General features: G+C 44.7%; 3 protein-coding genes and 1 long non-coding RNA gene across 36 annotated transcripts in view; 1 reads left to right on the top strand and 3 right to left on the bottom strand.

The window, feature by feature from the left end:
* PDZK1IP1 (PDZK1 interacting protein 1) overlaps positions 1 to 864 on the bottom strand; it is a 6,676-nt gene extending 5,812 nt beyond the window's left edge. Inside the window, exon 1 of the mRNA XM_016962609.3 lies at positions 692 to 864. Within this exon, the coding sequence (XP_016818098.1) occupies positions 692 to 758 (67 nt within the window). The 5' untranslated portion in view covers positions 759 to 864. The remainder of the gene's footprint in view (positions 1 to 691) is intronic.
* A 10,644-nt stretch (positions 865 to 11,508) lies between these two features.
* TAL1 (TAL bHLH transcription factor 1, erythroid differentiation factor) lies at positions 11,509 to 43,060 on the bottom strand. 10 transcript variants are annotated; one of them, XR_010146656.1, is made up of 6 exons: positions 42,195 to 42,958; positions 40,005 to 41,519; positions 36,284 to 36,730; positions 34,847 to 34,941; positions 30,348 to 31,016; positions 11,509 to 20,829 (listed from the first exon to the last, which is right to left on the bottom strand). XR_010146656.1 is itself a non-coding variant. In XM_016962622.4 (6 exons), exons 4-6 carry the CDS (start codon positions 36,727 to 36,729, stop codon positions 30,562 to 30,564), a joined length of 996 nt encoding a protein of 331 aa, XP_016818111.1. In that variant the 5' UTR covers position 36,730; positions 40,005 to 40,160; positions 41,048 to 41,519; positions 42,195 to 42,957; the 3' UTR covers positions 27,115 to 30,561. The 10 variants fall into 10 exon arrangements, 8 of the variants coding, with proteins under 8 accessions (XP_016818111.1, XP_009455359.1, XP_016818114.1 ...); XR_001721229.4 differs by lacking the exon at positions 11,509 to 20,829 and adding an exon at positions 27,115 to 30,049; XM_016962622.4 differs by lacking the exon at positions 11,509 to 20,829 and having other exon boundaries at positions 27,115 to 31,016; positions 40,005 to 40,160; positions 41,048 to 41,519; positions 42,195 to 42,957.
* On the top strand, positions 36,622 to 41,559 carry LOC112204370 (uncharacterized). The gene is made up of 2 exons (XR_002937945.3): positions 36,622 to 36,863; positions 37,998 to 41,559. It is a non-coding gene; the product is annotated as an uncharacterized LOC112204370 (long non-coding RNA).
* Positions 43,061 to 60,979: 17,919 nt separating the features above from the next.
* On the bottom strand, positions 60,980 to 125,816 carry STIL (STIL centriolar assembly protein). 24 transcript variants are annotated; one of them, XM_063780793.1, is made up of 19 exons: positions 124,884 to 125,816; positions 124,695 to 124,794; positions 121,145 to 121,231; positions 115,791 to 115,898; positions 113,134 to 113,246; positions 112,466 to 112,653; positions 111,025 to 111,067; positions 110,820 to 110,883; positions 106,650 to 106,733; positions 104,368 to 104,454; positions 100,337 to 100,487; positions 98,449 to 98,558; positions 93,253 to 93,367; positions 91,157 to 92,125; positions 82,950 to 83,115; positions 80,499 to 80,730; positions 73,794 to 74,004; positions 71,173 to 71,423; positions 60,980 to 62,771 (listed from the first exon to the last, which is right to left on the bottom strand). In XM_063780793.1, the coding sequence occupies exons 3-19, from the start codon at positions 121,186 to 121,188 to the stop codon at positions 61,985 to 61,987; spliced, it is 3,723 nt and encodes a 1,240-aa protein (XP_063636863.1). In that variant the 5' UTR covers positions 121,189 to 121,231; positions 124,695 to 124,794; positions 124,884 to 125,816; the 3' UTR covers positions 60,980 to 61,984. The 24 variants fall into 24 exon arrangements, with proteins under 24 accessions (XP_063636863.1, XP_063636856.1, XP_063636868.1 ...); XM_063780786.1 differs by having other exon boundaries at positions 73,794 to 74,007; positions 124,884 to 125,023; XM_063780798.1 differs by having other exon boundaries at positions 73,794 to 73,953; positions 124,884 to 125,023.
* Positions 125,817 to 144,179: the final 18,363 nt, after the last annotated feature.

The following is a 144,179-nucleotide window of genomic DNA, read 5'->3' as shown; positions in this document are numbered from 1 at the left end:
ATCTTTGCCAGTCCCCTCTGGACCAAGTCCCACCTGCAGAGTCCCCAGACTTTGGCTGCAGATGCAGCCTGACAGTGTAGAATGAAAGCCAGACCTTGGGTTAGTTGCTTCACCAGGTGCAAAGCCCTTCTACACCTCTGACCTGGCAGCAGCCCCGGGAGGTGGGCAGGGTGGGGTTTATTGTTCTCATTTTATAGGTGAGAAAACTGAGTCTCAGGAAGGGGCAGTGATTTGCTCAAGGTCACACATCCATTCAGGCAGAGCAGGACGAAGAGGTCAGATATTTGGGGGAGTCACACTGGGCACTGTTCTCTATCCAAGCCCAAGAGGCCGAGACAAAGCCCAAGTCTTTGAGGGGTGGCTTGGGCCCCACTCTCACCCTACTTGTACCCCCGGGCCCCCTGTACTCAGGACCCAGCCATCCCTTGGGCAATGCCTACTTTTGGGGCTTGGGCCTCAAATCCTGTTCCTCCCTGAGATCCTAGAACCAACTGCTGCCAGTTTTCACTCGTTAAAAACAAGTGACAGGCAGAGACTTGGTTCAGAGGTCTCTGCCTTGGGACGTTCTTTCAGCCAGCGCAGTCCCTGCTCCCCCTCCAAACTGTAAGTATCAAGGCCCTGGGGAGGGGAGCCAGAACACCACCTGTCCACCCCTGGGTCTCCCGTGCCCAGCCCTCTCCTCCTGAGCTACCTTGCTGACAGCTGGCAGGTGGCACTGCCGTGAGCAGGCCCAGAATGAGGAGGCTGAGGGCCGACATGGCTGCAGCAGCTCCTAGCCTTGCTTCTGGCCGCCGGTGTCTGGGCTCCTGGAGCTGCTGTGGGGTATATTGGTGTCCGCCTGAAATCAACCTGGGCTCAGTCTGGCCCTGGAGGAGAGGAGCTAGGAAGGAGGAAGGCGAGGGAGGGAGGAGACACTAAGACGGGCGTCTGAGAGAACGTGCCCTCCCTCCCATGGTAATGAGCTGCCAGGCCTGGCCTCCCCTGGCTGGTGCCCAGCTCACTTGCGCTGGCATTCGAGGTCATCTTCCAGGGGCCAGCTAAGGAGGTGGGTATGAGGAACAAGCAGATGTGGGAGAGTCCCAGGCTCACCTCCATGCCCTGAGCTCCCTTTTCCTGGCAGTGGGGCTGGATTCTAGGGAAAGGGGTGACACACAGTCGCTCCTGCCTTGACTGAGCCCAGTGGGCAGGGCTTCTTGGAAGGCTGACAGTGGGATTAAGAAATGTGCTGGCTGGCTCAGGAGCCTGGGGAAAACCCCAGAAGCCCAGAGAAGGCTCAAAGCTGCCAGACTCCGCCGAGAGCCTGGCCTATTTCCTGTTCTCCCCACCACCTGCCCCTGCCCCGCCAAGCTAAACTCTGGGACTCTAATGCTGGGACACACTACGGCTTCAGTGCCTTCCATGCCCTGGCCCAGCCCAGTAGCTTCCTAAATCCACCCCCTTCTGCAAAGATCTCAATAGAGGGCCTGAAGGTCCCAGTCCCCAGCTTTCACAGCCCATGCCCAGGCCCTGACCCAGCACAGCTAACCTAGTCCCAGTTCGGTTCTTCCTCTTGGCCCCAGATGTGGTCCCTGGAAACCGGGCAGGGCCTCAAAACAAGATACAGCCTTGGTCAGAGGCTTCAACACCCAACTTCAGATCCATCTCCACCCATGGCAGAGGAGAAAATGGGCAAACACAGCCTGCTGTGGGGGACAAAGGACGGACACCCCAGATGGCAAGGTGCGATCTGGGGCCCTGAAGCCCTGGGCCCGTCACCCTCATAGCCAAAAGCAGCATTGAGGAAGGCACACCTAGCCCCTGGAACAGGGAGGCCCTGGAGCCAGAGCCCTCGGAAGAGGCAAAAGCCTCCCCAGGATCACGTGGTGTCCACCTGGCCCTCCAGCTCAGGGAATGAGAATGGCCAGAGTTCCTGTGCAAGCCCCTGACCAAGGGTCATGCTGGTCTCCTTGCCCCACCCCCACCCCAGAAGTATGGGAAGCTGAGATGCTGACTCCTTAGAAAGGAGCGGGCCAACTGGAACAAAGTCTCATCAGAGATGGAAGGTCCCCAGGAGCCAGCACCTGAGCTGAAGGCATCTCCACAGCCTTTCTTCCCTGAAGCCACCAAACTCCTATTCATCAGGCCTCCTGGGCAACCCTTCCTATGGCAGGATGATTCTGCCTTCCTGCTCCAGCGGGAGCACTCAGACATCATGCCTCGGGCCTGCTTCCTCTGTGTGTGTGTGTGTGTGTGTGTGTGTGGTGTGTGTGGGTGGGTGTGTGTTCACATGCGTGTGCAGTCGGGCCCATTGCCATCCAAAGATGGAGTGTCTCAAGGTGATCTGGGAGAACTTTGCTTGGAGTTGAGTGATGCCTCCCAAACACGTATATCCTGGCCTCCCTCCCACACCCAACTTGGTGTCCTCAGAATCTTCTAACACAGACTGGAGTAAGCACTGTGCATGTTAATGAACAGCCAGAGAATCACTGATTGGAATGTAAGGAATGGGGCTGAATTTAACAAACATCTACTGGTGCCTTCTCCAAGAATTTTAGGGAGGGGAGTCACATGGTTAGTTTTGCGTTTGGGAAAACACCTCTCCATGCAGTGTGGAGAGTGAAAGGGGCATGCAAAGGCTGGAGAAGAGAAATCCAGGGATCTGCTACAGTGGCCACAACACCAGTGCCTGGACCTGGGCAGGAAGTGCCCATGGGAACAGATCTGAGCCCTGTTGAGGAGGTAGAGAAGCCGGGGTGTGGCTGCTGGAACACAGTGCCAAGCTGGGAGAATGGGTACAGGCAGGAGGCAGGGCTTCAGGTGACTCCCAGGTTTCTGGCGTAGGCAGCTGGGTAGATGCTAGTGCCTCAGTAGGGGCCAGAGCAAGTTTGGGGGGTTGGAGGATTAATGAGCTATAGATTTTGAGGTATTATGCTTGCAGTGCCTGTGGACTTTCCAGAGGGAGACATCTGGAAGGCTGCAAAATCCCTGCGTCTGGAGTGGAACATCTGGGAGCCGTCTGCAGCACAGGGATGGTAACTGAGGCCTGGGAGCTCATGGTCTCCCCAGTGTGTGTAGCGGGGGTAGGGGTGTTGAGAGGAGAGCACAGAAAGGAGACACGCCCCCAACACATAAAGGTCTTTCAAAGGAAGAAGGGGCAGGAGGAAACAGGAGGAAGCAACCCCAGGAAAGTGGGGTGTCCCAGGAGCCAAGCAAGGACAGACTTAAGGAGGGTGGGGGGTCACAGCTGTGCCACCCCCTCCAACCAGTGCCCTCAGCACTCAAGTCCCAGGTTCTGCCTTCCCCACCCCAGTATCCTCCACTTCCCTGAAAAACCCAGGGAAAGGAAAGGATCCCCTGGGCTATGCTTTGGGAGTGGTGGGGGAAGGGGATGAACAGGAAAGACATCAGGTGATCAACAGGAGGAAAACATACCTCCTGGGTCAAAGTCCCAAGCTTTAGAGCAAAACAAGTTGTTCCAGAAAAGAGGGGGCATGGGTGGACACTTGGCTTTGAGGCTGGTCCCTCCTCCCTGGAGGTCTTCACACGGGTGGAGGGTCATCTCCCCAGCTGTATGGACACAGCCCTGATCCCCATGGTAACAAGGTGGGCCCCCCTACTGGTCTGGCTGGGGCCCAGGGTCTGGACTAAGGTCTCAGCAGCCCCACAGGGCTGCACCGTGTGTCCTGAGCAGCTGTTCCATCGACGTTCAGTTCCTCCTTCCTGTTCCAGCCCAGCTGTCACGCAAAACCATCAGGCCCCTTAGACAAGCCCTCCATCCTGCCAGACCTTATGCGATTGCCCTTCAGAAAAGCCAAAGTGGGCCTGGACTGTTTCCAGGAGTCTCCTTCCTCCCAACCCCATCTTGTCAGCCATTCCACTCACTGCCAGCAGGTGGCAGTGTCTAGCTCCAATACCAGACAGGGCGTGCAGGGAGCTAGTTTGCTGCCGAAGATTCTGCAACTTCCCCTCCCTCCAGCCCCCACTTTTGCCCTCCTCCAGGGGTGGTCTGAAGAAAGGGACGGTGGACATTGACATGTAAATAGTCTGGGAGCAGCATACAGGGAGTGCTCAGGGCTCTGACATAGGGCAGCGTGGTGGACTACATTGCTAAGGAAGGCATCCTGGAGGAGGTAATGCAGGCAAAGTTAGCCAGAGTGTTGTATTCGGCAGACAGTCTGGGGAGAGGAATCCAGGCAAAGAGCTTAGCCTGAGAAAAAGTACAGAGAACATTCAAGAAGGGTGTTTAGAACACAAATATAAAAGCTTTCTTTTTTTTCCTCTCAGTGTCTCTCTCTGTCACCCAGGCTGGAGTGCAGTGGTTCAATCTTGGCTCACTGCAACCTCCACCTCCTCCTGGGTTCACGCAATTCTCTTGCCTCAGCCTCCTGAGTAGCTGGGATCACAGGCGCCCGCCACCACGCCAAGCTAATTTTTGTATTTTCAGTAGAGACGAGGTTTCACTATGTTGGCCAGGGTGGCCTCAAACTCCTGACCTGAAGTGATCCGCCCGCCTCGGCCTCCCAAAGTGCTGGGATAACAGGCGTGAGCCACCGCGCCCAGCTCTTTACTCATTCTTATAATACTTCATCTTGTTAATATCATTGCTGTAAGCCAGAGAGCTCCTGGAGACCTTGTTTTATTCTTTCAAACGTATCTTGCTTAAACCCTTTTATGGCATTCATCAGCCCTTAAAATAATATGCAAACTTCTTTGCATGGGTTTGAGGGCACAGGCAATCTTCCCTTACCCACCACTCCAGCTTGGTCTGGCCCCGGAGCCTCCTGTCACTTCCTAACAAAAGCCAAGCTCTTTCCCACATCAGAGACTTCTCTCCACTTGCTCTTTTCTCTGCCTGGAACACTCTTCCACTCCTATTTGCCCAGCAAACTGATCTTCCTTTACATCCCTTTCTTCAAGAATACTTCTTTACTTCCCTTCTCTCCCATCTGAAGTCACTCCCTTCTATGAGTCTCCTTTGCTCATCTCCTCACAGCCATGATCACAAGTTGCAATTACACACTGATTTGTATGTTTACTCATTTAATAACTGTCTCCATGGAGGGAAGGTATCATGTCTATCTCTCCCTCACCAGCCAGTACTGAGCACAATGCCTGAGTACACACTCGACACACATTTTATGAAATTAAATGTCAGTATATGCAGTGCCTACCACTGGCCTGACAAAGAGCAGAAGCTCAGAGAAAGGTTGTTCAATGAATAAAACATTTTAGCTGTAGTTGAGTCCTTGTCTCTCTCCACTCTCTATCTGTGGGGCAAGGACTATGTCTGATTCATCTCTGTACGTGAAGGAGAAGACAAGGCAACCATTCCTCTGACAGTTAGAGCTGTTCAGCCTGATATGAGGGTGTCCTGGAGGGTGAGCTCTCCTTCCCTAGACATGTAAGAGCAGAGGCCATGGACCAGGTCACCCAATGAGGTGTCTGCAAAAGGGGTTTGTCTTAGTCGCTTTGTACCACTTTAATAAAATACCCTAGACTGGGTAATTTATAAAGAACAGAAATTTACTTTCTGACAGTTCTGGAGGCTGGGAAGTCCCAGATCAAGGCACTAGCAGGCTTGGCATCTGGTGAGAGCTGCCCTCTGCTTCCAAGATGACACATCTTGCTGTGCCCTTACACGGTGGGAGGGATGGAAGGGTGAAAGGGGCAAGGACACTCCCTTCAACCCCGTTTTTGAGAACACTAATCCATTCACGGGGGTGAAGCCCTCCTGACTTAACCCCTTTCCAAGAGGTCCCAGCTCTCAGTATCACCACCTTGGGGTTTAAGGATTTTTTTTGTTTTTTGTTTGTTTGTTTTCTTCGAGACGGAGTTTTTGCTCTCGTTGTCCAGGCTGAAGTGCAGTGGCACAATCTCAGCTCACTGCAACCTCCGCCTCCTGGGTTCAAGTGGTTCTCCTACCTCAGCCTCCTGAGTAGCTGGGATTACAGGCCACCGCCACCATGCCCAGCTAATTGGGGTTTAAGTTTTAACGTATGAATTTTAGAGGGACATACACTGAAACTGTAGCAGGGTTGTAGCCCTTCCAGGTCTGGAGCCTATGATCCTGTGATTCCGTTAACAGACTATGATAGCTTTTCATATTTTGATAAGGTCCCAAGGAAGCAGGCTGGTTAGGACTGTGGTGAGCCCCTCTCCTCTCAGACTTAAGAATTCATTCACCTGGCTCCCCTTCATGTAACACTCCCTTCCCAGAGGGCCGTGGACAGAACTCTAGCTCATGAACATGGACAGGGAAACATATATCTGTATTTCACTAACCTCTAACTTAAATTTACCACTTTCGGCCAGATGTGGTGGCTCACACCTGTAATCCCAGCACTTTGAAAGGCTGAGGCGGGTGGATCACCTGAGGTCAGGAGTTCGAGACCAGCCTGGCCAACGTGGTGAAACCACCTGTCTACTAAAAATACAAAAATTAGCCAGGCATGGTGGTGGGCGCCTGTAGTCCCAGCTACTGGGGAGGCTGAGACAGGAGAATCACCTGAACCCAGGAGGCAGAGGTTGCAGTGAGCCAAGATCACACTATTGCACTCCAGCCTGGGCACAAGAGCGAAACTCCATCTCAAAAAAAAATAAATAAAAATAAATAAAATTTACCATTTTCTTCCATAGGATGAAGGCAACAAACCACAGACTGTCTGTGATATTTTCATATCACCATATAATTATTGCAGATATCTAGATATATCTTATGCTCACCACTGTAGAAGTACGATAGTCATTGGACCTTCCACAAGATCTTGTTGTTGAATACATTATAAATGGACACATAAATCACTATATTACAAACTTATATTTTTAGTATTTTGATAAGTACATTTCAATATAACTGACTTCCTTTGCAATGCTATGCATTTTATTTTATGCACTTAAAAACATTATTGTGAGAGGCCGGGCACGGTGGCTCACACCTGTAATCACAGTACTTTGGGAGGCGGAGGTGGGCAGATCATCTGAGGTCAGGAGTCTGAGACCAGCCTGGGCAACGTGGCGAAACCCCATCTCTACTAAAAATAACAAAAATTAGCCGGGAGTGGTGGCATGTGCCTATAGTCCCAGCTACTCAGGAGGCTGAGGCAGAAGAATTGCTTGAACCTGGAAGGCGGAGGTTACAGTGAGCTGAGATCGTGCCATTGCACTCCGGCCTGGGTGACAGAGTGAGACTCAGTCTCAAAAATATATTAATTAATTAATTTAATTTATCAATAAATAAAAATATTACTGTGAGAAGGGGTCCTTAGGCTTCATCAGACTGCCCAAGGGTTCCATGGCACAAAGAGAGTTAAGTCCTGGCTCACCGGGAGCCTAGGGCATATCTGCTCAAAACAATGCCATGTGATCTTAAGGTCAGACCTGGAGAAAGATTGGCAGCTCTCTGGACAGAGGCTTTCTGGAGCACAGAGCTAGGCTCTATGATCAGATTGAATGGGTGCTAACGCCCACAGGGTCTCCAGTGTCTGGGAGCTGGAAGGGGCAGAAAGCACCAGCCCAGAGCCAGTCAAGCCAAGGAATGCACTGGCTGTGACTCCTGGGTCCTAGGCGACCCCATTGGGCTGGGGAGATTTATGGCCAGGACCCCACAGTGGGGGAAGATCAATCAACCCATCCTGCTGCCCACTCATCCAGCCAAGAAATTCAAGGGCTGGCCCCATGCCAGAAGCCCAGCCTGCCAGCAGAGGTCCCAAAGCCAAATCTTACCCTACTGGTTCCAAGCACATCCTTTCCCTACCCAGGACTCCAGGCCAGCAGTGGAAGCAAGCTGGGAGTACTGGGTTCTAGAATCACAATCTCTTCAAGCCTGAAAGCTCATTCTAAATGATGTAATCTTGCTCCTTATTTTTCAGCTGGGGAAATTGTGACCCAGAAATGGACAGTCATCAACTAAAAGTCACAGAGCAAGTCAATGGGAGAGATGGGGCTAAACTCCAGGAGTCCCTATGTCCAGCCCAGGGTTCAGTCCCTCTGTCAAGCACCTGCTATTGGTCAGTTTCTCAAATAACATCCTAGCTTTCTTTCATTCATTCACTCAACACATGTTTAGTGGCTACTATGGGACTGGAAATACAGTAGCCCTTATCTGAAATGCTTGGGACCAGAAGTGTCTCAGATTTTTTATTTTTTCTGATTTTGGAATATTTGTACACACATAGTGAAATATCTTGGGGATGGGACCCAAGTCTGAGCATGAAATTCATTTGTTTCCTATACACCTTATACACATAGCCTAAAGGTAATTTTTAGAATATTTTAACTAATTTTGTATGTGAAACAAAGTTTTGACTGTGTGGTTTCTTTTGTTTGTTTTTGTTTGTTTGTTTGGTTTTTTGAGTCAGAGTTTCACTCTTTTTGCCCAGGCTGGAGTGCAATGGCGCAATCTTGGCTCAACGCAACCTCTGCTTCCCGGGTTCAAGCAATTCTCCTGCCTTAGCCTCTTGAGTAGCTGGGATCAGGCGCACAGGCGTGCACCACCACGCCTGGCTAATTTTGTATTTTTAGTACAGACGGGGTTTCTCCATGTTGGTCAGGCTGGTCCAACCTCCGGTGATCCATCTGCCTTGGCCTCCCAAAGTGCTGGGATTACAGGTGTGAGCCACCGCACCCGGTCTTGACTGTGTTTTGTCTATGACCCATCACATGAGATCACATGTGAAATTTTCCACTGGTGGCATCATGCTGATGCTCAAAAAGTTTCGGATTGAGAAGCATTTCAGATTTCAGATTTTTGGATTAGGGATGCCCAACCTGTAGAGAATAAGATCAAGATTACATTATACAGTTTTGTAATTACAGTTGCAGTAAATGTTTCAAAGGGAAGGTACAGTTGCTAAAAGTAAATAAAAGAGTTTGCCATCTAGTCTAGGAACTCAGGAAAAGGTAGTATGAAATCTAAGATTCATTCATTGAACAAGTAATTATTGAGAGCCTCCTGTGCACCAGGCACTGTTCAAGATGCTAGGGATACAGGAATGAACAAAACAAAGCCCCTGCCTTTATAGAAATGACATTCTAGAGGGGTCAGCCAGGAAACAGACAGATAAAACAGTTCCAATGACAATATGGAAAAGTTCAGGATCAGGAAAATGGTGGGGGGCTACAAGAAGAGGGTGTGCTATTTTATACAGATTCTCAGGGAAGGCGCCTCTAAGAAGTGACATTTGAGCCAAGAGTTGAAAGTGAGGAAGTAAGATGTTCAGCCGTGGATGGGGGAAGACCCCAGGCAAGGAGACAGGCAAGTGCAAAGGCCCTGAGGAAGGAGGCTGGAGGGAGTCAGTGTGGCTGAAGGGAGTGCAGGGAGAGCGGAGGAGATGAGGTTGGAAAGCAAGGGTGTGGCCCCCTCATCTGGCGTGTTGTGAGTGGTTGTAAGGACTCTGGCTTTTACTCCAATGAGACCAAAGAGCTACTGGAGGGATCTGAGCACAGGAGACATGATTTGACTGCCATGTGGAGAAGAGACAGTGGGAGCAAGAAGAAAGAACAGAGAGGCCAGCAAGGAGCCTTCCACAGTGCTCCAGGTGAGAGGCGAGGACAACTCAAGGCAACTGGGATCTGGAGCAGCTGTGGAGCTGAGGATCCGTGCTCTGAGTCTAGATGTATTTTGAGGGTAAACCCAACCTGGTCTGGAATGTGAGAGGAAGAGAGCAGCCAAGAATGGTTCTGAGGTTTTTAGTCTGCTCAGCTGGAGCAGACTGAGATGGAGAAGATTGCAGGAGGAGGAGGCTTTTTTTCTGAAGGAGGGGCAGGATTCACGAGTTTGGTTTGGAGAAAGGAATGTGAGTCTGGAGGTCAGAACTGAGGTCCAGGCTGGAGACGTACATTTGGGACATGTGGGTGCAGCCATGGAGGCACTCCTCTAGGACCTAGAGAGAGAAAATCTGCAACAACTGGGGTTGGGGAGTGGTGTAGAAGAGAGCACCTCCAGGTTGGGAGGAGCAGGGAGGGAAAGTCACACCACACAATGAGCTGATGGGAGATGGGCCTGGCTGGAGAGCAGAGGGTGGTCAGGAAAGAGGTCTCGAGAGCCTTGCAGGACCTAAGAGATGCGGTCATCATCACCTTAGAGATAATACAGATAATACAGGTTTTAGGCAAAGATGCGATGTGGGAAAGTCTTGCATTTTGGCAAGCTCTCTCTAACTGCAGCTGGAAGAATGGGCCGAACAGGGAAGTGGGCAGTGAGCAGGCTGTGGAAGGGATCCAGGAGAAGGATGGTGATGCCTTGGGTTAAAACAGTGCACAGAGAGAATTGGAGGATGGAAGAGCGATTTAAGGGGTACAAGTGGCAGGATAAGCTAGCTGCATAGACGCAGAAGTGAGATATTCAAGAGTACAATCAAGGAGGTGCCTCGTCTTCTGATTCAGACAGTGCTTGAAACTTGGTGCTATTTTTTTTCTTTTCTTTTCTTTTCTTTTTTTTTTTTTTTTTTTTTTTGAGATGAAATATCTTGCTTGTCCCCCAGGCTGGAGTGCAGTGGTGCAATCTCGGCTCACTGCAACCTCCGCCTCCTGGGTTCAAGCAATTCTCCTGCCTCAGCCTCCTGAGTAGCTGGGATTGCAGGCACCTGCCACCACGCCTGGCTAATTTTTGTATTTTTAGTAGAGATGGGGTTTCACCATGTTGGCCAGGCTGATCTCGAACTCCTGACCTCAGGTGATCCGCCTGGCTTGGCCTCCCAAAGTGCTGGGATTACAGGAGTGAGCCACTGCACCTGGCCGGTGCTATTTTTTAAACTAGAGGAAACTAGAAGAGCAGCAAGCTGGGATTGAGGAGAGGGCATGTAGTTATTCATTTAACACACCTTTCGTAAGTGTCTTCCTGTGCCAAGCACTGTTCTAAAGTACCATAGCTCCACAGCCGTGCCAAAGGGAGCTCACAGGTTAGTGGGTGCAGTGAGCAAAGAGCAATGCGCCGATGACGATGAGTCCCAGTGTGGACAGGCTGTTTGCAGCACCCGGAGGACATCTCAGGACGCAGCTCCATGTTTTGGTCTGGCATTCCTGGGAGGGATCTGTGCTGGGAATAGAGGCTTGGAATTCAACAGCTTATGGATGGTGACTGAGGCCTCCGGCAGGGATGACACGGTCCAGGATAGAGGGATGAGAAGCTGGGCTAACACCCGCCCTAAGCAACACCTGCTTAAATCTATCTGAACTGAGGAGTAAATAAAGAAGCAATATACATTGTCTTCTAGACCACTTAGGGTAAGACTAAAAGCATTGGCCACACCTCACATTTCAGGGCATGTGGAGTCATGGAACTGATTTCATTCAACATTTTAATTAACTAAAACTGTTTTCTTCCCTTGTTACTAATTTTGCCTTTAGTCTGTTAAATACTTGGAGGAGCTGAAATTTCCAGCCTGAAGAGTAGCAGTCTCAGAGGCCTCTGTCTCCAGATATCTGCAGGGCTGCACCAGATCAGAGAGAGAAACTGTGCTCTGTGCCCTCTGAGCATGGAGCTGAGGATGATGAAAAGAGTCACTGGGAGGCTGGATTTGGTTCAGTGAGAGAAAGCTGTCTAGTGATGACAGAGATGACCCTGAAAGGTGGTGAGCTTCCCATTCCCAGAGGTATGTGAATAGAAACCTTGAGCTTCCAGAAGGAGGTGGGCAGTGAGAGGTGTTGCAGGCATGTTTTGCCAGCCACACATTGGACACCCCTTGCTCAGTCAAGAAGCCACATCCAAACCCTCGGACCCTTTCACACTTGGAGCTTTTGTTTGAAAGGTCAGACTTCAACCCTCAAAATGAAGATGACTTTAAAAAGCTGGAGATGGACCAAAAAGTAAACAAAATGCAATTATAATTTCATAGATGGAAAACAAATTTTTTTAAAAAGAAGAAGGAAATAAAATAATACATAAATGGGTGATCTGGGCTGATTCTGTGATTTTTTCTTCTCTTTCTGTTCTTTCCAGAGTTTCTATAATAAAGATTATTTAGTTGAGGGGAGGGACAAATTTGTAGTTTCCAACTAAACAAAATAAGTGTGCATTAAAAGACAAAATCAAGTCATTTTTCGGATTTTTACTAATGCCTTTAAATAGCCCAAAAGTTGAACCAGAGGCCCACTTTGCCAGAGAATCTGTCCACGGCCAGGCAGGGCTGCTAGGGCCCAGTCTGCCTGCTTTCTGTAATTGGAGGCTTCCCCTCCCACACTCTTCCGCAGAGGCTTCCACGTGCCAGCACACACACAGGAGACAGCTGTGGTCCTGCCTCCAGCACAGTGTGGCGAGAGAAGCATGTAACTTCTTGAAGGAATGCCCACTATGTGCCAGGCACTGTGCAAGGTACTTTGGATTCATAACCCATTTATTCCCCACAATATAAGGTGAGTGCTATATCCCCATTTTACTGATAAGAACACGGAGGTTCAAAGGAATTAAGCTCAGAAAGCAGACTTTTAACCCAAGTTTATTTGATTCCAAAGCAGAAACTGAAATTTTAACCCAAGTCTATTTGTTTCCAAAACTCTTAAGCATTATATTATACTATCTCCTCACATTTAAAATAATTGCTATTAAACAGTGAGCGCTGTGAAGGAGGCATATGATCTGAATGCCAGGAAAGGAGTCATTAAGTTCTTTTGGGAGAGGGGAAAACCAGGGAAAGCTTCCAGGAAGAGGTGACACTTGAACTGAGCTTTGAAAGATGATTAAGAATTTATCAGAACATAGCATATAACCTGACAGAGCAGATAGATGTTCAGTAATTTTTAATTAAAACAACTAATAAAGATAGTAACATTTACAGATGAAATAATATGAAGTTTGAGATTTGCTTCATAATAAGCCATTGTGGGGAGAGGGAGCATGGGGACAGATAGAAGTATAGGCAAAACAAGATTACTCACATGTTGACAATTGCTGAAACTGGATTCATGCCATTTATTATTCTCTACTTTAATATATGTTTGAAAATGTCCATAATAAAAAATTTAAGACAATTTTAAAAGATGCTTAGTGTTGGCCGGGCGTGGTGGCTCAGGCCTGTAATCCCAGTACTTGGGAGGCCAAGTCAGGTGGATCACCTGAGGTCAGGAGTTCGAGACCAGCCTGGCCAACACGATGAAACCCCATCTCTACTAAAAATACAAAAACTAACCGGGGAAGGTGGCGCGCATCTGTAATCCCAGCTACTTGGGAGGCTGAGGCAGGAGGATGGCTTGAACCTGGGAGGCAAAGGTTGTGAGCCGAGATCACACCACTGCACTCCAGCCTAGGCAACGGAGGGAGACTCCGTCTCAAAAAATAAAAATAAAAATAAATGCTGAGTGTTCACTCTAACTATACTTTGACCTCTTTCAAAAATACTTGAAAGCTAAAGGTAAGTATCTTGAAAACCAAAAAACAAAACAAAAAAAAAACAGGAAGGGAGGGGGAAGGCAGGAAGGGAGGAAGGGAAGGAAAGGAGGAGGGAGGTGGGATGGAGGAGCACAAAAGAAGAAATTGTATCAATAAGGCAATCCCATTTATAATAGCTACAAAAAATAAAATAAAATACCTAGAAATAAATTTAAGGAAGTAAAAGACCTCTACAAGGTAAGCTACAAAATACTCATCAAAGAAATTGAAGAGGACACAAACAAATGGAAAGACATCTTATGCTCATGGATTGGAAGAATTAATATTGTTAAAATGACAATAGTAATTGAAAGTAATTTATACATTCAATGCAATCCCTATCAAAATACCAAGATATTTTTCACAGAAATAAAAAAAAATCTAAAATTCATATGGGACCAAAAAAGAGCCCAAACAGCCAAAGCAATCCTAAGCAAAAAGAACAAAGCTGGAGACATTACACTACTTGGCTTTAAAATATATTACAAAGCTATAGCAACCAAAACTGTGTGGTATTGGTATAAAAATACATACATAGACCAATGGAACAGAACAGAGAACCCAGAAATAAATTCATATATTTATAGTCACCTGATTTTCAACAAGGATGCCAGGAACCTACATTGGGAAAAGGATACCCTCTTCAATAAATGGTGCTGGGGAAATTGGACATCTATATTCAGAAGAATGAGATTGTACTCCTATCTCTCACCATATACAAAAATCAACTCACGATGGATTAAAGACTGAAATGTAAGGCCTAGAACTGCAAAAGCACTAGAAGAAAACACAGGAGAAACACTTCAGGTTGATCGATCTAGGCAAAGACTTTATGGCTAAGATCCCAAAAGAACAGGCAATTAAAACAAAAATAGGTAAATGGGACTATATTAAACTTGAAAGCTTATCCACAGAAAAAAAAGTGAAGAGACAACCTACAGAATGGGAGAAAATATTTGCAAAGTAGTCATTTAACAAGGAACTATATCCAGAATATACAAGAAACTCAGGAGCAAAACAAGAAACAATATCATTAAAAAGTGGGCAAAGGATCTGAATAGACATTTCTCAAAAGAAGATATACTAACGGCCAACAGGCATATGAAAAAACGTTCAACATCACTAATCATCAAGGAAATGCAAATCAAAACCACAATGAGATATCATCTTACCCCAGTTAGAATGACTATTATCAAAAAGACAGAAAATAACAGATGCTGGCAAGGATGCAGAGAAAAGAGAACTCTTATACACTATTGGTGAGAACATAAATTAGAACAGTGTTTATGGAAAACAGTATGGAGATTTCTCAAAAAACTAAAAACAGAACTACCATATCATCCAGGGAGCCCACTATTGGGTGTTTATCCAAAGGGAAAAAAATCAGTATATCAAAGAAATACATGCATCCTCGTGTTTACTGCAGCACTATTCACAATAGCAAAGACATGGAATCAACTTGTGTCCATCAATGAAAGAATGGATAAAGAAAATATGGTGAATATACACAATGGAATACTATTCATCCATAAAAAAGGGTGAAATCCTGTCATTTGCAGGAACATAAATGGAACTGGAGGTCATTATGTTAAGTAAAATAAGCCAGATACAGGAAAACAGATATTTCATGTTCTTATTCATATTTGGAAACTTAAAAAAAATTGATCTTATGCAGGTAAAGTAGAATGATAGTTACCAGAGGCTGAGAAAGGTGTGTGGGATGAAGAGAGGTTGGTTAATGGGTACAAACATCCAGTGAGATAGAAGGAATAAGTTCTACTGTTCAATAGCAGAATAGGGTGACTACAGCTAACAACGGTGTATTGCATATTTCAAAATAGCGGCCGGGCATGGTTGTTCAAGCCTGTAATCCCAGCACTTCCTAGCACCTTGAACCCCTGTCTTCCCCATTATCCAGCACTCCACACCTCCCCACTCTTCTCCTCCTTCTCTGGTTGCTCCTTCTGTCTCCTCCAGCTGTTTCTCTCGCCTTGTCCAGCTTTGAGATGCTGCATTCCTCAGAAATCTTGTTCCACTTCTCATTCCACACCCTCTTGGTGGGTGAATCCCATGATGTAAATTACCACTTCTATGTTGATAACTTCCAAATCTATATTTACAGGCTTGGTATTTCTGCAGAGTTTCAAGTCTGCATATCCAACTATGTTGTCAACATCTCCACTTGATTTCACAGACATCTCAAGCTCAGCGTACCCAGGGTGAATTTACTCTTTCCCCTAAGCCTGCTCCTCTCCTTGTACCCCCTGTCGTTCTATGCTCCTCAGTAAATGGCACCACCATATAACTGGTTGCTCAAATTAGAAAAATTGACACCATCCTTGGGAGGCCGGGGCTGGTGGATCACCTGAGGTCAGGAGTTCGAGACCAACCTGGCCAACATGGTGAAACTCCATCTCTACTAAAAATACAAAAATTAGCTGAACGTGGTGGTGGGCACCTGTAATCCCAGCAACTTGGGAGGCTGAGGAGGAGAATCACTTGAATCTGGGGGGTGGAGGTTGCAGTGAGCCAAGATCGTGCCATTGCACCCCAGCCTGGGCAACAAGAGCCAAACTCTGATTCAAAAAAAAAAAAAATAGCTAGAAAAGAGGATTTGAAATGCTCCCAACACAAAGAAATGACAAATACTCAAGGTGATGGATGTCCTAAATACCCTGCCTTGGTCATTATACATCCTATGCATGTAACAAAAATCACATGTACCCCATAAATATGTACAAATATTATGTATCAATAAAAATAAAATAAAAAAGAAGAAATTACAATAGTACATATGGGTTACAGAGCTTGAGTTTTGAAATGGGACACATATAAGTTGGGATCCGGTTCTGCTTTTTCCTCGTGGTGTGACTTTAGTGAGTCCCTTGCCCCCTTGGGTTTTAGTTTATCCATCTAAATAATGGGGGTGATAATAGCACCCTCCTCTTGGGTTTGTTGGGGGAGTGAGGTGAGAAGGTGCTAGAAAGCACTTGGCATAGTGCTCACTGAGCACTATGACCCAGCCCTGTCTGCATTATACACCATCCAAATGCAGATCTCTCCCAAAGTTACATTTCCAACCCAGACCACTCCACTGACAGGGTCTCAAACATAAGATGTCCTGAACTGAGCTCCTGAGCTCACCCCACTGAAAACCAGCTCCTCCCACAGCCTTCCTGCTTAGTATGCGGTGTTCTGGCCCTCCAGCGATTCAGAGGAAGGATCTCATAGTTGATTTTGACGTTTCCCTCTGACGCTTTCCACACTGCATCCATCAGTAGATCCTCTTGGCTCTTTCTAAATATATCTAGACTTCTATAATAATACTTATTACCACCTCCATTGCTGCAACATCCAAGCCCCTTATCGCTCATTAGCCTTATCACAATAGTGTCCTAACTGATCTCCCCAATTTTGCTATGCTCCATTCTGTCTGCTCTCACCATGACAGCCAGAGAGATTCTTTCGAAAATTTAGTCCCTTGCCTATTCAATATCCTCTGATGGGGCCAGGCGCAGTGGCTCACACCTATAATCCCAGCACTCTGAGAGGCCGAGGCTGGAGGACTGCTTGAGCTCTGGAGTTCGAGACCAGCCTGGGCAACATAGTGAGACCTCATCTCTACTAAAAACCAAAGGCATGGTGGCGCCTGCCTGTGGTTCCAGCTACTCAGTGGGCTGAGGGAGGAGGATTGCTTGAGCCTGGGAGATCAAGGCTGCAGTGAGCTATAATTACACCAGTGCACTCCAACCTGAGCAACAGAGAGGGACCCTGTCTCAAAAATAAATAAATAAATATAAATAAAAGAATAATAAAACAAATCCTCCAATGTTATTGCATCCCACCCAAAGTAAAAGCCAAAGTCCCTATGTGGACTAGAGGCTCCATGTGGTACCTCTCCAACCCATCTCTCACTCCTCCCCTCCTCATTCCAGCCATTCCTGCTTCCTTGCTGCCCTGAACCAGTCCATGCCAGGCACACTGCAGCCTCAGGGCCCTTGCACTAGCTGTTCCCCTCCATTACACTCTTTCCCCAAATATCTGCATGGCTTATTGCCTCATCTCCTTCAGGTCTTGACTCCGGTGACCCCTATTCTGCGAGACCCTCTTGCTTACTTCCAAAAAAGGCCCTCCCTTCATTGAAAACCCCCTAAAACACACACACACACACACACACACACACTCGCTATTCCCTTTCCCAGCTTCATTCTTCTCTTTGGCATTTATCCCCATCCAATCCACTAATTATTTAACTTATTTTTCTTATTTATCATCTGTCTCTCCACTCAGAATATAAACTTCACCAAAGAAAATGTTTCTTTTTCATTGCTCTATTCTGGTCATTGCTTTAAGAACAGGACCTGGGAATACAAAAAATTAGCCAGGCGTGGTGGCGGGTGCCTGTAGTCCCAGCTACTCGGGAGGCTGAGGCAGCAGAATGGTGTGAACCCGGGAGGCGGGGCTTGCAGTGAGCCAAGATCACGCCACTGCACTCCAGCCTGGGTGACAGAGTGAGACTCCGTCTCAAAAAAAAAAAAAAAAAAAAAAAGAACAGGACCTGGCATGTGTGATGTGCTCAACAAATATTGATTTTAAAAGTGACATGCCAAGGGGCTACATTGGAGCATTGAAGCCCCCTTCAATCACACAAGCAGGTGCCTACCTCTCCTGCAACATTCCTGCAAAATCAGGATGCCAGTGCATGATGCAAACCCTTCCCGACTAGAGATGGAGCCGGGAAAGATGCAAGCTCTGGGCTGGAGGGTCAGCGAGGACACTCCTTTGTGCAGAGGCTTTGGCCTTGTGTACCATGGACCTCTGGGGCACTGTGGTGGAGTCTATGATCCCCTTAAAAATTAATGCCTTAAACACATAAAATAAAATACATAGAATAATGAAAATCAAAGGCATTGAAATACAATTGTCAAGATATTTTAAATTTTTATGATGTAATTATATGTGTGCCTCCTTACTCATGGATTAAATGAAAAGATCTAGCAACAGGTCTAATACCAACCATAATTTCAAAATAATGATTGGGAACAATATTTCAAGGTAATCTATCATCTGGGATGTAATTTCTGTTGGTAACGAAAGTCGCAGACACTCTTTGCTAGTGCTGTGATTTGCTGCCTACATTAACAATGGAAGGAAAAGCTATGTTTCAGTCACAGGGTGATGAAAATAAAGATGTAACATTTTTCCCATTTAGGTTTATGTCCCGTTGAGTTTTCTCCTTGGAGTTCTTGGGTGTCCCTGGACTCACCTTGGAGATGCCCTGCTCTAGAAGAGATCTGGAGCTGACACTGGGGGTGCTAAGTCACTCACCACCCTGCGTGGCCCTGTACAAGTCACATCCCTCCCCATCTGTACAATGAATCATTACAAACTTTAATGATTCATTTGTGCTCGCCCACCCTGGAGTCTGATGAGATCACCCAGTAAATATTCACTAAGCACCTCCTGTGGGTGAGCCCCACACACACTGGGCAGGATGGGACCATTAGCGACCAACCAGTGACACGTTGCCCCAGGACTGAGCAGCTCATGAACAAACAGGGCGATGAGGCCAAAACTCGAATGCAGGGGATGGTGAGTAGCACCTAGACACAGCTCAGGGACTCTGTGCATTCAGAAATAGGAGAGGCCCCAGTTCCCGGGGTGGAGGGAAGCAGCAGTTGCAGCATCTGAGACTGAGTCTGACCCAAAACCTGCTCCTGGCGTGGGAGTCTACAGAAAGGGCATCTCAGGTGTGGCAAAGGCTCAGAGCTGGAAAGTCAGAAAGGATGCACTGGATCCCTTGGGGAGCTCGAGGGCCCTTCAGGGAGAAGAGGATGGAGCAGTGTTGTCACTCTGGTCTTGACTCAGTGCGGTTTTTTTGGACGCTCCCTGGAAAGCACAGGGATGGGCACGGGACCAGGCTTGCTTCCCTTCCCTCCCCAGTCCCTGTCCACACCCCTCAGAGCACTGGGAGCCATCAAAGTGAGTGACTGAAGGCTAATCACAGCCACTTGGGTCTGAGGAGGGACCTGTCTCTCTCTCTGAGGACCCTCCAGCAAGGACAAGTGCAGGACAAAAGCCGCGCCTCCCTGCCTCATTAGCATCACACAGCCTGCCAGCCGGGCTCCCTTCCTCGCCTCTGCAGCCCGGCAACTGGACCAGCCAGCCAGGCTCTGGCTGAGCCCCAACCCAGCAGATGTGGACCCTAAAGGGGCCCATGGCCAACAGCCTCCCACCTCCCCTCAAAAAAACAAGCCAGGCAACCACCGCCTGTCCTGCCTGCCCCACCCCGTGTAGGTCTCTCCTTGTATTGTGGCCAGAAGCTGCTGCAGCGGCCAAAAACCCAAAGGACGCTGGAGACACATAGAATCCCTGAATGTCGGTGCTTAGGGTGATGGAAACTGAGATCTTAGAGATCCCAACTTTTACCTGCTACTAGGCTCGCTGAGCAGAATCTTGGCATCTGAGGCTCGCTGAGCAGAATCATACAATCTGAGGGTGTTGGCGCTGAGTTTACACTGCTGCTTTAGCATATGCTGTTGCCAAACAATAGAATGGCAGCCTCTTGGAGTGCCAGCCGCCCAGGACTTTGAGTCTTGAGCAGAGCTAGGCAGGTAGTGCATCAGAACTGTGAGGTCCCAGGCGATCCTGGGAAAGATTGGCTGGGGACTTGGGGCTGGGAGTGCTTGTGTGGGTCTGGATCCCACCTATTCAGGGGTAATGGAGGGGGGCGTGAGAGTGATGGGGAAGCCTGATAGCCCATTGAACACAGTGGCTCCCAGGGGATTGCTGGAGAGAGGGGCGGAGTGCAGAGAGTAGGAGCCTCAGCCAGCCCGTGTGGGAACTGCCAGAGGGCAGAAGGCGCAGCCCCCTCCGAGATCCCACAGAGCCTGGGACACAGGAACACCACAGGTCCCAAGCCGCAGAGGGTTAGCTGGGAAGGGCTGAGGACTCTGGGCTCCTGCGGCTCAGCTGGCTGAGCTGTCACCAGGCATAGGGTGGGAAAGGGTTTTCCAACTTGGTCCCGTAGCTCTACTCGGTCTTGGAAAGGCAGGGGTCTTGGGGACTCTTGTCATGGGATGGCAAGGGTGTGGGAGCCAGGCAGGGGCAGGTGATGTTATCATCAGACCACCATCTGCATAAGTGAGACTGGGTCAGGAGACATTGCATCTCCCCTAAATCAGGGAACTCATGAAATAATGCAGAGCCAAACTACCCCTCCCCCTGTATATGGGGCCCTCCCCTGATTTCCCCTCAGAGAAGTCCTGTCCTAATAGCCTGGAACTGTGCAGTGCCTGTCTATAGTGATCATGGCAGTATTCAAGGGCTCACCTGATGTAGGGTACGGGTACTGGTTCTCCAAACAGTCCAGAATGGAATCTCAGTTAGGCTTCTCTCTTAGCCACTTGACCTTGGGCAAATCACTTCTGTGACCTCAGTATTCCTCATCTGTAAAATGGGAGTAACTGTCCCCTCTACACTGGATTCTAGGGAGGGAACAGCAGGACAACAGAAATGAAAGCACAGCCCTTGGACATAAACAGCACAAGGCTTAGAGCAGGTGAGGCTAAACTTTGGTGACTCACATCCTCTTTCTGAGCTTCCCAGGTCTGGGATGTGGAGGCCCGCGGCCTCCTTCTACCAACACTTGCTCTTTACAGAGGATTTGCATAAAGTCTTTTTACTCTGACACATCAGAGACTCAGCTCTGCTCTTCTCTGGGGACTGGCATCGTAATAGGAATGAAGTAGGACGGTGGAATGGGTGGAGAGGTTGGGGAAGTGTGCTGGGAAAAGAAAGAGCTGACTGAGGCTTGGCTGCAGGAGGATTCCAGGCTCTCCTGAGCTCCGGGCCTTCAAGTCCTAGGACCATAGCACCGCAGTCTTGCTTTTCTCAAACATATCCTGCTGTCTGACTCTGTGGAAGCAGGAAGACAACCTTTCCTGCCTCTCTCTAAGCAGCCTCGCTGTGCCACGCTGTGAGGGCCTGCAGCTCTCTGACTCCTCAGTGGTCTCCCTGCCTTCAGTCTGGCCTTTCCGCATTGACTAACCAGAGAGTCCCTAAAACACAGATCTGATGTCCTCCTACCTGCTCACAACCCTCTATGACTTCCCATTGCCTTTGCAGCATTCAAGGCCCTGAGACCTCATTAGCCCCAACACTCTCCACCACAGGTGCCTTACCAGCTGCCCAGGCTGCAGCTTCCAAAGCACAGCCCACTCTTTCCCAAGGCTGTACCTCTGTCCTGCTGTTCCTGCTACCCTGAATGCCATTCCTCTCTTTGCATACCTGACAAATTCCTATTCATCCTTCAAGAACCAACTTCTTCTGGAAGCCTTGCATGACCCCCAAGTGAGTCAGACTCCTGCCCTGGCTGACTTCTAGGGCAGCACTCCACATGCCTGCAACTACCTGATTGGCCTGCATTCCTAGAACTGCCCTGTTCAGCAAAGATGACAGTAAGTGTACAATGACTTAATGAATTAGAGAGGCTAAAACTGCGTTATCCAGCATGGCAACCACTAGCCACACATGGCCCTTTACATTCAGAATAATTCAACTTAAAATTAATGTTGTTGGCCAGGTACAGTGGCTCACACCTGTAATCCCAGCACTTTGGGAGGCTAAGTCAGGCAGATCACGAGGTCAGGAGTTCAAGACCAGCCTGGCTAACATGGTGAAACCCCGACTCTAATAAAAATACAAAAATTAGCTGAGTGTGGTGGCGGGCACCTGAAGCTACTTGGGAGGCTGGGGCAGGAGAACTGCTTGAAACTGGAAGGCAGAGGTTGCAGTGAGCTGACATCGCACCACTGCACTCCAGCCGGGGGAAAAGAGCAAAACTCTGTCTCAAATAAATAAATAAATCATTGTGTTAAATGAATAAAAATGCAATGAGTTGCACTAGTTGCACTGCAAGTGCTCAAGAGCCACATATGGTTAGTGGCTATAATATTGGACAGGACAGACACAGGACATTTCCATCATCACAGAAAGTTCTATTGGACAGTGCTGACCTAAGAGTGGTGATAGAACACCAGCAGATCTAGGTTCTAGCTTCAGCTTAGTTCCTCGTTCCTACTTTGCCTCTCTGAGACTTTCCTCATCTGTGCAGCCCATCCCACATGCTGTGCAAGGCCAAGAATAGACAGTACCTGACAAGGACATTCCACTGATTCCATCATCCCACTGCTTTGGATCAGACACACGTGGACTTGGGGAAGCAGATGGGCAGGTGGCACCTGGCTGCCTAGAGGTGAAGGACCCACCCTCAGGCTCCAGCAGCTCAGAATAACCCAGGGTCCAAAGCTAACCCAGTGAGTCTCCTAGGAAGGCAGGCTCTGCAGAGAGCATGGCCAGTGTGCATCTCTCCATAGGCTTGAACAGGCCAGAGTGGGTCTGATGATCCCAAACTCATCTCTTCTGAACCCAGAGGGAGACCCAGGCAGAGCCTAGGGGAAGAGGCAGCTGCAGGGGCTGGTCCAAAGGGGAGGGGAGGAGTGCAGAGTCAGAAACGCGCTATCAGCACTGCCCGTCCTCCCCACTTCCTCTCTTCGAACGGATCACATCCTGTTATTGTGTGGAAAGAAAAGGCCGGGAGCTGGGGAGGGAGGCAGAGCTCGGACCAAGCAAGTGGGGAGAGGTAGGAAGAGAAAGGAGGAGCCAGAGGAACAGGACAGTGGGCAGCAGGGAGCTCCACCAGCTCTGCCCTGAGCCAGGTGGCCTGGGCAGGAGTAGGGGACCCAGGAGGGAGGATGAGCATCCATGGGGCGGCCCGCATCCCCCATTGAGAGATGCTGGGGCCCAGGACAGAAAATGGCACTCCCTCCTGGAGGCTTTCCCAAAGCCTCTTCCTCAGGCTCCTTCAATTTAGCTAATGTTCACCCTGGTCTCTACTGCCAGAGCAGGATCTCCCGTGGCTACCAGGCCTCTCTCACACAGCACTTGCCTCCAGGGTGGAAGGGCTCTGTATCCATTCCCTTCACCCCACTTCCACCCAGCCTGTGAGCCCCTGCAGACAGGGCCAGGGCAGTCCCTTGCTGGCTCCCCTGCACTGCTCAGCAGGAATTCCTGTTGCTGTGAATGATTAAGTTTCCCACATCTTCCTCTTCTTTCTGTCTTCTGCCATTCCCAAGCATACCCCCTATCCAAATCCCATTTCCACGAATAATAATGGCTGTTTTCTATAAAACATAAGCACTTCACATCCATTATTTTGAAATCCCATGACAGCTCTGCAAGATGGGTGTTAATATCTTCATTTAACCGATGAAGAAACTGAACCTCAGAGAGGTAAACTGATTTACCCAAAGTCACACAGCTGGAACTTAAACCCAGTGGTCTGACTCCAAAGATCAGCCTCTTTCTGTTGGCCCAATTGCCCTTCCCATTCACTGCCTTCTGTGCCCTGGCCTCTCTCTTCTTGAACTGATACCAAATTGACTGCCCTGACTGTCCACTGGGCTTGTCCTCAAGTCGGGCCCACTGCTTGAGGCAAGCTGTCCAGCGCCCACACTGATTGCTCATAGTCCTAGCAGATTGCTGGGGCAGGCTGAGTTGCTGTGTCCCTGCACAGCACAGGCCTATTTGCTCTAAGGACACCAACTACCTGTTGACTATTTTGTCTTCCTTTCCTGAGAGGTAGTGAGCACTGGCTCTGGACTCAGATCTGACTCCAATCCTAGGTAACCTTAGTCAAGCTGCTTCCCCTCTAGGCCTCATTTCCTCCTCCCCACAATGGAGAGGATGACTTGGGTGATCCAGACTTACTCCCTTCCTTACTCTGACTCACAGTTGCAGAGCCTCTGTTGCTGGACACCATGCCCAACACCATGGCCTGTGTCCCCATGGGCTGGTCAGTGGTACTTTACTCGTTCGCAAGGGCAGTGGGGCCAGAGGGGGAACACTGGCTTCTAGGGAACAGTTAGTTGTTTTGCACATAGGGAAGGAGGTAGCGGGCAGGCATGAAGAGGCTGGGCTGCCATGAGCAGACCAAATCAACAGCCTCCCAATCTTCCTATCTCCCCACCTCACCCCACCCAGCTCCAGTATGATAACCAGGCAACTGCGGCCCAGCCCAAGAAAGCCCACACTTGTCCTCCCTCTGCCCACAGCAACAAAAGCAGTGCAAGGGCAGAGCTGTACATCTGCCCCTGACTAGCTCAGGACCATGGCTTCAGCAGAAGGCACTGGAACTGCATCTCTGTGACAATGATTCTGCCTCCCACCCATCTCCACTCTTTCATTCCATGCCGGCCTCAAAACTGAGATTCTACATGGGGGAACCTTCTCATTCAGCAAATGCTGAAAGGAACCTGTGCCAGGTCTATCATAGGGTGCTGGAGGCGAAGAGATAGATCACACGTGATATTGCCTCAAGGAGCTCATGTTTTAGTGGGAAAGCAGACAAGGAAAGGAAGGCCCGTGGCGGGCACCAAGGAGGCAGTTGACCCCATAGAGTAGTCAGGACAGTTTGCTGGATGCTGAGGACAAGTTAACCAAATGAAAGGAGGGCAGAAAGAGAGGATGGGTAGATTGTCCTGGGAAAAAGAAACAAAAGGTGCAAAAACTGGAAGGTCATTAAAAAAAATAAAATAATGTGATCTGGAATAGAAAGGATGGTACAATTGGAACAAAGAGAATAAAAAAGTGGTGAGGATTGAGGCTGACCGGGTCAGCAGGGCCATTTCAGGCAAGGGCCCAGTTGCAGCCCTTTTCCCTGGAGGACAGAAGGGCCCCCAGTGCCTCAGGGACTGAGCTGTCCTGGGAGGTGGGAAGTCTGGTCCTCCCCTGCCGATCACTATGGGACGCGTGGCCCTGGAAAGACTCTTTTCCTCTCTGGGCCTGTCTCCTCTTCTGGAGACATGTACACTAGCCCACATGGCCCCCCAGGGTCAGGCCAACCTGGACATTCTATCACCTCATCGTTTCTGCCTTGCTGGCCGCAGAGTTCACGGGCCCTTCCAGACCTCAGCGTGGAATGCCTTGCCCTCTCCTGGGAAAAATCCTTCTGGAAATGGTGCTCCTCTCTTCCCATTCTTTAGTCCAGGACAGTGAGGCTTCTGCCTCTATCCCTCCCCTGGTGTCACTGTCATCCAAGTCATCAGTGACCTCCATATTGCTAAATCCAATCAACACTTGCAGGCCTTTCTTGCTTGACCACTCAGCTGCGCTGGACTTGCCTAACCACTTCCCTCACCCTTTTCCTCTGAAACGCCACAGTCTCTAAAACAGCACAATCTCTGTTTTTCTCCTTCCTCTCTGATTGCTCTTTCTCATTTCTCTCCCTCAAGCCCTTAACCACAGGTCCCTTCCTCATACTGCTCCTCTCACCTGTGAGCACAGACCAGGCCACCACCACCACTGCTGAGATTCACAGCCAGCTCACCCCACGGCTAAATCTCACCATCCTATCATCCCAGGTACCTCCCTGTCCTGTGCCAGGGAGAGGCACACCTGGGAGCTTCCAAAAACCAAGGAGCTTCTCTACAGGGCAGAGCATGGTCCCCAAGGACTACCCTGCCTCTGCCCTCCTATCTGTGGTTGGAAGCACCCTGAGGACAAGAGCAGCCAAGTCAGAGCCTAGCAAGATGAACAAGGCTCACCCCAAAAAAGCCAGAGTTATCTGTGAGGTCCTTGAATTCACCTCTTGGCACAACTTTTTTCTTAATACTAATCACTTTGTAACTTACTACAGAATCAACATATTTATTACAGTTGTGTGTGTCTGTGTGTTTACCGTCTCCCCTGCTAGATGTTAAGCTCCACCAGAACAAGAACAGGGATCTTTGTTTTATTCAGTGTGGGATCCCCAGTACGTAGAACAATACCAGGCCCATACTAGATGCTCAATAAATATTTGTTAAATGAAACAGGGTGCCAGTTCCACATGCTGTAGTCCTAACTACTCAAGGGACTGAGACAAAAACCTTCTGGTTTTTGCACCTTTTGTTTCTTTTTCACCTTGATGGCCCTTGAACTCCTGAGCTCAGTTCAAGATCAGCCTGGGCAAAGGCTAGAAGAAGCAAGATCCCATATCTTGAAAAAATATATAAATAAATGAAAGAAAGAAAGGAAGGCATGATACTTCATTAAAAGTGCCTGCATGACCTACTGAAATCCCTGAGGATCAAATGGTCCACATGCAGTGGCTTCCCCCAGACCCAGGTGCTGTGCCCTTTGTTTTATTTTTGGAAAAGAATAAGGGTTGTATCATCTAAACCACATTTCCATTCCTGAGCCTCCAGGGAAGTCCTCCCAGATGATATGGAGCCTGCCACAGAGCCTCCACTCTCAACTTCCATTACCTTCAGACTTCATCTCTGAGTCCCCAATCCTTAAGAGCCAGGCATAAGAGCTGCAGCCGCCGCTGCAGCCGTTGAGTCATCAGGGAACCTGGGGCCCTCCTATGGTATGGCCTTAATCTGTCCTGAACCTAGGATACATACAACTGTCCCAGCCATGGAAGCTCACCCCAACACAAAGAGGGGATGTCTGCTGAGGCTTCCTGAGATACAAGCATGGGTGCATGAAGCCGAGGGGACAGGCCCCCTCTATGAGGCCTGTGGAGGGAAAGAATGGAAACCCTGTGGAGGAAGGCTGTCTCCTCCCCACCAGGCCTGCCTTCAGGGTTGAGGGTGGAATCCCACTTCCTAAGACTACAGCTGAGTCTTGGAGGCTCCCCATGTCAGGAGAAACAGGTTCTTGCCATGACTTTTCTTTCAATATCCCGTCTCAGGCCTAGGGGTGCAATGCAAGCACAGAGTCCTAAGGCCCCTTTGTAAAACTTTTATTTAGAAATCTTCCCGATATATCCTTACATATATATACACACCATCACCACATGGGTTTTTTTTTGCTAAAGAGTCACACACCCACAGTGTTGGCCTCTGGGCTGTACAAAGGTCAAGGTACCTGGAGCGGTTACTCCTCTTCTGCAGAAAAATGCAGAGACCAACGCAATTCATCACATACAGTACAACATTGACGGAAAGTGCTGGGCCCGCCCACAGAAACAATGCACTATGTACACGGGCAGGGGGCAAGTCTTCAGCAGAGGGTCACGTACCATCGAAATCACAAGTACGGCCAGACCCACCCCCAAAAGGCCGAAATAGTTGTCGGCTGACTACAGATGCTGTGCCCTTTGTTTTATTTTGGAAAAGAATAAAGGTTGTACCATCTTGTCATCTGCCATAACAAATAAAAGAATATGAATTTGTCTTAAAAGATGTGATTCCCTTCAGTGGTTATGGTCATCTTTGTTCTCAAAATGTTGTTTTGTTTTGTTTTACCTTTATGTTCTTTCCCCTTTGTACAGATGCTATTCTTGGAATGTTGCCAGTTTTTCATGGGTAACAAGGAAGGAGAGGAAGGATAAGGTCATGGGGTACAGAGGGTGAAAATAAAAATTACAGATCTTCTTTAGTTCTTACAAAGACCTAAAGACTTGCCCTTTCCTACCAGGCTTGTTTTGGGTAGTTGCATTACATTTTACACAGTCTGCCAGTGTTCCCATATCTCTTTTCCATTCTTATTACTGTCCCTGGCCTTGGAACAAGACAGAAATTAAGACAATCTGGGCTGGGTGCAATGGCTCACACCTGTGATCCCAGTGCTTCTGGAGGCAAAGGCAGGAGAATTGCTTGAAGCCAGGACTTCAAGACCAGCCTGGGCAATATAGCAAGACTCCATCTCTACCAAAAAAAAAAAAAAAAGTAAAAATTAGCCAGGTGTGGTGGCTCACACCTGTGGTCCTCCCTACTTGGGAGGCTGAGGTGAGAGGATTGCTTGAGCCCAGAGTTCAAGGCTGCAGACAGCAATGATGGCACCACTGTACTCCAGCCTGAGTGACAGAACAAGACACCGTCTCTCTCACACACACACACACACACACACACACACACACACAAATAGATAATCTGGAGAAATGAGGACAATCTCAATAACTCAGGCCAAAGCGGTTTACAATCTAAATTACCCAAATGCTGGGCAGTCAGGCACACCGGCCCACTGCCTAGGTCGTGGACTCAGGCTGCGAAACCCCACTGCAGGATTGAGATTGAGGGAAAAGAAAAAGCTCTTTACGTTCTCAAAACTGTCTACTTTCATGATCCCATTCAGTCCACACCATAGCCCTAGGAGATAGGCCAAGCCAGAGTCACATGGCAAGTCTGAAAGAAGAGGGAGCCAGAAGTTTGAGTTCTTAATAAAATATGTGATCCATCTCATAAAACCCATCCACCCATCCATACTGTGGCTACTTCTCATTCCTAACTCAAGCGAATCCACGGTGAAGCAAACAGCCTTAGATCCTACAGCAATGACTCTATCTTTAGACAGATGGGGCTCCTCACAGGATCTTCCAAACGTTGGAAAGGAACCAACCCTAATTTTCACCAAAACATGATCTGGGGAGCCTGAAATTGAATGGAGAGCCTGAGTGCTACAAAGGTGAACAATGTTGCCCCAAGCTCGAGAATTGGACCTTACTTAAAAGGAAGGGGAAAGGAGCAGACATATTCTCTGTCTGCACATGGCTGAATTAGGGCCCCATCATGGTGAGGACAAGCCACTGGGCTGAAGCCCAAACTATAAGGGGGGGCTTTCCAGACAGCCACAGTGATGAGTTCTTGCATGGCAGGACAGGGCCACAGGCTATCTCTCCTCTGACCTCGAAGGCAGAGCCTAGAGGGAGAGGGCTAGGGTGACTTAAGGGTACAATGACAGACATACAGGACTTCTGTGCAGTTTGTCCCATGGGCTTAGATGCAGGTCACAGACAGGCCTCACCTTAAGAAAACCACATCCCACCATCTGGATTGACACAGGAAATCAATGAAGCGGCAGTGGTTCATTCTACAAAAGGATTCTTCACTTTACAAAAGGACTTGCAGTGGTTATTTCTTTAAAAGATGAAGGATAAGGATGTGATTTACAAAAATTTCATGTACAACTTTCAGAGGGGAGCACTTCTATTGCATTAAACCAACCTCCCAGACGCACCCTTGATGACCAAAAGCTGCACAACTGAGGGGTGTTTAAGGTTCTGCTAAGTGAATGTGCATATGTTTGGGTCTTAGCCAGGGCCTGGTCTCTGATTGGATTTCCCATACCCTAGAAGTGAGGCTGGATCCTGGTCCTATTGAGCGCTAAAGATTCCACCAATAACTGAAGTCAAGCAAAAATTCCAAATGCAAAGCATTCATAGGACAGAGTTTGTGCTCAATTCGGAACATAGACCAGACCATCAGCAAACAGACATCTTACAGCAAAGAAATCCCTCTAAGCATCCAGGAGAATGCACAGATGGGGCTGCACATCTACTCAGCACCAGCGTACGCCCATCAGCACACTGGCATTCACTCGCCAGCATGAACAGTGATGTCGAGGAGTTGAAGCCCACATGCCCAAAATATCTCTTGCTCCATATCACTCTACTATCATTGTCCCTTTCTCTGCCTTCACACAAAGCCCGACAGGGCTTTCTCAGGGCTGCAGACACGGTCTCCACAGCCACAGGCTTAGGAAGGCAAGTCTCATTGGGGAGAAAGCAGAACTTTGATCCCCAGGGCAAAAAGTAAGGGCGACTGGGTTTCCTGACCCTCCGGCCCAGCTCATCTAGAGCAGACTGTCCACTGATCATCTTCTTCAACCAGGCCCTGAAGAAGGCACCTCGAGGCTTGTGACTCTGCAGCATCTGGCAAGCTGGATGGATCAACATAGGCCTGGGTGAAGATGGGGCTCACGAAATGGGCAGCTATTGGGTACCTATAAATATGGACAGAAGTGGCCACACAGGCCACCCCAGCCAGCTTGGGAGGGGCTAAAGGCAAGGCAGAGACTGCTGGATGCCTCAGATGAGAGCTGACAACCCCAGGTCTTAGGAAAGACAGGGATCCCAAACTCCAGGCCAAAAGCAGTGACAACTCCAGCCTCTTACTTGGGAAGGATTTGGGACTGAGGGAAGAGGGAAGACCGTGCCGTCTTCACAAAAAGTACCTACCACTTTGCTCCATTTTTCTGATCTCCTACTGGTACAGGAAACAGAAAAGCCAGCCCCAGGGTCAGTAAAGGCTTCCCAAAGTTCAGACATCCAGGAAAGTTCAAGTCCACCGCCTTGCTTCAGAGCCGCCCAATTCTCACCCCACCTGCCCTGAAGTCCACCATCCCAGCAGCCTAAGAACGCCCTCCTGGCTGAGCCTGGTGGCCCAGACCCATCACCGAGGGCCGGCTCCATCGGCGGCAGGCAGCATGGCAGGATGGAGGCTGCGGGCCGTGTGCTTGGGCGCGGGCTCCTCCGTGTAGCTGTCCGGGCTGGCTGCCCCATCCAGGGAGCTGCCGCAGCTGGAGTTGGGGGAAAGCACGTCTTGCAGGAGGTCATCTGGGGGCGCGCCGCCCCCTCCCCCACCTCCACCCCCACCAGCCCCCACCACAGGGTCCTTGCCAGTCTTGGCCCGCTGGGTGCCCTCCTCCTCCTGGTCATTGAGCAGCTTGGCCAAGAAGTTGATATACTTCATGGCCAGGCGGAGGATCTCATTCTTGCTGAGCTTCTTGTCCGGGGGATGTGTGGGGATCAGCTTGCGGAGCTCGGCAAAGGCCCCGTTCACATTCTGCTGCCGCCATCGCTCCCGGCTGTTGGTGAAGATACGCCGCACAACTTTGGTGTGGGGACCTGGAGATTAGGAGGACAAGAGTTAGGAGAATGGGCTTGAGATTCCTTCCCCAAAGGCATCTCCATACATTGGGAAACTTGGGAAGCCTAGAATGCCTACTTTCCTTTTACTTAGAAAACATCCACCCCTCAAATTCAAGTTCCTGTGCTTCCTCCTCTATGGGAACTTCCTCAACCCCTCCAGACAGATCTAACCAACCACCACGATACCGCAATCCCTGGAGTTCCATCACTCTTGATCATTACTTATGTTTCTGTGCTTGTCTCCCTCCCTGGGCTGTGATATATTTGAGGACAGGGACCGTATGTTATTCATTCATCCATTCACTTGTGCCAAGAGGCCTTACAGCTATGTCTAAGGAGACAGACTCCATTCCTATTTGACTACCCCTACCTAAATGAATGACTCTGGGCAAGTGACATAAAAACTTATGAAGTGCCTTGGCTTCATCACCTGCAAAATGGAGGTAATACTACTAAGTCATGAGTTGTTACATGGGTCTAGTACCTAACACAGGTAAAGAACTTAAGACAATGCCTGCCTCAGCTTAGCAGTCAATAAATGTTAGCTATTATTATCCATGTATCAGTTTTTTGCTAACAACCAGGCACTGTGCTAGGCACTGAGGAATAATGGTGAACTAAATTGAGTGCCTGCCCTCATGGAGCTTACATTTTAATGGGGAAACGAATATTAAAAAACAAACAAACCAGGGCTGAATTGTAATGAAAAGAAGCTCCATGTTTAGCTCCAGTGGCTGGGAAGGCTTGTCTGAGGCTGTGAAGAACCAGCCAGGCACAGGAAGGGGAGAGGAAGAAGAGTATCCAAACCAAGGGAATGCACAGGCCCTGCACTAGACAAGGCCTGAAGCCAGGCTGGCTGGAGTCCTGTGCACAAGATCAGAGTAGGCAGGGTCCAGACTCCACAGGGCCTTGCAGTAAGGCGGGGGGACTTTATCCTAAGGGTGATGGAAAGCACAGAGTAGGGGCTTAGAAAATGTCTGCTAACTGACCCATCATGGTGGCAGGTGGGGAATGGAGGGGAGAGCAGAGATCGATGCAGAAGGGCTCTCATACCCAGGAGAGAAGTGAAGACACAGCTATGCACAGCCATGGCCTATAGCTCTAGGCAGGCTTCTGAAGGCTGCCTCAGTCTCCTCATGTCTACAATCCACTGACTATGGCTTGGCCCAATAGTCACTAACATTCCATGTATAAAGACTTATGGGGCAGTGGCGGATACCAGCACACATGTCTAGGGCACTTGTGGTGTGCAAAGCACTGTGCTGTGTTCAAGACTCACTGGGGATTTGTAAAGCCAGGGGAAGACAGTGAAGGGTCCTACTAGTGCTCTTGAACTTCTGGGCTGAGGAGACTGCTTCTCTCCCTAACATCGAGGCACAAGCCAGGGTCACATAGTCCAGGAAGCTCTGAGCACTGAAGGAACTGCCAGTCCTAGGATATTTATTTTCCCTCTTCTAGTAACCCCTGGAACCAGACCTCAGAGTGTGAAAACCGAGGTAGAGGAGAAGAGCTAAGACCTCACCTAAGTCCTACTGCCCATTTTATAGCTAAGGAGACTGAGGCTGGGATGGAAGCAGACCTCACCTCAGTGATCAGTCTGTGAATCAGCTCATCCATGCCACACTTACTGCCTGATCATCTCTTTCTCTCTCCTACACGCACACAGGCATGCACATGCATGTGTGGGTGTACACACACACACACTTTTAATGGGAAGGATCACCATCCCCTGCCCATGGTACCTCTGAAGCTGCCTTTCCAAACCATAGCAGACCCTAGCCCAGCTGACTGTTTGCCAAAGGCCAGACCCAGCCTGGGAAAAACACAGCACAACTGCAGAGCAGTTCTACCCTGGGCTGCCTCTGAGGAAATTACTTGCTGCTTTCAGGCCTCCAGGCCAGACAGAGAGCATCCCTCAGTAGTGACATAGGGAGGACAGTCCCTCCACCATGGCTAATGCTGGTGATCTTGAGGGAGCTCCTAGTTGGGGAGGGGGTACTTCTGACTGCTGTCACAGCTGGAGCTAGACTACATCCAGAAGGGGAGATGGTGGGGAAGTGGTCAGGACTTATTCCAAAGCTTAAGACCAGTGTTATGAGGGTGGTCCAGGACTTAGCTGTGTGACCCAGGACTTAGCTGTGTGACCTTGATCAAGCTGGGTAACCTCTCTCAGCCTCAATTTCCTTATCTGTGAGATGTAAACAATAACATTGCCCTCATGAGCTTGTGGTAAGGAATAAACAGAAATCAAGCACACATAGTCCATGGCACATAGTAGGTGTCCAATACATGGTAGTAGCAATTCAGCAACAGGAATCCACATCAAGTCCTAACTCTAGATCTTGCATTAGTTCTACTTCTATGGACTCTTTTTGGGTTCAATCTCTAATTTCAGTGTCCCCTAGACACATCCTGCACACTCATACCCTACCCTTCGCCTACATGTCTGCCTATTCCTCTCTGGTTTTATTCCAAAGAACCACCCCCTCTCCTCACCTTCCTCTTTCCTGAATCTGTCTACCCCTCCTGGTGTCCTCTGCCTCTCTCTGGCCAGCACTGAGTAGGTGCTCGGTAAATATTGCCAACACTTATGGGTAATGACTGCCCTACACTCCTGCACACCCCACAAACCCTCGCCCCTATGCTCTGCCTCTTCTGCCTATTGTAGAAAATGCCTCATCCCTGGGGAACTTCAGGGCTGGTCCTGTCTTCTTCCTGTTTGGTACACCCACCTCTCTTAGACTAGAGAACTCCTCTCTAATCTAGCAGCAAGGCACCCCTGCCTCTCAGCCCTGCACACCTGTGCCCCAGGCTGCTTGGGTCTTTTGAAGTCTTTTCTGTTGTGCAGATCCCAGCCCCGCTCCTCTCCAGAACACCACAGAGGGCTCCATTCCAGAGGCTCCAGCTCCATACTCATATTCCTCCCACCAGTTTGGAGCATAAATCCCAGCCTTGCTCTGAGGCCTTGGGCAGCCTTCCTACAGGAGCCCCAGGCCACAGCCAAGCTGAAGTTCTGGGGGCATCTGGGTCTGGCTCAAAGTCCCTCAGCTTTGAAGTGCCTGCTCTCCTACCCCTGGTGCTGGGACCAATCTACTATACAAGGTCAACCTTGGAAAGATGGCGAGGGTCTTCCAAATCTCCCATTTATCCAAACCATCCCTGCAAGTTCAGGGAATATTCAAGTACCTCAAAGGAGCAGTGCCAAGGCCCTTCTCGGGGAATCCAGGGGGCAAGGTAGAATCCATGATGTCAGGAAGGGAACTCCAGGTCTAAGCCCAGAATGTGTTAACGGGAGACAAGGGGAGCCTACTGTGTAGGGACCTTGGAGAAAACCCTTGATGACTCCATTGCAGGGAGGAAGCAGACTCCAGACTCTAAGGAAGACTTGGGAGGAAGTGCAGGGAATCCCTGAGGGTCAGTGCCTAGAATGGGGGATCAGGGGACACTGTGTGATTCTGCGCTCACTTGGGATCCTTGCCAAAGTGTAGGAATGGAGCCTGGACTGGGGACTGGAACTAACTCCAGAGATTTGGGAACTAACTCCAGAGGTTTGGGCTAAGCGCCATTATGTGTCTCTCTCCCATGCCTCCTCTTTGCAGGACTGTGAGTGTGGTCCTGCTAGCCCCATCCAGGACTTTACTTAGCCCTAGCTCAGCTGCAGGGTGAAGGGCTTCGGCAGTTTGGGTTTGGAAAGTGGCCCGCCCATCTTTGTGAGACACCTACGGAGTAGTCCCGGATGTTCCCTCCTCCAAAGAGCTCTAACCAGCGTGAGGGGCAGGTACAACGGTGGGGTGGGGCAGACTCACCATCAGTAATCTCCATCTCATAGGGGGAAGGTCTCCTCTTCACTCGATTGTTGGTGGTGAACATAGGGAAGGCATCCGGCTCCCCAAAGAACCCGCTGTGGGAGGGAACGGGCAGATCACAAGATCCCATGTTGAGGGGAGGGGAGAAAGAGCTTCCTTAGGGATCCTCCCCACATGTCTTGAGCCCCCCACCTCTGGGCAACCCTGGTCCCTTCACATTTGAGCTGGGAATAGGCACACACAGACACACACACACACATACACACGGAATGCCCTCACTCTGTCTGTCATAAAACAAGCAAAGGGAGGAAAAGACACCTAACCACACATCCCTCCACACAAACACACAGGCACATATGCAGAAGCAGAGGTGAATAACACATGGAATAAACACAAAAATGAACACACACACACACATTCACAGATAGAAACACTCTCCATTCTCCCGCCCCGGAAACAAGCACATAATCCACACACACCTCCACTCCCAAACACGTGCCCACTCAGGCAAATGTAACCTTCACACCTGATGGTGTGCATCTTGGTCACCACAAAGGGGCACACTGTCCCCTCTCCCCACCTCACCCCACCCATAAGGGGCTGTAGATACACAACAGACAGGAAACCCTGACTCCCCTCAGCTGAAATGCTCCGCCTAGCTCTCTGCCCTCACCCACCCTAAGCTCCCCATTGCTCTGTCTCGGGTGCCCGCCAGGCTCATTGACTGCCCCACACTCTATCCCTGCCCCATCTTCCGGTTTCTATTCCAATCCTATGGCTTCTCTCCCTCATCATCACAGTAGCGCCAGCAGGGAAACGGATGCCCTGACACCAACCGGAGTACAGGCTGGGGCCAGAGACCACGGCTAGGAGCAGAGGGGCTGGGAGTGGAGGGACAGGTCAGTCCTCAGGCGGGCCCTCCAGCAGAGATTCGGGGGAGGGTGCCTCTGCCACCACCCTCAGATCCTTATCTCTTGCCTGTCCAGCTAGCGCTGAGCTTCCGAATGAATTTCACACCCTCAGCCACAAACATCTACCTCTGCTCACAGCAAAGCACATGCAGGCACACTCTTTCCTGGTACCCACGCTCAGGAGACTCCTTCCTCTCCGTCCCCCACGACACCACCACCAAGCACACCAGCCACATGCCTGCACCCGCGAAGGTGTCCACGTCCTCCTCTCGGCTTCCACACAGCCATGCACCCCGCAGCCACACGCACACTCTCTCTCACAGAAGGCCCCTCCCTCACTGGCACTCACTCGGGGGCTCCAGCTTGAGGCTCTAGAGCCACTGGGTTTAAAACGACCTCCTCTCCCTGCGCTCCACCCGCTCGGCCCCCAGGGCAGGCCGCCGCCGATGTGTAGGAGGAAACCCCGGTGGGGGTGGTCGCCCTGCCCACCCGCCCAGCCCCTGGCCCCTGGCCCCTGGCCCCTGACCTGCCGAGAGAGGCCAGCGGCTGGCTGAGGCTGTAGAGCAGCGCGCGGCCGGGGGCGGCGGGGGCAGCCAGCGCGGGAGGACTCAGCTGCACCATGCGGCCGTCGCCGGGCAGCTCCGCTGTAACCGAGGCGGGCGCGGGGGCCGGGGCGGGCCCGGGAGGTCTGCACAGCTCGGTGGTGGGCACCCGATGGCGCGCTTCGGCCGTCGCCGCGTCGCGGCCCTTTAAGTCTCTCGCGGCGCCGCCCCCACCGGCAGGGCCGCCCCCCGGGCCTCCGCGCGCGCCCAGTTCGATGACTGGGGGCTCCGCTGGGGCCGCGCGGCTCGTCTCCTTGGCGACGCCGTTCAGCAGGACCAGGTGCGGGGGGGCCATGCTGGCCTCGGCCGCGTCCCGTCCCTCTAGCTGGGGGTCACTGCGAGCCGCCTCGCTCGGCGGCCGCTCGGTCATCCTGTGGGCAGACAGACAGACAAGCGGATGCCCGCTCTGACGACCGCCCCTGACCCACCGACGTGGGCTGGGGTAAAGGGGAGAAGGGCAGAGAGAGGAACTCACGCACCGAGACGTGAGAAGAGGCAGACAAAGTTAGCGCCACGTGGGGCTAGGGCGGGAGGCCGGGTGGGGCTAGGGTGGGAGGGAAAGAGGGTCTCTGGATTGGGAGAAAGGAGGGGTGCCTGGGAGACACAGAGACTGAGGGCCAAAAGGACAGAGATGGAGGAAGACGACAGAGACACCGGAAGAAAAGGAATACAGCCAGCGACAGAAACACAGAAGGGGAAATCAGGAGGAAGGAAATGTACAAGGAGGCAAGAAAGAGATTACTCTGTCCCCTTTCTCAGACCGAAAGGGAAGAGGAGGGAACAAATTCCGGATCGTGCTCTTTGGTTTTAGCGGGGAATCTGTCAGGCAGGGGTTCGTTGCTTTGGGAACCTCTCTTGGCCTCTCAGCAATATTCCCAGCCCACCTACAGGCACACACCCAGAAACCCGGTGCGGATGGAAGTAGGGAATTAGAAAGTGGAGGCTACGAGGACTGGGATCCACTCCGCCAGAGCTGGCAGAGAATAATCCCGAGGAACCAGCTCCCTCCACACACACACACATTCGCCCCCGCTGGGGAGTGAGGGAGTGTCTGTCTACACTGAGCAAATCCACTGTGAGTCCTTTGCCCGCCCAGCGGATCTTTACTCCCACTCAGACAGAGATGAGAGGTCGCCAAGGGAAGAAGATGGTGCTGGCCCAACCTCCCTGCACAGTCCACCTCGTTCTGCTCAGCTGGACTCTGAAGTGAGGTCGAGTCTCAAAGAGAGGCCTGGCTGAGGTAGAATGGAGCTGGGCATTTGAAGGGTTCCCTGAGGCCAGTGGGGTCTGGACTCCCATCCAAGAGCAGGACAGGATGTCATGAGGCCCTTGAACTCTTCCAGCCCCCCTCACCGCCATCTCCTGCCTTGGTGTTCTTTGGGAAATGGGAGGAATACCTCCTTTATGCATTTGAAAGTGCTGTGCAAACGTTCAAGTAAACATTACTAACAAGGAGAATGGGCCAGTGAGAAAACTGCCTGGCCGAATGTCAAGTCACTCACAGCCTATCTGTGAGAGAGCCAGACCAGAGCAATAATCTCACTTTGCTCTACCCTCCTGTATTCCCAGAGCAGTGAAACCACCTTGTGCCCCCACAAGCATACTCCAAGATGACCACAGCCACTCTACTTCCCACAGGTGTGCTGGGGCTCTTCCATCACCTGGCTTCATCCAGATAGAGCTGGGCACCAGCAAGAACCAAAACAGAAAAATCAGGAGACTCAAGGGCCAGAGTTTGTGAGTTGTGAGTTGTACATATATGATCAACACCACGTAAGTTGTTTAAAATAAGCTTTCTGCTCTCTGAATTATATAATCGGGTATTTAAAAGAAGAAAACAAATACAAAAAAAAATTTACCCCCATGCAGAGTCCATCTAATCATACATAGCAGCCATTGAGCTCCCATACTGCCACTGCAATGCTCTGGACAGGAGTCATCCTAGGAACCATCCCTCCCACCCCAGAAGGGAGAATGGATCATCTGCAGCCTCCTCTGGAGCTTGGCTCAATTGCCACTAGACAGAGTCAAGATTCAGACTGCTGTACACCTTCTTTGGGAATGCCAGCCCCCCAGGTCTGGCACAGAAACCACAAAATTCCCTAAGTCCTGGTGTATACAAGCTGTAAAGGCAGTAGGTCCCTGACACTTCATTGGAAGTGAGTTTATGATTTTGGTGGAGACAATCCATAGAATGCAACCACCAAGACACCAAGGCCACTGGAAATGCACCAGAAGTATATCAGCCAGGTCCTCTTGCTCCCAGCAGCAGCGAAATGTGCCAGAAATATACCAACCCCTGGGAAACATACAAGCTTCAAGGTATTGGTTCCCTACCTCACTGCTCTCCGTCCTGACACACCGGTGTGAGCCCAGTGACCCATGCTTAAGCCCCAGCTTCTAACCGAGTGACAGTGTGCACTGCAGTTGCAGACTGAGCTCAAGCTCTGTTATGACACATTTTTACCCTCCAATTAATTCTTAGGCTCCTGCTCTAGCGGTGGATTCCTGAGAGGCAATGGGAGTACATATTCCAGATGAATTGACCCTGGCCACAAATGTCCTCTCCAGACACCTATAAATATCCCATCTCCAAGGTTCCTTGTAAGAAATATATGATTGGATCCCAGGATCTGTGGAGGACCTCTCCCGGCTCCTCCCCACATTTTAGGAAAATCCTGCCGGTTTAGGATTACCAGCCAGAGGTCCATGCCCCAAAGAAGCCACTCACAAACACTGATGGTTGTTGGCGACTAAGCTGCATCACTTGATTTGGATTACAGAAAGGAACGCCCGAGAGATTTTGTTTGTTTTTATTTGGGGAGAATGAAGGAGGAGGGAGATTTTAGACTGAATCGTTCTAGAGTATTTGACGACTACAGCTCCTCTCTCTTTGTACTACGGAGACCCTGCTTATAGCCCCCAACAGGAAATCCTCATCTGCAGTTGCCAGACAGCCAGAATATTTCCACCTGTGCCAGAACAAGACAGAAGACCCCAGGAGATTCTTCCTGGGGACAGGTCTCAAGCAGACCCAATCCCCCATACAGAGAATTTCTTAGATGAAAACAGCCTCAGGCCCTTAGACCCAGCCTCCGGTCTCTCTTCTGGGCCCACACCAGCACAACACCCTGGAGAAGCCCCAAGCCTGCACAAGTACCAAACCCACCAGGGAACAGCACCACCATCCTCGCCTCTACTGGAGAAGAGGGGTGTTCCTGCCTCCCCATCCTAGGCCTCAGGCCTGGGATCAGGGTCCACTCGAGCTGGGACTGCACTAGCCAGGAAGGCTGCCGCCTTCCTCCTGCGGGAGCTCCAGGCACAGTCTGCACCACCCGGATACAGCCGCCCCAAAGTTACCGGCCTTGGGAAACGTCCACAGAACCGGGACCAATGGGAACGGCCTGGACGACTAAGTCCAACTAGCTGGTTTTACCCAGGGTGGAAAAGGGAAAAAGCCGCTGAATGCCACAGAGGCAGCTACAGCAGTCAGATCCCGATTCCAAGCTCTGGCTGGTCCTCCCCTCCCCCCACCCCCAATCTGAGAATGGGCTCTCCTCTGTCCTGAGCCTTCCTCACCCCAGGCCGGAACACAAGGCCTTCCTAGACACCGTTTCCACTGGCACCATTCCCCTGAAAACTCACCTGGGGCATATTTAGAGAGACCGGCCCCTCTGAATAGGATCTCCACTCCGCCGGAAAGGGGCGGAAGCCGAGGAAGAGGATGCAGACCCGGGTCTTTGCTTTCCCCCTTTTTCGCTGAGAGGCCTGCAGTTACGCTGCGGTGTGGTCCTGGGCGATCTGCCGCGCCCAAAGCGAGTTTCCAGGAAAGATAGGGGTGGAGAGAAAGAGGCAGGGCAAGAGGGAGGGAGAGAGAGAAATGGGGGTCAATGGCTGGGAATTACCTCCTGTCCCCAACCAACCAGTCCAGGGAATCGCAAACAGCTTTCCGCCCCCAACCTGCAGGTGTTTGGAGCCTTTCCTCTACCCCCTCCTCCCCCCACCCGCCTTAAAAAACCCTATACATGACCAATCAGGAATAGCTATTTAGTCCAACAGCAACAACAACCCCTCCCGACAGGCTGTCTGGAACATTTTCGAACCCTCCAACTGGGATCGGTCTGGTTCAGTGTTTGTTTTCTAAGCAGGGAGGTGTCTACGCGGTTGCCTCCGCAGCCAGGTCTCCGGCTGCCGCTACACCGCGAAGGGATAGTCCCGGGCCTGGATGGGCAGAGGTCCGTGTTGGGAAAGGCGAATAGTCTTCAGACTCTGGTCGGTGGGACAGAACCTTGAAGTCCCCCCCACCTCATTCTCTCTCTGACCCCCATCCACCCACCTCCAGCCCAAAGCGAAACCAGAACCCAATTCCAGGGGCTGTACTTTCCTACAGAAATGGAGTTGGGAAGGAGGCTTGGAGAGAGATATCTCATCTGTTCAGGTCCTTTCTCGTCTCCCTACTGATTAAGAGAAAGAAGAAAGAGAGAGGAAGAGAGAGACAGAAAAAGAAAAGGAAATAAAGACCAACAAAGGGGGAAAGAAAGAAACAAAGGGGAAAAGTCCCCCACCTTCCCCTCCACCACCCCTACGAAATGATTTTCGATTTTTCGGGGTTTAGACAGAGTAAGGGAAAATTCTAATGATTTGTTACAGCAATAAACAAGGTAAAAGGAAAGGAGGTAAAAACAAACCCGACACTACTTTCAAGGATGTAGCAGGATTGAGCTTGCTTTTATTTTTTCCTAGTGGATTTTGTTTAATTTGTTTTGCCTAAATCGTCAGGCTTATGATCACACATCGAAGTCTTGGATTAACTGCGAAGGCCTCCTTCTATTTGCCGCGGCTTTGGTGGACATATAGGAATAATTCTTCCCTGGATTGCAATACAATGCGGAAGATTTTCTTTCTCCTCTTCTAATCCAAAAGAGGGGAGGGGAGGAAAGAAGAGGGGAATCCATCCATTCCCGGCGTGTTCGCGGGGGGTTAATGTTGCGTGTTCGCTGGGGGTTAATGTTTGCCTTATGACCAAGTCTCTGTGTCCGTGCCTCTCTCCATTTTCTCTTCCTGCCTCAAACCCAGCAACTTAGAAAACGGCTGTAGCGGAAAAAAACCCGCTGCTTTGTTCTCCCGCCAAAGGAGCCAAAAGGGACAAACTGCTGCGCTCTGGGATGATTATTTTAATTAAAATAGATGTTAATGATGACGACTGTGATGGTGATGGAATTAGCAATTACAATAATTGACAAAACAAAATTCTTTCAACCCGAGCTAGGGCCCCACTAACCCGGTCCCTCCCAGAGCCCGGATTCGGCCTCGGTCTCGGATGCGACGGGTATCAGACCCAAGCGGCAACGTCGCTCACCCGAAGAGGGGGCGGGAAAATCTTCCCTGGAGGTGATCCCGAATGTCCCCACCCGAGGCTCGAGGCCTGGTGAATGTGCCCATTGTCCTTTCGGGGCCTCTCCCTTGGAGCCCGGCGGCCGCACCCACGAAACTGACCAGAAATGGACGAAGCCGGAGTGCAGCGGGAACCGAAGCCCGCAGCTACCGGCTCGAAGGCGCCGGCCTCGGCGAGCGCTGCTCAGCTTCAAGCCTGGAGGAGCCTCCCACTCACCAACGAACCCCTCAAACACCAAGGCACAGGCGGGCCTCCGGGCAGAGCAGCCGCCGACCGGGCGCTGTCCGCCCACCCAAGCCAACAACTGGCTCCCGAATACATCATAATTTGGAATAAAATGTGAAATCCCGCTCCCCGCCCCCATGCCGCCGCCCCCACCAGCGCCTCGATCTCTCGCTCGCCCTCCCCCCACTCCCGCCCCCAGCGATTTGCAAACGCACCTCTAAAGGACACAGGCACACAGGCATACAACTCAGTGCGGACAGGACCACACAGGGTCCAGCCCCACAGAAGGGCAGCAAACAAACACCACCTAGCACTGCCCCAGAAGCCGACTTGGTCAGCCCCGCACACTGCCCAACAGGACACAACGAAATCAGTCAAACGCAGCGGCTCACGGACACACAATCCAGCACAGTCGGGATCACACACGCCCGACATAACGACGACACCACCCAAACACAGTCGCAGGGGCCACACACCCCCACACACAGAACCAGATCCCTGCTGAGAACACCAACGGAGCACAATCGTACGCAACGAAGAAAACGCAGAAGGGCCTCGAAGGGTCCACATCTACACACCCCAACCGCGCAGGCACACCACACTCGGACACAGAGCCTGTCGCCAAGAAGACCACACTTAGAAGCAGCCAACGCCGCCCACAGTTCTCATGAACGCACTCTCACAATCCCACCGCATGCACACAACCACGAAGAAGAAATGAAAACCAACCACAGCCTCGCGCATTTCTGTATATTGCGTAAGGAAAAGGGGGAAGGAAGGAAGAGAGTCTCCGAGGCGGGAGGGGCGGCGGCAGCCGGGGCGGGGGCGTCCGTGGAAAATGCCCCCCCACCCCCCTGCCATCGAAAGGAACCGAGGGAAAGGGAGCGAAGACCTCTTTTGCGGACGTGGGGAAAAAGAGGAGGAAATTGATGAAGAATTCGGTGGGAGGCCGCGGGTTGCTTTTCCCCTAGAAAAAGGCCAGAATGCTCACGTTTTTCCGCTACGGGGGTACGCGTGTGGCCATTTTGAGGCCCGGTCCTGAGCGGCGGCGGCCCGGCCCCTCCCGCGGCCCCCGCTCCCCCGCCCGCCCCGCGCCCGCCCCGCGCCCGCCCGGCCCCTCCACCGACGCGCTGTAATCCCACTCACGTTCCAGGCCTCGTTAGCATGGGCCGAGGCGCGCCGGGGCCGTGTGCGCCGCAGAGATAAGGCACTGCCGCGGGTCCGCCCGCCCCCGATAAGCGCCTCGGCCATTATGGGCCAAATGATTCATTTTAATTTGGCAATTTCACCAGAGGGAGTGGGGACTGGTTGAGCGGCGCTAGGACCGGCTCCGGAACGCGCTGCGGGGAGCGTTGGACGCGCTGTCTAGGACCCAGCAGATCCAGCCCCCATCTCGAATCCCAAGGCCTCTCAGTAACCCCAGCTTCCCACAACCTCAGTCCCTTAACCTTTCAGACACCTTTCTTCAGCGACTCTCACCCCAGCACTCTGTCCCTACCTCTGAAGACCACCATGATACCAAAATCGTCACCTCCCAGGGCTTCTTTCTTATTCTTCCTCCAGTGTCCCAGACACCCAGATTTCAATGGGCAGTCTCCCTATCCCAGAAAGCTCCCCAGCCCTTCCCTACCTCTTCACCCCCTTCTAAAATAGAGCCGGTAACTCAAATCCATGGGCTCTACGGCAGCCTGGCAGAACCCCTGTCAATAGGGACATAAAATGCCTATTCTGCTAGGTTTCAGGCTGAGCCCAGAGCCCAGGAACACTGCTCCCCACATGGTATTTTAAAAAAAAAAAAAAAGTTTAATCTAGCGACTGTAACACTATTCTAGGCATTCTGCAAATACTAATCTACTCTTCACAAACAATCCTGAGAAGTTGGATCCTTAATTTACAGAAGAGAAAACTGAGGCACAGAAAGTCAAAGTAACTTTTCGAATGATACATAGCTAGTGCTTGGTGGAGTCCGCCTTGGAAGGAAATTTGACACGGAGTCTTCTCTGCGGCTCAGCTGATGAAGAGGGGCAGCCAAAACCTAGCCAGGGAAAGGGACCTGGGCTCAACTCATTGCAGAGACCAGGGTCTTTACTGTGGGGTAGAAATCTGAGTTCAGTGCCAGCTGGATGATGCGCTCAGCCCACGGAGGTCTCTGGGTTCATTCTTTCATGGTGGAGTGGAAAGAACACATGTTCGAATTTTAGTCACTGATCTCTGAACCTCAGTTTTCTCATTTGTAAAATGGGGAGATAATGTCGACGTCACAAAGTTATGAGAACTAACTTATATGACCTTTAAAAGGTGGTGGTGAGGATAATAATGTATGGAACGTCACTCAGTCCATAGCCCAGGAAAACATCATATGCACTTGCATGGGAGTTCTGGTTATCATCATAGAGAAAGAAATTAAGACATAGAGAGATGTGACTTAGCCAAAACTTACAGTAACCCAAAGGAAAAGCCAGGACCCAAACTTTGGTGTCCAATTCCCAGTCCACAACTCTACTTTCCATGCCAGGCTGATTTGTCCTTCTAGTATCTCTGCTTTTGAGCTTTTTTTGGAGCCTGAGAACTGGGGGAAAACCCCTACTCTGGTAACAAACTGAGTCCCAGTCAAAGACTGAGCAGAGAGCATGGCCCCAGTCTGGGATCTGGCTTCTCCTTGGTCATCAGGTTGACCCTCTGAGAAGATACAGTTAATTCAGTGCCGCCTGTCCCCTCTGTTCCTCCTGTGCTCTCTGAAGGAAGTCAGGCTGTCATGGGGATACAGATAACTCTCACAGAATCCCACGTCCTAAGAAAAAGTCTAGTTCCCCCCTACCATAAGGCCTTTGCTTGGCTCCATCACTTATTAGAAAATGAGAGTCATATAATTCTGAGTCTGAAACACAACTCTGCCATTCCTGGGCTGTGGGACCCTTGGAGAAGTGATTTCATGACTCTGAGCCACTGTAAAAACAGGCTAGCCATTCCCATATGGGAGAGCCCAGGTGGGGACTGCTTCTCTGAGAAAATGAGGCCTGGACTGAGATCTAAGAGTGAAATTTGGGGGTGCGAAGAAGGGGGGTGGGGAGAAGCATCAGTAAACAGAACCTTCCAGGTGGGCTGAGGAAACAGCTGGACCAAGGGCTAGAACAGAAGGGTGGTAGGTTCGTGAAAAGAATAGAAAAGTGTCCAGTATGGCTGGAGCATGCTTGTGGACAAGTTAAAAGATTTTTTGACATTTTTTTGTTTGTTTGGTTTGAAGGTGGGGGTGGTACCTTGTATAGAATAAGATTTGCATTTCTAGAAAGTTCTTTGGATGAAGTGTGGAGGGGGAAGGACTCTGGGAGGCCAGTTGTGGAGCCAATGCAGTGGTTAGGGGAAGCGGATTAGAGCTTGGACCACTGTGCTGGCAGAAGAGATGACAAGAGGCAAGTGAAGATGACATGTATTTGGGGTATAAAACTGGGTTTATAATAATTGGATTTGGGCCAGGCATGGTGGCTCATGCCTCTAATTCCAGCACTTTGGGAGGCCCAGGCAGGCGGGTCACGAGGTCAAGAGATCGAGACCATCCTGGCCAACATGATGAAACCCTGTCTCCACTAAAAATACAAAAATTAGCTGGGTGTGGCAGCGCATGCCTGTAGTCTCAGCTACTCAGGAGGCTGAGGCAGGAGAATCACTTGAACCCAGGAGGCAGAGGTTGCAGTGAGCCGAGATCGCGACACTGCACTCCAGCCTGGCGACAGAGCGAGACTCTGTCTCAAACAAACAAACAAAAAAAGAATTGGGTTTGGGGGGATGAGGGAGAGGAAGGAATCCAGGAAAACCCCTGGGTTTCTGGCTGTCCTGCAGAGCTAGTGGTGGTTATTCCTGGAGATGGGGAACCTGGAGGCCGAGGGGACATGGGGAGGGCTTATGTATTTGGTTTTGAACTCCTTAAGTTTAGATGCCTTTGAGACACCTGCAGACTGTTGGATTATTTTACAGGGCATTAAATGTCCCCAGCCAGCACCTCCAAGGAAGGTGTCCTTTCCTGTGGTGAAGGAATATGGACAGGTGGAAAGGCGTTTCTCAGCCCTGTGGCAGAGGGTGTGCCCAGGCCTCCATCTGTGGAGCGAGGAGGTGACGTTCACCAACCCTCCAATTCCACACATTTGTTCTCTGCCAAGCTCCAGATTCTGACAGTCAGGCAGCCACTCCCGACCTCATCCACCAAACCCCTGCCAGGGGCTGGGGGCTCATGACGTCTACATCTGCCCCCTCCCCTGTTTCCGATGGTCAGTGGAAAAACGGAAACTGTGCGCTAAGCGGGGCGCTGCCTGAAATAGCATCTGGTGCCTGTCGGTCAGCGAGTTGTCCGAGCGTCCACGAGAGAGTGACAGGCCGGGGCCCAGCCAGGAAATGCCACCCCTCCTCCACCCGCCCCAAACAGAGGCCCCAGTCGGGCAGGAAACCCGGAGCGCCTGGGGTGGGGGTGGCGAGGAGGGAGGGGAGGTTGAGACCCAGACTGGTAAGTCTGGAGTCTGGAACTGGGGCAGCAAGAGCAGGGGACAAGAACAGGCTAGCTAGGCTCTGGCCCTGAGGCCGTTGTTCCCCACCACCAAAGGTTGGGTTCTCCCTAAACCCCAAAGCCAAGCCTCTTACCATTTTTCAAGTGTTTCTGCCTGCCCTCTCTGAGTACTGGACTATCTCTGAGCTTCTCCCCTGAGCTTCTTCTCCGGAAAGATGCCGTGCATGCACTCTGATGAGCAGCCGAGTTTATTTTTAACAAATCTACACTGCAGTTACTGTGTGACAAGTACTGTCCTAGGCACTTTGTAAGTATTAATTCAGTTAATCCTTGCAAGAACCTAATGAAGTAGGGACTACTCCATTTTGTAGGTAGCACAGAGAGGTTGAGCAACTTGCAGAGAACACCCAGCAGGTAAGTGGTGGAGGCAAAATTCACACCTAGGGCAGTCTGGCTTCAGGCCACAGTGCTTCGAAAGCAGCAAAGCAAGCACAATGGTCAGGCAGACCTGAGCTCCTATCCCTGCTCCCCTAGTTGCCAGCTGTATGATACCAGGCAAATTACTTAATCTCTGAGGTTCACTTTCCTTATTTGCAGAAGAGAGGTGCTCATTTTCCATACATAATACTGTTTATATAAGGATTATTTTTAATGAGGAAAATTTCAATTTGAGGAAATGTCATTATTTCCCTCTTCCACTTTCAAAGGACTATTCTCTCCATTTTTGCCTCTGTCTCTTGCCCTGGAAGAACCTCTACCCCATCAGTAAGCAGGCCTCAAGAATTCCAAGCTTGGGAGTCACGTCTGTGCTTCCAAATCCCAACACTGCTGTCAGAATTCTCAGGGATGGAAGGAACTTCACTCTCAGTGGCTCTCAAAGTGGATGGTCAGCATCACCAAGGAACCTGTTAGAAAAGCAAATTCTCAGGCCTCACCCCAGGCCTACTACTACTACTCTGAGGGTGAGGCCCAGCAATTTGTTTTCACAAGCCTTCCTGATGATTTCTGACACACACACAAAATTTGAGAACCACTTCTCTAGTTTACAACCCCCATCTGTAGCAAAGGCCAAAGTAAAATTGTGTTAAGAAAACACCGTGCTTTTTTTTTTTTTGAGACAGAGTTTCACTCTGTCTCCCAGGCTGGAATACAGTGGTGTGATCTCGGCTCACTGCAACCTCTGCCTCCTGGGTTCAAGCAATTCTCCTGCCTCGGCCTCTGAGTAGCTGGGACTACAGGTGCACGCCGCCACGCCCAGCTAATTTTTTTTTTTTTTTTTTTTTTGAGACAGAGTCTCCCTCTGTCACCCAGGCTGGAGTGCAATGGCACAATTTTGGCTCACCACAACCTCTGCCTCATGAGTTCAAGCAATTCTTGTGCCTCAGCCTCCCAAGAAGCTGGGACTACAGGCATGCATCACCACGCCCAACTAATTACTTATATTTTTAGTAGAGACAGGGTTTTACCATGTTGGCCAGGCTGGTCTCGAACTCCTGACTTCAGGTGATCTGCCCGCCTTGGCCTTCCAAAGTGCTGGGATTACAGGCATGAGCCACCACACCCGGCCTTTTTTGTATTTTTAATAGAGATGAAGTTTCACCATGTTAGCCAGGCTGGTCTCAAACTCCTGACCTCAGGTGATCTGCCAATCTCAGCCTCCCAAAGTGCTGGGATTACAGGCATGAGCCACCGCCCCCGGCCTGTGCTTTTTAATGTTTCAAAGCCATTTCCCTTTCCCTAACCCATGCGGAAGACCAAAGCATACAGAAGACCGAAGTTGCTTTCCAGACTTACAGAAGAGATAGTGTCTAAACTTAACTGTCCTCATGAGCAGAGAACCCCAATAGCTCTGCCATCAATGATTTTATTCCCAGAGCTGTTAGAAAAGGACAGAACATGTGCATAGCCACCAGTTCTCTGGCTAGCAAATAGTCGTTGATGCTCACTGAGACAGAGTCCTGGCCCAGGAGTACACATTAATACATGTGGACAAGACTCCTGGGACCCTGAAGGGGACTCTATGTCCTGGGCACTGCCATGTGTGCCTGCACTGCTTCCTGCTTCTGCCTCTGTTCTGTCTCTTGATCCTCCACTATAACCTGCCGGGCTGCTTGTGTGATCCCCACTTTAAAAATGAGGAAACAGGCTCATCTCACCCAGTCACTCACTTGGTATACATCCAAGTCAGCTTAGCCCCGGTGTCTTCTCCATTCCTGCTGGCTAGAATGAACTATGTGTTACTTTGGGAGAACTGTTTCAAAATCTTGAACACTTTGGATAGCATTGTGATATCCCCCGGTTTAAATCCTTTGACCTTAAAGAAGATAAATAGCCAAACTTATCATGAAAAGATTCTTCAACTTGTATTAAGGAAACAGAAATTAAAACCACAATGAGATGCCATGACACATCCACTAAAATGATTAAAATTTAAAAGACTCACAATACCAAGTATTGCTGAGGATGTGAAGGAGCAACTGGAGTTCTCCAGCAACATTGTTGAAGGAAATGCAAAAATTACTCAACCACTTTGGAGAACTCTTTCGCAGTTCCTATGAATGTGCAGTTTATAAACACACATTTACTGAGACAGCTGAAAAATATATATCCACAAGAACACCTGTACATTAATAGTGATAGAACCCTTATTTGTAAAGCAAAAAACAACAAACAATTCAACTATCCATCAACAGGTGAATGGTAAACAAATTGTGGTACATTCATGTAATAGAACACTACTCAGCAATAAAAAAGAAACAAATTACTGACAAATGCCAGAATATAGACCTCTCAACAACAGGCTCAGTGAAAGAGGCCAGACACAAAAGACTATTTAGCATATGATTCCATTTATATGAAACTCTAGAAAAAGCAAAGCTTTTTTTTTTTTGAGACAGAGTTTCACTCTTATCACCCAGGCTGGAGTGCAATGGCGCCATCTGGGCTCACGGCAACCTCCGCCTCCTGGGTTCAAGCGATTCTCCTGCCTCAGCCTCCCAAGTAGCTGGGATTATAGGTGCCTGTCACCACTCCCAGCTAATTTTTGTATTTTTAGTAGACACGGAGTTTCACCATGTTGACCTCAGATGATCCGCCTGCGTCAGCCTCCCAAAGTGCTGGGATTACAGGCGTGAACCACTGTGCCCGGTTGCAAAGCTAATTTCTAATGGCAAAGCTCAGATCAGGGGTGATGGAAGAGGACATATGACTGCAAAGAGGCACAGGGAACTTTCTGCATAAAGGAAATATTCTATATCTTGATTGTGGTGGTGGTTATATGAGTGTATGCATTTGTCAAAACTCAACAAACTGTAGACTAAAATGAGTACATCTTATTGTATGTAAATTATGCCTCAAAAAATTGACTATAAATGTTCTTTGTGGCCCCACATCAATCTTATGTTGTCCAGGAAACCTTTTCTGATCAATACTGTCCTCAGCTGCATTTATATCTCCTCCTCTCACCACTTGCTCTCCTGATTAGCATACCCTGGAGCCCTCCGTTACAGTCTAACTCATGCTGCTCAGGGCCAGGCACACAGGGCACAAAAAAGGACCTGTAGACAAGGGAGACACGGAATTAATGGTATTTGAAAAAGTGACAGAGACATCTGCCAGGAAGTAGGGTTACGTCTTTCTGTGACCCTCAGTTTATCTGTAATAGGAATGGGGTGGGGCAACCACAGGATCTCTCTCTCCCTTTTATCTCTTATCATCTCTTTCACTCTGCTTCTCATCTATGCCATCTCTATTTTAAGCGCATGTGCATTCTCTCTGTCTCTAAGTCTGCTCCTCTTTCCTACCCCGGCCCTGTCTCTCCATCTCTGTCTTTAATCTGCCTCTCATCATTGCCTCCTTCCTCTTTTTTGGTCTCTGTTTAGGCTGTCAATAAGAGCTCCAGCTGTGCACAGCTACCCCATAGAAGCAAGGCATGCCGATTCCCTTGCCACATTCCTGACAGGCTGGACCTGTTAGAAAGTCATAAGCTGGTCTATCAGCTATATGGGATTGGGGAGAAGGGGAAATGAAAAGGAGGGTAGAAAGGGAAGGGGAGAGATTTGGAAAGGCACCGTTCGGGAGACACACACGCCTGGTACACTGGTTGCAGGGGATTCGGCCTGCTGGACTCTGGCAGAAGCTCTGAGTTCCCAAGAAAAGCTGTGGCGCTCTCCTCCACACGGCCCAGCCTGTGTGCCCAGTCTAGAACCCATGTCACAGGACACAGCCTATAGCTGATTAAGAGCACATGGTTGACTTTCAGGCCACCGTGGACTAGAATGCCTCTTCAACAACTTAGCAGCTGATAACCCTAAGCAAGTTACATCACTTCTGTGTGCCTCAGTTTCCTCATCTCTAAAATAGAGGTAAAAATAACATATGAGGCCGGGCACGGTGACTCACGCCTGTAATCCCAACACTTTGGGAGGCCGAGGCAGGTGGATTACCTGAGGTCAGGTGTTTGAGACCAGCCTGACCAACATGGTGTAACCCCGTCTCTACTAAAAATAAAAAAAATTAGCCGGGCATGATGGCGTGCTCCTATAATCCCAGCTACTCAGGAGGCTGAGGCAGGAGAATCCCTTGAACCCTGGAGGTGGAGGTTGCAGTGAGAAGGAGAGGCAGGAGAATCCCTTGAACCCCACCTCCCGGGTTCAAGCGGTTCTCCTGCCTCAGCCTTCCGAGTAGCTGAGATTACAGGCACCTGCCACCACGCCGGACTAATTTTTGTATTTTTAGTAGACGGGGTTTCACCATGTTGGCCAGGCTGGTCTTGAACACCTAACCTCAAGTGATCTGCCTGCCTCGGCTTCCCAAAGTGTTGTAGCCTCATTCATTCATTTTATTCCACAGTTACTAAGTATCAATTTTTTTTTTTTTTTTTTTTTTTTTTTTTTTTGAGACAGAGTCTCACTCCGTCACCCAGGCTGGAGTGAAGTAGTGCGATCTCGGCTCACTGCAACCTGTGAGGAGGGCAGTCATTCACCCTCTCTGGAACTCAGTTTCATAGTCTGTACAGTGGGCATGGCCCTTGCTTCTTTGTTTATTTTAAACAAACACTTTCTGAGCAGTAGTGCTGGGCCCTGTGCTGGCTGCTGGGGATGTGAGGGGACCCAAGAATCCATTTGCACTGCCTCAGGAGACTAAGGTGTGTGCCTGCTGGAGGCTTACAAAAATTGAGAGGAATAGAATAAAATTGTGTACATAAGCTCAGTCCTTTGGTGGCACACAGGTGGGCATCTTGCTTCTCCTGGGTTATTCCCACATTGTCTTTTTTTTTTTTTTGAGGCGGGGTCTCGCTCTGTCGCCCAGGCTGAAGTGCAGTGGTGTGATCTCAGCTCACTGCAAGCTCCCCTTCCCGGGTTCATGCCATTCTCCTGCCTCAGCCTCCCGAGTAGCTGGGACTACAGGCACTCGCCACCACACCCAGCTAATTTTTGTATTTTTAGTAGAGACGGGGTTTCACTGTGTTAGCCAGGATGGTCTCAATCTCCTGACCTTGTGATCCGCCCGACTTGGCCTCCCAAAGTGCTGGGATTACAGGCATGAGCCACCACGCCCGGCTCCCACATTGTCTTGTTTCCCCACACCCTTGGGGAATTGGGCCCTGCTGAACTGGGTGGCAGGAGGAGGGGGAAGGGTGAACACCAAGTGAACCTCCTCAAGGCAGTGAGAGCCAAGGAGTTAGGTTGCCCTGGGACTCGCAGCGGAGCTGAAGGTCCTTCCTCTACTCCTGTGTCCCTTCCTCCAGCTCCTTCTCCTGTGTCCCTTAAACATGCCCACAACATGGTGCCAACCACACTTATCTTGGTATCTGTGTACCCCACCAAGACTCTCAAAAACTGGGACCACGTCCGTGGTTTGTCTATACCCCAGCATATCATGGAGGCAGAGTAGGAGCAAATATATGTATGTTTTAAAAATAAGAGGAGCAGAGACAGAGCTGGAGAAAGAAATTGAGAGAAAGGGAAATCACCCAGCAGGAACCTGGGCCATGAACTTGAAGGAAGCGGAACTGGCTAGCCCTCCTGGTCCTAGAAACCAGCCACAGGGAAATGTGAAAGTACATCCTGTATGTCCTTGTGAGGAGAGATAAATATTTCCATGACTGCATGAGCTGTGAGTCCCAGCCCCTTCCTGGGACAGCCCAGGAAATGCAGGCCTTAATGGGGGTTTGGGGATGGGTAGACTCTCCCTATCTCCACAGATGGTCTCTGTGCTGGGTTGGGAGGTGAGGGCAAGCAGAGGTCTTGGAGAGTCACAGCACAGGCCCCTCGTGTTTTTGGGGGTTTGGAGCAAGTCACTCACAGGAGTGACTCAGCTATAAAACATGAACCTGCTCCCCTTCCAACCAGCATCTAAGACCCAGTATCACTTTATCAAGGTAGGAACATCGGTTTTAGGGAACTGAAGCACATGCTTATTTCAACCTGCTGCTCCCAAGGGATAAGGAGGAGAAAAAGAAGGAGAACCTAGGCTCTGAAGCCACACAGGCCAGAGTTCAAATCCTGACTTCACCACTTAATTCACCTGTGTGGCCTTGGGCATGTCACTTTACGCTTGAGTCTCCATTTCCTCACAGGGATAATCCTAATCTGATGTTCAGGTTAAGAGCATGGGATCTGGGCCGGGTGTGGGGGCCCACACCTGTAATCCTAGCACTTTGGGAGTCTGAGGTGGGCAGATCACTTGAACCCAGTAGTTCAAGACCAATCTGGGCAACATGGTGAAACCCCATCTCTACCAAAAAGAAAGGCATGAGATCTGGAACCAGACTGCCAAGATTTGAATCATTATATTGGCTGTGTGAACTTGGGCCACATTACTTAATCTCTCTATTCCTATTTCCAGCCTACTAAATGGGAGATTAGAATAGTATCGACTTCATACAGTTGTAAGGAATAAATGAGTTAACAAATGTAACAGACTTAAGACATAGCAGGTGTGTTCAGTAAAGGTTAAGTATTGTTATTACTGCACCAAATTGTGATGATTAGATGAAGGAATATGTGTAATAATGCTTTCCTTTAAACCCTACTGATCCCCAATGCGGCAAGCAAATAGTATTGGTTCCATAGCAGACAGTTTCTGGTCTTTAAAAAGATCTCTAAGAATAGTTTCATTTTCCTTCCCTCAATCTCATTCTTATTCCACTATCCTGAACCAGGAGTTTGTCACTTGTTGCAGGTCTTTTCTTCTGATTTGTCCCATTTCTTGGTAATTCTGAGTACTTCTGAGTGTCTGCATGTGAAGCTGCATATTTGCTTCCACTTACCTGGAAGGGCTATTGTGAGGTCTAAATGAGATACTGAGTAGGACTCTGATCAGTGTTAGATGAATATGATTCTGCACATATGTGTCCGAGCATGCACACATGCACACCTACAACACTAGGATCTAACAGCACCTTCTTTTTCTTCGTTATGCTCCTCAGAATCTAGCACATCGCCCATGACATAGCAGGAGCATTCAGCAGATCTTTTCCGTGTAGCTCTTCCTTGGACAAGAGGATCACACACAGTCCCTGTTCTTGAGGAGCTCCCAAGCTGGTTGTAATGAATTCTGAGAGGACAAGAAAAGGACCAGAGAAAGCGCTATGGAACTTCTTTTCTTTTCTTCTCTTTTCTTTTTTTTTCTTTTCTTTTCTTTTCTGCAGCCTTGATCTCCTGGAGTCAAGTGCCTCAGTCTCCTGAGTAGCTGGGACTACAGGTGCACATGGCATCATACTCAGCTAATTATTTTATTTTTATTTTTTTGTAGAGACAGAGCCTCCCTATGGTGCCCAGGATGGTCTCAAACTCCTGGGCTCAAGTGATCCTCCCTCTCAAAATGTTGGGATTATAATGCATGAGCCACCGTGCTTGGCCTGCTATGAAGTCTCAAAGAAGGATAATATCACTTCCACATGAGGATTCCAGGAAGATTCTTTTAGGATGGGAGGGGAGGCAGAGGTTTTCGGGGGTCCACAGGACTTTGAACCTGTAGAGAGTTTGGAGGCAAAGGGAGTAATGTAAGCAAAGGTAAGAAGGCTGAAGAGTGTCTGCGTGCATGGGGGCTGCCTTCCTTTTCTGTCCTTTGTGGTATGTCCAGGCGAACAGAGAGGCCTGGGTTTGATTGCTCAGTACCTAACTTTCTGACTCACATGCCATGGCATATGGTAGTAAAACCCGGAAGGCTAGAGTCCTGAATTCCAGCCCCAGCTCTTGCTTACAACATTGTGTGAACTTGAGCAGGTCCCATCTCTTCTTTGGACCCCAGGGTCCTCACGCATAGGAGGACTAAGTGATTGCTTAAAGCCCTCAAGCTCTCACACTCTTGGATACCTGATGTCATCTTTCCGTTGTGTTTGTGATTAGCCCCTCCCTCACCCCTTTGTGGCCCCAGACCTCCCATGAAGAGGCAGGACACAGAGCTCTCCCCAAATCCATCCTTTTCCTGGAGTTCAGCCTCTGACCAGGAAGTGGGAAAACAGGATTTCCTCTGAGGATGTTCTCTGTGACCCAGACAGTTCCGGTTTGGGGATTGGGGAGGAAGAGATAGGGAGCATCATCCAGGCTTCCAAACCTTAAAGCACCTTTTCATGGGCTTTATGTTTTGAGCTCCTTAGAAACGGAATGCGTAATTCAGAGCTGAAGAAAGATATGTTGGTACTTTGAACAGATAGTACTTAACACTGTTGTGGGGAATGACAGAATTTCCTTTTAAATTATGAAATATGTTAAACACTGTATTAAATAAAAAGTAAGGAAATATCACTTCTGCCTGTGGAAATCCTTCAAAATCTTTCAAAGCCCAACTCCAGTGCTCTCTCTTGCAGGAAGCCTTTCTCTCCTCTGGATTTTCAAACAACTGCTCACATAGGATTTCCACACCATCATTTCATACAATCACAGCATATCAGAGAAACTCAGGGCTAACCCCTTCACCTCAAAAACTGAGAAACTAAAAGCCAGTGACTTGTCCAATGTCACAGAGTTTGGGACAGAGCAACAACAGGAAGCCAATTTTTGCTGACTCCTAATTTGGTGTTCTATCTACTTGTGTGTCTTTTCTTTCCTATCTTTGGTTCCCTTCCCCAAATCCCTTCTTCCAAATGCTATACCTATTCATAGCTCCTTGATTTTGCAGAAGTGGTTCCCTCCATCAGAAATATCCCCGGCTCCTCTTTTCTTTCCTATTACTCCTGATTCTGGGAAAATGTCACCGCCTCTGTAGAATATTCTGAAAATAACCTCCCATCTTCTCTTATATTCTCACGTTGTGTTGTTTCATTATAAGCACTTATCTAATGGTACTGCTAATGTTTGCGTGTCTCTCCCTCATTAGACTGAGTTCCTAGAGGGCACATTTTATTCATCATCTTACACTCAGCTTCTAGCTCGGTGTCCAGCAGGATCAACATTATTTATCTGTTGAATGACTAGGTGCAAAAACGATACTGGTGCGTAGAGGAAAGGTGGAGGGAGTGGCTGCATTGGGCTAGATGCTGTGGAGGGACACTAGGCTGGTGTCCTGCTTGTTAACTATAAGTGTATGATTTTAGCCCAGTTATACTTTGGTTCTGTCTCATCATTGGTAAAAAGGGATCAATTTTGCCTGCCATACATATTTCAGTAGGGTTTTGTTGTGAGAATTCTATGTGAAAAATATGTGGAAAAGCACTTTGCAAAGTGTGAAGGAGTCTGCAAACGTCAGACATTATCAGGAAATTTATATTGCTGGTATAAGGGCCCCTCAGTTAATCTAGGAGGCTAGGAAAGGTTCTGCCTTCAGGAGCAATGCCTAGAAAACAAGGGCACAGAAGGAACTTTTTGTTCCTCCAATTTCCCAGAGCCCTTATAGTACAGACTCAGTACTAGTTTATCACATTGTAAAATCAATGGAAGTGAACACTTTAACATTAACAGAGCTGGGGTTGCCTGCTTCAGAACATATGAGTAAAAAATGATTGCTTCTGGTCTTGGCTAAAGGGCAAGAGATTCCTTCCTGAAGAAAAGGAAAGTGGGGCAGCTTGGAGGAGAGCACAGTATTTAAAGACAGCATTGGCTGTAGTATTTGAAATAATTTATTCGGCTCAAGATCTATTTCTTGCAGAAAGCTCTTCCTGAATTCCTCAGGCCTGAGAGGTTATATTTCCCAATGGCTTAGTAAGACCTTGAGCTCTAGAGTTATACTTAAACTTGAATCTCTGGTAGCAACTTACATGGGTAAATTACTTACCTGAGGCTCTTCCCTCAACTATGAAGATAACAATCACTGTCTTAGTCTGTTTTTATTGCCTATACAGAAATATCTGAAACTGAGTAATTTATAAAAAGGAATTCATTCTTACAGTTACAGAAGCTGAGAAGTTCAAAATTGAGGGGCTGCATTTTGTGAGGGCCTTGTTGCTGGTAGGGACTCTGCAGAATCCTGAGGTGGCACAGGGCATCCAAGGTGAGGGGTCTGAGCATGCTAGCTCAGGTCTCTCTACCTTTTCTTTTTCTTTCTTTTTTTTTTTTTGTGAGATGGGGTCTCACTCTGTTGCCAGGCTGCAGTGCAATGGCGCAATCTCGACTCACTGCAACCTTCGCCTCCCAGGTTCAAGCGATTCTCCTGCCTCAGCTTCCCGAGTTGCTGGGACTACAGACACGCACAACCACGCCCATTCACCATGTTGGCCAGGATGGTTTCTAACTCTTAACCTCGTGATCCGCCCGCCTCAGCCTCCCAAAGTGCTGGGATTACAGGCATGAGCCACCGCGCCTGGCCTCCCTTTTCTTATAAAGCCACCAGTCTCATTCCCATGATAAACCACTAATCCATGAATCTATGAATGGATTAACCCATTTAAGAGGGCAGAATCCTCATGACCCAATCAGCTCTTAAGGGCCCCACATCTCAACACTGCCACATTGAAGATTAAGTTTCAACATGAGGTTTGGAGGGGACAGATATTCAAACCATAGCTATCACCAACTGGTGTCAGCCAGGAGTCTTAAATGAACTAATGCATGTGAAGTGCTCTGCACAGTGCCCTGTGAGCACACAGTAAGTCTCAAAAAGATGGACATGATCACCAATACATTGTTTTGGCTCCTTAGAGTCTAGATCATTCATGTTGGCTTTTCATCATACTCTCATAACTCTTGTGACTATTTCCTGGGTGTATCTGTTTTCTGTAGAATCTTTACAGCTGGCAAAGGCAAGGATACTGTTTAACATGTCTACATCCACTTCTGTGGGGCTTAGCACAGGGCAGGATAAAGCAGAGGACAAAAGTGGAGCATGGAGTAGTTATTGATTTAAACTAACCGGCAAGGGGCTTAGAGGTTGAGTGAGGAGACTTTTGGCGAAGTGGGGTAAGAGTGGTTGCCAACTGGCCAGGACTCGGACTAACAGGTTTGTTTCCCAGAAGTTAGGTAATGTAAGTTCCATCATTTTCCTATTCCATTTGAAGTAGCATCCATGTTATCTTATAAACAGTATGCTGCAGGACTGGAGGAAAGAAATTCAGATATATGTCACTTGATAGGCAAGTATCTCCAAAGTATTTTTTTCTTTTTTGAGATGGAGTCTCACTCTGTTGCCCAGGCGCGTGCAGTGGCGCGATCTCGATTCACCACAACCTCTGCCTCCCAGGTTCAAGTGATTCTCCTGCCTCAGCCTCCCGAGTAGCTGGGACTACAGGAGCGTGGCATCACGCCCAACTAATTTTTGTATCTTTAGTAGAGGTGGGGTTTCACCATGTTGGCCAGGCTGGTCTCGAACTCCTGACCTCGGGTGATCCGCCCACCTCGGCTAACCAAAGTATTGGGATTACAGGCGTGAGCCACCGCGCCCGACCTAAAATTTTAAAATCCAATTTTCCCAGTACTAATGCTTTCTCTAAAGATGCCTAAAAGCTATCATAGCAACTAATTTGCCAAATAACTTGTACTAGGCCATTTTTGCATTGCTCTAAAGAAACATCTGAGACTGGGTAATTTATAAAGAAAGGAGGTTTGCGGTGGTGGCGGGGGTGCGGGTTAGGCACCACACACTTTTTAAGCTTTTAAATGACTAGATCTCACCTGAACTCACTATCTTGAAGATAACACCAAACCATGAGGGACCCGCCCCTGTGACCCAAACACCTCCCACCAGGCCCCACCTCCAGCATTAGGGATTACAATTCAACATGAGATTTGGTGGGAACAAACATCCAAACTCTATCAACCTTCTCATTGTAAAACACCTTCCAGAGTAGGCTTCGGTAATGGTTCCTCTTCTCTTGGCACATGTTTAGTAGAAAGAGACATTGTTTTGTTGAATTAATCTGCAGTCTAAATTCAGGCTCCAAAACTGCTTAGACATTTTAATTAGATGTGGCCTTGGCCAGGTGCGGTGGCTCATGCCTGTAATCCCAGCACTTTGGGAGGTCAAGGTGGGTGGATCACCTGAGGTCAGGAGTTCGAGACCAGCCTGGCCAACATAGTGAAACCCCGTCTCTACTAAAAATACAAAAATTAGCTGGGCGTGGGGCCACGCCCCTGTAGTCCCAGCTACTCGGGAGGCTGAAGCAGGAGAATCACTTGAACCCCAGGAGGTGGAGGTCGCAGTGAGCCGAGATCGCACCACTGCATTCCAGCAAGGGCGAAAAAGTAACTCTGTCTCAAGAAAAAAAAAAAAAAAAAATTAAATGTGGCCTTAAATTGGATGTGGTAATTAGACTTTGCCTAAAAAGCTTAGGTTCCATTTTTACTATTAAGATAGCTTCTTGTTTGGTATAAACATTACAGGGCTCCCAGTGATAAAGGTACTTGATGAGGCTGTCAGTTAATTCACTTTGTTTCTTCAATAGTGTGCAATATAAATCTTATCTACACTCGTTGAGTGAAACTGAGGGCTAAACAGAACACACTTGAAGTGGCACTGACAATTCCATTACGTAAACTTACTCCAATAAAACATGTAAGTGAATTTTTATGCTATTTATTAAAATAACTAAAGTCTCAAACAATGTGCATGGAAACACAGGGCAAGACATCACCACTGCCACTTACATGTCTTAATTTTAACTTGAAAGAGCAATGATGTAGGGAAAGATGCACTAACTGATCCATGGCTCCAGTGGGGAAGAGTAGGGAGCCACCATGTTACTACACTTGGGCTTGCTACTGTAAAGTGATATCAGGTTTTCTCAGAAAGCCACAGCTGGGTTGAAAATGGATCCAAAGTCCATTTATTTCCAGTTTACATATCAACTTTGATATGAAGCAATGACATCTCAATTTAACTTCATCAGAAAAGCCTTATCTTTCAACTCAATGAGGACTCTTTAATTTATATTCAAATGTAACAATTTAAGACCTTTTAAAAAGGTTGCGGGGGATGTGCCAGGAAAGAACTGATACACTCATCGACTTGGATGTATCTTAGGACATCATGCCAAGTGAAAACAGCAAATTTCAAAAAGGTACACACTATATGATTCCATTTATATAAAAGATTCTCAAAAGGCCAAAATTCTAGTGGTGGAGAACAGATCACTGGCTGCTGGGGGTTAGGGTTGGAGAGACCGTGTGTTTTAAAAGGGTAGCACTAGGGAGTTTGTGGTGATGGAATAGTTCTGTATGCTGACTATGGTAGTAGTTATGTGATTCTATAAAAGATAAAATTTCAGCCAGGCAGTGGCTCACGCCTATAACCAGCACTTCAGGAGGCCGAGGTGGGCAGATCACGAGGTCAGGAGTTTGAGGCCACCCTGGCCAACATGGTGAAACTCTGTCTCTACTAAAAATACAAAAATTAGCCAGGTGTGGTGGCGTGCACCTGTAGTTCCAGCTACTTGGGAGGCTGAGGGAGGAGAATCACTAGAATCCGGGAAGCAGAGGTTGCAGTGAGCCAAGGTCGCACCACTGCACTCCAGCCTGGGCAACAGAGCAAGACTCCGTCTCAAAAAAAAGATAAAATTTCATGGCTGGGAGTGGTGGCTCATGCCTGTAATCCCAGAACTTTGGGAGGCAGAGTGGGCAGATTACTTGAGATCAGGAGTTTGAGACCAGCCTGGCCAACAAGGTGAAACCCCATCTCTACTAAAACTACAAAAATTAGCCAGGCGTGGTGGTGTATGCCTGTAATCCAAGCTACTCGGGAGGCTGAGGCACAAGAATCACTTGAACCCAGGAGACAGAAGATGCCGTGTGCCAAGATCACGCCACTGTACTCCATCCTGGGCAACAGAGCAAGACTCCATCTCGAAGAAGAAAAAAAAGATAAAATTTCATAAAGCTATATACCAAAAAGTAAATAAATGAGTGCATGTAAACACTTGTGAAACCTGATAGGTCTGTGGTTCAGTTATTAGCATTATAGCCAATGTCAATTGCTTGGTTTTGCTCATTTACTATGCTTATGTAAGATATTATCACTGGAGGACACTGGAAGAAGGGTATACGGGAACTTTCTGTATTATTTTTGTAATTTGGGGGCAGTCTAAGACTTTTTTAAAAAGTGGAGAATAAACTATAACAGACAACAAAGGAAAATAGTCAATCTAGACATTTTATTAAGTTCTATTAAAAAATATTAAGACATCTGAAAAACTCAGAAAGTTTATAAAACACTCATACTCAATAATTTTCTTATTCTTTGATAGCCAGTGCGACATGTTGAAGATGTTACACCAAAACCAACCCACCATACTGCAAAAAGCTGTATCTCGAGTTTAATCAACATGCATCCTAATTAAGAGGAAATACACTGTTGTATAAAAGAGTGTAAGTTTTTAGTAAGTTGTTTTTAAAAATAACTTTTCCCCTAAACTTAGGAAGGGTTGATTTTGCTAATTTACCCAACACCATGATAACTTATGTTCTTTTAATGATATAGGATAAATGCAGAGATGCAACATGCTGGAACTTCTTAAAATATACAGTATAGCTGGCGCAGTGGCTCACGCCTGTAATCCCAGCACTTTAGGAGGCCGAGGCGGGCGGATCACCTGAGGTCGGGAGTTTGAGACCAGCCTGATCAACATGGAGAAACCCGTCTCTACTAAAAATACAAAATTAGCCAGGCATGGTGGCACATGCCTGTAATCCCAGCTACCCGGGAAGATGAAGCAGGAAAATCGCTTGAACCCAGGAGGCAGAGGTTGCAGTGAGCCGAGATCCTGCCATTGCACTCCAGCCTGGGTTACAAGAGCAAAACTCCATCTCAAAAAAAAAAAAAGTACAGTATAAAAGAGCAGTTGAGACTTAGAGCTGGATAGTATCTGTCTACTACTTAAATTTGTAGGAATAACTGATCTCAGGGCTTTTCTTAAAGGTTTCAGTGATGTTGAACAGCTCTATTTGAACAATGAGAACTTAGTCCTATCACCAGCCAGCCATCTCACAGAAGTCACTCTTCCCAATTGGCTGCTACCAATAAACAGACTGACTCCAGAATGATCAGGAAATCCCAAAACTACCACAAGGCTCTCTGTTTTCCCTAAGTATCTTCAGGAGACATCCTGTCCCTGTATTAAAAGGGCAGGGAGTTAAAAGGTTAAAATAATTTTGGTAACTGTCTGAGACGTTTTACATCTAAGAAGGTGCCTACTGAATTCATGCTATTCATCTGCTTTAGCATTTCAGAAGGTTGCAAACTTTCAGGAAAAATTGCAACGTCCCCTTCATTTTCTTTCTCAGGATGTTGAGTGAACTCTGCTTTCCCGGTTCGAAGGTTCACTGCAGGACTTGGTTTAAGGTTCTTTACTAAGAAAGCTGGCTTTTCAGTCAACTGCTGTTTTGCTTTTGTCTGCAAAACTTCATTTGTAATATTTCTCAATACTGGCGTATCTGCGTTGGTCCCCACAGATTCACAGTTAGAACAATTAATTATTTCATGGTCATTCTTAGAAGGCTCTTTCTGACCACCAAGCTGTTCAGGTATGGACCTAAGGTTCTGATTCAATAAATGTTCACTCTTGCTATCTGCATTGTCGGGAGGTTCCTCTTCATCTTCACTATTGTCACTGCTTTGTAGGAGTCCGTATCTCTTCATATATTTTTTGGTTGCAAATGACATGTTGTTTGGTGAAATTAAACTAAGCCCCACTGTGCTTCTGTCTGTATTAATATGGAGAAGGCTGAATGGGTCACAATTATTTTGGTTTGATCGAGTGACAGACAGTTGTGACAGCTGATTTTCATTTAAATATTTCAGAGCTATAGCATTTGCCTCCATGCTCAAATCCACACCATTGGGGCTTAAGCCACTCATGCCAACATTAGCAAATGACATGCAGTTTAATCCAGAGATCACTGCTTCTGGGCTGATGCATGCCAACACACTGAAAGACACAAAGTAGTAAGCCATCATTTACCATATTCTAAGTAATACATAGTTCTCAATGTGTTCCATTCTATACAAGCAACAAAAGATCTTCAGCTTTAAGTTCATGGTCCTTTTATCTAACTACTCAGACATCTAAGTCTTGATGATCCAGATACACAAAGGATACATACGGGCTGGGTATAGTGGCCCAAGCCTCCAATCCCAGCAGATTGGGACACTGAGGTGGGAGGATTGCTTGAAGCCAGGAGTTCAAGATCAGCCTAGGCAATATAGCAAGATCTTGTCTCTACAAAAAAATTTTAAAATTGGCCAGGCATGGTGGTGCACATTTATAGTCCCAACTACTCAAGAGGCTGAGGCAGGAGGATTGCTTGAGCTCAAGAGTTCAAAGTTACAGTGAGCCATGATTGTGCCACTGCACTCCAGCCTGGGCAACAGAACAAGACCCTGTCTCTTAAAAAATAAAAAATAAAGAAAAAATAAAAAAAGGGATACAAATAATAGCCTAGAAGGTAATCCAAGATTTACAGGTTTAAAGTGGAATACAAATTAATTTTCCTAAATCTGTATATCAGTCATGGTTTTAAGAACAAATACAAGGCCCCAAATATAAAAGTCATCAACATAGCTATGAGTCATTTAATTTATGACTATTAGCCCAAACAGCACAAGAGATCAGCTAATGTTTAATGTAAAGTAAAACATAAAAATAAAATCAAACGCAAAACACATTTGATTATATAACAGTACAAGCTTTAGTAAGTAGCTCAGAAAATTAAATTGTTCATATTTGAAGAGATTCCATTTGCAATTAATAAAAAACATCAACCAGTTTCTGGATATGGGCTTACACACAAACACACACACACACACACACACACACACGAATACTTTTTTCATTAGTTATAATCTTCAACTTACTTTGATTAGTGTTAAGTCAACTGACTTACCTTTTCCTTAATATCACATATATAATAAATAGCTGCTAATTTTTTTTTTTTGGAGACAGGGTCTTGCTCTGTTGCCCAGTCTAGAGTGCAGTGGCAACTGCATGTCATTTGCTAATGTTGGCACAATTACAGACTCAGGCTGCTCTCAAACTCCTGAGGTAAAGTGAGCCTCCCTCCTCGAATTCCCAAAAGTGTTGGGATTACAGGCGTGAGCCACTGTACCCAGCCTGCTAATTACTGAGTCATTATATATGCCAGGTACTCTATTAATGCTTTACATGCATTATTCATATACATTCCTTACAGTAACCTTTGTCAGGGAGGTATTCTCTATGGAATATTTCTATCTTATTCTCCATTTCAACATCTTACATTCCCTTTCCCCTACTTTTTTGTTTTCTTTTTAGCACTTACCGCTGTCTATACATTGAATACACACATCCACATATTCAATCAATGCTCGATTCTTATTTATTGTCTAGCACCCTCATGAAAGCCAATAAGGGCAGAGTTTTGTCTGTTCTCCTGGCCCCCACTGCAGTATCCTCGATGCCTGGACACATAGTAGGCACTCAGTAAGTACTTGTTGAATGAATAAAAGTAGTAGGTACTATTGTTATATTTATTATCAGTTGAGAAAACTGAGGAATAGAGATTTGAGCTAATTTTTCCAAGCTAAATAGTACATAGCAAGCTGAGATAATCCATGACTGCCTTACTCTCTGGGGCTCTGCAACCACTGTTTTACTGTACTATATTCAGTAACTTGGATTTTTTCTATCAGAGTCCTTTGTGCACTATTTGTTGTGGTGAACATTATATTCTAGTCAAATATGCTATGGCTTTCTACATCATCCCATGAAGAAATTCAGCTGTTTTATATGTGCTAGCCACTGCTTGCATTCACAGACCCACAAAAATCAACCAACCATTATATATTTTCATTCTTATAAGCACCTGAAATTTGCAAAAAACTATTTCCAACCATTAATAATCCCTGAAACCAGGCCAGGCATGGTGGCTCCCGCCTGTAATCCCAGCACTTTGGGAGGCCGAGGTGGGCAGATCACCTGAGGTCAGGAGTTTGAGACCAACCTGGCCAACATGGCAAAACCCCGTCTCTACTAAAAATACAAAAAAATTAGCTGGGCGTGGTGGCGGGTGCCTGTAATCCCAGCTACTCTGTAGGCTGAGACAGGAGAATCGGTTGAACACGGGAGGCGGAGGTTGCAGTGAGCCGAGATTGCGTCACTGCACTCCAGCCTAGGCGACAGAGTGAGACTCTGTCTCAAAAAAAAAAAAAAAAAAAATTCTCTGAAACCAGTGATGCCATCACCAAACAATGGAACAGTGTGCTCAATAATGCTGGTCTTTACAACCTTGAAATTCTCCCTTAACCTTCTTGGCATTTAATGCTTTGAAGACTATTTTAATAAGATGAAAGAGATACTACTAATTTATCCAGACATTATTCTTTTATTCATAGTGACAATACTTTTGGAAGTCTTTTTCTACTTTGCCTATTTCCTCAGTCTATAGATAATGTTAATGTAAATAATTTGATAAAAGCAAAGAAAAACTACTAATTCAAAATGTTAAATATTTAAAGAAAGCAGGTCTAATTTGGTTTTTTTTTTTTTTTTTTTTGAGACAAGGTCTCACTCTGCCACTAAGGCTGGAGTGCAGTGGCGCAATCATGGCTCACCATGGCATCGACCTCCCAGACTCAAGTGACCCTCCTACCTCAGCCTCCCAAGTAGCTGAGACTACAGGTGCATGCCACCATGCCCAGCTAATCAAAAATTTTTCTTTTTGTAAAGATGGGGTCTCACTATGTTGTTCAGGCTGGTCTTGAACTCCTGAGCTCCAGTGATCCTCCCATCTTGGCCTCCCAAAGTGCTGGGATAACGGGCATGAGACACCATGCCCAGCCTCTAATTTTAACTAGGGCTTCTTTTATAGAATGGTTAAAAGATCCATTAAGTAGTCAATATCAGTTTAGAAGGCTATTCAAGTTTCAATGCCTAACACAAGCTAGCCAATTTCAATTTGGAGGGTGGGCTAGGGGCAATGAGATATCATTACTTTAATAGCAAAACAAATCAAGACAGGCACAGTGGTATGCACACCTGTAGTCCTAGCTTCTCAGGAGCCTGAGGCAGGAGGATTGCTTAAGCCCAGGCATTCAAGGGGCCACCCTAGGCAAAATAGAGACCACATTGCTAAAAAAACAAATCAATAATACTCAGAAACCAAAGCATATAAACACTAGGGTAATTAAGACGAAAAGCAAAAAGGAACCCATTCCACTAATCAAATCCTAAAAGCCTGAGCACAAATATATGCCTATGTTAAAATCTCATTAGATGTGCAGCCACAAGGAATGATGAAAGTCCATGAATAAATTTGAGTTAGCCACATGTCAACAATTTATGGGAAGCTCTAAAATTATTCCAACTCAGATGACAATCAAGACCCCCATCTCTACAAATAAAAATAAGCTGGGTGTGCTGCTGCACACCTGTAGTCCCAGCTACTCAGGAAGCTAAGGTGGGAGGATCACTTGAGCCCAGGAGATTGAGGCTGCAGTTGAGCCATGATTGTGCCACTGCACTGCAGCCTGGGCAACAGAGCGAGACCCTGTCTCTCAAAAAAAAAAAAAAAAAAAAGTCAACTTTGATTCATGATCCTATTTGAATCCAGATTAGTTATCTACTACTTATCCTACACAGTTTTTCAACTACTAAGCAGATAGCCAGGAAGCAAGGTAAAGAAGCAACTAGAGAGACTACTTGAGACAGGTTTTGAATTCAAAAAGTCACTCCAATTGGGAATATGTAGAGGTTGCTTCCAGACCTCGAACCCACAATCTCCATTTCCTGCACAATTTCTAGGTTTGTCTGGCACCCTTTTTCCCTGCCTTCCTGCCTTTAGACTCTCTTAATCTCTGCGGCATTCTATTAACAGGAAAATAGAAAGCAGGTCTTCCTTCCCCTGCCTTAGCCACTCTTCTGGTGGAATGATGTGCTCCTGGAGTCCAGAATTGGAACATGAAATGAGTTTTCACATAGACACAATGATAAAAGACAGCTGATTTACAGAGCTAGAGGAACAGCATGGATTATAAGGATTAGTTTCCTAGAATATTCAACCTATAATCTGTAACACTGTTTCTATAGAAAAATGTGTCTTACATTCTAAACAACAGCCTTATAAACTTTTAGTGTATCAGTTATATTATACCTACACATGTTAAAAAGATAACAATATAAGATTATAAATACTGACAGTAAATACTACAAAGACACTAAAAATGAACCTTCACTGTAAGCGTCGGTGACGACCTGAGTAGGAGGAATGTCGTTCATTCAGCAAATGACTCATTGAAGGCCCACTAAGTTAGTGGTAGAGGCAATGAGGATTTAGAACTATATAAAATCTTCGCTGGACGCGGTGGCTCATGCCTGCAATCCCAGCACTTTGGGAGGCCGAGACTGGCAGATCACAAGGTCAGGAGTTTGAGACTAGCCTGGCCAATATAGTGAAACCCCGTCTCTACTAAAAACACAAAAATTAGCTGGGCGTGGTGGTGCGCACCTGTAGTCCCAGCTACTCGGGAGGCGGAGGCAGAAGAATTGCTTGAACCCAGGGGGCGGAGGTTGCAGTGAGCCAAGATCATGCCACTGCACTCCAGCCTGGGCGACAGAGCGAGACTCCATCTCAAAAAAAAAAAAAAATCTTGCTGAAAATGTGTCATAAGTACATGTTACAATTTACTGAGAACAAGGTATTTTAAGAGTAGAAAACATCGGCCAGGCATGGTGGCTCACGCCTGTAATCCCAGCACTTTGGGAGGCCGAGGCAGGTGGATCATCTGAGGTTGGGAGTTCGAGACCAGCCTGACTAACATGGAGAAACCCTGTCTCTACTAAAAGTACAAAATTAGCCGGGCATGGTGGCGCATGCCTGTAATCCCAGCTACTCAGGAAGGCTGAGGCAGGAGAAATCACTTGAATCCGGGAGGCGAAGGTTATGGTGAGCCGAGATCATGCCACTGCACTCCAGCCTGGGCAATAAGAAAGAAACTCCGTCTCAAAAAAAAAAAAAAAAAAAAAGAAAAAGAAAAAAAGAGTACAAAACATCAATACACTCTGAGAGGTCCAGGAAACTGACCAAAGAGGTGACATTTGAATTCAGCTTTGAAGGATAAGAAGGATTTTGGCAAGCAGAAAGGTAAAAAAAAGAGCACCTCAGATAAAAGTAACATCAAGGAATCTTGCAAATGCCAATGGCAAGTAGGCTGGAACTTGGTAGAGAATGGTAGGACATTATACTAAAAAACTAAGTTTAAGTCAAACTGAAACAATGCGAATTAATCAGGTAGGCCTCAGATAGGCTGGGAGGATATTCCAGACGTAGCCTAAGATAACAGGGAAACTAAATTTGACTCTTATGTTGGAGAAACTATTGCAGTACAGTTTCCTATTTAATCAAAATGACATAGAGATGATGGCACACGCCTGTGGTCCCAGCTACTCAAAAAGCTGAGGCAGGAGGATTGGCTTCAGCCCAGGAGTTTGAGGTTACATAAATTATGACTGTACCATTGTACTCCAGCCTGGGTGACAGGCCTGGGTGACAGAGCAAGATCCTATTTTTAAAAACTAAAAAAAAGTTTTAAATATACAGATATTGCATCAATAATAAAATATAACTTTCAAAACTTTAAGATATTTTTGGTCTTAATTAGTACAGATCTTTAAAAGGGGCCATTTTGATGTAGAGTAATTACAACACAGTATGAAATACTCCTAAAGTTAGCTACCTTTCCTTTTTCCTTTCCTTTATAAATTAAGTTAGCTACCTTTCCTATGTGATTCCATGGCATTCCCTATCCTTCCATTTCATAGCAGGCATAAAAGATATTGACTATCTGTGTCTTCCCCACTGAACTGTAAACTCTATGAGAACAAAGATGTCTTTCTTTATCAGGTTATCTTGTGTATTACGATATCTCTTATAGGCTGGCTCATAGAAACTCAGTAAGTATTTGTTGAAGTGAATGTATTGGTGAAATGGTAGCTGGCACACATGTATATGTGTAGCTGGTAATAATACTTACTCTTTCAGAAAGCAACTTAGCAACAGCTTTAAAATTTTTGTATCATTTTACCTTAGTCTTTCCATTTCCGAGATTCTATTCTAAGGAAATAATCCTAAAACTGAAAAGCAATATTTGCAAAAGATCATCATAGCAACATTTAAAATAGTAAGAAACCACAACTAACGTGACAAGTTGGTTCTCAGTTCTGACAAGAGGGGAAGGGTTAGGATACATAGCCTCTATCTTGCAACATGGATAAAAAACTCAAAAATGCTAGCCTCACTCTTTTACACTATTGGTAGGAATATAAACTGGTACAACTATTTGGTGAGCAATGGTAGCATCTACTAAGACTTTGAATGCACATACTCTTTGATCCTGCCTATCTAGGAATTTATCCTACAAAGATACTTGTACCTGTAGAATGATGTTCACTTAGGATTGCTTGAAATAACAAATAAGAGATCTGGCCTAAAGGTCCATTAATAGAGCACTGGGGTTCAATATATTCTAGTACAAGGGTACAAAAGAATATTATGCAGCTGTTTAAATACATGAGAAAGAACTGTATATCCCTATAAGGAAAAGTATCCAAGATATTATAATATCATGTTTAAAACAAAAAAACAGGCCAGGTGCAGTGGCTCACGGCTGTAATCCTAGCACTTTGGGAGGCCAAGGTGGGAAGATTGCTTGAGTCTAAGAGTTTGTCTGAGACCAGACTGGGCAACATATCAAGACACCATCTCTGCAAAGAATAAAAAATTAGCCAAGTACTGGTGCATGCCTGTAGTGCCAGCTACTCAAAAGGCTGAGATGGGAGGATCACTTGAGTCCAGGAGGTTGAGGCTGCAGTGAGCTGTGATCATGCCACTGCACTCCAGCCTGGGTGACACAGCGAGACTGTCTCAAAATTAAAACAACAGCAACAACAACAAAAAATCAAATCACAAAGCTTATCACATACACATATACTTGAACATGCATGGAACATTTCTAGAATACAAAAGAAATGAAGAAATGGTTAAGAGAAGTAACTTTGTTTTTTTTTTTTTTTTTTTTTGAGACAGTCTTGCTCTGCTATCCAAGCTGGAGTGCAGTGGCGCAATCTCGGCTCACTGCAAGCTCCGCCTCCCGGGTTCACACCATTCTCGTGCCTCAGCCTCCTGAGTAGCTGGGACTACAGGCGCCCGCCACCACGCTCGGCTAATTTTTTGTATTTTTAGTAGAGACGGGGTTTCACCGTGTTAGCCAGAATGGTCTTGATCTCGACCTCGTGATCCGCCCACCTCGGCTTCCCAAAGTGCTGGGATTACAGGCGTGAGGTACCGCGCCCGGCCTTTTTTTTTTTTTTTTTTTGACTGAGTCTTGCTCTGTCGTCCAGGCTAGATAGAGTGCAGTGGCGCTATCTCGGCTCACTGCGACCTCTGCCTCCCCGGGTTCAGGCGATTCTCTTGCCTCAGCCTCCCAAGTAGCTGGGATTACAGGCGCCCGCCACCGCACCCAGCTAATTTTTGTATTTTTAGTAGAGACGGGGTTTTACCATCTTGGCCAGGCTGGTCTTGAACTCCTGACCTCATGATTCACCTGCCTCAGCCCTGCAAAGTGCTGGGATTACAGGCGTGAGCCACGGCGCCTGGCCTAAGAGAAGTAACTTTGGAAGAGTCAGGCAGGAATGTGGGGAGTTGTGGCTTTTGCATTTTATCGTATACTCTCTTCTGTATTGTTTTTTAAAACCATGAATTTTTATTACTTTTTAAATTAGAAAACAAAAAATAATTAACAGAAAATATGCTAGCCTTAATAATATAATCTCCAGACTTTATTTTCTTTTTAATAAGTTATGTGCTGAGGTCATCTTTGGTAGAAAGGAATCTGAACAGAAGGACATGACCAGTTGGGCACATTCCCAGAAAAAAGAAATATTTTTGCTTTTTAGATGGCACGACTGTGTAACTGTACATCCAGTAGCTGGCACAGACCTTATCACCTCCAGAAAGACTTTTCAGATGCTACCAAGCAAAACTCCTTTCTCTTTCCTCAAGACTCCTAAAGTATTTTGTTGGCCTATCCAGCCAGGAGTCATCCCACAATATCTCTCAAATTACTTATGTATGTAACCCTCTCTCCCGCTAAAATGAAGAATCTCTTATTCATCATGCATATGGTAGGCCCTGAATAAATCGTGAATCAACTCAACTGAGGCACAAACGTAACTTTTCTGATGAGATTGCCACAATACATCTAAAATTTATTCATCTAGCCAATGATGGGCAAAAATAAATAAAAATTTTTTAAAAATAAAATTTATTCACCCTTTAAAACAAAATTTTAAAAGTTACCTGGCGTGATCCACGTTATGGGCATTTTTCTTCACTTTAGTGGGAGAATCAATTTTTACTCCAAGGCTTCTTAGTTGCTTAAGAGTTGCATTAAGGACACAATCTTTGTCCACCAGTCTTGAATGATGTGTTTTTTTCTTTCTATGGTAAACATTTTGGGTTCTGGTGCATTCATGACTGATAATTACTGCTTTGGTAGACGGCTGCTCAGTTTCCTTGGAGGAACTATTTAATAGGTGGTTTACTTGACCCTGACAAAAAGAAAAAAAATTTTTTTGAAAAATCACTATTAACAATGTTAGGGCTGGGTGTGGTGGTTCACACCTATAATCCCAGCACTTTGGGAAGCCGAGGCAGGAAGATCGCTTGAGCCCAGGAGTTTAAGACCCTGGGCAACACAGCAAGATCCTGTCTCTACAAAAAACTAAAAATTAGCTGGGCATGGTGGCACACGCCTGTAGTTCCAGCTACTTAGGAGGCTGAAGTAGGAGGACCACTTGAGCCACGAGGCTGAGGCTGCAGTTAGCCGTGATTGTGCCACTATATCCTGCGTGACAAAGTGAGACTCTGTCTCTAAAAAAATTAAAATTAAAAAAAGTTAAAAAACAATTTTACAGTAAGACCTTAATGATACAACAAGGCCAGGGAAAATCAGTATCTTGTCAAATTCCACAAAGTATCAAGTAGGCAGGTATTATGGTATTATTTGCAGGTATTATGAAGTTTTTATAGAAGCACATCCTAATGAACAATTTCATCGGACCCTAGAGAAAACAGAATGCTTGTTCAGACTTCATTCACTTAAAAACCAACATAGGCTGGGCGTGGTGGCTCACACCTGTAATCCCAGCACTTTGGGAGGCCAAGGTGGGCGGATCACTTTAGGTCAGGAATTCAAGACCAGCCTAGCCAACATGGTGAAACCCTGTCTCTAATAAAAACACAAAAATTAGCCGGGTGTGGTGGCACGTGCCTGTGGTCCCAGCTATTTGGGAGGCTGAGGCATGAGAATCACTTGAACCCAGAAGGCCCAGGTTGCAGAGAGCTGAGATGGCGCCACTGTACTCCAGCCTGGGTGACAGAGTGAGACTCTGTCTAAAAAAAAAAATAAATAAAATAGAAAATAAACAAATAAAAATAAAAACCAATGTATTTAAAAATCATTTGAGTACAGGCGTGTGGCTCAAACCTGTAATCCCAGCACTTTGGGAGGCCAAGGCGGGCAGATCACTTGAGGCCAGGAGTTCAAGACCAGCCTGGCTAACATGGTGAAACCCCATCTCTGCTAAAAATACAAAAATTAGCCAGGTGTGGTGGCGTGCACCTGTGGTCCCAGCTACTTGAAAGGCTGGTGCAGGAGAATCACTTGAACCTGGGAGGCAGAAGCTGCAGTAAGCTGAGATCATGTCACCGCATTCCAGCCTGGGCAACAGAAACACAGTGAGACTCTGTCTCAAAAAAAAAAAAAAAAAAAAAAAAAAAAAATTAGCCAGGCATGGTGGCAGGTGCCTGTAGTCCCAGCTACTTGGAAGGCTGAGGCACAAGAATCGCTTGAACCCGGGAGGCAGAGGTTATAGTGAGCTGAGATCATGTCACTGCACTCTAGCCTGGGTGACAGAGACCCTGTCTCAAAAAGAAAAAAAAAATCTTTTGAGTAATTCTCCAAGTATTTTCGAGGACTTATGCTAAATTTTTTATAAACAAGTTTTAAATAATGCTTTTGTTTGCAAAGCGATAATGTTTCAGTTATAAATTAGGCCTTTATGATATTCACAGTTAGGCTCCTTTTCTTCTCACTTTCTCAAAGTAAGAATGACCTGTGATACTATTTCTGCATATTTCATTCCCTGAGCATACAAGCTGCTAGCACCAGCCTAGGACCTAGCAAGCAAATAACAAATATGTGTTCATTGATGAATACATAGGGCCCTGTGAAGTATGTTGCCTTCTCGCAAATGGACAAATCAAATGTTCTACAATTTGGATGAAAGTGACAGTCAGGGTTTCTCTATCCTTTAAGTCCCAGATCACATTTTAAGTTTTATAATACTAGTTCCTCCAACCAGAATTATCCCTTTATTCTGTGTTCTCTTTGCTTTACACTACTACTCCTCAACAGCCTGTCTTATAATTGTTACTAGTCTGCATGTGCTGTTGTTTCCCCTAGGCTCTCAAGGGCACAGAGTGTCATATTCACCTTTATATTATCGATTTCACTTAGCCTACCGTCTTAGACTAAGCTAAGTATTTAATAAACATTGGCTTACCTGAACTAAAATCAGCAAATATTATCATAAATATCCCACTACTTTCCAATTTTCAAATTTCCGAGAAACTCTTGCTTATTTTCTAATACTAATTTTGGTTTGAATTAGACATAATATCAATATTTATACTTTAAAAATAAAGCTGTGTTTTTCTAAGTACTTAAGTATGTTTACGGTAAATTAGTGAATTTAAGTTATAATTTATGAAAAGCTAAAAGAAAAATTACATTGTTAATTAGACAAAAATCTTTTTATCTTAAGGTCTCAATCAGTTTAAACCTAGGAAAAGCTTAACTACTATATCCTATACTAAATAACCTTCTCAAAAAGATGAAATGCTCTACATTTTCTTACCAATAAATCCTGGTAAATTTTCTGGTTATCTGATGGTTGATGAAGCAAGGGTTGCATTACATGCTCAATTTTTGGTTCCCCTGATGTTTCAGAATTGTTACTGGCACCCCCTGTTGGTCCAGTCTGTAAACACATGCTTACACTTTCTGCCAGCTGGCCACTTGGAAAGAACACAGGTACATCAGGTTCTTTTCTCACAACTAGAGAAGAGCTGCTGAGAAGGATATATAATGTGTTAGTCATTGAGGTACCTTTAACATATAATTGAAATGTAGTAACTTTAGAATAAAGGGTTAAGACTCAAGCAGCACCTGGTTTGTATTTTTAGCTCTTAGTGATGATGCTACATAAACACCCCATCTTAGCCAGGTGCAGTGGCTCATGCCTGTAATCTGTGTTTTGGGAGAGCAAGGCAAGAGAAGTTTGAGGTAAGAAGTTCAAGATCAGACTGGGGAATATAGCGAGACCCCATCTCCACAAAAAGTTTGTTTTAATTAGCTGGGTGTGACACCATGCACCTGTAATCCTAGCTGCTCAGGAGGCTGAGCAAGAGGATCACTTAGCCCAGGAATTCAAGGCTGCAGTGAGCTATGATTGTACCACTGCACTCAGCCTAGGCATCAGAGCAAGACCCTGTTTCTATAAGAAACAAAAACAAAAACACCTCGTTTTAACAGGCTGCATATAAACTAAACCATGGTACCTTTTAACTTGTGTTACTTATATTTAAGACAACTTTCTTTGAAGCCTGGAAAACAAGCTGTTGATTTCTCCTGAACTTGATGGCAATGGAAATTTTTAGAGCATTTAAATATTTTAGATATGTTATTTGTTCATTCCAAGTTTTGGGTTTTTTTTTTTTTTTTTTTTTTTTTGAGACAGAGTCTCACCATGTCACCCAGGCTGGAATGTAGTGGCGTCATCTCGGCTGACTGTAACCTCTGCCTCCTGGGTTCAAGCGATTCTCCTGCCTCAGCCTCCTGAGTAGCTGGGATTACAGGCATGCACCACCATGCTCAGATAGTTTCTGTATTTTTGGTAGAGATGGGGTTTCACCATGTTGGCCAGGCTGGTCTTGAACTCCTGACCTCAGGTGATCTGCCCGCCTCAGCCTCCCCAAGTGCTGGGATTACAGGCATGAGCCACTGCACCTGGCCTCAAGGATTTAAAAATATCTGTCTTGATGTCTAACCTAGGAAGCAAAAACTAAAACTGAAAGAGAACAAACCCAAATCATTAAAGTTTACAAGGGTCCTTAATAAAATAACACCAAGAGCTAGATAGCTCCTTTCACCACGTGAGGACACAAGGAAGAGCCATCAACTATGAACCAGGAAATGGGTCCTCACAAAACATTACATCTGCTGGTGCCTCAATCTTGGAGTTTCCAGTCCTCAGAACAATGAGAAACAAATTTCTGTTGTTTATAAGCCAAAATAAATAAATAAATGTCTACGCTCTTTAGGGGGAAGAAAAAGGAATAAATAAAAATGTCAAATCTCAACAAAAGATTTAAGATTAAATAAAAAATTTTAAAATGCTTCTAATATGCCAAGTATTATTAGGTATGCCCAAAGCACAGCTTCTAAAGAAAAATATGGGTCATTTTAAAAGAAAGTCTCTATAAATACTACATACCACTACTCACTGCTGGGAAAAAGTAATCAATAACCAGTTAAGCTGCAAGGCAAATAAATTTATCTTTCACAGACTACTTCAACATCAGAAACACTGATCCAACAAGACATCTAAGGGGGATGGAAGCCCTGGAGTTGCGTGTCATCTATGAATACTCAGCAGTGGGAACCAGAGCACGAATCAGACCAAAAGTGCGAGAAGGATCCCAGAGAAGCGCCAAAACCATCATAGACAACACTGGAGAAAGTATTTAATCCAAATCAACAACCCAAATCAATGCTGAGCAAAGATTAGATTTACATCTAGTTATGTGTTGGGATCGACAGTTAATTAATTGCTCTGAAAAAGCAATTAACTTCATTCTATCAATTAACTCAGATCTGTTTCTAAAGTTAAAAAAAAAAAAAAAGCCAGAACAAGGGCATGGTGGCTCACATCTGTAATCCCAGCACTTTGGGAGGCCGAGACAAGCACATCACTTGAGGTCAGGAGTTCGAGACCAGCCTGGCCAACACGGTGAAACACCATCTTCACTAAAAATACAAAAATTAGCTGGGTGTGGTGGCGTACACTTGTAATCCCAGCTACTTGAGAGGCTGAGGCAGAAGGATCTCCGGAACCCAGGAGGTGGAGGTTGCAGTGAACCAAGATCACACCACTACACTCCAGCCTGAGCAACAGAGCAATACTCCATCTCAAAAAAAAAAAAAAAAAAACCCACAAGATTGGGTATTTTTTAAAATTCCAATCTGAAAACCCCCATTATTCTAGAAAGTAGTCTGCAGTTTACAGAGTTAAGGAGAATAAAGATCCCATGGTTTGCTCCTCTTTGTCCTCAGTTTCTATAATTATTCCAAATAAACTGCAGACCGACTTTGGGGCTCACCCCATGGGGAACCAGACACTGGGTCAAACTGTAGTTTTTTTTAATTACTTTTTTTGAAACAGAGTTGGCCGGGCATGGTGACTCACACCTGTAATCCCAGCACTTTGGGAGGCTGAGGCGGGCAGATCATCTGAGGTCAGGAGTTGGAGACCAGCCTGGCCAACATGGAGAAACCCCGTCTCTACTAAAAATACAAAACTTAGCTGGGCGTGGTGGCAGGTGCCTGTAATCCTAGCTACTTGGCAGGCTGAGGTAGGAGAACTGCTTGTACCCGGGAGGCGGAGGGTGCAGTGAGCTGAGATCGCGCCACTGCACTCCAACCTGGATGACAGAGCAAGACTGTCTCAAAAAAAAAAAAAAAAAAAAGAAACAGTCTCTCTCTGTCACCCAGGCTGGAGTGCAGTGGCGTGATCACAGCTCACTGCAGACTCAACTTCCCAGGCTCCAGCGATCCTCCCACCTTAGCCTCCCGAACAGCTGGGACCAAGGGCTAATTTTTGTAATTTTGGTAGAGACAGGGTTTCGCCATGTTACCCAGGCTGGTCTCAAATACCTTAGCACAAGCAATCGGTTCACTTTGGCCTCCCAAAGTGCTAAGATTACAGGCATGAGCCACCAAGCCCAGCAAATTCTAAAAATATGGAAATTACTATGATCCTTACCCTGCAGGAACTCAATCTAACATACACAAAAGAGCTTTTCTGTATACTGTGGCACACACAATGAGCGCTTAATTGAATCATATGATTAAAACATATACTATACTAAAAGGAGATGTTTCTCTGTAGTTTTCTAAGGGACATGTTTATTGTCTTAACCATTACTGTAATCACAATGATTTAAAATGTCAAATATCACAAGGCTTATTAATTTCTAAAAAGTAATCCACTGCCTGCCCCATGTCACCTTACCAGTTCACCTTTTTTTATTTTTAGAAATGGAGTCTCACTCTGTTATTGAAGCCAGAGTACAATGGCACTTATCATAGATCACTGCAACCTCAAACTTCTGGTCTCAAGCGATCCTCCTGTTTCAGCCTCCTGAGTAGGTGGAACTACTACAGGCACATACCACCACACCCAGCTAAGTTAAAATATTTTTTTATAGAGACAGGGTCTCACTATTTTGCCTAGCCTGGTCTTGAATTTCAAATTAACCTCTTTAAACTGTTTCATGTGCTATTATCCTGGGATGTTTTATACCTACATTTTTCTTTTACCTTCAAAATTTATCCTACACCTGATCCCTTCCACGAATTCCACAAGTCCAAGACATCTTCATCTCACTTGGTCTTTAGTTTATTAATCAGTTAGTATCTTAACTTCTACTCTTAACATCCTTCAGTTCTCCACGAAACAATTAGAATGGTCTTCAAAAAATGAAAATCAGATCATAACACTCCATTATCTAAAATCCTCCACTAGCTTTAATGAGCATGCAATAAATTAAAAATTATTTTCTATATCCTACAAAGCCCCATGTAACTTGGCTCCTGCCTGTATCTCAGACTTCATTTCCTATACTCTCCCTCTCAATCACTATGTCCAGCCACACTGGCTTTCATGCTTTTTTCTGTAACTTTTAAACCCACACTTGCCATTACACTTGCTTTTTCCTCCACCTGGAATACTCATCCCCAGATATTATCATGACTGGCCCCTTATCATTCAGGTCACTACTCAAATGTCACCCCCTCAGAGATGGTTTCCTTTACTACTCTACTTAATATAACACCTTGTTCCCAGGCTACCATCCCAGTTACACTCCACTTGATCACTCTAGTTTACTTTTTCAGAGCAGTTGTCACTATATGAAATTATGTTATTTGCTGCCCATGTGGTTAAATTCCATAAAGTTAGGAGCTTTGCCTAACCTAGTATTTGATATTTAGTGTCTAGTTTTGTGGTAGCACGTACCAGAAACTCAAATATTTGCTGAGTTTGTTTCCAAATTTGCTGAGGATATAAATTACTTTAGGCCAGGTGCAGTGGCTCATACCAGTAATCCCAACAATTTGAAAGGCCGAGGCAGGTGGATAACCTGAGGTCAGGAGTTCAAGACCACCCTGGCTAACATGGCAAAACCCTGTCTCTACTAAAAACACAAAAATTAGCCAGGTGTGGTGGCCCATGCCTGTAGTCCCAGCTACTTGGGAGGCTGAGGTTGCAGTGAGCCAAGATCACGCCACCGTATTCCAGCCAGGGCGACAGAGCGAGTATCTTAAAAAAAAAAAAAAAAAAAAATTTACTTTAGAATCCGTTTTTTGTTTTGTTTTGTTTTGAGACTTAGTCTTGCTCTGTCACCCAGGCTGGAGTGCAGTGGCGCAATCTCGGCTCACTGCAACCTCCACCTCCCGGGTTCAGGCGATTCTCCTGCCTCAGCCTCCCAAGTACCTGGGACTACATGTGTGCACCACCATGCCCAGTTACAGGTAAGAGTCACTGAGCCTGGCCTACGATCCTTATTTAATGGAAAATTTCATAATGAAAAATTTCAAACATAAGAGAATTATTTTACAAATCACCATATACAATCAGTTTCAAAAATTACCAAATAGCCAATCTTATTTCATTTATACTCCTAGCCATTTCATTCTCCCACAGAATTAATTTGAAGCAAATCTCAGTTAACATTTCATATATAAATATTAAGGTTCTATCACTCAAAAATAGACTCTTTTATATATAATGGCAATATGGAGAATCTTTAGAAATTTCCCCATCTCACAGTGGCTCATGCCTATAATCCCAGCACTTTGGAAGGCTGAGGCAGGCGGATCACCTCAGGTGAGGAGTTCCAGATCAGCCTGGCCAACATGGGAAGCCCCATCTCTACTAAAAATACAAAAATTAGCTGGGCGTGATGGCGCACGCCTGTAATCCCAGCTGCTTGGGAGGCTGAGGCTCAAGAATGCCTTGAACCTGGGAGGCAGAGGTTGCAGTGAGCCAAGACAGTGCCATTGCACTCCAGCCTGGGTGAAAAAGCGAGACTCTGTCTCAAAAAATAAATACATAAAATAAAATAGGCCGGGCACAGTGTCTCATGCCTGTAATCCCAGCACTTTAGGAGGCCAAGGTGGGTGGATCACCTGAGGTCAGGAGTTCACGACCAGCCTGGCCAACATGGCGAAACCCCATCTCTAAAAAAAATACAAACAAAATTAGCCCAGCATGGTGGCAGGTGTCTGTAATCCCAGCTACTCAGGAGGCTGAGGCAGGAGAATCACTTGAACCCAGGAGGCAGGAATTGCAGTGAGCCAAGATCGCACCATTGCACTCTAGACTGAGCAACAAGAGAGAAACTCCATCTCATAAATAAATAAATAAATTAATTAATTAAATAAAAGAAATTTCTCGGCCAGGTGTGGTGGCTCACGCCTGTAATCCCAGCACTTTGGGAGGCCGAGGCGGGCAGATCACGAGGTCAGGAGATCGAGACCATCCTGGCTAACATGGTGAAACCCCATCTCTACTAAAAATACAAACACGGAATTAGCCAGGCATGGTGGCAGGAGCCTGTAGTCCCAGCTACACGGGAGGCTGAGGCAGGAGAATGGCGTGAACCCGGGAGGCGGAGATTGCAGTGAGCCAAGATTGCATCACTGCACTCCAGCCTGGGCAACAGAGCGGGACTCCGTCAAAAAAAAAAAAAAAAAATTTCTCCATCTGTATCTGGAACCTAATATTATCAGATCCTCTAGGGTGAGGCCTGAGCTTGTGTATTTTTGAAGTTTTCTTCCAATTTCTGATTCATCCAGACTGTTAATATAGCCAAAGACTGACATCTGGAAATGGTTCTAGAAGGCTCAGAGTTGTCAGTTACATAGAAATCATATCAAGTAAAGACATAAAAGAAAATACCAGTTAGAAAATATATCATTTCTGAGTTAGAAGACTTTAAGAAATTAGAATTAAAAACAAAAAAAACCTGAACAGAACAGCAACTGTAATGAATAATAATGCATTGTATATTTCAAAATTGCTAATAGTAGACTTTAAATGTTTTTACCACAGAAAAAGTTAAGTATGTGAAGTGATAGATTTGTTGGTCTGATTTAATCGTTCCATACTGTAAACATGCATCTAAACATTGTGCCCCACAAATATATACAATTATTATTTGTCTATCAAAAAAAATTTTTTTAAAAAGTAGGACGAAAGTCTAAATCAAAGAGACCTTACTTGGATACAGAAAGTGGCTGGTTAAATTCTTCTTCCACAGCAATGTTGCTCTCTTCAAAACTGGGAATATCAACTGCTTTTAATGAAGATGCACTACCTGGAAGACTTGTGACTTCATTATTAATATCAACAGAAAAATTCATGTCCTCACTGGAAATTTTGGTATCATCTTGCTTCAGTTGAGAGTCAGGCTCTTGATCCTCACCTGCTGCATTCCAAAACAAGCTAGCACCTGGAGGTTAAATAATTTAAGATACTGAAACAAACATTCAACTTTAAAAATAATACTCTGCCAAACCTTTGTTAAGAATAGCCATATTGGCCAGGTGCAATGGCTCACGCCTATAATCCCAACACTTTGAGAGGCAGAGGTGGGAGGATCCCTTGAGCTCAGGAGTTCAAGACCAGCCTGGGCAACATGGAGAAATCCTGTCTCTACAAAAAAAATACAAAAAAATTAGCCAGGTGTGGTGGTGTGCCTGTAGTCCCATCTACTCAGGAGGCAGAGGTGGAAGATCACTTGAGCCCAGGAGGTCGATGCTGCAATGAGCTGTGATTGTGCTACTGCATTCCAGCCTGGGCAACACTGTGAGACTCTGGCTCAAAAAAAAAAAAAAAAAATATATATATATATATATATATACACACACACACACACACACACACACAATTACTTAGAACTAAGTTTTTAGATTATATTTCCTCAGAAATGCCAGGAAGAGGTAGGTGGAAGACAGAAAGACAAAACACTGGGGGACGGGTCGGGTGGAAGGGCACATTCTGGGTTCTGCTTTTTCAAGAAGGGTGGCTCTGAAATGATTTGCTTTACATATTAAGGTTCTGAATATGATCCGTGGGATGGGGTGTGTATGTTGAAAACTGCTGCTCTGAATAATATGAGATAATATATAAAATACAAATCCCTAGGTTCTCTGGTTTTGACACTTAAATGCAATATTTAAAAGACTACATTGGTGATGCATCAGACATCTGTAATATCTGTAATATCAGGCAGGTATTAAAAAAAATCAAGTGTTTCCCAATCTTTTTTTTTTTTTTTTTTTTAAGACAGGGTGTCACTTTGTTGCTCAGGCTGGAGTGCAGTGACACAATCACGGCTCACTGCAGCCTCAACATCCCTGGGCTCAGGTGATCCTCCCACCTCAGCTTCCTGAGTAGCTGGGACTACAGGTGTGCGCCACCATATGTGGCTAATTTTTGTATTTTTTTTTAAAGATGGGGCTTCATCATGTTGACCAGGCTGGTCTCAAACTCCTAGCATCAGGCAGTCCACCTGCCTTGACCTCCCAAAGTGCAAACATTATAGGCATGAGCCACTGCGCCCAGCCAATTTCTCAATCTTTATGAAGCACTTACACCTTGGTGTAAAAATCTTCAGAGCTATTTGCATGTAATATTGTTTACTTACTCTTTCTTTAAATTAACTCTTTTTTTACTGAGCCTCATTATTTCTGTAAAATCACAGATTTGATATGCTTATTGTATTTATACCTGTGAGTATTGGAAAAGATATATTTACAAAATATAAATATTAATCTGTATAACACCCTAAATCATCTTTTGTACCACGAGCCATAGGCATTCTATAATTTGGGGAATCTTGCTAATACATAATGGTTTAAACAGATAGTTAAAACCAAAAAGTAGCCTGGGCGCAGTGGCTCATGCCTGTAATATAATCCCAGCCCTTTGGGAGGCTAAGGTGGGTGGATCATGCGGTCAGGAGTTGGAGACCAGCCTGGCCAACACAGTGAAACCCCATCTCTACTAAAAATACAAAAATTAGCCAGGTGTGGTGGCAGGCGCTTGTAGTCCCAGCTACGCAGGAAAATCACTTGAACCCAGGAGGCGGAGGTTGCAGTGAGCCGAGACTATGCCACTGCACTCCAGTCTGTGTGACGGAGTGAGACTCCGTCTCAAAAAAAAAAAAAAAAAGTAAATCGTAGTCAAAATGGTTTCTACTCTGAGGATATACTTGGGTGATTTTATGAAAATAAATTAATACAACCAAGACTGGCTGGACCCGGTGGCTCACGCCTGTAATCCCAACACTTTGGGAGGCTGAGACAGGAGGATTGCTTGAACCTAGGATGGTGGAGGTTGCAGTGAGCTGAGAGCGCACTACACTGCACTCTAGCTTGGGCAACAGAGCGACACTCCATTTCAAAAAAAACAAAAAACAAAAAACAAAAACAGAATTGGGTCCAGCCTAGAAAAGTAGCAAAATCAAACACTTTATCATGTTATGCAGTTTGCAGGTGTAGTTTTATTTCACAAAGACTAAAATTACACAAAAACTTAAGTCATACTCTCATCACCTTGGTTTTGGTCCTACTGCACCATGCACCAATTTGAACATAAAATTCAAAAACCAGATATGAAAAGCATTTTTAACAATTTCCTTACAAATTAAAAAAAAACTGAAATTACCTGTGCTCACAGCAATGCTTACACTTTTTCTCATGTGCAAGCCAGGGGAAGACTGTGCTTCCACAGAAACCAACTCCGTTTGTCTTCCAGCTTGCACTGTGTCTTCAACAGCAGTTGTCTTAGGGGAACAGGTCGTCAGAGACTGTGCTTCCAACAAACGCTGAATCTGTATCAATTAAAAACATACTTTAAACTGACAGGGAAGTAATCAACAAAACTGGCAGCAGTTTAATAATGAATTACAAAGCGCCCTAATTATAAGAAACTGACTTTTAAGTCTATCTTCTCACATTTCAACTAGACCATACCATGAAACTTATTCAATATAGAAAGCCATTATCACTAGTTATTAATAAGCACTTTAAGTATACTTTTTTTTTTTGAGACAGGGTCTTGCTCTGTCACCCAGGCTGTCACCCAGCCGTGGTGCAATCATGGCTTATTGCAGCCTCAACTTCCTGGGCTCAATTGATCCTCCCACCTCAGCCTCCTGGGGTGGCTGGGAGTACAGCCATGCACCACCATGCCTGATTAATTTTCACATGTTTTGTAGAGATGGGGTTTTGCCATGTTGCCCAGGCTGTTCTCAAACTCCTGGGCTCAAGTAATCCGCCCACCTCAGCCTTTAAGTATACATTTAAAAGCAATACATAAAGGTGTTTAGCTTAGTATTCATAAGTTGATACTCATGTAAAAAAGTGTGAATGGTTAATACTTCAAACTAACATTATATTCCTATTTCACTTATAAATCAAAAGTTAGATTGGAGGTATACTCTGACTCTCTGACTCCAAATACCAAATACTGAACATATCACACAAGATTATTATAAAGGTAAATCAGAATTGCCCATGTTTGCCCATGTTGAAATTGGATATATTAATAACAATGGCTAACAGTTACTGAGCGCCTGTTGTTTGCAAGACCCTATTACTATAGGCTTTTATGTATAATTTTTACAGCAATCCTCTGAAGACTATATTACAATTAAACATTTGTTTTACAAGTAAGAAAACCTGCGGCAAGGAAAAAGTTAAGTTACTTGTATAGGACATATAACTAACAAGTAGCAAATCTGAAAGCTGAGGTTCAAACACCAAAAGCCTCCCCTCTTCCATTTTAAATTGAGATATAATTCATGTACCATGAAATTAGCTGCTTTAAAGTGTACAATTCAGTGGTTTTTGGTATACTCACAAAGTGTGCAACAATCACCACTATCTGATTCCAGAACATTTTCATCAAACCCCCAAAACTCTGTACCCATTAGCAGCCACACCCTATTGCCCTTCTCCGGAGCCCCTGACGGTCTAACATGATTTCTATCTCTGAATTTGCCTATTCTGGACATTTCATATAAAACAGTACCATACTGTGGCCTTGTATCTGGCTTCTTTCACTTGGCATAATGTTTTGAAGGTTCAACCATGTTGCAGCATTTACTAATACTTTATTGCTTCTGATTGCTGAATAACATTCCCTTGTATGGATATATCACATTGTGCTTTTCCACTCATCAGCTGACAGACATTTAGGTTGTTTTCACTTTGGGCTATTAGGAATAATGCTACTTGGACATTTACATACAGCTTTTTGTGTGGACATATTTTTTTCACTTCTCTTGGGTATGTAACTAGGAGTGGAAGAGCCTCCCTTTGTAAACACTATGATTTTCTGCTTCTCTACAAATGGTACTACTGTGCTCAATATAATTTTAGTGGATTAACCTTATTAATATAGGAAAATAAGTATCATCAATCAATTATTAAGGTCAGTAGAAATATAAACTGCGCTAATAGTATAAAATGGCATGTGTATTTATAGTGGTTTGGAGTACAGCTTTGGTATCATGTGGCTATAAGTTTAAATCCTACCCTGCTACCTTTTGGAAAAGTTACTTAACCACTATGAGCTTCAATATCACCTAAAACTAAGGTTGTTAAAAGAGATAAATAAAACAGTTGTAATTTGTTGCGTACTTACTCTAGCCAGGTCCCATACTAAGTAAGCACTTTACACACACACACACACACACACACACACACACACACACTCACTCATTTAATCCTTAAATCTACATATAATACTGATCATTTCTCCCATTTTATAGGTGAGAAAAGTGAAGTGTAGAGAAATCACATAGGAAATGTACAATAAAAGACATTACACACACTCAGGTCCTAAAATTGATCACCCAGTGTTTTTAAAACATTAATCACTAGAATTCTATAGTGCATTTTAACATTTGAAACAGCTAATATTCTTTCTTTCTCAGAACTTTTCTTTTTTTTCTTTGAGACAGAGCCTCGCTCTGTCGCCCAGGCTGGAGTGCAGTGGCGTATCTCAGCTCACTGCAAGCTCCGCCTCCCGGGTCCACGCCATTCTCCTGCCTCAGCCTCCCGAGTAGCTGGGACTACGCCAGGCTAATGTTTTGTATTTTTTTTAGTAGAGACGGAGTTTCACTATGTTAGCCAGGATGGTCTCGATCTCTTGACCTCGTGATCCACCCACCTCAGCCTCCCAAAGTGCTGGGATTACAGGCGTGAGCCACCCCACCCGGCCTCTTTCTCAGAACTTTTAGGGATCATCTGGCAGGACTTCAGTGTTATTTTTTAAAGTTCCTCTCCTCAAGCTGCATCTTCTCCGTTTAAAAAAAAAAAAAAAGCCATTGAAGTTGGAATATTGAAATATAAAGCTTTGGGTGATTAAATCAAACGGTGACTAGTGGTGGGGGGCAGGCAGATCAGTGGAGCAGAATATAGTTCAGAAATAGATGCAAACATATACTTTCATTATACAATAAAAAATGCATCTCTCGCTGGGTGCAGTGGCTCACACCTGAAATCCCAGCACTTTGGGAGGCCAAGGCAGGTGGATCACCTGAGGTCAGGAGTTCAAGACCAGCCTAGCCAACATGGTAAAACCCTGTCTCTACTAAAACCACAAAAATTAGCCGGGCATGGTGGCACACGGCGGCAATCCCAGCTACTCAGGTGATAAAGGCAGGAGAATCACTTGCACCCGGAAGGCGGAGGTTACAGTGAGCTGAGCCAGGGCCCTCCAGCCTGGGTGACAGAGCAAGACTCTGTCTCAACAACAACAACAACAACAACAACAACAACAACAACAACAAAAAGCATCTCTAAATCATTCGTAAAAAGATATGTATTTATTAAATAAATATGTGAGTCCAGTCATCTGATTAAAAAAAAAAACTTACTTAAATAAAAAAGAAGCAACAAATATAATCCTGAAGGGAGAGGGAGAATTTTTTAAAAAGATTTTTTTTTTGCTGGGCGCGGTTGCTCACTCCCGTAATCCCAGCACTTTGGGAGGCCGAGGCGGGCGGATCACAAGGTCAGGAGATCAAGACCATCCTGGCTAACATGGTAAAACCCTGTCTCTACTAAAAATACAAAAAATTAGCCCGGCTTGGTGGCCGACGCCTGTAGTCCCAGCTACTCAGGAGGCTGAGGCAGGAGAATGGTGTGAACCCAGGAGGCAGAGCTTGCAGTGAGCTGAGATCGCGCCACTGCACTCCAGCCTGGGCGACACAGTGAGACTCCATCTCAATAAATAAATAAATAAATAAATAAGATTTTTTTTTTTTTTTTTTTTAAGACAGGATCTTACTCTGTCGCCTAGGCCAGAGTACAGTGGCACGGTCTTGGCTCACTGCAGCCTCAGCTTCCTGGGCTGAAGCAATCCTCCTGCTTCAGTCTCCCAAGGAGCTGGGATTACAGGTGTGCAACACTATGGCCAGTTATTTCTTTTTTATTTTTTGTAGAGATGGAGTCTCACTATGTTGCCCTGGCTGGTCTCATTCCTGGGCTCAAGTGATCCAACCACCTTGGCCTCCCAAAATGCTGGGATTACAGGCATGAGCCACTGGGCCCAGCCAAGAATAAATTTTTTATAATCTTGAAAGGAAGAAGGCTTTTCTAAACATAAAACCCAGAAAGAGAATGACTCATACTTTTTTTTTTTTCTTTTTGAGACAGAGTCTAGCTCTGTCGCCCAGGCTGGAGTGCAGTGGTGTGATCTTGGCTCACTGCAACTTCCGCCTCTGAGGTTCAAGCGATCCTCATGCCTCAGCCTCCTAAGTAGCGGGATTACAGGTGCCCACTACCACGCCCAGGTAATTTTTGTATTTTTAGTAGAGACGGGATTTCATCATGTTGGCCAGGCTGGTCTCAAACTCCTGACCTCAGGTGATCCAGCCGCCTAGGTCTCCCAAAGTGCTGGGACTACAGGTGTGAGCCACCGCACCTGGTCTACATTATTTAACTGTATCTAAACTGGAATATTCTGTACAAAACAAATGGTTAAAATGCAAAACACTTAAGACTAACTGTAAGAAATACCACACGCATATACATATACATATACATATATATATGAATGATAAAGGACCAATTTCCTTCATATACAATGAGCTCTTATAAATAATAAAATAATCAATTACATATGTTAATACAATGTAAATTAAAAGAACTTCTAGGCCGGGCATGGTGGCTCACACCTGTAATCCTAGCACTCTGGGAGGCCGAGGCAGGTGGATCACCTGAGGTCAGGAGTTCGAGATCAGCCTGGCCAACATGGTGAAACCCCTGTCTCTACTAAAAATATAAAAATTAACCAGGTGTGGTGGTGGGTGCCTATAATCCCAGCTACTTGGGAGGCTGAGGCAGGAGAATTGCTTCAACCCCGGGGGGCAGGTAGAGGTTGCAGTGAGCCCAGATCATGCCATTTCACTCTAGCCTGGGTGAAAGAGTGAAACTCTGCCTAAAAAAAAAAAAAAAAAAAAAAAAAAAAAAAAAACCATCTTCTAAGACTGGTAATAATTTAAGTTTGCCTAATGTTGGACATGTAGATGTGGAAAAATGGTTTGGGGATACTAAATTGGTATAATCTGGCATCATTCATCTCATCTAGAAAAATAAATAAATAAATAGATATAGCCTTTTCAGCAGCCATTTTCACTCATTCAAGTAACAAACTATGTATTAAGCAACGATTACACATCAAGTACTATTCAAGGTGCTAAGAAAACAGTGATGAATGTGAGCTCCTTCCCTGGAGCTTTCTATCACAAATAGAACAAAAAAACGTGATTAAGGGCCTGAATGATGAGAAGGAAATAGCCATTAGAAGGGCCCAAGGAGGAATATTTCAGGCAAAGGGAACCAAAAGCTGAAGAACCTAAAGTATAAACATGTTTTGGCATTTTTAAAGTACAAAAAGTTAAAGAAAAAAGCACTACAGCTGAAGTGTAGTGAACACAGAAGACAGTGATAAGAGATGAGTTTGCAGAGAAAGACAAGCCAAGTCATAAAGGGCTTTAAGGGCCAAGGTAAAGCATTTGGATTTTATTCTAATTGCAATGGAAATCCACTGGAGGATTTTAAGCAAGAGTGCTACAATCTGACCTGGGCTTTAAAGATAGTGTGGGGAAAACAAACAAACAACGACGGTATGGTGTTTCCAAGTATAGGAAACATGAGGGGATAGTGCTGGATGGAAGTGGTATGTAAGGGTGTCATCAGTGGTTTGAATTAGGTTGGTAGCAGGAAAGATAGTAAAGAGTAGTTAAGTTCAGTATATATCTACAAAGCAGAGCCTGGGTTTGTGACTCCTGAGAATTTTGCCTGAGTGACGAGATGAGAGGTGATACCATTAACTAAGATAATAATAGTGAAATAATAGTAATAGTTAACACATACTGAGCACTAACTATATGTCAGCAATATTCTACACCTTTATCTAGTAACTCATTCAGATCCTTAGAACTCCATACAACTTTGCCATACATGTGAACAACTGAAAAAAAAATTAAAACAAAAAACAAAAGAACTCCATACAACTTATGTATATCCCTATTTTGTATGTGAGAAAACTGAAGTCAATGAGGTAAGGTAACTTGTCCATGATCATGTAACCTACAGTACCCACAAACTAGATCAGAATCCAAGGAGTCTGGTACCACAGCCCACTCTCTTAACCATTATACCAAAATGAGATTTGCAATACTAGAACAGGAACAAATTTGGGTATCTTTGAACATTTAAAATGTTTATTCCCTTTGGCTTCACAGTTTTACTTCTAGGAATCTATAGTATAGAGATACTTGCACATAGGTAGTAAGATGCAAATATAGGAATGTTCACTGCTGCATTGTTTGCAATAGCAGAAGCTTTAAATGGTTGAAATAATCAATAGGAGAACAATTAGAAAATTTGTTGTGTATCATTATAATAGAAACCCATGCAGGGTAAGGGAGTTCGATATATACGTATATAAAAAATGTATAAGATACTTTTTAAAAGGTGGTACCTAAAAATTTAAGTTCATATATATATAAGGAAAATACTATATGTATTTACACACAGAAGCATTTTTTTATATATTTCATATTTTCTAAATATATTGATTCAGATAGTCTAGACCAGGGCCTGTGATCTATAATATTATATTTTAAGTATACAAATTCCAAGTAACTAAGATTTCTAAATAGTATAATGGGTCCTTTTAGCCTCTAATTAGTCTTCTTTAGAACAACAGGAAATAAGTGAGAAATAATTATTTTCAATGTAAAAATATTTAGGTATATTCAAATTTTTGCTAAGTGTTTATAATGTTAAAATCCAATTTATATTTTACATTATCTGGGAGTGGTGACTCACACCTATAATCCCAGCACTCTGGGAGGTCAAAGCAGAAAGATCACTTGAGCTGAGGAGTTCAAGACCAGTCTGGGCAATATAGGAAGATCTTTTCTCTAAAAAAAAAAAGTAAAAAATTAAAAAAAAATTATACTTTACAATTTCAAAGAATTTACCTAGGTTTAAAAAAACAGCAGAGCTAAATTTTTCTCAGGTGTTCCTATCAAAAGCGTTTTCACTGATTTGAAAAATGTCATTGTCTTTTTTTCTGATAAAATGCAAACACTATAACTCCAATTTTATAAAACAAAGATTTTTAAAAAAATCATATGTATGGCCGGGCGCGGAGGCTCACGCCTGTAATCCCAACACTTTGGGAGGCCGAGGTGGGCGGATCACAAGGTCAGGAGATCGAGACCATCCTGGCTAACATAGTGAAACTCCGTCTCTACTAAAAAAACACAAAAAATTAGCCGGGCATAGTCCCAGCTACTCCGGAGGCCAAGGCAGGAGAATGGCGTGAACCCGGGAGGCGGAGCTTGCAGTGAGCCGAGATCGTGGCACTGCACTCCAGCCTGGGCGACAGAGCAAGACTCCGTCTCAAAAAAAAAAAAAAAAAAAAAAATCATACGTATATATGCACATTATACATATATTTGCATAGTTATAGGATCATGAAAAATATTTAAAACTACATTTCAGGTTGTTCCCATTGGTGCTGGGGAGAAAGAGAGGAACACTGTTTTGGGGTAGGTATGTGGAGGAAGGACGTCAGTGAGGAAAGAAGAAAAAAGACAACACTTACACACTAAACACTGCGCAAGGATATAATTAAGACTAGCCTGGCCAACATGGCGAAACCCCGTCTCTACTAAAAATACAAAAACTAGCCAGGCATGGTGGCGCGTGCCTGTAATCCCAGCTCCTAGCGGGGCTGAGGCAGGAAGATCGCTTGAACTTGGGAGGCGGAGGTTGCAGTGAGCCAAGATCATGCCCCTGCACTCCAGCCTGCGCAACAGAAAAGACTCCGTCTCAAAAAAAAAAAACAAAAAACAAAAAACTAAGAACTCTGCAACAGAGGTTCTGAAGAAAGGGAACATTTCAGAATACAAGAAGTAGAATAAGTCCAGTATAGATATGCGGAAAGGCTCTAACTATATAGATAGGCATTATATAGGGCTGACAAACTAGAGATGAAGTATAAGCCACTGTCCAGACTTTATATTTAGCTGTATATAAAGGCTTAGTTAATTATAACAGACTTTTCATTAGAGGCAAAAAATAAAAATACAATTCTATTGTAGGTTAGGATATGCATAAGATGGTTCTACTACTAACTAGCAATGTGGCATTGGGTTAAATTATTCTCTCTAATCCTCATTTTACTTACCTGTAAAACAAGAGGGCCTAGAATTCAGTTTCCAAGGTCCCTCCTAATTCTGATATTCTATACTTCTATAAAACATCATTACTGAGGAGAGGTGCCAGTTTTTAAGAAATCTTAATACCAAGAAATTAATAGAACTAGGAAAGCACCAAGCAAACCTGTGCCTGAAGTAGTCTTAGCTGTCTGTCTTGTTCTGTGAGGAACCGATATGCATCTGGAGATAGTCCCATCATTCCATTATCTGACTCAGTCTTGGGTGTGTGCATGCACACTGTGCAAGGCTGCGGGTTACATAAGTCCATATGTGAAGGCGGTCTTGCCACAGGCGATGGTTCAATATTGCTGTGGGGAGAACAACTGTCCATATCTCCCTGAGGTCTCAAGGCTATAGGACTACTTGAAGAACAGAATGCATTACAGTACAGGGCTGGACATCCACTTGGGTGAAATAATGAATGCTTTTGAAGGGCTTCAGACTGGACGTCTTGAATGGATCCAACTGTGTTTGCTCCTTGCCAAGAATTTAGCAGACTATATTGAATATGACTATGATGCTGACAACACCTGCAAACGTTTGTGGAACAGTAAGACGGCGGTGGGGGAGTAGGTATCTGAAGTTCCATTGGTCTTCCTGAATTATGGGGTGAAAAAACAAAATCGTGTGGTTGGGACTGCGGGGCAAGAGAAGACTGCCTAGAATTAAGTGTGGAGGGTCTTATAGGATACTCTTCGTTTTGTACATTTCCAGCAGAAACTGTTTGGAGCTTTTCAAATATATCATGAGATGGCCCATTATGAGAAGATGGTTTAACACTGTTCCTGGTATGGGGGTTCCCTTTCTTACAGGCAGGTGGCTGTCTTACTTTGCAGTGTCTCAAAAGAGCTGGTTTATCCTGGTTTAACTGATTTGGTATTCCTCTCAAGGAAGGCTCTCCAGCTTCAACTTCTGGACTGTGTTTCTCATCATAAAGCTGGGGTTGCAATGGCTTCAAGTGTTCCAAGTGGTTAATCAAAGGAGGATTTTCATTATTCACCATTTCCAATGGAGTAGGCAGAGGGTTTGATTCTATGAAATTGCCATCCAACACAAGTGAAAGTTCAGGAACTGATGGTTGGATCTTAGAAATCTACAAATAAGAAAGAAATAGAAAAAAAAAGTATTTTTTTGGAGAAACTGTATACTTTACTTTCCTCAGACCAGTATTTCCCAAATTATATCTAATTACATATTAACAAGTGTTCATTCTTTATTTACACCATCAGTAAATTTTTTCTGGGCATGTTTTATGTGCTAAGCACTAGGAATGCAATTGTAAGCTAAATAAACAAGGTCCTTGCCCTAAAAGAATAAAACTAAACACTTCCCAAACTCACTTAATAATGGAACTCTTTTTATTAAAACACTAACACTGCTAAGATCACAGAACACAATATGAGAAACTGTTTTATATAACTTTTTAAATCCTCTCTGCAAAAAATAAAATTGTCACAAGCAGAATGTTTTCACAGATCTAGTAGCAAATGTTATGTACCTTAAATAGTAAAATCTTCCAATAAATGTTTCAAAATATTTCTCCACTAAGAAGTCACTCACTGTTATTCCTTCTATTGATATCAACTAAGAGGTGGAAAGCAAAAAAGAGTAAACAAAATACTCGCTGTGATGAATTTGGTTATAATTTGATATTAACTTAAAAAAATCCTTCCCATTCCTTTTTCTTCTAAAATAATTAAACAATTCTAAAATGACCCACAGGTTGGTAGCAATAAAAAAATTATGACAAGAATTTTAGCAATTAACCTCTGAAAGCAAGTATAATGTTTTCTCAGAATATAGTGATAAAAACCAATGTCAAGCTCTAGTGATAGTATATAATGTTGAGTCTATATGGTTATTAAAAGTACCAGATTCTAAAACCAAACCTCCTGAAATAGAATCCCAGCTTTACTACTCACTAGTTGTGTGTCTTGGGTAGGTAACTTAACCAATCTATGTCTCAGTTTACTCTAGGAATAACCATACATGCTTATTACATAGATATTACACATATGTATATATCATTACATATAATATGAATTATTATAACTGTGAGATACTTATATCTCTATATATAGATATAACCATAGAGATAGAAATAGCTAGATATATCTAAGAATGATACTTAGGTTTCAGGTAGTATTATTTAGTGTTTTAACCATGAAGAGACTTAGGTCTCTAACCACAAAAGTGAATGCATTTTAAAATCAGTGATACCTTCTGACTCACTGGATGAGGACTAGGAATTGGTCTTGGAGAAAAATCTTCATCTTCAACACCAGAGTCGTGATCATGTATTGGCATCTTCCCAGGAGATAACTTTTGGGAAGACCTAAAGAATAGAAGGGGAGACCAGAAAAGCCTTTGGTAATCCAGTGTTTTCTTTCTTCTAGAAATTGAATAAAGTCCTTTAATAAGTTGCAGTAGTACTCAGATCATTTAATTTAGTATCTGACAACCACAAATTATTTTATGTTTCAGGCCAGTGTTAGTTGACCAGGGAAGCTGGACCAGCCAGCCTTAATAAACTACCCTATTTACCTGATGATAGCAAGTTTAACCTTGTATTGTTAATGTCACAATAAATCAAGTCACTGGGCACCCTCTAGTTGATCACTTCGATAAATATAGAAACAAGTAAGACTTAGCACTAGCTGTCAAAAAATTTATAATCTAGTATTAAAGGTTATTAAACACACTATATTACAAACCCTCTGTATTAAAAAGGAAAACCAAATAAGGAATTATATTTTCCTATGTACTTATATCTATGATGGGAAAATACTTTGAGAAATCAAGGTACTACCCTCTCATTTAGTCAGGAATACTCATTGTATCACAGATGGCATGCCCAGCAAAACAGAAAATTTCTGAGTGCTGGTACCGAGTTTTAAAAACTGAAATTAGTGTTTAAGACTAAAGATTTGGAATACCATATGCATCAGGCTTTTTTACATCCTACACTAGACAAAGTCTCAATAGGATGCACTAGGGAAAAGAAAAGCCAGAATGAAAGCTAACAGCGCTCAGGATTAATGGGATCCCTAAAAAAGCACCCTGCATTCTGTTTCATGCAAGTTGAATCCTCCCTAGCAGGAAGAACAAAAGAAACTCCAAGGCAGGTTTGAAAATCAAACAGCAGAAGAGACCTTTTGCCCTAAACCCTGATTGTCTGAAGAGGTAGACCTTCACAGAATTCTTTCTGTACAAGGTATTACAATGAAGCAATCAGAATGTCTGCATGATTATGTTTAAGCAGAAATGGGTCTTCAGTCCCACAAAGCTCTTCTCCAACACCCAAGGCAGCTTGAGATACATAATGATATTCCAAAGCGCTCAGTGCAGCATGGACAGGAAACAAGAGAGCCAGTGGCCTGAACAGGGTCAAAAGTTGCAGCAGGAACTTGCACAAATTTGACAAAGACCAGATGCAAATGAAAACACCTCAGCAGATTGTAGCACAGATGGATGAGAATCACGTCACCCCATATCACCAGTACTGGCATACCATTAGTCCCCTCTACATTACATATAACCCCAGAGAAAAGGGAATAAAGAAACCTTGAATTAGGTGAAATTTGGTGTCTATAATTCAGTAGAATAAATAGGGGCTTAAAATAGATATTAAGTTCAATTACTAACTTTTACATTCTTTTGTATACCTGAGTTGTGGCATGGAATTAATATCTGTTTTGTACTTAAGATGAATACACACACAAAACTGTTGACACTGAGCAATAAAACCCATTTCTTAGCTTTTTTTTTTTGGAGGGGGTGGGGGGTGGATAGAGTCTCCCTCTGTCACCCAGGCTGGAGTACAGTAGCATGACTTCAGTTCACAGCAACCTCCGCCTCCAAGGTTCAAGTGATTCTTGAGCCTCAGCATCCGAGGAGCTCAGACTACAGGCATGTGCCAGCACGCCCAGCTAATTTTTATATTTTTAGTAGACACAGGGTTTCGCCATGTTGGTCAGGCTGGTCTTGAACTCCTGACCTCAGGTGATCCACCCACCTCTGCCTCCCAAAGCACTGGGATTACAAGTGTGAGCCACTGTGCCTGGCCTCATTTCTTAGCTTTTTTAGTACCCAAGGAAAAAAAGGAAAAACTTCAGGTTGTATAGTTATAACAACCGTATTTTAGGAGAGACAAACATTTTGATAACATTTAAAATGACTGTTCCTCATTAAAGCTTAGGCCAGAATGGAAAATAAACAAGGTTTTTTAACATCACTTTTTTTGAAGCCAGGTTTCACTCTATTACTTAGGCTAGAGTGCAGTTGGCATAGCATGATCATGGCTCCCCAACTCGACTTCTTGGGCCCAAGTGATCCTCCTACCTCAGCCTTCTGAGTAGCTTTTAATAACAATCTTAAAGAAATTGCTATTGTCTCCTTAGTTTGGCTATTTCTTCCATAAATATTCAATAAAATGTTGAATAAGGTCTTAAAATTTAAGACAGTAAAGATGTTCCCGGCTGGGTGAGGTGACACAAGCCTGTAATCCCAGCACTTTGGGAGGCCAAGGCGGGTGGATCATTTGAGGTCAGGAGTTCGAGGCCAGCCTGGCCAACATGGTGAAACCCCATCTCTACTAAAAATACAAAAATTAGCCGGGCGTGGTGATGCACACCTGTAATCCCAGCTACTTGGGAGGCTGAGGCAGGAGAATTCCTTGAACCTGCCAGGTGGAGGTTGCAGTGAGCTGAGATCACACCACTGTACTCCAGCCTGGGTGACAGACTGAGACCCTATCTCAAAGAAAAAAAGATAAAGACTGACTTCCTGGAGGGAAAAGGAATTCTGCCAGCAGACTGCCTTTGGACTCAAATTGCAATTCTTCCCTGGGTGTCCAGCCTACCAGCCTACCTGTAGACATTTTTTGTCGTTTTTTTTTTTTTCTCTTTGAGACAGGGTCTCATTTTATCACCCAGGCTGCAGTGCAGTGCCACAAACATGGCTCACTGAAGCCTTGACCTCCTGGGCAAGTGATCCTCCCACCTCAGCCCTGCAAGTAGCTGGGACTACAGGCATGTGCCACCACAACCAGCTAAATTTTGTACTTCTTTTCTGTTTTTGTAGAGGCAGGGTTTCGCCACATTGCCCAGGCTGGTCTCAAACTCCTGAGCTCAAGCAATCCTCCCGCCTCAGCCTTCCAAAGTACTGGAATTAAAGGGATGAGCCACTGTGCTCAGCCTCTACCTGTAGACTTTGGATTTGCCAAACCTTCACAAATACAGAAGCCAATTCCTTAAAACAAATATCTCTACATACACACATCTTGTTGTTTCTGTTAATCTGGAGAACCCTAATACAAGATAATAACTTTTTTATTTTTTTTGAGATGCAGTCTCACTGTATCACCCAGGATGGAGTGTAGTGGCATGATCTCGGCTCACTACAACCTGTGCCTCTTGGGTTCAAATGATTCTCTTGCTTCAGCCTCCTGAGTAGCTGGGATTACAGGCATGCACCACCAGGCCTGGCTAATTCTTGTATTTTTAGTAATGACGGGGTTTCACCACGTTGGCCAGGCTGGTCTCCAAGTCCCGAGACTCAGGTGATCTGCCTGCTTCTGCCTCCCAAAGTGCTGGGATTACAGGCGTGAACCACCGGGCCCGGCCGAGAATATCTTCTTTACCACAAAAGGTAGAATATGCTGACCCAAGAAGTCACAAGACTTTATTTAATTAATATTCTTCAAGTGTGTTTTAGAAGTTTTAAAACAATTTTTTTTTTTTTAGGTAGGAGTTTGAGACAGGGTCTTACTCTGTTGCCCAGGCTGAAGTGCAGTGGCGCAATCTCAGCTCACTGCAACCTCTGCCTCCCGGGTTCAAGTGATTTTCCCACTTCAGCGTACCAAGTAGCTGGGATTACAGGCATGCTCCAGTGTGTCCAGCTAATTTTTGTATTTTTAGTTGAGACGGGATTTCACCATGTTGGCCAGGCTGGTCTCAAACTCCTGACCTCAAGTGATCCGCCCGCCTCAGCCTCCCAAAGTGCTGGGATTACAGGCGTGAGCCACTGCACCCAGCGAGAGATGCATTTTTTATTGTATAATGAAAGTATATGTTTGCATCTATTTCTGAACTATATTCTGCTCCACTGATCTGCCTGGCCCCCACCATTAGTTACCGTTTGATTTAATCACCCACGGCTTTATATTTCAATATTCCAACTTCAATGGCTTTTTTTTTTTTAAATGGAGAAGATGCAGCTTGAGGAGAGGAACTTTAAAAAATAACACTGAAGTCCTGCCAAATGATCCCTAAAAGTTCTGAGAAAGAGGCCGGGTGGGGTGGCTCACGCCTGTAATCCCAGCACTTTGGGAGGCTGAGGTGGGTGGATCACGAGGTCAAGAGATCGAGACCATCCTGGCTAACATAGTGAAACTCCGTCTCTACTAAAAAAAATACAAAACATTAGCCTGGCGTAGTCCCAGCTACTTGGGAGGCTGAGGCAGGAGAATGGCGTGGACCCGGGAGGCGGAGCTTGCAGTGAGCTGAGATACGCCACTGCACTCCAGCCTGGGCGACAGAGTGAGGCTCTGTCTCAAAGAAAAAAAAGAAAAGTTCTGAGAAAGAAAGAATATTAGCTGTTTCAAATGTTAAAATGCACTATAGAATTCTAGTGATTAATGTTTTAAAAACACTGGGTGATCAATTTTAGGACCTGAGTGTGTGTAATGTCTTTTATTGTACATTTCCTATGTGATTTCTCTACACTTCACTTTTCTCACCTATAAAATGGGAGAAATGATCGTATTATATGTAGATTTAAGGATGTTGGCCCGGCTGGTCTCAAACTCCTGACCTCAAGTGATCTGCCCGCCTTGGACTCCCAAAGTGCTGGGATTATAGGCGTGAGCCATCACACTCCAGCTAGTAGTTAATTTTATAGTAGTTTATCTGATAGGTCCAGATTTAAAACTATAAGGAAGGGTTGGAGACGATGGTTCACACATGTGACCCCAGCACTTTGGGAGGCCAAGGCAGAAGGATCACTTGAGGCTAGGAGCTCGAGACCAACCTGGCCAATACAGCGAGACCCCACCTTTAATTTAAATATTAAAATAAGAAACTTATAAGGAAGGGAAGAACAAATAGAAAGCACTAAACAAAACAGGAAGCAGATTCTTGCTAAGCAAGGTAATTTTTTGACAAATACTTTTGTATTTTTCCTGTATAATACATCAACCCAAATGAAAACCATATTAGAGTTGCCACTTCATTAAAATTACTATCCAACTTCCTAGTGAATATGAAGGAATGCATTTAAAACAAAGACATTTATGGTACATAAGATTTAAAAAATCGTTTCATCAGAAATAATTTACAGTTATTTTAATTACTCACCAAAAACTAATAAATGTAATTTTTAAAAAAACACACACATAATAACAAAAAGATCTTTTACCTCTTAATTGAAAAATTCTTGGAAGCCTTACTGAAAAACTCTGTTTCTGCATTTTGGCTTTCAGCGCTCAGTTCACAACGGATTGGATTTTTGTCAGGAGGTTCAACATTCTGAAATGAAGGAGGTCATATTTTGAGATCTGACTTAAATAAGAACACAGAGAATTCTATTTAGATGAAAAGTAGCTCTGAAACACTAGATGATGGAGTGGCAGACTTCTGATTTCTGTAACCCTCTTTTGTAAACTGTCCAATTCCCTGCTACATAAGTGAAAAAGTTAACCACTTGTGTTATAATCACAGATTCAGTGAATATAACTATGAAATGAGAATACCATCTAAAGAATAAAATGATAAATATGTCTCTAAAACAGAAATATTAGATCTCAGTTAAAATGATATGTATAATTAAAATACAAAAACTTTATAGCTTACATAACCTATAAAATATAAAATGTATATAATATATAATATAAAGATATTTTTATATATAACATATATGTAATATAATGTATATATTATAATATTAAAAAATATATTTATATAAAATATATAGATGTATAACATATACATGATCTCAAAGAAGGTACTAAATAAGATCTGAGTGGACACATGTGGTTATTTAAAAGTATTCAATATTTTTCTAATAAAGAATGTACTTTTATTAGTCTGAGACCTAAAATAACCAATAATTTTATTGAAAAGTAGCATTTGAATATTTTCATATAATGACACCTAGTTTCAAAGATCTACTTCCTCTTTTTTTTTTTTGAGACAGAATTTCCTTCTTGTTGCCCAGGCTAGAGTGCAGCGGCATGATCTCAGTTCACTGCAACCTCTACCTCCCAGGTTCAAGCGATTCTCCTGCCTCAGTCTCCCAAGTAGCTAGGATTACAGGCACCCAGCACTATGCCTGGCTAATTTTTGTATTTTTAGTAGAGACAGAGTTTCACCATGTTGGCCAGGCTGGTCTCAAACTCCTGACCTCAGGTGATCCGCCCACCTCGGCCTCCCAAAGTGCTGGGATTGGAGGTGTGAGCCGCCACGCCTGGCCTAAAGATCTACTTTTTCTATGATCATCATCTAGTTGTGTTTCTAGGTATTTTATTAGATGATATAGTAACAATCTATTCTGATTCCTTAGATACATAATATAAATAATGGCCTTTAAGTATAAAAAACCATTTCTTATTTCCACACATTTTAAAAATAATACAGTCACGGTCAGGTGCAGTGGCTCAAACCTATAATACCAGCACTTTGGGAGGCTTAGGCAGGTGGATCACCTAAGGTCAGGAGTTCGAGACCAGCATGGCCAACATGGTGAAACTCCCTCTCTAATGAAAATACAAAAAAAAAAAAAAAAAAAAATTAGCCAGGTGTGATGGTGGGCTCCTGAAATCCCAGCTATTCTGGAGGTTGAGGCAGGAGAATCACTTGAACCTGGGAGGCAGAGGTTGCAGTGAGCCGAGATCACGCCACTGCACTCCAGCCTGGGCAACTGAGTGAGACTCCATCTCAAAAAAAAAAAAAAAAAAATACATCAGGACAAAGAAAAGTACTGAGATCCCACAAAGTTAACCTTCACAAGTATAAAATGATATATGAACAACTGATATATTCTTCAAAGATTTTAGAAAAACATGGGCAAGTTATTCTGTGAGTAACCTCTGGTTCTCTATTGTAATTTGGTTGAAGATATGATCTCAGATTTACTAAAAAAATTTAACCATAAATGAATAAAGTTAATATTTAATAAGATTATTTATAAGTAAACAAAGCATAATAGTTTGGATTACTATTTTAAAGGGTAAAAGCTGTTAGGTTTAAACTGCCAAAGTGCAAAACCCTAAACAGTCACTAATGTACAAGGCAATCAAATCACTTACTTTGAAAAGATGTAATGTTTCCTTACTGGTTAGCAACTGAAACCGAAAGTCAGGTATCTTGCCATCACAAGGGAAGCATTCATAAAACTCAGGTTCCTTATGTGTCATAGAATAGAGAACTATGATGAAATTTCCAGATTCTGAAAAAACCCTGCACAAAAAAAGTCATTTAATTAAAATTAATGAGGATAACATGATGACACTCAAATAACTTCATGTGAGTCTCCCAATCTAGTTAACAAAATGACTAAAAGGTGCAATTTTTGTTCAAAAACTGGGGTCCACCACTTAGGAAGACAAAAGGTGGGAGGATCGCTTGAGGCCAGGAGTTTGAGACCAGCCTTGTCAACATAGTGAGACCCCCTCCTCTCTACAAAAAAAAATTTTATTTTATTCAGGAGGCTGAGGCAGGAGAATGGCGTGAACCCGGGAGGCGGAGCTTGTAGTGAGCCGAGATCGCGCCACTGCACTCCAGCCTGGGCGACAGAGCAAGACCCCGTCTCAAAAAAAAAAAAAAAAAAAAAAAAAAGGAATAAGAGAGCAATTCAAAATTAATTTTACTGAGGATTTACTGTCAATATGAACTTAAAGCATGATCAGTAATTGATAATAAAACATAATTGTACTAAATCATAGCAAAGGATCTAAAACTAACATTTAATTTCTGCTATCTAAATATAACTAATTATCTTGAAAAGTTAAAACAAAATGTTAAAAGTAGAACTCCAAAAGCATCTGAAGAAAATACCAGTGATTTTTTTACTTCAGTAAATACACGTGGAGTGGGTGAATCTTTTCTAAACACGATAGGAAAAAGATTAGTAAATATGACTAAAAAACAGTAAGTCTGTTTGGGAAAAATATTGTTAAACTTAAATGACAATCTGGGAGTAAAACCGTTGCTATATATCATCAATATGTGTTTCTCTATGTATTTTACATTATATATAGAGAGAGAGAGCTTGCTAGCACAAGCAATATGAAAAGATGCACAGGCCGGGCGCAGTGGCTCACGCCTGTAATCCCAGCACTTCGGGAGGCCGAGGCAGGCGGATCACGAGGCCAGGAGATCGAGACCATCCTGGCTAACACAGTGAAACCCTGTCTCTACTAAAAATACAAAACATCAGCCAGGCATGGTGGCAGGCGCCTGTAGTCCCAGCTACTCGGGAGGCTAAGGCAGGAGAATGGCGTGAACCCGGGAGGTGGAGCTTGCAGTGAGCCGAGATCGCGCCACAGCACTCCAGCCCGGGCAACAGAGCAAGACTCCGTCTCAAAAAAAAAAAAAAGAAAAGATACACTATCTAAGAGAAAAATGGCTAAAGACATGACTAGGCAGTTCCTGGAAGATGAGGTTATAAATCATTGGAAAAGTTTATTTTTCATCTATCAGGTTAGCAGAGGTCAAAAGTTTAACAACAGCCCTCCACTTACCTCTCTGAGCTCATCTCCAGCTACTCTCCCCTTCCTTCACTCCTCTCTAGCTACAGTGGCCTCTTTGCTGCTCCTTGAAGATGTAACGTGTTGTTTCACCCAGAGCCCTTACATTTAATACATCCTTTGCCTAGGACAGTGCCCCAGACAGCTACAAGGCTTACTTCCTCACCTCAAGTCGGCCTCCCTGACCACCTATTTAAATTGCAACTCTTGGCCGGGTGCAGTGGCTCATGCCTGTAATCGCAGCACTTTGGGAGGCCAAGGCAGGCAGATCACCTGAGGTCAGGAGTTCGAGACCAGCCTGACCAACATGGAGAAACCATGTCTCTACTGAAAAAATGCAAAATTAGCCAGGCGTGGTGGCACATGCCTGTAATCCCAGCTACTCAGGAGGCTGAGGCAGGAGAAACGCTTGAACCCAGGAGGTGGAGGTTTCTGTGAGCTGAGATTGAGCCATTGCACTCCAGCCTGGGCGACAGAGCGAGACTCCATCTCAAAAAAAATAAGTAAAATAAAATAAATAAATAAAAATTTAAAAATTAAAAATTAAATAAATAAATAAATAAATAAACAGCAACTCTTTACTTGCCACTATCATTCAGACACACAACATCCTCCTCTCAGGCTTTATTTTTCTCCACAGTACTCATCACCTTTTAACATACTATTTATTTTATTTATTCTGTTTATTGCCTGTCTCTGCAGGACTATTTTATTTTTTATTTATTTATTTATTTTTTGTTGCCCAGGCTGGAGTGTAGTAGTGCGATCTCAGCTCACTGTAACCTCTGCCTCCTGGGTGCAAGTGATTCTCCTGCCTCAACCTCCCGAGCAGCTGGGATTACTGGCATGCTCTACCACACCGGGCTAATTTTTGCATTTTTAGTAGAGATGGGGTTTCACCATGTTGGCCAAGCTGGTCTCTAATTCCTGGTCTCAAGTGATCCACCCGCCTTGGCCTCCCAAAGTGTTGGGATTACAGATGTGAGCCACCATGCCCGGCCTATTTTATTTTTTTAAGACAGGGTCTGTATTGTTCAGGCTGGAGTACAGTGGCACAATCATGGCTTACTGCAGCCTGAACTCCTGGGCTCAAGCGATCTTCCCATATCAGCTTCCTGCTGGGACTACAGGCATGTGTCATTACACCCAGCTAACTTGTTTTTTTTTTTTTGTTAGAGACAGAGTCTTGCTATGGTACCCAGGCTGGTCTGGAACTCCTGGCCTCAAGCGATCCTCCTGCCTCAGCCTCCCAAAGTCCCAAAGTGCTGGGATTACAGACATGAGACACCATGCCTGGTCTGGGGACCTTTATTTTGTTTACTCTGATCCCCAGTACTATGAACATAATAGATATAATAGGTGCTCAATAAATAAATAAATAAATAAATATTTCTTTCACAGTGTTAGTGCAGGTAGAGAAAAAGGCACTCTCGTGTACTGCTGGAAAAATTATAAATTGGTGCAGTCTTTTTGAAGGGCAATTTGGCAATATCTACCAAATTTTAAATTACATACTCTTTGGCCTAGAAAAAAACACTTTTAGAAACTTATCCTACAAATATACTAGCATATGCACACAAAGATGTATGCATAAAATGTTCAGTCTACCACTATCTGCAAGACAAAAGGGCCAGTTTTTAAAATATCGTATGTATTATATACTCTTCAGTTGTAAAATATGTATATTAAATCTGTATATGCCAAGATGTAATGATCTCCAAGGTATAATTTATACAGAAAAAAGCAACACAAAGAAAAGAAAGGATGCTATGGTTTAATTTTTACAGGCCAGGAAAAGGTGATACTTGTCTATGTTGAATATTGAAATATTGACTATTTCAGGAAGGAAGCACAAGATATCACTTTACAGTGATTGCCTCTGAGAATGGGGTCTAGGGAAATGGGGAGGAAGAAAGATCTACTTTTATTGTAGATATTTACATATGTCAATTTATTACTATGTGCTTGTACTGCCTTTTCAATATAGTTTAAGTCCTTTACAGCCACCCAAGGTAGATAAAAATAGACCTTCTCATTTAATAGATAAAGAAGGTGAGAGACAAATACTGACAAAGATGTCACCTTCTTTATCTATTAAATGAATTGAGGTTAAAAGTAAAGTTTCCCTAACTATTAATTCCAGTGTTTAGGCTTCAGTTTCAGGAAGAAATTAAAAATCTTGTCTCAAGTATTTCTTTGTGTATTAGTAGTAACACTGTGTAACTTAATAAAACACCTATAAGGTAACAAATCCAAACTCATTTGCAGTCACTTCACTGAAAGTGAACCTCCTTAATTACTAAATAGGATGCTACAGTAGACAATCTCCACAGTTTTTTTCCACCCCCAAAAGGTTTGTGTTCTGTGGTTAGGCAAGTGAATTCCTTGGTATTTCCAGGTATACTGCAACCTCATCTTTTTTTAATCTGGTTTTATTCTCATTTAATATAAGGTTTGTTTTTTCTTAATGTACGTGTTTATTTATAAGTATTGTAAAAGGTTAAGGCATTACATGAATTTTAAATGGGACCATAAACTATGAATGGGGGAAAGGATCGAAATAAAGTACTACAGAATAAAATATCACTTGCCTTTCTCGAACAGAAGAATTGAATATGTATCGCAAACAGCAAGCCCATACCTGAGGACTATAGATATGTATAATTCCAGACAGCCAACTAAAAGAAAAAGATAGAAATTAAAAACCATAGTCACTTACATATATAGCATAATTTACATTCTTCCTAAGATAATAAAGTAGACGTATGGCTTTTATCAGCCATACATTAAAAAGCCTTAGTAATAAGAAATCTAAAAACGTGCTGATAATTAAGAGGAAGAATATATAGACATTTGTATCTATATAACTATATTGATATATATAGACAGACATATAGATATATATTGAGAGAGAGAGAAAGACAGAGAGCAAGCATGTGTATCTCTGTCCTCTTTTACCTGAGATGTGGGAAAGAAAATGGTTAACAGAGATGAAAGCAGTATACTAGAATGAATTAGCTTGGACTGGAAAGAATGGGCTAAGGTAGTACAGACTAGTTTGCAGCCTAAAACTACTTCATGGAGTTGCTGAGGATTAAATGCTGTAATATATACAGGTAGTCAGAAAGAGAGAAGGCTCTTAATATTTACTTAAGCATCAACAATCCATTGCCTATATTAGGACTGTAGCAAACTATAAGTAGATTTCATGGTCCAGAGAACATTCATGCATTCTCATTCACTTTGCATGTGCCATTCCCTTACATGGGTTCCCTTCCCCATCAATCTTCCCTTCTACTATCTAAACAATTGAAAGTCTAGCTCAAGTTTGTCTTCTCTAGGAAAATGCTCCCTATCATATCTTTCTTACAAATACTAAGTGTTCACTTTCCATACTGGTCACTTTATAGTAAATCATATACTTTATTTTTCTGTGTATGAATATTTGAATGTTTTATCACCTCACTTTGATTTTAAATTCTTTAAGAAGCTTTAAACCTCAACACATTATCAAGCATAACACTGTATGTAATAAGTACTCAATACTGAATGAATATAGATTTCTAAATATTCTGTCTAAATATCATTAACTCAGATGGCTTGAGCCCAGGAGTTCCAGACCAGCCTGGGCAACATGGCGAAAGCCCGCCTCTACAAAATACACAAAACCTAGCCAGGCGTGGTGGCCGGTGCCTCAGTCCAGGAGGCTGAGGTGGGAGGATCACCTGAACCCCAGAGATTGAGGCTGCAGTGAGCCATGATTGTGCCACTGCACTCCAGCCTGTGTGACAAAGTGAGACCCTGTCTCAAAACATGTATACATATATAAAAAAAGTAAACACATAAATATCATTAATTACTACTCTAAAGAGAAGGCCATTAACACTAAAGGAGATTTCTGCAAGATTGACTGACAGTGGATTTTAAATGGTATTATTATGAGCCCTGAGTTCTTTAGGGTGACTTAAGGATGAGTGGTAGTGAGAGAATACTGAAGAAAAAGGGCTCTAAGGCTTCACCTTCAACTAGGAGAATTCAACTTATATTTTTTATTTTTTTTTGAGACGGAGTTTCACTCTTGTTGCCCAAGCTGGAGGGCAATGGCGCAATCTCAGCTCACTGCAACCTCCACCTCCTGGGTTCAAGTGATTCTCCTGCCTCAGCCTGCCGAGTAGCTGGGATTACAGGCACGCACCACCATGCCTGGCTAATTTTTTGTATTTTTAGTAGAAATGGGGTTTCACCATGTTATCCAGGCTGGCCTTGAACTCCTGACCTCAGGTGATCCGCCCACCTTAGCCTCCAAAAGTGCTGGGATTACAGGTGTGAGCCACTGCGCCCGGCCATAGAATTAAGCTTTTATCTGTTTTATATGTTAGAGTTCTTCCTAAGATTGGACAAAATCTGGCTGAGCATGATGGTTCACACCTGTAATCCAAGCACTTTGGGAGGCTGAGGCGGGTAAATCACTTGAGGCCACGGGTTCCAGACGAGACTGGCCAACATGGTAAAACCCCATCTCTACTAAAAAAAGAAAAATTAGCCAGGCATGGTGATGCACGCCTGTAATCCCAGCTACTTAGGAGGCTGAAGCACGAGAATCACTTGAACCTGGGGGATGGAGATTGCAGTGAGCCGAGATCTCTCCACTGCACTCCAGTCTGGGCACAGAGCAAGACTCCATCTCAAAAAAAAGATTGGGTAAAATCTTATTTTAGCTGATTCTACTAGTAAAATAAGAAAACCTGACAACCACTTATCTTTGTGGCTTTATAAAATGATCTAAATATTTATAGTACAACTGAGTCACATGCTTATCATATACATTTGAACATTTGGCTGATAAGGTTTTCATAAATAATGTAATACTTACATTCCCACCAATGGTAGAGAATAAACCTTGGGATCAGATTCCAACAAAAGTAACAATTTGCGTGTTTCATCCATGGTAAGATATCTAAACAGAAGACATTCATGTGAAAATAACTGAAATTATGTACTTTTTACCTAAAAGACATAATCTAAATGCTGAAGCATACTTTAGAAAGGGGAGATAATTCAAATGAACATTGTCTTGCACACACAAAAGAAACAGAAACTTTTTACTGACTCAGTAAAAAGACTCTGGTAAGAGGAAGAGATTAAAGAGATTTAATACCTTAAAACTTCCATCTATCAATTAAAAGACATTGAAGATTATACACCTTTTTAAAAAGTTTTGCTCTATAACTTTACTTACAATTTACTTTAATCAAGAGTGTTAACATTAAGGTAGGCAGTTTCAGAACCAAATAGGTTTCCTTGGAAGAACTGAATTCCCTATCACTGGAAAATGTTCATGCATCCAAGTGATTTGACAAGACTGCAACAGATGTGACTTCTAAGTGAAGGAGACTGAATTAGGAGAGGTATAATCAACCTTCCATGTGCCATACTCCTCCAACCACTGTCAAAGGACTTTGGAACTATCATAAAACCCAAAAGCTCACTCTTTCCTAAAAGGACATTATACTATATTTATATTTTATTATATTTATTATTGACAGCAAGTTATAAGAATACAAAAAACCAAAGTAGAATTGTTAATTTTATTGTTATGTCTTTCTTCAAAAACAATGCCATTAGTGGGTCAGGCATGGTGGCTCACGCTTACTGTAATCCCAGCACTTTGGGAGGCCGAGGTGGGCAAATCACTTGAGGTGAGGAGTTCGAGACCAGCATGGCCAACATGGCAAAACCCCATCTCTACTGAAAATACAAAAAAAAAAAAATTAGCCAGGCATTGTGGCACACGCCTGTAATACCAGCTACTCGGGAGGCTGAGGCAGGAGAATGAATCACTTGAACCCAGGAAGCAGAGGTTGCAGTAAGCCGAGATCGCACCACTGCACTTCAGCTTGGGCGACAGAGTGAGACTCCGTCTCAAAAATAGAAAACAAAAACAATGCCATTAGTGATATAAAGCCTTGGCAGTACCACTGATGATATATTTTACTGCTCTAATAACACTAAAACACAAAGACAATACATTTGTCAGGTCTTGTGACAAGAATATTAAGCCTGAGTTGGCATAAGATTTACATATCAACAATGACACAGCTGCTTTGAAAGTTCTCCCTCATGTCTTGCCCATCTGATAAATTTCTACTCCTTAAAAGAATTAGTTCAGGCTGGCCGGGCCCAGTGGCTCATGCCTGTAATTCCAACACTTTGGAAGGCTGAGGCGGGTGGATCATGAGGTCAGGAGTTCAAGACAAGCCTGGCCAAGATGGTGAAACCCCATCTCTACTACAAATACAAAAATTAGCCAGGCATGGTGGCGGGCGCCTGTAATCCCAGCTACTTGGGAGGCTGAGGCAGGAGAATCACTTGAACCCAGGAGGTGGAGGTTGCTGCAGTGAGCTGAGATCGTGCCACTGCACTCCAGCCTGGCAACAGAGCGAGACTCCATCTCAAAAAAAAAAAAAAAAAAAAAAAGAATTATTAGTTCAGGCTTTCCATGATTTCCCCAGGCATTTTGGACATCCCTCCCCCTACTTTCCCAGCACTGTATATAAACCTCCATTATAACACATCATGTTTACATGTCAACATATTCAATAGATAGTAAGTATAGTTTTTAATCTATTTATTTCCAATGTCTAACATAATGCCTATGCCATAATGGGCCCTAGTAAATATTAGGGTATATAAAGGGCAAATGTCAAATTTTTTTTTTAATGATGGGGTCTCACTACATTGTCCTAGTTGGAGAGCAGTGGCTATTCACAGGCACTATTGTAGCTTACTGCAGCCTTGAAATCCTAAGCTCAAGCCACCCTCCTGCCTCACTCTCCCAAGCAGCTGGGATTACAGGTGTGTGTCAATGCACCTGGCATGGCAAATGTCACCAATTTAATAGACGATTCTAGATAGGAAGTGGCAAGGAGAATAGGTGATTGACAGAATACTGAACATCCTGGTTATTACCAGCATGCCCGCCCAGCAGTCACAGATGGATAATTCCAAGAAAGGTAAATTCATGCTATACAAGTAAATGGGGATGGGTACTAAGGAAAACAAATTAATTTTTTTGTTAATTTAAACAAAAAATCCCATGCTCCACTTGAGAAGTACTTTATTAATTAAGATAATTAAATGTTTCATTTAATTCAAACAATTTTAGCTCACTTTTGACCACTCCATGATTTTGGAATATACCAACAATTTTTCCTTTGGGCCACTCCAATCAGAAAGCACAGCTCTGGTCAGAATCTGGTTCTGAAGAGGTATTTTTAGAGAATAAGACTTGGAATTGAGTGTACTTTGGCAAACATTTTTAGATTGAAAGGCCTAACAGGAACTAGGGTGGAGTCACTGGGAAAGGAAGCCAGAAGTGTAATACTTGGAGCAGTCTCTGGTCAAACTTTAAAGTAGAGTAGTTATATTGTCTAACCTAGTTTTATAGATAATAGATAAAGAAAATAGATGAAGATTCAGGGAAGCAGCCTTGCTGAAGATTAGAAAGCATGCATTTTGGCTTACATTTCCTAAGAAATTAAGAGTGGAGATAGGAAGCTGGAGAGGATTCTACTCCAGCTCTGTGAGGAAACTCCACCCTCAAGTAGTTGGCAATTTGGTAAGCAAGAGTACTGTAACTTTTTATTTAATTATCTCCTTTCTCTGTCTGCAATGCTCATTATTCACAGTTAAAACCACATACTATAAATAAATTATCTAGCCTCCCTTGGGTTCATAATTAGGTTATAGTTAAGAAAAAAAAAGGCCTAAAACCTAAATAAAATACAACGAATAATACAGAATATACAATATAGAACACAATTTCTCCTTACATTTTCAAATAATAAATTATCAACCAATTTGTTTTTTTTTTGTTTTGTTTTTTGGTTTTTTTGAGACAGAGTCTCGCTCTGCCGCCCACACTGAAGTGCAATGGTGTGATCTCAGCTCACTGCAACCTCTGCCTCCCAGGTTCAAGCGATTCTCCTGCCTCAGCCTCCTGAGTAGCTGGGATTACAGGCACGCGCCACCATGCCCGGCTTTTTTGTTTGTTTGTTATTTTTAGTAGAGATGGAGTTTCACCATGTTGGTGAGGCTAGTCTTGAACTCCTGACCTCGTGATCCACCCGCCTCGGCCTCCAATTTTAATATAATTTTTACCACCACCATTTTTTTTTTTTTTTTAGAACTGAGGTCTCTGGGGCTGGGCATGGTAGCTCACCCCTGTAATCTCAGCACTTTGGGAGGCTGAGGCAGGAGGATCACCTGAGGTCTGGAGTTCAAGTCCAGCCTGGCCAACATGGTGAAACCTCATCTCTACTAAAAATACAAAAATTAGCCGGTGTAGTGGCATGCACCTGTAATCACAGCTACTCAGGAGGCTGAGGTGGCAGGATCACTTGAACCAGGGAGGTGGAGGTTACAGTGAGCCAAGATCCCACCACTGCACTCCAGTCTGGGTGACAGAACAAAACACCATCTCAAGAAAAGAACTGAGTTATCCAGACATTATACTTTATGGCCACTCAGTTTTGTCTTTTTTTTTTTTTTTTTGAAACGGAGTCTCTGTTGCCCAGGCTAGAGTGCAGTGGTGCAATCTCAGCTCATTGCAACCTCCACCTCCCAGGTTCAAGTGATCCTCCTGCCTCAACCTCCCGAGTAACTGGGACTACAGGCATGCACCACCACACTCAGCTAATTTTTATATTTTTAGTAGAGACGGGGTTTCACCATGTTGGCCAGACTGATCTGCAACTCCTGACCTCAGGTGATCCGCCCACCTGGGCCTCCCAAAGTACTGGGATTACAGGTGTGAGCTACTGCGCCAGGCCCTACCACCAATTTTTTGTAGGTGGTGGCACAACTTAAAGAAAACTTCATATTCAACAAAAATAAACCATTTCATTTTTTACTTTCCCTGGTTATTAACCAAGCCACCATATCTCTGGCATATAAACTGACTGGACAATTCTTTCACATTACATGGACATTCTGAAAATATACTAATGCAACTAATGTTTAGATTAATGTATCTTTTACTTACCCATATTTATAAGTCCCTTGAACTTGAGAAATATTCAGATTACTGCTCAAGTTTCTTGCCAGAGCTGTTGGAATAATGGGGATGGGCTTCACAGGTGTGCATTTAAAGTTATTTGCTAGAGTTACTGCTGCCCAATGCAAGTCAAATTCCACACTGTCCAAACTCTCCCTGGAAGTGATATGAACTCTTAGGGAAAGCAGCTTACCACAGTCCAAGGAATCTTTGCTACATATATGGCACTGTAGAGCCTGAGAAATCAATATTAAATAATTATTTTAAAACTTTGAAATGTGCCCATGTTGCCAGTTTATTTTATACTGATACATATACATATATAATATCTTGCACTAATAAAATTAAATGAGTTCTGATTTACAACATTTCAGTTCTCATTTATTCCATGTGACCAAAAGATTATGTGAATAATTATATCAAAGCAAGTAAGATTTACTGTCCCAAGCTCCACTACACATTTTCAATGTAGATATCCTAGCAGCACTTCAGTCTTATTGGGGAGTCACCCCCAATAAATATTTACTACATGGGAAAAAATGGACATAAAATAATTCTTTTTTTTTTTTGAGAAGGAGTCTCGTTCTTTTTGCCCAGGCTGGAGTGCAGTGGTGCAATCTCAGCTCACCACAAACTCCACCTCCCGGTTCAAGCGATTCTCCTGCCTCAACCTCCCAAGTAGCTGGGATTACAGGTGTGTGCCACCACACCCAGCTAATTTTTTATATTTTTAGTAGAGACAAGGTTTTACCATGTTGGCCAGGCTGGTCTTGAACTCCTCCTGATCAGCCCGCCTCAGACTCTCAAAGTGCTGGGATTACAGGCGTAAGCCACTGTGCCCGGCCTCATAAAATAATTCCGATTGAGCCTCAGAGAATCTAAAGTCCATTCCTCTTTGATTCCTTTCTTGTTACCACAAATTGTCAAGTTAGTTCTCCCTCTGTATTTGCCCATGCCCACTGTGTCCTTCCTAGTTTCACTGCTACCATTGTACTATAGGTTAATACATCCCTCTGTAATACACACCCGCCCAACTTCTACAATGGCTACTCTCTCTAACTTCGGTCAGCCTACCCTATCAGATTAACTATTTCTGATTTGACAGTGTTTTCTTTTTTCAAGAACCTTCAATTACTACATGGCCCATATGACAAAGTTCAAATTCATCAGGCTGGCAGACAAGGCTCTTCTTTCTTTGCTCCCACCAAGGCTGGAGTGCAGTGGTGTGATCACGGCTCAACCTCCCGGGCTCAAGCAATCCACCTGCCTCAGCCTCCCGAAGTGTTGGGATTACAGACAGGAGCCACTGCGCCCAGCCAAGCCTCTCTATAATCTGACCAAATTAATACTCCAGTCTGACTGCCCACAAATTCAGCAAAAATGTATACCCTAAACACTACCCTAAGTACATCTTGAACTTTCTTATCTCGGTTACACTGCTCTTCTGAAAGGCTACTCATATCGCTTACCTAGAGTTTTTGCCCTCAGAAACACATTTAGTTGGATTTTAGGTTCACAATAATTCAATCAAATTATTGTAAATAATTCTCAAATATGGTTTTACTAAAATACAGCATACTAAACATAGTTTGATTCTTGTGTTGAATTAACTATAAGTTGTCAATGAATCGCACCTTTAAAGCTGAGCTGAAGTCATCTACACTGTGAACTATCATTTCTCTTGAACAAAGTTCTTGAGTATGAACTTTGCATGGAATCAAAAAGTCCCCAGGAAGAGAAGCAGTAGGGGTTATTTCTAGGCATTCAGGTACTTCTCGACCAGGATCAAAGCGATCTACTGTCAATGTTACACCTTCTTCATCTGTAGAACAAAAATAACAGCTATTATACAGCATACTAATTAAAAACATAAAATCAACCAAGCAAGACTACATTATAGCTAAGCACTTTGTTCATACCAATAGTACACTAAACTCTTAAATACTAAACTCTTACAGTAAACTAAACTCTTATAAGTGTATACTAAAGTCTTACTTGCTTATATATATTGATCCATCTGACCAGATAGTGAACTCTGTAATTAATAATTTTACTCATCTTCATATCCTTGGTACACAGCGAAGAAAATTAGCACAAAGCAAATACAATAGTTGGCCAAATCAATAAATTCTATTGCAGTCATACAAGTAATTTAAAAAAATGTTTTCTTGTACTGATGGAGTCTTACTATGTTATGCAAGCTGGTCTTAAACTCCTAGGTTCAAGTGATCCTCCCACTCCAGCCTCCCAACATGCTGGGATTACAGGCGTGAGCACTGGTCCATTTTTAAAAGTGTATTACCTTCGTCTACTGTCAGAGAACCAAGTAAAAAGCATGACGAATTTTTTTTATTCTGCTTAGCATGACGATAAGCAAGTCGGATGGTCTTTTCAGTCACCACAAGCTTTGGATTTCTGAAAAACAACAAGTCTTTTATGAATATGGTAGACCTCATATCTTAAAAAAACCTTCTGCCATAAAATGCTGTCTAAATTATAACACACATTTTTAAAAATGTACAGAAAGATCATTGTCAGGAAATCCCAGGGTCAAAGGCAGGGGATAGGGAGGGCCACTTGGAAACTAGAATGGCAATAAACAGACACTGAAACTATAGTTGTTCTCCAGGCATTTTGTTAACTTTATGAACCTCAGCAGGTAGGTCTCCTGTTTTTGTAAGTAAATTTTGATTGAAACAGTCACATCTATTTCTTTACATACTGTGTATGGGCTTCAGATATAATCAGCATTACAGTAGTGCCCCCTTATCTCTGGGAGACATGTTCCAGACCCCCAGTGGATGTCTGAAACCGCAGATAGTAACAAATCCTATATATACTATGTTTCTTCCTATACATACATATCTATGATAAAGTTTAATTTATAAATTAGGCACAGTAAATAATTAACAACAATAATAATAGAATAATTTTAACAGTATACTGTAAAAAAGTTGTATGAATATAGTCTGTCTCTCAAAATACCTTATTGTATTATACTGTGGGTAACTGAAACCATGGAAAGTGAAACCATGTATAAAGGGGGGAAACTACTGTATTAAATACAAAATATAGTATGATTTAAATGCTTTAAAAAATGCAAAAGGAAAACCAAAATATAAGCCAGGAATAAGATACTATGAAAAAAGACCAGGCAAATTTGAATAAAAAAGCCATACAGAACTTAAAGAAATAAAAAATATAATTTGTAAAAATTCAATAAGTTATATAACTAACTGGGGATAGGTACACAAATGTGTATTGTTATTCTATTAACTATGCATATATACTATAAGTATCCTCTCATATATATGGTACACTGCCACATTTTAAAAAACCTAAATGAGGGCCAGGCGTGGTGGCACACGCCTGTAATCCCAGCACTTTGGGAGGATGAGGCAGGTGGATCACCTGAGGTCAGGAGTTCGTGACCAACCTGACTAACATGGTGAAACCCCATCTCTACTAAATACAAAAAAATTAGCCAGGCGTGGTGGCACATGTCTGTAATTCGAGCTACTTGGGAGGCTGAGACAGGAGAATCGCTTGTACCTGGGAGGCGGAGGTTGCAGTGAGCCAACATCACGCCATTGCACTCCAGCCTGGACAACAACAGCAAAACTCCTCTCAAAAAAAAAAAACCAAACTTAAATGAACAGGTTAGATGGCAGCTAAGCACAGCTAAAGAGAAAATAAGCAGACTTGAAAAACAAAGGAAACTACTCAAAATGTACAGAAAGACAACAATAAAAAAAATAAAAACAGGACTAACCATTATTTAGTTGAACTTCCATAAGACTCTCCCTATTTTTGTCAATGGTACCACCCTTCTCTGCCAACTAGTGTTGAACCTGAATACTTTCTGACTTGTATCTTTCCTTCAGTTCCTCTATTCAGTCAATCATCAAATACTACAAATTATTTATTCAAAACACCTTGTTTCATTCTTTCCTCTTGATCTGAATACTGCCACATTGCTCTAAGTCCTTATAATGTATAATAGATGCCATTTATGAAATACTTTCTATTCCAGGCACTGTGACAATTGCTTTACAGAGTCTTATTTAACCCCTACAAGAGAACTGTGAAACTGGTATTATTATAGTCATTTTATAAATAAGGAAACTGATCCTTGGCTACTTTACTGAGGTTGCATAAATAAGTACTAGAATCAGGATTTGATTCCCTAGGCAGTCTGCTCCAGTTATTGCACCGTTTTTTTTTTCTTATTTTTTTTTTTTTTTTTTACTTTTTATTTTAATTTTTTATTGAGACAAGGTCTCACTTTGTTGCCCAGGCTGGTTTCAAACTCCTGACTTCAAGCAATCCTCCTGCCTCAACCTCCCAAAGTGCTGGGGTTACAGGTGTGAGCCACCGCACCCAGCCCAGTTATAGCACCTTAAACCATTACAGTATACACCTGTGTGATTACAGAAAAGCATCCTGAAGCTAGGCTGACTCAAGGCTCTCCCCTCCATAATCTATCCTTCTTAGAATACTACCTTTAACAAGTAACTCTTATGTACAAAACCTCAATAGATCTATTTTCTATTACTTTACCCCTAAACTTTCTTGTCTGTCAAGGTCCTAGATGTAACTACAAGATTTTATATTCCTTCTAATCTGATCCACTCAAAAATTGGTTCAAGCTTCTCAATGTTCCACAAAGACACCACGCTGACACAATAAAAAACACTTTCAGTTTTTATTATATTTCACCTCTTTTGAATTCCTACAATATGCAGAATTTGCAGAAAACTGGGAAAATAAGATTATCTCTCAAAAGTACAAGGAACAGATGTTAAGAAGCAGCAGAAGGAAAATTTTGCCTGAGGGGAGCTTCTAAAAGAAAAGTAAAGAAAAATGAATAATTGGTCATAGTAATCAACTTTGCCTTATACATCTTTGTATTACTCTTGTTTATACTGGCTTGATTTGAAAAAAAGAAACATGTTATACCTGTAGTAACTGAGATGTAAGTAGATGAAATCTCCAGTTGGCGTTGGGTTCCAAAGTGCACATTTTGATGGAGGAAAGTGGAAAGGTACCATCCTGCTTGAAGGAAACCTTTTGAAAAAACAATGTAAAATTAAAGCACAAGGAATAGCAAACTTAGTAGACATTTGGTAGGAAACAACTAACTATCTTTAAGGTGATGGTATTTTCAGACTACTTTTGTAATTTTCAAAGAGTTTATATATATATATATATATATATTTTTTTTTGAGACAAAGTCTCACTTCATCACCCAGGCTGGAGTGCAGTGGCGTGATCTCAGCTCACTGCAACCTCTGCCTCCTGGGTTCAAGCAATTCCCCTGCCTGAGCTTCCTGAGTAGCTGAGATTACAGGAGTGCACCACCACACCCGGCTACTTTTTGTATTTTTAGTAGAGACGGGGTTTCGCCATGTGGGCCAAGCTGGTCTCGAACTCCTGACCTCAAGTCATCCACCTGCCTCGGCCTCCCAAAGTGCTAGGATTACAGGCATTAGCCACTGTGCCTGGCCAAAAAATACTTTTTTATTTTTTGAGACGGATTCTTACTCTGTCGCCCAGGCTGGAGTGCTGTGGTGCAATCTCAGCTTACTGCAACCTCTGCCTTCCAGGTTGAAGCAATTCTCCAGCCTCAGCCTCCCAAGTAGCTGGGACTACAGGCGCATACCACCATGCCTGGCTAATTTTTTGTATTTTTGTAGAGACAGGGTTTTACCGTTAGTCAGGATGGTCTTGATCTCCTGACCTCATGATCAGCCTGCCTCAGCCTCCCAAAGTGCTGGGATTACAGGCGTGAGCCACCACGCCCGGCCTTTTTTTTTTTTTTTTCAGACGGAGTCTTACCCTGTTGCCCAGGCTGGAGTGCAATGGCGTGATCTCAGCTCACTGCAACCTCCGCCTCTGGGTTCAAGTGATCCTCCCACCTCAGCCTCCCGAGTAGCTAGGATTACAGGCGCCTGCCACCACACGCAGGTAATTTTTTGTATCTTTAGTAGACACGGGGTTTCACCATGTTGGCCAAGCTGGTCTCAAACTCCTGACCTCATGATCCACCCACCTCAGCCTCCCAAAGTGCTGGGATTACAGGCGTAAGCCACTGCGCCCGGCCCAAAAAATATTTTTTAAAAAAGAAAATTTGGCTTATTCGTCCTTTTTTATCTATGCATATGTAAATTTATGTATACACAAGCTTTTAAAAAAGAACAAGACAATCCTACAAAATCCCTTTTAAGTAACAGAAAAATGAGTATAAATCATACGTTTACATTTAAATTTAAACTAAAATCTTTCTTTTCTTTCCTTTTTTTTTTTTTTAAAGAGCAGGGCCTTGCTCTGTTGCCCAAGCTGGAATGCAGGGGCTCAATCATACCTCACTGCAGCCTTAAACTCCTGGGCTCAAGGGAGCCTCTCAAGCAGCTAAGACCACAAATGTGCACCACCACGTGAGGTTTACTTTTGTATTTTTTGTAGACACAGGGTCCTGCTATGTTCCCCAGGCTGGTCTTGAACTCATGGTTTTAAGCAATCTTCCCACCTTGGCCTCCCAAAGCACTGGGATTATAGGCATGAGCCATGGCTCCTGGCCTAAAATCTGTCTTTCTGAACTGATTTCCAGATAATTGTTAGATAATACCCAACAGTTATGAAAAGCAAAAAAACTTAATAAATTCTTAATTATTTTCCAGTGTTTCCAAATTTGGTATTCTGGAATACCAAAATACAGCAAAAGTTTAATTATTGAAGCGTCAAAAGGACATAATTATAAATAATTCCTCAACAAAGATGCCAGGGGCAGTGTAAAGCAAGGTTTTGATATTAAATCATATAGGGTACCATCAAAAACTTTTCATTTTACATGAGTGTATAACACGAGAAAACCACAATAAGAAAAAGACCACTAATGGGGCCAGGCCTGGTGGCTCACACCTATGTCAGCACTTTGGGAGGCCAAGGCGGGTGGATCACTTGAGGCCAGGAGTTCGAGACCAGCCTGGCCAACATGGTGAAACCCCGTCTCCACTAAAAATACAAAATTAGCCAGGTGTGGTGCCACTCACCTCTGGTCCCAGCTAGTTGGGAGGCTGAGGCACGAGAATCACTTGAACCCAGGGGGAAGAGGTTTCAGTGAGCCAAGATCACGCCACCCCACTACAGCTTGGGTGACAAGAGCAAAACTCCATCTCAAAAAAACAAAAAACAAAAAACAAAAAACAAAAAATTAGCTGGACATGGTGGCACACGCCTGTAATCCCAGTTACTCAGGAGGCTGAGGCATGAGAATTGCTTGAATCAGTTGAGGTTGCAGTGAGCTGAGACCGCACCACTGCACTCCAGCCTGAGTGACAGAGTGAGACTCTGTCTTGTTGCGGGAAGTCGGGGACCCCAAACGGAGGGACCGGCCGAAGCCATGACTGAAGAACGTGGATTGTGAAGATTTTATGGACATTTATTAGTTCCCCAAATTAATACTTTTGTAATTTCTTATGCCTGTCTTTACTGCAACCTCTAAACATAAATTGTAAAGATTTCATGGACACTTATCACTTCCCCAATCAATACCCTTGTGATTTCCTATGCCTGTCTTTGCTTTAATCTCTTAATCCTGTCAGCCGAGAAGGATGTATATCGTCTCAGGACCCTGTAATAATTGCGTTAACTACACAAATTGTACAGCATGTGTGTTTGAGCAATATGAAATGTGGGCACCCGAAAAAAGAAGAGGATAACAGCAATTGTTCAGGGAATAAGAGAGATAACCTTAAACTCTGACCGCCGGTGAGCCAGGCAGAACAGAGCCATATTTCTCTTCTTTCAAAAGCAAATGGGAGAAATATCACTGAATTCTTTTTCTCAGCATGGAATGTCCCTGAGAAAGAAAATGTGCACCTAGGGGTAGGTCTCTGAACTGGCCCCCCCGGGGCATACCTGTCTCTTATGGTCGAGATTGCAGAGGTGAAATAAACTCCAGTCTCCCATAGCGCTCCCAGGCTTATTAGGAAGAGGAAATTCCCACCTAATAAATTGTAGTCAGACCGGTTGATCTGAAAACCCTGTCTCCTGATAAGATGTTATCAATGACAGTGGTGCCCAAAACTTGATTAGCAATTTTAATTTCACCTCAGTCCTGTGGTCCTGTGATCTCGCCCTGCCTCCACTTGCCTTGTGATATTCTATTACCCTGTTAAGTACTTGATGTCTGTCACCCACACCTATTCGCACACTCCCTCCCCTTTTGAAACTCCCTAATAAAAACTTGCTGGTTTTTGTGGCTTGTGGGGCATCACGGATCCTACCAACGTGTGATGTCTCCCCCGGAAGCCCAGCTTTAAAATTTCTCTCTTTTGTACTCTGTCCTTTTATTTCTCAAGGCAGCCGACGCTTAGGAAAACAGAAAAGAACCTACGTGATTATCGGGGCAGGTCCCCCAATACTGTCTCAAAAAACAAAAAAAAGAAAAAGACAATGAAAAAAAAAAAGAATAAATTCCTGTCATTTGCAACAACATGGTTAGAACTGGAGATCACCATGTTAAGTGAAATAAGCCAGGAACAGAAATACAAACTTCACATGTTTTCGCTTATTTGTGGGATCTAAAAATCAAAACAATGGAACTCATGGACACAGAGAGTAGAAGGATGGTTACCAGAGGCTGGGAAGAGTAGTAGGGGTTGGGTGAGAGGTAGACACAGTTAATGGGTTAAAAAAAAAAAACAGAAAGAATGATTAAGACCTATTATTTGATAGCACAGCAGGGTGACTATAGTCAATAACAACTTAAAAGTAATAAATAATAACATTTAAAAATAATTAGGCTGGGCACAGTGGCTCACACCTATAATCCTAGCACTTTGGGAGGCTGAGGTGGGCAGATCACTTGAGGTCAGGATTTCAAGACCAGCCTGGCCAACATGGTGAAACCCCGTCTCTACTAAAAATACAAGTTAGCTGGGCATGGTGGTGCACGCCTGTAATCCCAGCTACTCGAGTGGCTGAGACACGAGAATTACTTGAACCCAGGAAGCAGAGATTGCAGTGAGCCGAGATGGCGCCACTGCCCTCCAGCATGAGTGACAAAGTGAGACTCTGTCTCCAAAAAAAAAAAATAATAATAATAATTAAAAGTGTACAGTTAGTTGGATTGTCTCTAACACAAAAGATAAACGCTTAAGGGGATGGATACCCTATTTCCCATATGTGATTATTACACATTGCATGCCTTATAAAAATATGTCATATACCCCATAAATATATACACCATGTACCCACAAAAATTTAAATTTTTTAAATTAAAAACAGAATACACTGAACTTGTTACACAACTGTACCCTTCTAAGAATAGAAGACAAAATTTTTCTGTCAACATGGGGTTTCCCCATGTTGCCCAGGCCGATTTTGAACTCCTGAGCTCAAGCGATCTGCCCACCTCAGCCTCCCAAAGTGCTAGGATTACAGGCATGAGCCACCTTGCCCACCGACAAATTTTCAAATAAGAGATGGCAGGGGGGTAGAACACAAGGGCCAAAATTAAAGCAAAAGGAATATGATATCTTCCTTGGGTCATGTTTCCCACTATCTTCATCAAGAACATCTGGCACAAAGAAAGACATTACAGAGAATAAAGGCGACCCATGAATGCAATTCTAGTTTGGAAGAAAAAAAAATTCACATGTCAGCATTAACTGTTGTTCCCTAGGGGAAAAAAGAGCAATAAATGATCCAAAGAGCCAAACAACACAAGCTGATTTGCCCAGTCCCCATAGTAACAGACTGAGAAAAATGGAAGACAGGTGGCAAGCTCCTACTTCACTTGACAAAGGCTTAGGAACATCTGAGGAAACTTGGTATACCTAATATGAAATTATTCCCATCAAGGAATCAGTATTTGTAAGAGGGAAGGAACCCAACCACTTTCCCACTTGTCTAGAAAGTAAACAAACACCGATGTAATTTTTAGCCTCCTAAGTTCAGGTACTATTTCCCATCAATAAAGATCTATATTACAAAAATAACTGAAGGAGGGACGGAACTAGTATTTACTGAGTGCCTATTACGTACTAGACCCTTTAGTTTAGTAATCTTACTCAACCCCACACAATAATCTTCTGTGAGACAGAGATTACCATCCTCATTTTACAGATGAAGAACTGAGGCTTAGTTAATTAACTTGATCAAGGTCACCCACCTAACAAGTGGTAGAGCTAGGATATGAACCCAGAATTTCCTGATTCTAAAGATTATATTCTTTTTTCTCTTCCAACCTATCTTCCCAAGTTATGTGAACAGCTGTAAGACAAATATTTGTAAATATACTTCTATACCTGGTATTCATCTGGGGCCGTGCAAAAGGATATATAGGCTCCATGATGTCTGGTGAATGATTTCTTTAATTCCAAATCCTCAGTATCCTAAAGAATTAGAGAGAATATTACTAATGAATGATAAAAACAAAGAAGAAAAATATGATTTAACCACATATTAAAATTACAGGCAAAATTAGATTACTTATATGAAGTGTGACTATAGATTAGTAAGATTAAATGCTTGTAGATTCTGCCAATCATTTTCATATGTTAGAGTCATTCTGCCAATAAATTACCGTTAATATTTATTCTAGGCAGCAAAATCTACCAATATATCTATCCCTTAAGGAAAGCTCGGATTCTGCCCCAAAACCTTTGTATCAACTTAGTGAGCTCAGTAAGGCAGGTAGTATCAAATGTATGAGATTTTGACCAAAAGCCTTACAACCCTCATAAAACCATGAAGCAGCAGAAAAAAATGATTTGGGCTAGATATTTATTTGGGGCCTATAATGAAGTCATTAAAGAATCTTCATTGGAAAAAAAACAGTACTGCATGCATTCCCACAAACTGACTTGTGTCAGTGAAAAATCAGTGTTCTTTTTTTTTTGAGATGGAGTCTTGTTCTGTCGCTAGGCTGGAGTGCAGCGGTGCGATCTCAGCTCACTGCAACCTCCGCCTCCTGGGTTCAAGCGATTCTCCTGCCTCAGCCTCCTGAGTAGCTGAGACTGCAGGTGCGCACCACCATGCCCAGCTAATTTTTGTATTTTTAGTAGAGACGGGGTTTCACCATGTTGGCCAGGATGGTCTCAATCTCTTGACCTCGTGATCCGCCCACCTTGGCCTCCCAAAGTGCTGGGATTACAGATGTGAGCCACCATGCCCAGCCCAGTATTCTTTTTTAACTCCACATGCTCTCTCTGGGTACTATCCTCCACTCCCATTGCTTCTACACCTACTTATCTATAGCAAACCTTTAGCTCCACCTCTCTTCTGAGTTTCAAATCCATTTTCTTTTCTTTTTCTTTTTTTTTTTTTTTTTTGAGACAGGGTCTCACTCTGTAGCCCAGGCTGAAGTAGTAGAGTGGTGCAATCTCAGCTCACTGCAACCTCCACCACCTGAGCTCAGGTGATCCTCCCACCTCAGCCTCCTGAATAGCTGGGACCACAGGCATTCACCACTGCACCCGGCTAATTTTTTTGGATATTTGTTGAGATGGGGTTTCATCACGTTGCCCAGGCTGGTCTCGAACTCTTGGACTAAAGCAATCCATCCGCCTTAGCCTCAAAAAGTGCTGGGATTACAGGCATGAGCCACCATACCCAGATGTTTCAAATCCATATTTCTAACTGCCCACTGGACAGTTCCATCTAAGTATTATTGAAGCAAAACACAGACCTCGTAGTCCTTTCTTTAGAGTTCAGTATGTCCTATATTCTTTCAAGCCTTAGAGTTCCTTAGGTCCTGCACATTCTGTATCAATTCTAGGACAAAGAAACTGTCTAAGGCCAGGTGTGGGAGCTCATTCCTGTAATCCCACCACTTTGGGAGGCCGAGGTGGGTGGATCACCTGAGGTGAGGAGTTCGAGACCAGCCTGGTCAACATGGTGAAACCCCGTCTCTACTAAAAATACAAAAATTAGCTGGGCATGGTGGTGCACACCTGTAATCCCAGCTAGTCAGGAGGCTGGGACAGGAGAATCGCTTGAACCTGGGAGGCAAGGTTGCAGTGAGCTGAGATCATCCCACTGCACTCCAGCCTGGGCAAGAGAATGAGCCTCTGTCTCACTCTGTGTGAAGCAAGATGAAGGAGAAAAGGATTATTAATCCAGGTGCAGAGATTATTTAGAAGAGACTTTTTAGATAAAGTCAGAGGCTGAAAATCCTATTGAAAATGCTCTTATACCTTGTTCAAGACAGAGAAAAATGTGCTTCTAATAAAATTGACTAGGCCGGACATGGTAGCTCACGCCTGTAATCCCAGCACTTTGGGAGGCCAAGGTGGGTGGATCACGAGGTCAGGAGATCGAGACCATCCTGGCTAACACGATGAAACCCCGTCTCTACTAAAAATACAAAAAATTAGTGGGGTGTGGTGGCGGGCACCTGTAGTGAACCTGGGAGGCGGAGCTTGCAGTGAGTGGAGATTTCGTCACTGCCCTCCAACCTGGGCGACAGAGCGAGACTCCGTCTCAAAAAAAAAAAAAAAAAGGTGACTAAACAGTCCTTCTTAGAAATATCTGGACTTAAAAGGTTTAATGCAGCTTCCACAGAATGCAGGCTTTAAATCCTAAAACCCTTCCTTAGTACTTGGTTGTCATGGATAACAGTATTCACATGGATAACTGTAACTCTACAAAGTATAAAAAGTGCCAATTTTTTCTTCATTAAACAGAAGTGTCTTAAAATGCGCTATTTGTGTTTTATTCCTTTATTCATTTGGGTGAAAAGATGGATAATGTTGATTTCTTATTTTAAAACCATATACATAAGGTAGTTTCATTCTGTCAGTGTTGTACAAGCCACTAAAGGTAATAAAACTAAAACCACACAACATCTATACCTAGCAAAACAAATTCTCAGGTAAAGTCATCATCGTGTACAATAGAAACGTTCAAATCATCCTCACCCCTTCTTCCATATAAATTATCTTTCCATACCCACCACCTTAGTTGCTAACTTCATCAACTCACCAGACTTAGGGAAAAGTCCCCATAATGCTGCTAGAAGAGTGTTTCCATATAAATCTGATCAAATTATTCTCCTGCTTTAAAAGTCAATGGCTCATGTCAGGGGCGGTGGCTAACGCCTGTAATCCCAGCATTTTGGGAGGCCGAGGCGGGTGGATCACCTGAAGTCAGGAGTTCCAGACCAGCCCGGCCAACATGGTGAAACCCCGTCTCTACTAAAAATACAAAAATCAGCCGAGCGTGGTGGCGTTGGCCTGTAATCCCAGCTACTAGGGAGGCTGAGGCAGGAGAATCGCTTGAACCCGGGGGACGGAGGTTGCAGTGAGCCTGGGCCAAAGAGTGAAACTGCGTCTCAAAAATAAACATAAAAATAAATTTTTTAAAAAAGCCGATGGCTCTTCTTTACATACAGAATAAAGGATCTTCACAATCCAGCCCCACTCTATTATTCCAACCTTAACCCCCCCATCCACTCATCCTACATTCCAGTCAAACTGAACTACTTGCAGTGCCCCGGTTTCAATATCTGCACAGGATGCCTCCCTTAACTTGGAATGCCCTAGTAAACCCCCGCCATCCCTCACAATCCAACTCGAATGTCACTTCCTCTGTGAAACCTTCTCCCAGATACCGTGGCGATGGTACTATACTGTCTGTACTCACACGCATAGCATTCTCGCACTTTGCTGTTTACACTTTACTTCCAGTAGTCCATGAACTTCAAACATTAACTGATCCCTTACTACGTAGCAGAGTGTGAGCCAGAAATTGTGAGGAATGCAAGAGCGAGCATTCAAGGTTTCAGTCCTCAAGAAATTCCCACCGTAAAAACAACTTTAAATGGCACGTTATCGACTGCAAACCTCTTTCACATACCTTAGCTCAGATGATACCCAAGGATTTCATGGACTGCTTAATTTCTCCCACTAGCTCCCCTTCTCGTCATCTGCTCCAGGCTCCTGGAGGGCGGAACCCACTACAGGGCTTTGAATGTTACCCACCAACCTTCCCAGGGCCCCGCTGCCGCCTCTCAAGGGGGAACCAGGAGCACAAAGCTCCACTTACCGCAACTTCCGCGGAGCTCAGGTCTGTTTGCAGGGTAGGAGCGGGAGCCGGCTCCAGGGAGCGCCACCGCCGACTCCGGTCCCGCCTCTGGGACGTTGGGGTCGCGGGAACTGAGGCGGCAAACACAAGCTCGCGAAACTGAAGGCCGCGCCACGCCTGCTGACTGGTCAGAAACCTCGCCAGTCAGGGAGCGGGGGTGGTGCTAGAGAGCCGCGCCCGGTCGCCGTTACGTATTGGTGTGCCAACCAATCAGCGCCCCGCACTGGTTCCGCGCTCGACCAATCCCAAGTCTTCTTGGAGAACTGCGGGCGCCACCGGCGCTCCAGGATCAAGGATCCGAGGATTTAAACCTTTCATTTCATCAACGGTTAAGTTCCGGGGCGGGGTAGGCTTTCCGCAAGCGCAATGGAAAGCCCAGCTAGGTAGACGGAGGAGCGAGTGGCAGATGAAGCCGGAAGTGCTCTATAAGATCATCATCGGTCGGCGACTGGAAGCGGACACCTGAAGAAGAGTTTCCAAACTCTTTACCTGAAAGCACAAAAGACAAGAAAGTTAGAGTTATTCCAGTTTCTCACTTTTTAATTTTTATTTTAAAATGTACATTTTTAATTTTTCCTTTTTGTGATCACTTATCCTCAACTTCTAGATTTCTTCCAGTTTCTTTCCTAGGAAGCCATCTGTTTTAGTGCCATAATTTTTTTTTTTTGAGGTGGAATCTCACTCCGTCGCCCAGGCTGGAGTGCGATGGCGCGATCTCGGCTCACCGCAACCTCGCCTCCGAGTTCAAGCGATTCTCCTGTCTCAACTTCCCAATTAGCTGGTATTACAGGCGTCCACCACCCACCACCACGCCCGGCTAATTTTTTTTTTTTTTTTTTTTTTTTGAAACGGAGTCTCGCTCTGTCGCCCAGGCTGGAGTGCAGTGGCGCGATCTCGGCTCACTGCAAGCTCCGCCTCCTGGGTTCATGCCAGTCTCCTGCCTCAGCCTCCCGAGTAGCTGGGACTACAGGCGCCCACCACGCCCGGCTAATTTTTTGTATTTTTAGTAGAGACGGGGTTTCACCGTGTTAGCCAGGATGGTCTCAATCTCCTGACCTCGTGATCCGCCCACCTCGGCCTCCCAAAGTGCTGGGATTACAGGCGTGAGCCACTGCGCCCGGCCTAATTTTTGTATTTTTTAGTAGAGACGGGGTTTCACCACGTTGGCTAGGCTGGTCTCGAACTCTTGACCTCAGGTGATCTACCCGCCTCGGCCTCCCAAAGTGCTGGGATTACAGGCGTGAGCCACCACTCTGGGCCAAAATTTGTATTTATTAATTTATTGATTGATTGAGACGGGGTCTTGCTCTGTCGCCCAGGCTGGAGTGCAGTGACGCTATCTCGGCTCACTGCAACTCACTGCACACTGCCTTCCAGGTTCAAGCAATTCTCCTGCCTCAGCCTCCAGAGTAGCTGGGGTTACAGACAAGCACCACCACGGCCGGCTAGTTTTTGTATTTTTAGTAGAGACCAGGTTTCACCATGTTGGGCACTGGGCTGATCTGGAACTCCTGACCTCAAGTGATCTGCCCACCTCGGCCTCCGAAACTGCTGGGATTACAGAAGTGAGCCACCGCCCCCAGCAAAGTAACATAAAAATTTTAAATTCCCGTTGAGTATAAGAAAAGAATGTGACTTAAATTTATAAACCATATATGCCTATCTCTACAACTAGCATTGATATTATATATAGTATTGATATTTTATGTATTTATATACAGTCAGCCCTCTATCAGTGGGTTCCATATCCACAGATTCAGCCAACCGCAAATGGAAATATTCGGAGGGGAAAAAAACAAAATAACAACAATAAAAATAATACAAATCCAGTCTGGGCAACATGGCAAAACCCCATCTCTACAAAAAATACAAAAAAATTGCCAGGCATGGTGTCATGTGCCTGTAGTCCTACTACTTGGGAGGCTGAGGTGGGAGGACAGCTTGAGCCGGGGAGGCAGAGGTTGCAGTGAACTGAGATTGTGCCATTGCACTCCAGCCTGGGTGACAGATCAAGACCCTGCCTCAAAAATAATAATACAAATAAGACACACATGTTGGGTGCGGTAGCTCCTGCCTGTAATCCCAACACTTTGCAAGGCTGAGATGGGAGGATCGCTTGAGGCCAAGAGTTCAAGACCAGCCTGGGCAATATAGCAGCACCCTGTCTCTACAGAAAATTTAAGAATTAGTGGGGTGTGGTAGTACAGGCCTGTAGCCCTAGCTACTGGGAAGGCTTAGGTGGGAGGATTGCTTGAGCCCAGGAGTTTGAGGCTGCAGTGAGCTATGATTGTACCACTGCACTCCAGCCTGGGTGACAGAGCAAGACCCTATCTCTCAAATAATTTAATTTAAAACCGGGCATTTAATTTAATTGACCGGGCATGGTGGCTCATGACTGTAATCCCAGCACTTTGGGAGGCTGAGGCGGGTGGATCACCTGAGGTCAGGAATTCAAGACCAGCCTGACCAACATGGAGAAACCCCGTCTCTACTAAAAATACAAAATTAGCCAGGCGTGGTGGCACATGCCTGTAATCCCAGCTACTAGGGAGACTGAGGCAGGAGAATCGCTTGAACCCGGGAGGTGGAGGTTGCGGTGAGCCCCGAGATCACGCCATTGCACTCCAACCTGGGTGACAAGAGTGAAACTCCATCTCAAAAAAAAAAACAAAAACAAAAAACCTATAACTACTTTTTACATAGCATGTACACTGTATTAGGTATTATACAATGTGTTAGGTATTATACAATTAGTTATTATAAGTAGTCTAGAGATAATTTTTTTTTTTTGAGACAGGGTCTCACTCTGTCACCACAGACTCAACTTCTGGCTGAAGTGATCCTCCACTTCAGCCTCCCTAGAAACTGAGACTACAGGCACATGCCACCATGCCCAATTAATTTTTGTTTTAAGATGATTTAAAGTATAAGGATGACTGTACATTGGTTATATGCAAATACTATGCCATTTTATATAAAAGACTTGAGTATCTGTGGGCCAAATTTGGTATCCCTAGGGTTCCTGGAACCAATCCCCCATGGATACAGAGGGAAGACTGTTTATATGGTATTAATATTCCTTTGATAATTTATAATTATTTCCACAGCTAATGTGGTAATAGTGCTTTCTCCACCAGTATCTGATATTATTCTCCTAACAGCCAAAGTAGAGAAGTGTTATCCCTATTTAACAAGAGATGAAATGTGTTAAGATCCCACAGCTAGTTAGTGCAGAGACAGGATTCGAAATGTCACTTACTTTCCTCAACACTCCACTTTTGTTAGTTTCCTGAGCAATATGGAAATATCTTAAAGTCCGAGCTGTATTTGTAGGCTGCTCTGGTCAGAATAAGCAGCTACCCTTTTAAGAGAGTGAAAACACTATTCTGAAAAATGTATCAAACTAGCAAAGAAATATGTGCTCTAAGACCAGGTGTGGTGGCTCACGCCTGTAATCCCAGCACTTTGGGAGGCTGAAGCGGGTGGATCACCTGAGGTCAGGAGTTCAAGACCAGCCTGACCAACATGGTGAAACACCGTCTCTACTAAAAATACAAAAATTAGCTGGGCGTAGTGGTGGGCGCCTGTAATCCCGACTACTAGGGAGGCTGAGGCAGGAGAATCACTTGAATTTGGGAGGCAGAGGTTGCAGTGAGCCGAAATCACAACACTGCACTCCAGCCTGGGCAACGGAGTGAGACTACATCTCCAGAAAAAACAAAAAAGAAAGAAAGATGTGCTCTGTAGAGCATCATTCTCTGCTTTCCTGAAAAAATTCTTGGCATCTAGGGCGCAAATTTTAAGGGGAATGATGGTCAGTTCCTGAGCTCTAGTGTGAGAACAGGAAGGGCCTCAGACAGCCATGCATGTCTGACAAACTGTTGGCCAGCCCAATAAGGAGCTCCAGAGCAAAGATTGCCCATTACAGGAGTCCCACATTAGGCAGAAATGGCTAGGCCCTAGAATTCTTGCTGTGCCTAGTCATTGCCTGAGGCTTCCAAGAAAGAACAAGCACCAAAGCTAAGGCAGATTCCAAAGGAGGCTGTCAGGCAACTGCAGTCTTTGCAGCTGACTGGAAAGTTCTTTCTGGAAAGAGATCTAAGTCATTGAGATCATTGACACATCTCAATGACTGCCATTGGGTACATGAAGTGCAAAGGCCCTGAGTTACATGGGAAGCCTTTGGAAGATTTTTTTTTTTTTTTTTGAAACAGAGTCTCACTCTGGTGCCGGGGCTGAAGTACAGTGGTGTGATCTCAGCTCACTGCAACCTACGACTCCTGGGTTCAAGTGATGAACCCTGCCTCAGCCTCCGAGTAGCTGGGATTACAGGCACCTGCCATTACGTCCAGCTCATTTTTTGTGTTTTTAGTAGAGACAGGTTTTCACCATGTTGGCCAGGCTGGTTTCGAACTTGTGACCTCGTGATTCATCTGCCTCGGCCTCCCAAAGTGTTGGGATTACAGGAGTGAGCCACCACCCCCGGCCTGGAAGATTTTGTATACAGGACTGACATAATCTGATTTTAGGTTTTTGTTTGTTTTGTTTTGTTTTGTTTTTTGAGATGGAGTCTCGCTCTGTTGCCCAGGCTGGAGTGCAGTGGCGCCATCTAGGCTCACTGCAACCTCTGCCTCCCAGATTCAAGCATTTCTTATGCCTCAGGCTCCCGAGCAGCTGGGAATACAGGCCCCTGCCATCACGCCCGGCTAATTTTTGTATTTTTGGTAGGGACAGATTTTCACCATATAGGCCCAGCTGGTCTCAAACTCCTGATCTCAGGCAACCCTCCCTCCTCGGCCTCCCAAAGTGCTGGGATTACAGGCGTGAGCCACTGCGCCTGGGTGAGGCTATGATTTTAGGTTTTAAAAGGACCATTGATTGCTATATTGAGAATAGACTGTTTGGGGCAAGGGCAGAGATGCAAGGGGACCAGTTAAAAAACTGCTGCAATAACTTAGAAGAGAGATTGATGGTGGCTTGGACCAGAATGGTAGCAATGGAGGTGGTGAGAGGTTATTGTATTCTGGATATATTTTGAAGGAATAATCAATATGATTTGATTCCAGATTGAATTTAGCATGTAAAAGAAAGGAACGCTGTGTCGGCTTCTCATGATTTATGATTTTCTTTAAAACTACTTTGATATTAGAAAGAGAAATGTAGTATGAGTTAGATAAAAAGGAAGGGGTGAGCCTAACACATAACCCCCCACTCCTTAGGTGTGGGCTGCACATAATGACATTTCTTCAAAGTGTATAGTATTGGGTTGGGGGAGAAAGGCAGAGGGAGGAAAGTGACTTTACAATGGCAAAACCTGACAAACACTACTTCAGGTGGGTCATCAAGCCAACCTCAATAGTTATGCTGATAGTAGGTACACTTCTGTTTCCTTTTTTTGTTTTTTAGAGACAGTGCCTTGCTGTTGCCCAGGCTGGAGTGCAGTGGCACAATCATAGCTCACTGCAACCTCAACCTCCTGGTCTCAAATGATCCTCCTACCTCAGCCTCCAAGTAGCTGAGAGTACAGGAGGGTGCCACCATGCCCAACTTTCTTTTTTTCCTTCAGTAGCAAGTATTCTCTCTATATTGTCCAGTCTGGTATTGAACTCCTAGCCTCAAGTACTGGGCCTCCAAAGTGCTCGGATTCCCAAAGTGCTGGGATTGCAGGCGTGAGCCACAGCACCCAGACTACTATGCACACTTGATATGATGTGATCAAAATGGCACTTTAGGCTGGGCACGGTGGCTCATGCATGTAATCCCAGCACTTTGGGAGGCCGAGGCAGGCGGATCACCTGAGATCGGGAGTTCGAGATCAGCCAGACCAACATGGAGAAACCCCGTCTCTACTAAAAATACAAAAAATTAGCCAGGCATGGTGGCACATGCCTATAATTCCAGCTACTCGGGAGGCTGAGGCAGAAGAATTGCTTGAACCCAGGAGATGGAGGTTGTGGTGAGTCGAGATCATGCCATTGCACTCCAGCCTGGGCAACAAGAGCGAAACTCTGTCTCAAAAAAAAAAAGGCACTTTAGGCCAGAGGTGGTGACTCACGCCTGTAATCCCAGCACCTGGGGAGGCTGAGGTAGGTGGATTACTTGAGGTCAGGAGTTCGAGACCAGCCTGGCCAACGAGGAAACCCTGTCTCTACCAAAAAATATAAAAATTAGCCAGGTGTGGTGGCATGCGCCTGTAGTCCCAGCTACTCAGGAGGCTGAGGTGGGAGAATCGGTTGAACCCGGGAGGCAGATGTTGCAGTGAGGTGAGATCATACCACTGCACTCCAGCCTGGGCGACAGAGTGAGATTCTGTCACAAGAAAAAAGCAAGGGGCACTTTATCTCTGTGGTCTTCCTCCCATTAACCTATAACCTTGTATTATCCTGAGAAAGACAGACAAATTCCAATAGTGAGGAATCCTGTAAAATGCCTGACCTGTACTCCTCAAAACTGTTAAACTCATCAAAAACAAGGAAATCCTGAGAAACTGCCAGAGTCAAGAGAAGCTTAAAGAGATATGATAACTAAATGTAATGTGATACCGTGGATGGGATCACGGACCGAAAAAAACCTCATTAGGTAAAAACTAAGAAAGTCTAAATATAGACTTTAGTTAATTATAATGTACCAATATTTGTTCATTAACTGTAACAAATGTATCTACCATACTAATATAAGATGTTAATAATATGAAAAACTGGGTGTAGGGTATGGAACTTCTGTACCATGTTCTCAATTTTTCTATAAATATAAAACTTCTAAAAAAATAAAGTATTGTCCGGTACACTCGCTGGCGCCTGCAGTCCCAACACTTTGGGAGGCTGAGGTGGGTGGATTGCCTGAGCCCAGAAGATCAAGGCCAGCCTGGGAAACATAGTGAGACCCCATCTCTTTTCATTATAAAATATAAAATAATTTTTAAAAACAAACAAAAATCCTTCCAGTCAGAGACAATAGCCCAAAAAAAAGTGTTTTAGAGGCAAATTTTTTTTTTGAAATGGAATCTTGCTCTGTTGCCCAGGCTGAAGTGCAGTGGCTGGACCTCAGCTCACTGCAACCTCCGCTTCCCAGGTTCAAGCAATTCTCCCTGCCTCAGCCTCCCAAGTAGCTGGGATTACAGGTGCCTGCCACCACACCTGGCTAATTTTTGTATTTTCAGTAGAGATGCAGTTTCAGGATGTTGGCCAGGCTGGTCTCGAACTCCTGACCTCAGGTGATCCGCCCACCTCGGCCTCCCAAAGTGCTGGGATTACAGGTGTGAGCCACCGTGCCTGACTGAGGCAAATTCTTAGGATTAAAAAAATTAAAGAGTCTATTATAAAGAAAAAAGGAAAGTACAAGGTGAGAGCTGAGGCATGTGCTAATCTTTTGAACAACTAAAATAGCATGTCTTCCTTTTTGCTTAGTAATAACTCAAATACCAATGAGAGTTCAATTAAACATTTTATTAACACTGGACTTTTTTTTTATGGAGTCTCACTCTGTCTCCCAGGCTGGAGTGCAGTGGCATGATCTCGGTTCAAGCAATTCTCCCTGCCTCAGCCTCCCAAGTAGCTGGGATTATAGGCAACCGACACCACTCCCAGCTAATTTTTGAATTTTTAGTAGAGACAGGGTTTCACCATTCACAGGATGGTCTCGATCTCCTGACCTCGTGATCCGCCCCACCTTGGCCTCCCAAAGTGCTGGGATTACAGGCGTGAGCCACCACACCTGGCCTACCACTGGACTTCTAAGCAGGATATACACTTAACACTATGCATAAATACTTTTTGACTGAAATGAAAAGTAATTATTGACTTCATTTTAGGATAGGAATGATTCAGCATTATATTTAGGAGAGCTTGGAAGTGACTAAAGAGCTTATTTCCCCAGATGTTTTCTTTTTTTTTTTTTTTGAATTATAATGCAATAATCAATAGCTTTGGGGATCTGACCCCAATTCTGCCATTTAATTTCTCTGAGATTGATTTTCCTCATTTGCATATTGTACATTATCATAAAAAAGAGTTAATGCATAATGAGTGTGAAAGTTAAAGGGGCCACCCATATATTATTATTAGTCTAGGTGTACTGGTAATTGACATTATTAATAAATGAGCAACACATTGCCCTGTGTTCAAAGAGATTAAGGGAACTGATTTGTTAAATTAGAAAGAGAATAAGGGCTGGGCACAGTGGCTCACATCTGTAATTCCAGCACTTTGGGAGGCCGAGGCGCACAGATCACCTGAGGTCAGGAGTTTGAGACCAGGATGACCAACATGGTGAAACCCTGTCTCCACTAAATATACAAAAAAATTAGCCAGGTATGGTGGCAGACGCCTGTACTCCCAGCTATTCGGGAGGCTGAGGCAGGAGAATCTCTTGAACCCGGGAGGGGAGGTTGCAGTGAGCTGAGATCGCACCACTGCAGTCCAGCCTGGGCAACAGAGCGAGACTCCGTCTCAAAAAAAAAAAAAAAAAAAATTAGCCAGGCGTGGTGGCGCACGCCTGTAGTCCCAGCTACTCGGGAGGCTGAGGCAAAAGAATCGCTTGAACCTGGGAGGCCAAGGTTGCAGTAAGCCGAGATTGCGCCACTGCACTCCAGCCTGGCGACAGAGCGAGACTCCATCTCAAACAAAAAGAAAGAGAATTAAGTTTAATGGAATAAAATCTACAAATGCTATACCAAGGACCTACTATACACTAAGCTTTAGTGCTAGCTGGTATGGGGAGTTGAAAGGACATGATAAGCATAGAACAGGGAAGGCACAATTTTATAGGCTGTGTAATAAGAGGTAATTACCGAAAGCAAATATGAATAATTGTTAGATGACAGGCCAGTTTAAATAGACTGAAGAGATACCATGCTAGTCTTTGATCTCTGTTTATATATATTTATGTGTCATTTCTTTTTTTTTCTCTTTTTTTTGAGATGGAGTCTTGCTCTGTCACCCAGGCTGGAATGCAATGGCGCCACCTCGGCTCACTGCAACGTTCGCCTCCCGGGTTCAAGCAATTCTCCTGCCTCAGCCTCCTGAGTAGCTGGAATTACAGGCACCCACCACCATGCCCAGTTAATTTTTGTATTTTCAGTAGAGACGGGGTTTCACCATGTTGGTCAGGCTGGTCTCAAACTCCTGACCTCAGGTGACCCACCCACCTCGGCCTCCCGAAGTGCTGGGATTACAGGCGTGAGCCATACCGCACCTGGGCATTTATGTGTCATTTCAAGACACTGTGGAATTGCTATTACTTTTGGCCCTTACAGAGAAAAGCTACTGGTTTTATTTTTTAAATTTCCAAGTTCTTTAGTTTGCTTCACAGATAACCATTTCCAGTTTGTCATTTTTTAAAAAGTATGAATTTGTTGCATAAACAATGTTATAACAAGAAAAAAATTGTAAAAGGAAAAATTCATCCAGAATTCTATATTCTAACTGCTGTAGACTGAATATTTGTGTTCCCCACAAAATTCATATGTTGAAGTCCTAACCCCTAATATGATAGTAAGTAGCTGGAGCCTTTGGGAGGTGATTAGGTTATGATGGCAGAGCCTTAATGAATGGGATTAGTACCTTATAAAAGAAACCTCCAGAGAGCTCCCTTGCTCCTTTCTGCCCTGTGAAGTTACACGGAGAAAATGGCTGTTTATGAACCAAGATAGCAGGCCCTCACTAGATCCCAAATCTGCCAGCTCCTTGATCTCTAACTTCCTAGCTTTGAGAGCTGTGAAAAATAAATTTCTGCTGTTTATAAGCTACCTGTTTATGGTATTCTGTTATAGCAACCCAAAGACTCAATTGTTTTTCCTTATTCCTTTTCAGTCCCTGTCCACATGACATGGTCTTTATGATTAGACTAAGAAAACGTTCAGTGCTATAAACCCTGATGGTGCCTGCTAACAGACTGGCTATGGGGATTAAAGAGCTATTGTTATCACCAGGAACAGGGAAGTTGGAATCTGTTATTTCTCCTCTTCCTGGTTCTGTTACTTATTACTGTACTAAGTTTCTCCAAACACCCAACTTTCCCTTTCTCAATTTACACTTCTAAGCTAAATTGTACTACTGATTTTTAAAAACAACTACAGCTTTGCTTTTAAGAAACACATTTTTATTTTATTTATGTCTTTTTTTAAAAAAAAAAGATGGGGTCTCTCTCTGTCACCCAGGTGGGAGTACAGTGGCACGATCTCAGCTCACTGCAGCTTCAACCTCCTGGGCTCAAGTGATCCTCCCACTTCAGCCCCCTCTCTGCCCCAAGTAGCTGGGACTACAGGCGTGCGCCACCACACCAGGCTAATTTTTGTATTTTTTGTAGAGATGGGGTTTCACCATGTTGCCCAAGATGGTCTCAAACTCCTGAGCTCTGGAGATCTACCTGCCTTGGCCTCCCAAGGAGTGCTGGGATTACAGGCGTAAGCCACTGCACCCGGCCTTAAGAAACATATTTTTAAAGAAGATTGCTAATCTGTCAATTTACACCAAATTCCTTTTAGACACTTAAAAATCTTAGAAGAGGCAACAATTACAATTTATGTCTCAAGTCATGTTGACTTATTTTACTTATTTTTTAAAGTTTGGATTATTTGGAATGAATACAATGATCAAATATCACATACTGGTAAATTCTCTAAAAGTATTTGCTAAACTGAGCTAATGTACTATCATCCTGATTTTGCAGACAAAGAAATTGCAGGTATAACCAACCTACCTAAGCTTGTAAAGTTAGCAAAGATGCTGTAAATTCAGCTAAAGACAGTCAGTCTCCCTTCACTGGTCTGCCTGCAGTTCTGCAGTATGAAGCTAAGCTCAGCTGACAAAGTCACTCCCAGGAAAGCAGTCATATTGTCTGCTGCCAGATTTGTCACATCACATTTTTTTTTTTTTGAGATGGGCTGGGCGCGGTGGCTCAGAGATGGAGTCTCACTCTGTCACCCAGGCTAGAGTGCAGTGGCATGATCTCATCTCACTGCAACCTCCACCTCCCGGGTTCAAGCGATTCTCCTGCCTCAGCCTCCCAAGTGGCTGAGATTACAGGTGTGTACCACCACTGCCAGTTAATGTTTGTATTTTTAGTAGAGATGGGGTTTCACCATGTTGGCCAAGCTGGTCTCGAACTCCTGACCTCAGGTGATCCACCCACTTCAGCCTCCCAAAGTGATGTGATGTGGGCCAGGCGTGGTGGCTCACGCCTGTAATCCCAGCACTGGGAGGCCAAGGTGGGCGGATCACCTGAGGTCAGGAGTTCGGGACCAGCCTGGCCAACATGGTGAAACCCCGTCTCTACTAAAACACAAAAAATTAGCTGGGTGTGGTGGCGTGACCTGTAGCCCCAGCTACTGGGGAGGCTGAGGCAGGAGAATTGTTTGAACCCGGGAGATGGAGGTTACAGTGAGCCGAGATTGTGCCATTGTATTCCAGCCTAGGTGACAGAGCGAGACTGTGTCTCCAAAAAAAAAAAAAAATTACTATGTTTCCCTGAACTAACGTTCAGAATCTTTGAGAACAGGTCCTTTGATAAAGCCTCACAACAATAACCAAGCAAATCTGAGTAGCAGGGACCTTCATTTTAGAAACTCTATTAAGTATCAGGTTATGCAATGTACTAAGCATCACTCCAGGAAATAGATTACAATATAATAGACAGCTATGAAGGCCTGAAGACAAAGCATGCACCTGCTTGCTTAAGAGAGTGAATCATGTAACAATAACACACGGTCATGCTGTTAGTTCAATGCTGTACAAAGAGTAATCAGACAGAGTCCCTTCCTTCATAAGCTCTAAATCTAGTGTGGAGATACCCATAACAACATAGGCCTACAACAGAAATAACAAGGGACGTGATGGGGGAGGGTAGAAGCACAAAAGAGGTACACCTAACCCAGTCTTGGCAGGTTTTTTTTTTTTTTTTTTTTTTTTTTTGAGACGGAGTTTCGCTCTTGTTGCCCAGGCTGGAGTGCAACGGCGTGTGCCTGTAATCTCAGCTACTTAGGAAGCTGAGGCAGGAGAATTGCTTGAACCCAGGAGGCGGAGGTTGCAGTGAGCCGAGATCGTGCCACTATACTCCAGTCTGGGCGACAGAGCCAGATTCTGTCTCAATCAATCAATCAATTTTTCAAAAGAGATGGGGTCTCACCATCTCGCCCAGGCTTGTCTTGAACACCTGAGCTCAAGTGATCCTCCTGCCTTGGCCTCCTAAAGTGCTGGGATTACAGACATGAGCCATCATGCCCAACTTTTTTTCTTTTCTTTTTTTTTTTTGAGACAAGGTCTCACTCTGTCATCCACGCTGGAGTGGCATGATCACTGCTCACTGCAGCCTCAACCTCCCGGCCTCAAGCAATCCTCCTGCCTCAGCTTCCTGAGTAGCTGGGATCACATCTGTCTAATTTTTCTAATTTTTTCTAAAGACAGGGTCTCACTAGATTGCCCAGGCTCAAGCTGAATTCTGAAACATGAATATAACATAGGCAGCAAAGGGGAGTAGTCAAGGATGGGAAAATGAAAGTATGGGAACAGATATCTATCTCTAAGAGGCAATTATGATAAATAGGATTGATGAATGGTGACAAAGCTTATTTCCTAATCCCCTACAAAGGGTGCTAGGAACATAGATATACCCTGGGAATAGTATGCAGGTACTGAATGTATGTGAAAAGACCTAATGTACTCAATGATAAACATCTATGGGTAAGGGTGGGTTTTAAGGATAGCTCTTGCTATACATCTTTCTGAGATCAGTCTTCTGGTCTGTAACATAACATATTTTGACGGGATTTTTGTGAGTATGGAACTTTTCATGGAGTCAGTGTTGTATAGAAATGCACATTTTAAAGTCACACATGCAGAATTTGAATTTGACTTTGTCATCTATTGCCTTGTGGGGTTTTTTTGTTGTTGATTTTTTTTTTTTGAGACGGAGTTCCACTCTTGTTGCCCAGGCTGAAGTGTCATGGCGCGATCTTGGCTCACCGCAACCTCCATCTCCCAGGTTCAGGCGATTCTCCTGCCTTAGCCTCCCGAGTCGCTGGGATTACAGGCGCCCGCCACCACACCCGGCTAATTTTGTATTTTTAGTAGAGACAGGGTTTCTCCAACTTGGTCAGGCTGGTCTCAAACTCCCGACCTCAGGTGATCTACCTGCCTCAGCCTCCCAAAGTGCTGGGATTACAGGCGTGTGGTGAGCCACCGCGCCTGGCATTGCCTTGTGGTCCTGGCTCTATGTAAAACGATAGTACTAACTTCGCAGCATTATGAGAATTTCATAGGCAAGGCAAGGCTGATATTTAACTAATACCCAACTGGAAAGGCTGTATTGGTGATTAAAATATTGAAACACGTGGGGCGCGGCGGCTCACGCCTGAAATCCTAGCACTTTAGGAGGCTGAGCTGGGTGGATCACTTGAGCCCAGGAGTTTGAGACCAGCCTGGGTAACATAGCAAAATCCTGTCTCTACAAAGAACAGAAAAATAAGCGAGGCATGGTGGTGCATACCTGTAGTCCCAGCTACTCAGGAGGTCGAGGGTAAAGTGAGCTGTGATGCGCCACTACACTCTAGCCTGGGCAACAGAGTTAGACCTTGTTTCAAAAATAAAGAAACAACAAAAATATTGAAACATTTACATATGAGTTGGCATATGGCTACTTCCCTAAGCACTTCCAGTGTCCTCCAACTCTCCCCTGGGACGCACTGGACCTCCCCACAATCTAGCAATTAGAAGATATCTGAGGCCAGGTGCGATGGCTCACACCTGTAATCCCAGCACTTTGTGAGGCCGAGGAGGGCAGATCACCTGAGGTCAGGAGTTCAAGACCAGCCTGACCAACGTGGCAAAACTCTGTCTCTACTAAAAACGCAAAATCAGCCAGGCGTGGTGGCGCATGCCTGTAATCCCAGCTACTCAGGAGGCTGAGGCAGGAGAATTGCTTGAACCCAGGAGGTGGAGGTTGCAGTGAGCCGAGATTGCGCATTATACTCTAGCCTGGGCAACAAGAGTGAAAGTATGTCTCAAAAAAACAAACAAACAAAAAGACAGCACAGAAATCTTTACAGGTATTCTGACAGATTTATTTTAAAAGTTGGAATATTATCCAAAAAATGCCTGGCACATAGTAGACATTTTTTTTTTTTTTGAGACAGAGTCTCGCTCTGTCACCCAGGCTGGAGTGCAATGGTGTGGTCTCGGCTCACTGCAACTCCGCCTCCCAGGTTCAAGTGATTCTCCTGCCTCAGCCTCCTGAGCAGCTGGGATTATAGGCACCTGCCGCAATGCCCAGCTAATTTGTATTTTAGTAGAGATGGGGTTTCATCATGTTGGCCAGGCTGGTCTCGAACTCCTAAGCTCAGGTGATCCACCCATCTTGGCCTCCCAAAGTGTTGGGATTACAGGCGTGAGCCACCATAGTAGACATTTAATAGATATTAATCAAATTTATTTAGCCTATAGATTCAATCTATGAATATAGTTAGGAAATGCCCCTTTATTGGGTGACATCCACTTATTCTATATATATTTATTGGGGCATACTATTATTGCATATCTGGTGGCTTACCCCTAGGTGTAATTCAATGCTTCTCTGCCACCTCCAAGGAGCACTAATATATGGCTAAGACAAAATGGATTCCTTGGAGACAAATTAGGATCAAGATGCTAAGTGGTAGACCTTTCACTGTGGACAAGCAATAGGATTGAATTTTCAAGCATCAGTGTAGTATTGTGTCTTTTATTAATTCCATGTACTTGGCTTGGCTCCATGTGACTGCCAGTGTGATAAAATAGGCCCAAAGCTACTTGGAGATCCTAACTTCCTTGGCTTATTTCTCTTTTTGAGTGTTCCTGTTGATCTGGTCTAGCTTGCCAGGGAGGAGTCTAAGAGAGGGAAGGTCATCTAGGCCTGCCTTGATTATACAAGAGAGTTTTCTCTAAGCTCTATAAGATCCATCTCAGCTTACTAAATCTAAGGTTCCACAGAGGGCTTTTGGACCCTGTAGCAAATTTAAAACATGGCACCAAAATTCCTGACACTCCTCTTGAGAAGTAGGGCCTATGTACCCTCTCCTTGAATCTGGGCTCTGTGTGTGGTTGACTGAAAGAATATGGTGAAAGAAGAGTTGCTGTGGCAGTTTCTAAACCCAGGTTTTAAAAACTGGCAGTATCTACTCCCCATCTCCTGGAATGTTTACTCTTGAAGAGTAACATTTAGCCATCATGCTGTAAAAAGAAACCTAAGCAACTCATGGTAAACCCCATGGTCTTTAGGGAAAGAGGGTTTCCACAATGTTAAGGAGAGCCAAGAAAAATTTCAATAGTGTATTTTCCAGCTTCCCGTCTCTACACCAAAATTAAGTATTGACACTCACAAGAGGAAAAAAATTATCCTCTGTCAGCCATGTGAATGAGCCTTCTTGGATATGGATCCTCCAGCCCTCAGCTGAGCTGCCCCAGCTGATGCCATGTGGGATGAAGATTAGCTGTCCCCACTGAGCCCAGCCCAATTTTCAGGTAATAGGCAAAATAAATGTTTCTTGTTTTGGCTGGAGGCCGTGGCTCACGCCTGTAATCCCAGCACTTTGGGAGGCTGAGGCGGGCGGATCACTTGAGGTCAGGAGTTTGAGACCAGCCTGGCCAACATGGTGAAACCCCATCTCTACTAAAAATACAAAAATTAGCCTGGCATGGTGGCGGGTGCCTGTAATCCCAGCTACCCAGGAGGCTGAGGCAGGAGAATCGCTTGAACCTGGGAGGCAGAGGTTGCAGTGAGCTGAGATCGTGCCACTGCACTCCAGCCCAGGCGACAGAGCAAGACTCCATCTCAACAACAACAACAACAAAAGGCAGGGCTTGGTGGCTTATGCCTGTAATCTCAGCACTTTGTGAGGCCGAGGAGGGCGGATGATCTGAGGTCGGGAGTTCGAGACCAGCCTGACCAACATGGAGAAACCCCGTCACTACTAAAAATACAAAAAAATTAGCCAGGCGTGGTGGTGCATGCCTGTAATCCCAGCTACTTGGGAGGCCGAGGCAGGAGAATCGCTTGAACCCGGGAGGCAGAGGTTGTGGTGAGCTGAGATTGTGCCATTGCACTCCAGCCTGGGCAAGAAGAGTGAAACTCTGTCTCAAAAAAAAAGAATGTTTCTTGTTTTAAGTCATTGATTTGGGAATGGCTGTTTTGTAGCAATAGATAACTGGAACAGACTCAAAGGGCCAACTAGTCATAAAGTGTTTTTTTGCCTCACCTTGTCATTCCTGGAAATGACTCCCTGGAAAATCCTTGGCAGAGATGGGTGTCTGGGTTTCAGTTTTTAGAAATCTTTCCACATTAATATTTTCCTTAGTTGCCTAACATAACTGGCAGAAGGAGACAGGCAAGGAACAGGACATTAAGTACTCAACCAACTGTGGTCATAATTATCCAGAAAGTTTTTTTCTCTGTGAAAAAAAAATCACCACATATTGCTTTAAGTAGGTATACAAGGAAGTTTCAGACCCAAACCCCTGTGTGGAATCCTTAGTTCTGGTGTTCTATCATGGAAACAACAAAGACTTTTTGTCTCTAGCCTAAGGCCTTCACTAAAAGTATGCCAATAGCTTCCTAGCCCTTTTTCTCACAGACACCATATCCTTAAGATCTTTTAACTCTAATTGTGTGAACAAAGGAAAAGAAGGCACATTTGTTTTGATATGGCCTTTTTCATACATCTGCTACCCATTCCCAATATGACCAGTTGTCCTTGTTCTTGGCTGCCCATGTCCTAGCTCCTCCTCCCCAGAAGCTGAAGGGTTTGGAGCCTTCTTTTTTTTGAGATAGAGTCTTGCTCTGTTGCCAGGCTGGAGTGCAGTGGTGCGATCTCAGCTCACTGCAACCTCCGCCTCCTGGGTTCAAGCAATTCTCCTGCCTCAGCCTCCCAAGTAGCTGGGATTACAGGCATGTACCACCACATCCAGCTAATTTTGTATTTTTAGTAGAACTGGGGTTTCACCATGTTAGCCAAGCTGGTTTCCAACCTCAGGTGATCTGCCCACCTCGGCCTCGCAAAGTGCTGGGATTACAGGCATGAGCTGCTGTGCCCGGCCATGTTTTGTTTATGTGAAAATTCACATATCTAAACGTGGGTCCCTGTCTTTGTATAGCCTTCAAGCTCAAAATAATGTTCACATTTTAAAATGGATTTTAAAAATAAAAATAAATAATATTTTGGGACACATGCAAATTATATAAATTCAAATTTCAGTATCCATAGAAAAATGTTTTGTTTTTGTTTTGAGACAGGGTCTAGCTCTGTTGCCCAGGTTAGAATGTAGTAGCACGATCTTGGCTCACTGGAGTTTGCACCTCCTAGGCTCAAGGGCTGCTCCCACCTCAGCCTCCATCTCCTGGGCTCAAGGGATCCTCCCACCTCAGCCTCCCATCTCAGCCTTTCGAGCATCTGGGACTACAGGTGCACACCACCACCTGTAGTGTAGTGTAGGCCTGGCTGGGCGTGGTGGCTTATGCCTGCAATCCCAGCACTTTGGGAGGCCAAGGCAGGAGGATCACTTGAGCCCAGGAGTTCAAGACCAGCCTGGACAACATGGTGAAACCCCCTCTCTACTAAAAATACAAAAATTAACCAGGCGTGGTGGCAGGTGCCTGTAATCCCAGCTACTTGGGATGCTGAGGCAGAAGAATAGCTTGAACCTGGGAGGTGGAGGTTGCAGTGAGCCAAGATGGCACCACTGCATTCCAGCGTGGGTGACAGAGTGAGACTCTATCCCCCCCCAAAAAATTTTTTTCCAGCTGTGATAATCCAAAATATCCCATTCTCCTTTCTATGGTGGGAAGGAAAAGGTAGAAGTTGTGGAGAGGAAAGAGGTAGAAATTAAAGGGAGAATGGAAAAGAAGGGCAAACAAAGGCAAGTAGGTGAGGAGAAGGACAGGAAAAGAGACAGGGAGAAGGGAGGGACTTATAAAGAAGGGTAGGAAGGATGGGAATAAGTAAAAACAACAACAACAAAAAGAAAGCAAGGAGAGAGAGTGGAGAGGGGGAAGAGCCAGAAAATGCTGAGTGAGCTAAGAAAGGACCACCAAAAGAAAAAGGAGAATGGGGGTGGTCAGAGGGCTATACCACTATCTTCCTCTCCTGTTTGCTTTCGTTTACTAACGTCCTGGTCACTCTGCCCTAAACAGCTTAGTTCCTTTCCCATAGTCTTTGTTCACTCCAGCACTATCTGACTTGAACTTGTACCTGTACGACAAATCTAACACCCTGGACTCTTAGTTCTAAAAACAGGACATGCATTCTGCCTCAGTCTTCCATTCCCATGGTCTCACCCTGGACCTTGGCATCATCAGAAACTCACAAGCTGGGACATTTCAATTCCAAATATCCCACTCAGACCAGCAGCATCTACACTGCCAGAGCACTTGCTCATATACCCCACTGCAATCTTTCTTGGGCCAATGCTCTAAGACATTGGTCCCTTTCCCCACCACCCTCCAACCCCTCCACTACCAGGCTTCATGTGCCATTATTTGCTTTCCTGTATGGTTTTGATTCTACACACAACATCATGAACATTCTCTTCCAAACACTCTCATCACTTGGCCCCCTCTCTCTGTTGTACTTGCCAGGCAAAATCCCAACCCTCAGTAAATGCAACAAGCTGCCTTCTCTGCCTGTGCCTGAATGGCCAAACATCTTCAATTATTTTGAATCCGTTACCTCAAATATCAAATGAGCTCTTAACGTTGGCCAGAAGGCCTTATAAAGGCCTGTATGCACCAAGGCTCAGTTCTTGGAACTTCTCCTTTTCTTCTCCCTTAAGATTCTTCCCTAATGAAGGGGGCAGGCGAACGGAGTTAAAGGGCTTCCATTGCAGTTAGAATACAGCCCAAATTCCTTTCCATAACCGAAAGTCCTGATCTGCCACCGACCTCACTTTCTCAACTTTTCACCTTCCATTCTCCCCTCATTTGACTCAGCCCTGGTCTCACTGTCACTGGCCTTTTTTCCTTTCTTTCTTTTTTTTTTTTTTTGAAGCAGTCTCATTGTCACCTAGGCAGGAGTGCAGTGGTGCTATTACGGCTCCTAGGCTCAAGTGAACATCCCAGTAGCTGGGATCACAGGCACGGGTCACGGTGCCCGGCTTTTAAATTTTTGGTCGAGACGGGGTCTCGTCATGTTGTCCAGGCTGGTCTCGAACTCCTGGGCTCAAGCCATCCTCCTGCCTCAGCCTCCCAAAATGCTGGGATTACAGGCGTGAGCCACCGCGCCCAGCCAGGCCTTCC

Source organism: Pan troglodytes, chromosome 1, assembly GCF_028858775.2.
Source record: "Pan troglodytes isolate AG18354 chromosome 1, NHGRI_mPanTro3-v2.0_pri, whole genome shotgun sequence".
Taxonomy (NCBI): domain Eukaryota; kingdom Metazoa; phylum Chordata; class Mammalia; order Primates; family Hominidae; genus Pan; species Pan troglodytes.
Note: the sequence above shows the minus strand (reverse complement) of the source record. Positions and strands in the feature narration are given on the sequence as shown.

What these genes read in the sequence shown, in the direction of transcription:
- TAL1 (XM_009457084.4), bottom strand. Translation starts at nt 36,729, where the DNA reads ATGACCGAGCGGCCGCCGAGCGAGGCGGCTCGCAGTGACCCCCAGCTA. An exon ending in CCGCTGGCCTCTCTCGGCAG is followed by an intron (nt 34,942 to 36,283) that starts GTCAGGGGCCAG and finishes TCCCTCCCACAG; the next exon opens with CGGGTTCTTTGGGGAGCCGG. An exon ending in TGAGATGGAGATTACTGATG is followed by an intron (nt 31,017 to 34,846) that starts GTGAGTCTGCCC and finishes CCTAATCTCCAG; the next exon opens with GTCCCCACACCAAAGTTGTG.
- STIL (XM_009457103.5), bottom strand. Translation starts at nt 121,188, where the DNA reads ATGGAGCCTATATATCCTTTTGCACGGCCCCAGATGAATACCAG. An exon ending in TTACATCTCAGTTACTACAG is followed by an intron (nt 113,247 to 115,790) that starts GTATAACATGTT and finishes GTTGTTTTTCAG; the next exon opens with AAATCCAAAGCTTGTGGTGA. An exon ending in TAAGACTACTTCAGGCACAG is followed by an intron (nt 83,116 to 91,156) that starts GTTTGCTTGGTG and finishes TAATTGATACAG; the next exon opens with ATTCAGCGTTTGTTGGAAGC.